Source organism: Siniperca chuatsi, linkage group LG2 (genome assembly GCF_020085105.1).
Source record: "Siniperca chuatsi isolate FFG_IHB_CAS linkage group LG2, ASM2008510v1, whole genome shotgun sequence".
NCBI lineage: Eukaryota > Metazoa > Chordata > Actinopteri > Centrarchiformes > Sinipercidae > Siniperca > Siniperca chuatsi.
In genome coordinates this window covers 32,595,459-32,714,774 of record NC_058043.1, presented here as the reverse complement: position 1 = coordinate 32,714,774, position 119,316 = coordinate 32,595,459, and the positions used below count along the sequence as shown (strand labels likewise).

The 119,316-nt window shown below is 39.8% G+C and overlaps 7 protein-coding genes, 1 long non-coding RNA gene, 1 other non-coding gene and 1 gene segment (V, D, J or C); 5 read left to right on the top strand and 5 right to left on the bottom strand.

The window, feature by feature from the left end:
* The first annotated feature begins 635 nt into the window (after positions 1-635).
* Positions 636-19,072, top strand: csnk2a4 (casein kinase 2, alpha 4 polypeptide). 2 transcript variants are annotated; one of them, XM_044213288.1, is made up of 14 exons: positions 636-799; positions 3,748-4,055; positions 4,144-4,255; positions 4,356-4,457; positions 4,623-4,685; positions 10,486-10,536; positions 10,838-10,897; positions 11,248-11,331; positions 11,599-11,709; positions 12,578-12,679; positions 13,065-13,165; positions 13,551-13,699; positions 13,829-13,918; positions 17,573-19,072. In XM_044213288.1, exons 2-14 carry the CDS (start codon positions 3,955-3,957, stop codon positions 17,689-17,691), a joined length of 1,245 nt encoding a protein of 414 aa, XP_044069223.1. In that variant the 5' UTR covers positions 636-799; positions 3,748-3,954; the 3' UTR covers positions 17,692-19,072. The 2 variants fall into 2 exon arrangements, with proteins under 2 accessions (XP_044069223.1, XP_044069233.1); XM_044213298.1 differs by lacking the exon at positions 4,623-4,685.
* On the top strand, positions 10,594-10,733 carry LOC122870380. The gene has a single exon (XR_006376576.1). It is a non-coding gene; the product is annotated as a small nucleolar RNA SNORA57 (small nucleolar RNA).
* On the bottom strand, positions 14,807-28,277 carry slc2a10 (solute carrier family 2 member 10). 4 transcript variants are annotated; one of them, XM_044213254.1, is made up of 6 exons: positions 25,136-28,277; positions 22,190-23,469; positions 21,795-21,917; positions 20,106-20,241; positions 19,918-20,010; positions 14,807-14,950 (listed from the first exon to the last, which is right to left on the bottom strand). In XM_044213254.1, exons 1-6 carry the CDS (start codon positions 25,192-25,194, stop codon positions 14,947-14,949), a joined length of 1,695 nt encoding a protein of 564 aa, XP_044069189.1. In that variant the 5' UTR covers positions 25,195-28,277; the 3' UTR covers positions 14,807-14,946. The 4 variants fall into 4 exon arrangements, with proteins under 4 accessions (XP_044069189.1, XP_044069183.1, XP_044069197.1 ...); XM_044213248.1 differs by lacking the exon at positions 14,807-14,950 and having other exon boundaries at positions 18,837-20,010; positions 25,136-25,211; positions 27,633-28,275; XM_044213262.1 differs by lacking the exon at positions 14,807-14,950 and having other exon boundaries at positions 18,837-20,010; positions 22,190-23,473; positions 25,136-25,211; positions 27,633-28,273.
* A 1,921-nt stretch (positions 28,278-30,198) lies between these two features.
* On the top strand, positions 30,199-32,482 carry tp53rk (TP53 regulating kinase). The gene is made up of 2 exons (XM_044213307.1): positions 30,199-30,470; positions 31,797-32,482. Exons 1-2 carry the CDS (start codon positions 30,248-30,250, stop codon positions 32,282-32,284), a joined length of 711 nt encoding a protein of 236 aa, XP_044069242.1. The 5' UTR covers positions 30,199-30,247; the 3' UTR covers positions 32,285-32,482.
* Positions 32,483-34,726: 2,244 nt separating this feature from the next.
* On the top strand, positions 34,727-45,999 carry LOC122883988. The segment is given in 7 exon segments: positions 34,727-36,623; positions 36,769-37,107; positions 38,509-38,841; positions 38,956-39,075; positions 40,682-41,017; positions 42,623-42,940; positions 44,241-45,999. Coding segments are annotated over 7 exon segments (1,845 nt in total).
* A 2,008-nt stretch (positions 46,000-48,007) lies between these two features.
* Positions 48,008-69,867, bottom strand: si:ch73-267c23.10 (serine incorporator 1). Its single transcript, XM_044213181.1, has 10 exons — positions 69,552-69,867; positions 63,230-63,391; positions 58,917-59,110; positions 57,005-57,084; positions 56,753-56,890; positions 55,910-56,079; positions 55,549-55,639; positions 54,941-55,142; positions 53,954-54,181; positions 48,008-49,873 (listed from the first exon to the last, which is right to left on the bottom strand). Exons 1-10 carry the CDS (start codon positions 69,588-69,590, stop codon positions 49,738-49,740), a joined length of 1,440 nt encoding a protein of 479 aa, XP_044069116.1. The 5' UTR covers positions 69,591-69,867; the 3' UTR covers positions 48,008-49,737.
* A 2,439-nt stretch (positions 69,868-72,306) lies between these two features.
* Positions 72,307-76,676, bottom strand: LOC122883981. Its single transcript, XR_006379770.1, has 3 exons — positions 76,547-76,676; positions 74,793-75,303; positions 72,307-74,356 (listed from the first exon to the last, which is right to left on the bottom strand). It is a non-coding gene; the product is annotated as an uncharacterized LOC122883981 (long non-coding RNA).
* Positions 76,603-88,077, top strand: LOC122883972 (fibronectin type III domain-containing protein 11-like). Of its 3 annotated transcripts, XM_044213215.1 has the most exons (4): positions 84,243-84,310; positions 85,053-85,118; positions 85,751-85,884; positions 87,194-88,077. In XM_044213215.1, exons 3-4 carry the CDS (start codon positions 85,756-85,758, stop codon positions 87,959-87,961), a joined length of 897 nt encoding a protein of 298 aa, XP_044069150.1. In that variant the 5' UTR covers positions 84,243-84,310; positions 85,053-85,118; positions 85,751-85,755; the 3' UTR covers positions 87,962-88,077. The 3 variants fall into 3 exon arrangements, with proteins under 3 accessions (XP_044069131.1, XP_044069141.1, XP_044069150.1); XM_044213196.1 differs by lacking the exons at positions 84,243-84,310; positions 85,053-85,118 and adding an exon at positions 76,603-76,743; XM_044213206.1 differs by lacking the exon at positions 85,053-85,118 and having other exon boundaries at positions 84,218-84,310.
* Positions 88,078-97,316: 9,239 nt separating this feature from the next.
* On the bottom strand, positions 97,317-99,087 carry LOC122883957 (P2Y purinoceptor 1-like). Its single transcript, XM_044213154.1, has one exon. It carries the CDS (start codon positions 98,931-98,933, stop codon positions 97,902-97,904), a length of 1,032 nt encoding a protein of 343 aa, XP_044069089.1. The 5' UTR covers positions 98,934-99,087; the 3' UTR covers positions 97,317-97,901.
* Positions 99,088-100,466: 1,379 nt separating this feature from the next.
* On the bottom strand, positions 100,467-109,218 carry LOC122883963 (CCN family member 5-like). Its single transcript, XM_044213168.1, has 5 exons — positions 109,156-109,218; positions 105,575-105,791; positions 103,345-103,593; positions 102,559-102,791; positions 100,467-101,210 (listed from the first exon to the last, which is right to left on the bottom strand). Exons 1-5 carry the CDS (start codon positions 109,216-109,218, stop codon positions 100,923-100,925), a joined length of 1,050 nt encoding a protein of 349 aa, XP_044069103.1. The 3' UTR covers positions 100,467-100,922.
* Positions 109,219-119,316: the final 10,098 nt, after the last annotated feature.

Genomic DNA, 119,316 nt, shown 5'->3' with positions numbered 1-119,316 from the left:
GCCTAGGTCTCCTAGCCATAGGTCTCCCTGACTGCTTATCTGGGCCCTGCCACTCCAAGGCTCCAGGTACTGCTGTGACCTATAGACAATACTGCACTGTAAAAAATATGGGCATAGTGTCTTTGATGTGATGTGATGTCCTCCTTATCCTTCCAAAAGGACAACAAGTAGTAAACCAATCCAAGCTCCCATCTTTGTCAGCTGCAGCCTGGAGCCAGATCTATCTAAATATGGCCAAAATGACAGGAAGTTTGGTTGGCTTTGAGGTTGGGCAAGCAAGCCCTAACCAGCACAGCTGAGGGTGATAGCCTGACACACCTGTCAATCAAGGGAACCCCCCCAATACTTGTGTCAGTCAGTTTTCAGTTTAGTTAGTGTAATATTGACACATAAGGCACACATTTATTCTATGGAACAAATGGTATTCAGGAGTAAAACACATGATCAATTGAATTAAGGTCTGGTGACTTATCTGGCCAGTCAAGAATATTCCACAGTTTGGCCATGAAGAAACACGTTCAATGTGCTGGAGTACAGAGCCAAAACAAACGTGACAGTGGCAGTTTTGTTATCACTTTTTTAGTTATTCGGCGACATTGGAGTGGCTTGTCCCTCCGCAGCCACCGTTGCAGTAACGTTACTCGGGGATGTAGGTGGCGGTGGTCAGCCATATTGTCTCTGATACAGCAGAAATCACACACTGGCACAGACGCACCGGCGACGGAGGGAGGCGAGGACAGTTGGCTTGACGAAACTCAGCTTATTGGGAAGCATTTCGGTCGACGAATTGATCAAGGGGGTAAATATTCAGTCGAGTGTTTCTCTGCTGTTGATATCGCCGACTCCCAATCTCTGTGGAAAGCAGCGATCGCTAACGTTAGCCGTGCTAAGGTTAGCAGGCTAGCAACTTGGGCCCGCCTAACGTTAGAGCCGATAAGTTACCAGCATCTTCTGTTCACACCGAAAGCCATTCCAGTCGGGTGATCTAGCTAACTAATAAGCACATCTTTTAGTCAACAGAAAATATATCTAGTTTAACCACAAATTTGTAAACACCCTCTAAATATTCTGTTTTTCTGCGAATGTCGAACATTAGTTAACGCTAGTTACGGATGTCGCATAATTTCAAGTGAATAACGTTAGCTGTAATGGTATAACGATAACGCTAAACTTAAACTGGCGCACAAAACTTGCACCCATCAATGTGCTTTTCGCTGCAGAACGACTGTGAAATCGTTCTGAAAGTTAAAATTCAATTTAATTTAGTGTTGATTGGTCTAGCTAGCTAACTAGCTAGATGAATGCCTAATGGAGGAGGCTTAAGTTATCCGGAGAAGGTCTTAATTCATGTTGCATGACGGTGTCTGTGTGGATTATAAGAACTTATCTATAAATATAAGGTTGTTAACGTTAACATGAACTTATGAATAAAATTGCCTTTCTCACCGGAAGAAAAAGACAACGGGGCTATGGCCAAAGCAGTTGATATTGTCGGGGTATTTAGCCTACGTTACGCTAGTTAGCGTTATCTATTGATGTGGGGGTTAGCGTTAGGTTGTTAGCTAACGTTGGCTCGCCAAAGACTTAACCTGTCGAAAAAGAGGGATGTTCGGTAGCAAACTGATCTGTCAATACCCATAAATCAATAGATATCAATAATGAATCAAATAAAGTAGCTACGGTGTGAGTCGGCTGTTAGCAGCTAGCGCTACCACGCAAGCTAGCGATAGAGCGACAAAAAAAGTTGCGTGTGGAGCAAGATGGTTAAGAAGCTACTAAAGCCGGCGGGTCCTGGCGTTACGAGGTTCTCATTATTTGAATATATTTGCCCCAGAGAGCCTAATTTTCTGGGGGCCAAGCACAAAGCCACATGGGGTTGTAGATAGTGACTCTCGATTCAGTGTCGAATTAAATTGTCTTACTGAATTTCAGTTGTGTCGTGTCAGCCAAGCTCTAGATTAATGTGCGAGCCAATGTAGTAACAGTTAGTGGAATAATTAAATTTAAAGGATAATTAAAAGGAAGCTGCATATTCAGATTCTATAGGAGAGCTAAACGCAGTTGCCAGTTTATTAGGCACACCTAGCTAAGACTAATGCAGTTTAATGCAACAGTCCTCACTACGTCCAACATTTGTGACGGCTATAATCAGTTTTTGTTGAAACTGTTTCAGAGGTGTTTATTCAACTGTGTGATAATTTTGGAGGCTGTAATTTGTGGTGCTGTTGAACTGTATTGCGTCATAGAGAGGTGTGTATCTACCCTACCCTCATTTATATAAATGGGAAGGACAAACTAATAGAAACACCTGTCAGTTTAACTTTCAACAAAAAATTAACATTATAACCTTCATGAAGGTAGGCTTTATTGCAGTAATGTTGTATTAGACTGCATTAGTTTTAGCTTGGTGTACCTAATAAACTGGCAACTGAATGTATATTGTCTGCATTTTAGGTGAAACTCCTGTATTGGTCCAGTAGCAGCACTCAAAATAATTTCTTATCCCAAGTTTAGTAAAAATGCTTGGTAAGTATAGGATAGTTTGTCTATGTCGTAAGGAAGCATTTTAAAGCAAACCAGACACTGCACATGATTCCGTTATTTCACACAAGTATGGAAAAGTGTTACTTTACTTGACCTTGGTTGGAAAGAGATTAAAGTGTTAAGTTGCACTGACGGTTCTGTCAGTGGTGTGTCATTCAAAGAATGGATTTGGCTGTTTGAATGAGATCAATAATTACACAGCTTATCCCTTCCTACCCTAGTAATTCAACGGGCTCTCAATACTTTTCGGGAGTCAGTGGTGATGTTTAAAACATGGTGTAAAATGAACACTCCGCTAGAGCTGGAACTCATTTTGGCCACGTCTATCTGGTCACTATCCACAGCCCATGACAATAGATGAAGGTTAGAGCACAATTTGTGAGCTTCAGCTTCGACTCCGTCCTCACCACAACAGTCTGGTGCGGTGCCTGTGTATGCTGCAACAATCCGCCTGTTGATCTGATGCTCCATCTTACCCTCACTCATGAACAACAACTCAAGATACTTAAGTGTCTCAGGGTCACTCATGATATATCTGGTCGCTGCTGAGGAGTAGTTACATTACCTTGGTCAGTCATAAAGTGCGTAGAAAAGCTCAGGTTGCAGTATAATAGTTATTGAAAGACTGTGTTGTTTGCTAGCGCAGAAAATAAAGTCCCTGTTACTACGGTATCTTCTGCTCTTCGTAGCAGTTGGTCCCGTTAGCGAACAGTTTACTTTTACTTTAGCAGAAGTACTAAAACCAACCCCACTGTGAAAATAATCCACTACAAGTAAACGTTCTGTAAGTACTCATTACGCACTAAAATGGTCCCTGTCAGTGTTTTACTATTATATATGATGTTTCTGGATTAATATTACTGCTGCATTAATGTGTGTGTTGCATTTTACTGCTGTAGATGTTTAAGGTTGAACTAATTTTAACTACTTTATATACTGTTGGGTAGTTTAATCTACAGCAATGCATCATATTCTATAAGATCAACATGTGTTTGCACTATTTACGGTATGTTATTTTAGAGAAAATGTGTACATTGAGATGTATATCAACAATGCCAAACATTCCCTGATATTTTTATTTTTTTTTCTATTTGGTATCATTGTAAATTAATGGAAGGAGACACTGCAGACACCTGTGATGTGGCAGTATGAATCAGGAATTCAGTTTATCTAATCTTTAATTTCCTCTCCCTACTTTGTCAGCTATCCCACCGTGCCCCTGGTGGCCCCTCCCCCCGTCCTCAGGCAAAGCCCCCCCCAAACCCTCCTGCCCTGTTGGAACAACCCCCCTCACCCCCTACCTTCCCTCCTCTTCCTTCCTCCCTCCCTCCCTCCCACCCATCCTCCCTGTACTCCAACCGTCCTCTGCTGCAGTAAAATCTCCCCACCATCTCTGCCAAGCTGTCGGACATGTCAGGACCCGTGCCGAGCCGGGCCCGAGTGTACGCAGAGGTCAACACTCACCGGCCCAGGGAGTACTGGGACTATGAGTCCCACGTGGTTGAATGGGGGTAAATACCTTATTGATCCTCACACAACATTTGCAGCATGCTGCTTGACAACTCTTCAACCCGGCTGATTGCAATTTTACCTTCACAGAAACCAGGATGACTTTCAGTTGGTGCGGAAGCTAGGGCGTGGCAAATACAGTGAAGTGTTTGAGGCAATCAACATCACCAATAATGAGAAGGTGGTGGTGAAGATACTCAAGGTATATCTATACAGAGGCCTACATCAAGTCAGTGCATCTAATTGAATATTTAATGCTTTCATTCCATCTGACTAACTCTGCCTCATTCTTTTCCCTCTAGCCCGTGAAGAAAAAGAAAATCAAGCGTGAGATCAAGATTTTGGAGAACCTACGTGGAGGTCCTAACATAATCTCCCTCATCGATATTGTGAAAGACCCTGTAGTAAGTATAGTATATTGATTTGACAGAACACCTGATTCTTTGATCTGGAGTACAACGGAGGCCATATTTAAATTATATATCGCTTGTTTTCCTGATGACATGATTCACATTTTATAAAAACAAACTGTATGTTGGGGTTCTGAAATATCATTACTGTACCAATAGCGTGATGAGCCCACCAGCTGTGCAAGCTTATCGATTTCACTTGGGCTTGGGAAGTATGTATCTGTAAGTACTTAGCCAGCTATGGCTTTTAAGTTAGATGTATTTAAGCAGCTATACAGCCTTTTATTCCTATGTTGTGTCAGGGATCTCTCCAAAGAATGGAACAGTGCCCTGTTGTATTATAATGAAACAGGTGTGCCATCATAATCATAAAATCTATGTTGTTTCAAATTAAGATTTCTGCTTTTGAGTTTAAAAAAAAAAATGTCATGCAGAAGACCATTTATACTCAGTGGGAAGTTTTTCTTTCATTGCTCGTCATGATAATAAGACTTAAATAGATAAAATTGGGCCAGAAATACTTATAGGCCAAAGAAAGCACTGTTCCCATCAAATGGTGCCCTTTCACACTGCAAAATTGAGTCTATTGTGTAGACTGCAACCTATAACTACATTGATAACAAAAATGAAAAGCCATCATAATCTTCCAGCCTCAGCTCAGCAGATGATTGTTTGATCCTATTTACTTGTCACACATTTGCTTCATGATAATTAAGAACCACATGTCACACTGTTGGGGGGGAAAAATAAAAACCAGAGGTTTTTCCCTGTTGGGTGACGCTCAAAAGCTCATTAGTCCTTTATAGTCAATAAGTCCCAGGAACTATGGAACCAGAGGAACTGAAGTCATCAACTAAACTAGGAACTAAAAGTCCCTTTTGCACATTCCTGTTTGTTTCCACAGCATTTTGTAACGTTGAAGATTGGGCAAATTAGAATGACAGATTAAAAAATGATGACCGCGTTTGAAAAGCAATTTTCACACACAAGGGAACACACCGTCGTCCTGTTATTTTTTGTATTTACTATTGACTGATGTTTGAATGGTTTAGTGAACAAATGAAAAGACAAACTCCAAAACGCCTGTCTCCACAGTAGATGATTTGCGGCGTGGTTGATGGTTATTTATTTTTGCTTTAAAAGATAACCACAATGACACTATCAGTGAATAAATCTGTCATTCGCTTGTACTCTGAGCTGAAACAATTAGTCAACGGACAGAAAATGAATCAACAATTTTGATAATTCATTGGTATTTTTCCTTGACAAACAACCAAACATTTGTTTTAGCTTCTCAAATATGCGGTTTCTACTTCTTGTTTAATATCATTGTAATTTGAATATCTTTAGGTATTGGACTGTTGATCAAATGAACCAAACATTTGAAGACGTCTCCTTGGACTCTTATGATTGGCATTTTTTGCTGTCTTCTGCCATTTATAACCATAACAATTAATTGTAAAAAATAATCAACAGACTTAACTTAGTTATAGTTATTGCCCTAGAGTTGCCTACTTCCCCCATTAAAGATCCTGGGGAGAGCCCTTTGTCAGGCATTTAAACTATTGCTGAAACGATTAGTTGAATAACCAGTTGACAGAAGATAAATTGCTAACCACGCTGATAATTGATATATCACAAGGCATTCATAAAGTAAAAACACCTTTTTAAGATGTTCGGCTTATTTCCATCAATGTAAATTAAATATCTTTTTAAATACTAGGGTTGCCCAGATCAGCCGCCGATCGTTAATGGCCGATATTCAGTAAAAATGTGCAATTGGGAGATTGGGATTTCTTTTTGCGAAAAGCGATCGATGAGGCAAAAAACTTGAGCCAATTCTCAGCTGAGTTGATGTCATTGTCGCAAGTTAACTAACCTAAAGGAGCAATCTGATTTGTATGTCAGTTACTCACCCCACGTGAACGCAGAATTAATCCAAAACAAGCTATCCAGACTTGTTGAAGTTGATGGTGCTCCTATTTTTATAAGCGCAAAACTATATCAAAACATGCGTTTAAAAACTCGTGCAGTATAGTCCAAGTCTCATTTATCTAGTCGGATGCTCAATTCTTTGAAAAAGCCTTGCTAATAAAATAATTTCTGGTGGAAAGCCCTGAACGCAAACTAGTACCTTAACAACTGTGGTTAAACACTCGTGCGCGCGGCTGAGATCAACAACCGTGTGTGTGTGTAGTCCCGCCTCCCACCTCGTTCACTGGCCAGGAGCTGATCATGTGGTTACTCAGGCGCACATCACGCTACTTAAACAAAACATGTTGGCGGGGTGGAACTTTTAGAAAGTGTGTGAGACGGATGTAACATATATGCAATCTGCAGCGTATGCCAGGATAAAATACCCCGTGGGGGAAGGAAGTTAAAACTTTCAACACAACAAATTTAATAAGGCACTTGAAGACGCATCACCCAGCTGATAGTGGAGAGTGAAAAGAAAAACGCAGAGAAAGCAGCACCCAAATGTCAGGTAATGCAAACCACGTTAGAGAGCACTCAATAGTCAGAAGGCTAAGACGAACGCATTGGAAGTTCTTTGTACTGCTCTGTTGATTGAACGAACTAAGTAAAAGCAAGTTGTTGACACAATAAGAAACCAACAAGACGGACTTTTTGTGGTTCTTTTTTCACTTCATACTGTACAGTCACACAGCATTTATAGCCTAGGTTACGCTCCCACCTGGTGGAGATCCCAATACACGACAAAGCAGTCAAACTGACCAATTATACTGCTATACCAGCTGCTATAATAAAACAAAAAAAAGATCGGTATCGGCTGATATGGCTCATAGACGATCAGTATCGGCGGCAAAAAATCTTAATCGGGGCATCTCTATTAAATACCCATTGATGCTTAGACAAACAAAGCAGTTTTAAGACATCACTTGAGCTTGGTTGGCTAGTTGTAGCTCTAGTTCACACTGTAAGCAACAAGTGACCATTTGTAGGTGTGACTCATGAATTGGTTTAGCAGCTATAAAGTTTTCATTAGACTACTCGTGTATTTCTAATGTTCAGTGTCATAACACTTATCTAGCTAGCAAGTGCAAATTACATACCATTTAAATGAAAAGAAAACACTTAAGCACTTAGATCAACCTAACAGTAGATTCAACTGCTCTTAAAACCCTGTTTTGGAGATGTCTGTTAACCAGAGTTTAAAATCGAAATACAAAAATATTTAAACTCCAACTGGCTGTATTCCACCTCATCAATGGAGAGACTGGTAAGCCTGTTCATGAGATCAAAATAAGAGAAACTGGAATTTGTGAAATTTGATTGACCAGTGACAGCTGTGGCCAGAGGCTTGTACTTCGAAGCTTGATTTGGGGTTGTGAGGTAACTTCAGATTTAACCCTGGGTTTTCAGGGTTAAGACGGTGGTTCACTTCTTGGTGGGGTACATCGCCCTGGTAATTTATGCTGCACACCTAACCTGCTCTGTTCGAGATAACAGATCAATTCAGTGCTTCACTTTTTCCACATTTTGTAATGTTACAGCCTTATTCCAAAGTGGATTACATTCATTATTTTCCTTCAAAATTCTACAAACAATACCCCATAATGACTACCTGAAAGAAGTTTGTTTTGAAATCTTTCCAAAATTTATTACAAATAAAAAAAAAAAAGTACATAAGTATTCACAGCCTTTACTCGTGCACCAATTACAGCGTCATGTCTTTTCTAATGCTACAAGCTTGGCACACCTATTTTTGGGCAGTTTCTCCCCTTCTTCTTTGCAGGACCTCTCAAGCTCCATCAGGTTGGGTGGGGAGAGTTGGTGCACAGCCATTTTCAGATCTCTTCAGAGATGTTCAATCGGGTTCAAGTCTGGGCTCTGGCTGGGCCACTCGAGGACATTAGCAGAGTTGTCCCGCAGCCACTCCTTTGTTATGTTGGCTGTGTGTTTAGAGTCGTTGTCCTGTTGGAAGATGAACCTTCGCCCCAGTCTGAGGTCCAGAACGCTCCGGAGCAGGTTTTCATCAAGGATGTCTCTGTACATTGCTGCATTCATCTTTCCCTCGATCCTAACTAGTCTCCCAGTTCCTGCCGCTGAAAAATAGTACTGGCCAGGTGATGACAGTGCCTGGTTTCCTTCAGATATGACGCTTGCTATTCAGGCCAAAGAGTTCAGTCTTTGTTTCATCAGACCAGAGAATTTAGTTTCTCATGGTCAGAGTCCTTCAGGTGCCTTTTGGCAATCTCCATGCGGGCTGTCATGTGCCTTTTACTGAGGAGTGGCTTCTGTCTGGCCACTCTACCATACAGGCCTGATTGGTGGAGTGCTGCAGAGATGTTTGTTCTTCTGGAAGGTTCTCCTCTCTCCATAGAGAAACACTGGAGCTCTGTCAGTGACCATCGGGTTCTTGGTCACCTCCCTGACTAAGGCCCTTCTCCCCTGATCGCTCAGTTTGGCCGGACGCACAGCTCTCGGAAGAGTCCTGGTGGTTCCAAACTGCTTCCATTTACGGATGATGGAGGCCACTGTGCTCACTGGGACCTTCAATGCTGCAGAAATTTTTCTGTACCCTGCCCCAGATCTGTGCCTCGATACAATCCTGTCCTGGAGGTCTACAGACAATTCCATGGACTTGATGGCTTGGTTTGTGTTCTGACATGCACTGTTAACTGTGGGACCTTATATAAACAGGTGTGTGCCTTTCCAAATCATGTCCAATCAACTGAATTTACCACAGGTGGACTCCAATCAAGTTGTAGAAACATCTCAAGTATGATCAGTGGAAAAAGAAAGCACTTGAGCTCAATTTTGTCAAGGCAAAGGCTGTATATTCTTATGTACATGTGATTTTTTTTTAATTTTTTTTAATTTTTTTTATCCCCCGTTTTTTTAAATTTTTAATGAATTTGCAAAGATTTCAAACAAACTTCTTTCACGTTGTCATTATGGGGTATTGTTTGTAGAATTTTGAGGAAAATTATGAACGTAATCCATTTTGGAATAAGGCTGTAAAATAACAAAATGTGGACAAATGGAAGCGCTGTGAATACTTTCCAGATGCACTGTAAAAGCACTGCCTATTCTGACAAATCGGTTCTCTTGGAAAATGGCATCACCAATCTACAACAGAGACTCTTTGAGGCATTAAAGCCTTGTTCTTGTTGTACTTAAACAATATGAAAGGAAGCCTACTTACTGCTTTGAATTAGGCCTATGTTTTTATATATTTATTTTTTTATTTTCTCTCAAGTCTGTTTCACACCGCCAGGGTTGCAGCTGAAAGAATGAGGCTAAAATTGTCATACACAAAATAAGAATACATCTAAGCAACACATTAATTTAATGGTATACACAAACAGAATTATAGTCTGATGTACTTGTGTCCTAGTGATTGGACAGTGATATTATAAGCCTATTAATTTAAGCATTCACACAGTCTGTGTTTTTTTTTTTTTTTTTTTTTTTTTGCCAGCTGTCCTTCCTGCATTTGGCAGCTGCAACTGTGTTGCTTTTAGCCTGGATAATGTGTTTAACTTTTTTGTATTTGTCTAATATTATAGTTTGGTCTTTGTTTGTAAAATATGCCGCTCTGCTGCCAGTAGACTTGTCCATGGTTGCGATTGGTCAAATACCCCTTTTTATGTGAAGGCACTCATAGATTGGGAAAACCTGGGTTGATTTACCGAGTTGATAACCACTGTCCACTCGTGTGACAGCTTAGCGTGATTGCGCTTGTTAGGCTTAGTGAAGCCAGATAACGAAAATATATCCTGGGTATGTTGAACTTGCTTCGTAGTACAGGCCTCTGATGACTGTCCACATGCTGGCCGAACTTCCTTGTTTATTCATGTGTACAGGAAATGAATGGTCATAGTGTTGCTCACAGTGTGGCTGTTTGGTTAGTTTGTACGGAGTTTGCATTAGTGCCTTAGCCTATGACAGTGTTTCTGTTTCAGGCAAATAGATGAATCTAACTGGGTTTAGTGGTAGATATTGTTGGTTAAGACTGCAACATATTAAACATACAACCTTTTTTATTTTTTTTCAGTCCCGGACCCCCGCCTTGGTCTTTGAACATGTTAACAACACAGACTTCAAGGTAGGAACTAAATTTGTTCTTTACGCTATAGAACTTTGCTGTGTAAGATTATGGAAACCTCCTTTCTTTGCATACTCGTTGTTTTCCCGTACACGCATGTGTATGTGATGGAGGAATATGAAAGTCCAGTGCTATGTCTTCGGTGCCAAAAAAAAAGCAACCATCTTCTGGTTCTATCCTCAATCTCTGGCACATTCTCATAGGTCGATGTGAGTCATGTGTGACTGTTCCATGAATGTGTGCTGTCTGTTTACTGCAAGACATTACCATAGAAGCCTAATGATTTTATTTTGGTCTCCAGCAACTGTACCAGACCCTGACAGACTATGACATCAGGTTCTACATGTACGAGATCCTCAAGGTGAGTCCTTCATGGTTCAGCTGCTTCTCAGCTCATAATCTGTAACCTCTAAATGTCCTGTGGATGGTGAAGCATTAAGTCCTTAAACAAGACTGTTTATATCTTTGAAAGAAGTCCTTGTTTTTCTTCGACTCTATTTTTTTTTTATTGTTTTTTTCTCCCCTCCCCTGGGTTTTTGTACATGCTTGGGTACTCAAATGGTACCCGGCCTTTGTTTAGGCCATCACTATTGTGTGTTGTCGTCTAGTAGGCAGCATCTTATTGTATTCTGTTGCTGTTTTGGAATTACTGGGAAGAAAAAAAAACTTAACATAAAACAAATACAATAACCCCATTACTCTTGTCTGTAGGCCCTGGACTACTGCCACAGCATGGGAATCATGCATAGAGATGTGAAGCCACATAACGTGATGATTGATCATGAACACCGCAAGGTGAGTGATAAACACAGTCACTGTCTCCCCAAAGCCCAAACACAAAGACATCTGAATTATTAACCAAGTTTGATCATTATTGCTGGTGTGTAGAGTTTTGTCTGACTGTTATGTCTACTTCTGTTCTTTTTCCCCATTGTGTGCTTGGATTCATCCATTCATTCATTAATGCGTGACAAATAAGTAAATGTCCATTCAATTTGCTGTGTTGAACACTAATACATGCACTGTCGGTAGTTGCTAACTGCTTAATTTCTTTGTCTGTAGTTGCGCCTTATAGACTGGGGTCTGGCTGAGTTTTACCACCCTGGACAGGAGTACAACGTCAGAGTCGCCTCTCGCTACTTTAAAGGACCTGAGCTCCTGGTGGACTATCAGGTATAGCTGTGGGCTAGTATGCTCTAGGTGGATTTGGCATGTTTTAACTATGGGTTTTAAAACTCATGGGTGTTTTTTGGAGATCTTTCTGGGTTGCCCTTTGCTTTGCATTGGTCTTGATTACCTGTCTCACACACAATCTGAGACACTGCTGGTCAGTGTTTTCAGAGGGGAGTAGGGAGTTGTAGATGGTACATCTTAAAGCTATTGACATTTTTATGTATCAGAAAAGGTATCCATAACAGCTTGTGGATAATATAAACACTTAAAAATATAATTCTAACAATAATGGAGATGACGATGTTAGACAGTTAATTATTGCTGTCTGAATAAATTGGATGTTGCTTCATGGGTAGTAATGTTCTGGTGAAAAATAACCAACTAAATGCAACAGTAGAAACACCTTTTTAACAATATTCGCGACAGTCCTGGTTCTCTGCCTGTGCATCTCATAACTCACCTTTATGAATTTATTTAAGATTTCATATTGAGATTATTACAATTATTTATGTTTATATGGCAGCTATGATAAAACTGGCAGCGTGCCACAGACGGCTCTATGTGGGGGAAACACTGGATTTAATTAATCTTGGTTATATGATACACATCATCCACTAAGTCTTTGGTTTTATCACAGCCAGACTGAGTCCCCCTGCTGCAGTTTCAGGTTCAAACCAGGTCAAAAATGCTTGTTTCTGATTGCCAGAGGGGGGAACTGCATCCTTTTATGCATCTATCCTTCATGATACGTCAATGCTCATTTAAACACTGTCTGGATGGATTTCATGGAGTTGCATCTCAGGGAAATTTGATTTCTCTACTTTCGTCCTGTCTGAGATCCCTTTGAGACTGACACTGTGTGTTTCAGATGTATGACTACAGTCTGGATATGTGGAGCTTAGGCTGTATGTTGGCGAGCATGATCTTCAGGAAGGAGCCCTTCTTCCATGGCCATGACAACTATGACCAGGTAAACACAAAGCAGGGTTGGTTGAGAGGGCAAAATGATCCTATTGGCCACAGTCAGCCCTTTACCAGCTGACTGCTGATGTATATGGACAGACTTTCTGTAGCTACAATAAAGGCAACACACAATTCTCTTCATTGGAAGGCTGGGGTTGACAAGCAGCCACATTAACCCCCGAAGTGGTATTTGTTTTCTTTGATTTTTGTGGTTAATGTTATTTTTAAACAGCATTGACATGTATGGAATGGCATTTCTGGCCACAGATCTCGTGAGAGTGGCGACCACTCTGTATTTTCTGTATTTTAACTGGCTTCAATCGAGGTTTGTGACTGAACGTTTGTCACCGCTGTACGAGAAGACTAACCCTGTTTATTCCTTGCTCCTGTAGTTGGTGAGAATAGCCAAGGTTCTGGGGACTGAAGACCTCTACGACTACATTGACAAGTACAATATTGAGCTGGAACCTCGCTTCAATGACATTCTGGGAAGGTGAGAGTTACTGCAGTCGCATGATGATGATGATGATGGTGTCTTGGCTATGCAGGTTTTTATTTTGTAATTATTCTTAGCAGTTAAGTTGGAGGGGAATAAACTACAACAGTGAAGCTAAAACAGGTCAAAATTATTTCAAACTCAACAGCTGGATTTCATCCCTGCCCCCCTTTATAGTTTTCCGACCACTCAAAGTGCTTCACACTATATACCACATTGATTCCATTCACACACATTCATACACTAATGGCAGGTGCCAACTGCTTACTGCTAACTCATTCACACAACACACTCAAAAACCGAAGGCTTTCTGTATCCTCTTTCCTCAGTGTAAATTGATATCAGTATTCAGTGTTTTTTGTATTTGTTTTTGACTTTTCAGGCATTCTCGTAAGCGGTGGGAGCGCTTTGTCCACAGTGAGAACCAGCACCTGGTCAGCCCAGAGGCTCTGGATTTCCTAGACAAGCTGCTGCGCTACGATCACCAGGCCCGGCTGACTGCCCGTGAGGCCATGGATCACCCATACTTCTGTAAGCCCTCGAACAGCCAGGGTTTTTATTTTTATTTTTTTATTAATTTTTTTGTTTATAACAATGAAATCACAATCAGTAATAACAATGACAAAATAAGTGATTTCTTTGTTTTTGTTGTTCCTATAGTTCCCATTGTGAAAGATCAGTCTCGCGTGGCTGGATCAGCCAACCTGCCCAGTGGGAACACAGCTGTTAGCACAGCCAGCATGATCACTGGTGAGAACACACGCAGATGCCATGAAGTGACTGTACTGCCCCGCAATCTAGATCAAACCTTTATGGCAACATCACTTTTAAGCCATAATGTGTTTCTGTTGCTGCAAACTCTGTACCAAAGATTTGATCGCACATGCTTGTAATTTTGACAATCATTCCTTCTAATATTTTACTCTGTTCCAAGATCTCAGTAAGTTGTACTGAGATCTTGGAACAGAGTTTTATACAGGAAAACCACACAAGTGATCAGACAGGGTCTAGATATCTCCACAGTTTAACCAGTTTATCTATGCCACTTTGAAAGTGAGAACAACGGACAACACAAGTTATTGTTGTTGTAAACGTCCTTCAAATCTTGCAGAGCTGCTTCCTGGTTCAACTTTGATCACACACAATGCAATGGATAAATTAGGATGTAAATTTTGGTCACATTTAAGTTAGTCTTCCCTTCAAAGTAAGAGGTTCACATTATTAGCCGCGTTTCCACCCAAAGTACCCGGAATTTTTATTCCCAGGAACTTCTTTTCAAGGAACTAAAAAGTTCGTTCAGCCGATTGTTGTTTGCGTTTCCACCGTAGTCTAAAGACCTGCGAAAATTACACCCATTAGGTTACACCCATCACACAGCTGCATAACTCTATTGTTTTAACTTATTAAACACATCACCTGCAATTCAGCATGATGACCTTTGCTTATTTTAACCTGTGCACTCTCACCTGTTTATAAATACTGAGCTTACCGGTATATAATGGTGAAATTGACAGCCACTACTCCCTCAGAGCATTGTAAATATTAGAATATGGTAACACAAGCATAAGCGTTAAGTGTCTTTTTACATATATAGTAGCGTATATACTTGTTTTCAGATACACATCCACTATACACACATTTAGTTCCATAAATATTTATTTATCTGCAAAATACAGCGTTTGTGTGCTTCAGCAGGAGGCACGGGAGGAGGGCTGCTGTAGGTCTCAGGAGTAAACACACTCGTCTCCGCAGCCTACAGTTCAGTGTGCCTGCCTGTTTCATCTGAAAAACATGTAGAAAATGTTTTTACCGTTGTGTCCCACCACGGTTTCCAGCAGCTCAGCAGCTGAGCAGCACATAGCGATCCATACAGTCGAACCACTTGAGAGGTTCAGCATAGCAAGACCCACCCTGAAAGTTCCTGTACTGTTGGGAAGTACTACTTTTAATTTTGAAACTTGTTTTCAGTATGTATCAGGGAGATGAATTTTTCTTTTTTTCTTTTTTTTCAGATTAATACTACTTGAGTTGTCTTCATTCTTTCTAAATTTCACTCATTATTTTGATGTCAGGAATATTAGGCTATTTATTTTACTAACATTTTAGATTTGTTTCCACTGAAATATTGAGTGTATATAGTGACTTTGCTGTTGGGAACTTTACTGTTGCTGCTCTAGAAACAATATTTAGCTATATTTAAAATAGAAATCAATTCTAATCCTGCTCTGAATTTATTCTTTAAAAAAAAAAGAATTTAAAAAAACAAAATAATTATTTAGTAATGGAAAAAGAACCGGTATGTGTATTGATAAAGAACTGGGCCGCTAAGACTATGAATAAGATAGATAGAATCCTAACGATTCCCAACCCTACAGCTGGTTAGTGGCTTCACCCTGACTTTGGGAGGATGAGCAAATCACAGTTCAAATCCCTCCACTACGAGCCAGAAGTTTATTGCCTGTCGTAATTTATCATTTTACAACACAAGGCTGTACATAGAAATTAGTTTTTCCCTTCATGCTATTAGAATAGGGTAACATAAAATAGAACATAGCATATACAGTTATTCATATACATATGTACATACATGTATTACACCCAGGAAATAATTCTGCCATGCTTTTTTAAAATTTGCATCTGGTGGAATGTAAACAGCAGATAGTGATGATATTTTTCCCCCAACAGTATTCACATTTAGCTTTTTGTTCTGTATCCTGTTGACTGAAGCCAATGAGTGTCCACATGACAAACATGGTATCTTTTTCTTAACCCTTACATACTGTTTTGACATTTGACAGCAGTAACAAAACACTGTAAATGCCGTTCTTTTAGGCTGAAATTTGATGATTTTTCCTAAAGTGGCCAAAAATTTTTAAAATGTTGTACTTTTGTACAAGTGCTACAAATTTTTGTACATTGAGGCTGTTCGGGGTCAAATTAGGGCTGGGTATCGTTCAAAAATTTGCGGTACCCAAACCTTGACTTAGATACCGGTTCCTCAACGATATTTATTTCGATACCAACTTTCTAAAATCCATTTTAACAAAAGAGAATTACATTACACACATATACACTCATATATACAGTACAATTACTCAATTCAAAGGAGGAAGCTGTTCCAAGACCTATGAGCAACTATAGAAACAGTTTTTAAAATTAAGAAAATGATGGAATATCTGTATAGTATTGGATTATATAAAACCTATAAATGTCAAAAAGAACATTAATAACAAAGAGTATGGCAGCAAAATGCCATTGTAGCATCTAGTCTGCCTCATCCAAAGAAGAATGAGTGAGACCTCTTACTTTGTGTTAAAGAGAAGCTAGCTCGGGTCTGACAACAATACACCGTTTCAACTTCAGGAGTATTTCTCTCCGTTATCTGCCGGTCTGTAACGTTAAGCACAGCACCGTGTAGTAGTGTAAAAGCTAAAAACTACACTCTCCCTGCTCTCTGAAACATTAATTAAGGATTGATCACCCGTTTTTAATGTCAAATAGACTATGTATACATTCTAAATAGATCTGTGGTTCAAAATTTGGTATAGACACTTGTTATGAGGAGATTCTTGACCCAGACCGTACTGTGAAAAAAAAAATCATATTGTGATTATTTTGACAGATATTACGATTGTGATATGATTCACGATTAGTGAGTGATCATTTTTGCATCACAATTTTCATTTTCACAGAATTAAACAAAAAAAAAAAAAATGATGTGACATTTGTTGGGGTCTGTATCAAACAAACATGTTTTCTTACATCTGGAGAACAAGATTTGTAGGCCAGGGCGTCTCTGCAGCACTACAGTACTGCATTATAATGTTTTGACACACGTTACCTTTTATCAAAAAAATTGCAGCTTCTGCGATTTGGCTTGGATGTTGCACTTGGCCAGATTGCGATTTCGATAATATTTCAATTCATTGTGCAGCCCTACTGTGACAGTATAGAATATGAACAGTATGTAAGGGTAATTCTTTACCAGCTGCAATTTCTCCAACATTTGAGTCGTTTTTCTATCGGAGTTAAAGCAGGGATTTATAGAAATGATCATCAATCAGATTTACAAAAAATGCCAGGTGGAACGATGCCGACTGACTTTTTTCGGCTTGGAGTGAAGCCACACACAGCACGGAACTGTAACAGTGAAGCTGTTTTTACTTAGGGTAAGATGTGAATGTTGTACTTCTCAGGTGCATTAAGGGGTAACTGACAGCCTGAAATTCTGAATTCATCAAATATATTGACTTAAATTAGGATCGCAGTGTCAGTTTTTGTAAATTTTCGATTAAAAGCCCAGCCCTAGTTCACCACACGCTCGTCGCACATGTTGTCTGGTGACCGAGCGTACAGTATGTTGTATTCGTTTTCTAACCGTCTCTCTGACTTCGCCTCCCTCAGGTATCTCTGCCTTGCCAGCCTCTACTGCCCTGGGCCCTCTCACTGGGTCGCCGGTCCTGTCTGCAACCACCAACGCCCTGAGCACCCCGGTGCCCGCTGCTGCTGGTGCCCCACAGTGACACACACACACCCCCCCCACTACTACACAGGTGCCACTCTGCCAGCCCTCACCACATCCAACCTAACTCAGTGTGACCGCGCCTCACCAGTCTGCTGGCTGGAGGATGCCATCGTCTAAGAAAAATGTTTTTCCATTCCTTTTCCTCTTCGAACGAACGTGTTAACCTGACATCTGAAATGAATGTTCTGTTAAGCTCTTAATTGAAATATACAGGTATTCCTTTCATTTTCCCACAAGCTGTAGTGAATACAAAGGGGTGTGATTCGGGGTGTCAACAAGCCCCCCTGTGTGTTTTTTAGTTTGGATGGTGAAGGCAGTGGTCCATACGTGCATCAGCAGAAGGCAAAAGAAAGATGTTGGCCATCAGGACCAAAAGGAGCACATCCTGTATAGATTACTACTGCAGCATCGTCAAAAACAAGACCTGATGAGAACACTTAATTATAAAGTCTAAACAACCTCCAGATCACAGCATTTTGGAAGTGTGTGGTGCTGTTCTGTGCTCCAGGTGTATGTGAACACAATGACACTTCAACACTTTCTCTGCCTGAGTAGTTTTGTCTTGCCTTTCTTACCAAACCAGATTACCAGTCTTCTTTTGATATGCGATTCCCCATCACATCATCCGTTATTTTATATTGAAATGTTCTGGACTGCTGGATAAGGTTCATCACCATCAAGTGGTTTGATCGACTCTAGTGTTGTACTATGATCTCTTAAAAAGCCAGGTAAGGTTCATTCAGGTTCTCAAAGAAATTATTTCTCTAACGTGCTGCTTTCCAGTTCCTTGAATTACTTCAAGTGGCTTTTCTTGAATTACTTCAAGACATAACCAAAGTTTACTCAGTTGGTTGGAAGAAGAGACTGACCAAACCTAGTTTTGTTTTGTGGGAGCTACTCATGGAGATGCTGTAATGCAGGTTGACAATGTGGGTTCTAGTGAAAAAGATACATGATTCAATAATCATCTGCAGGTGACTGAAGTGCTGTTAGTGTGGGAGGAAAGTTCAGTTCTGTTAAGTGTAGTGACATGGGTAAGCTTTTTGATGAGTATTACAATTTACTGGCTTTCACCAACGTGTTGAGCAAAGTGTTGAAGTTGAAATGTTGAATAGCACTTGAAGGGTAGAGTTTTCCTCAGTGTTTTAGTGCCAGAGTTTGAAAGTGTAAGTTTTAGACCCTGCTGTACATATGCATCTTTTTTTTTTGTTTTTTTCATTTTCAAAACCTGAAAATGCAAATAAATCAGAACATGTATACATTGACCTGAGAACGGAGCAGTTTGAGTCCCTACATCACTGTATATATTTTTATGTTATGTAGAAGACTAGTATTTGAGAATATTTGTGTAAATAAACACGTGTTTTATTTATCAGGTACATCTGACTGATTTGTCTGTCATGTTCATAGAGACCACTCTTCTCACATACACAAATCACATTGCATCCAGGTTACCAAGTGCAAATTATAGATTTTTAAAATGGTAATGCTACATTTTAAAGGGTAAGTTCCAAGTTTTTCAAAGTCTCTTAATACATTATTTCTAATGCCAAATGTATACTGAGAGTTAGTGGTTGCTGTAATTATTCCTCCTGTCCATGCTGGCTGTGAAGTTATCCCTTCCAAAATGACTATGACATGGACCACTTCAAGATTGCTACATGACGTGAATATGAAAGACTGTAAATGTTACCATTATGTTTGGAGAACCATAACAGTACCACTTTAAAATGCAAACATGCACAGCGGTATACAGTTTGTGGCAGTAAAGTCCCCCAAAATGTCACCTGAGAAAGGTTTGGAGAAGGGAACACACACTAGAGTGGTCAAATGATCAGACAGGTGGTAAACAAATCCACAGATAATTGTGTAAACCAAAATACTTGTAAGCAAAAATGTCCTTTTACAATAGCTTTGTGAAACTATAGTAACTGGTAAAGTTGTAACAAGAAGGTCTACAGTGTAAAAATGTTGGAATGCCAAAAAGAGTGCCTGTTTGATAGCTGGTATGACTGAATGATCACACAGAAAAACACTTCAACATGTTTCACACAGGTACCACATATTTCAATATCCAGTGCAACAGAGTAAAGTCTACTGTCAGTCTTCAACTATCGTGATTTTTATGGGAATGATTTTGTTCTTTTAGTAAATTCTTCTGTGTGTATAGTGTGCCAAAACACTTAAGTGATGACTGTAGTTATGGTAATATCAAATGAATCACCCTGAGGTGGTAACTTGATAGTGCACTCTCTGGTACTGTGGGGAAGTGTTCCTCCGGCTGATGATGCCACAGCATTCCTTACTGTGGTAAAACCTGCAAAACAAGGCCAAGGACAAACCCATCAGTAGCTCAGCATGCATCATCTGACATGATTATGTGTATTTCATCAGTCCAAATATAGATCCTACCTGTTAAAACACAGCTCCTTGTCGATCTCCCCCAGAGTCTTCCCTTTGGTCTCTGGTAGCATGAAGTAAAAGAAAACTCCAGCTGCCACAGCGCTCATCCCATACAGAAGAAACGTCCCCGACAGACCAATTGCATCTGTTGATTAAAAGCACAGTTCACTCTCTGCTGGCCATCATTTCTCTTGTAACTAAATCAGGAAAAACATGTCCATCATTTTGGGAGTTTGAATTAATTTGTCAATTAACCAGGCTCTACAAAGTTATCGGGCAAAGTTATTTTATATGGCCTCAATTTTCTCACTCAGTTAGAAATAAGTAATGTTTATTTTGATTTTTAGACTGCTCTTAAATGTACAATTGACACGGACATGTCTCTCACTCTCCTGTTAGTTTGGTTGCACCTGTTTAGGTGGGATAGCTTAATCCTTGATCATCTTTGTAGACCTTTTTCTCAGTAGACATTGTGACTTGTCATACAAAGAAAACTCAGGCGTAACTAATAACATTGTTGGTTCAATTTCATTGAAGTGTCTCAATAAGTCACATCAGTGAGAACATACACGATACCAGGCCTCTGGAACTGCAACACCTAACAGGAATGCTACTACAGTTGTTGTTATTGGCCTTGTTACTATTATTGTCATTATTCCTATGACTATCATTACTATTATTATTACTTTATTAATAATAACACTACCATTACATTATTACTATTTTAAAATTCTAGGTGGAATTTGCATTGTGCCCCCCCCCTCAACACGGCAGCAGCGGATGGCTGCCCACCCTGAGTCTGGTTCTGCCCGAGGTTTCTGCCTCTTGAAGGAAGTTTTTCCTTGCCACTGTCACCAAGTGCTTGCTCATGGTGGGATTTGTTGGATCTGTAAATAATATAAAGAGTGCGGTCTAAACCTGATCTATAGGGAAAGTGCAATGAGATAACTTATGAACTGGCACTATATAAATAAAAAATAAAATTGAATTGAAATGAATTGCTGTTGAGTTTTTCAAATGTAGTTTTTTGATGCTTTGAGCACCACAAGCTGAGTGCCATATAGTCCCACTTAATTATTTTTTATTAAAAAAAACTTATTGCTAATCTTTAAAAATTATATTTCTTTAAAAATAATTACTTATTAACTTAATTTTAACAACTCATTTGGACATTTTCAGTTTCTGTGTTAAAAATGTATCCCATGACTTTGTGTATGTGAGTCATACAGTGACAAACCTAAAGAATTATCACCCAACTCTGCAGTTCTCACCTTTACGGAGCTCATTATTTTGGTTTCAAAGCCCGCAACTGTTTTGGTTCAGTCTTACAGCTCTCATCAAACTCATTTCAGAAGCTGGCAGCGCTTTCCAGTGAAAACCCTCTGATAAACCCACTGTACACTATCCAGCACCAAACGGTTGATAGACAAAGTTAGAGGGTAGCTGGTGAACAATGTGGAGCATTTAGCAGCTAAAGAGCCAGATAGGACTTCAATAGGACTTATGTAATTAATCACTGGCTGCGTTCCATGTGGAGTTTCCCAGTTCCAGGGTACTGGTATTATTATTGCTGACTGACTGGCTTATTTGGAAATGTTAATGTCACAGAACCATCATTAATGTTATTAGTTACACCTGCACTTTTCCTACTGTGACTAGTCAAAATGTCCGCCGGGAAAAGGATGTATGGGAACTCACCAATAAAATTCAAGAAAGTGAATGTGACCAACAGGTTGGCAGCCCAGTTGAAGCAGTTGGTGAATGCGAATGCCCTTCCTCTGATAGCAGCTGGAAATATTTCAGTCAGGAGAAGCCAGGTCACTGCTCAAAGACAAAGAAAGCTTAATTCCCCATCTCTAATAACCCACTGGAAAAGGTGAGGTTCTATGTTGGATAATGTTATTTTAAAGAGAGTAAAGCTACATCAGGCATATTTGCATGCTGGCAGCTCCAAAATGCTTATTAATTTAGGATGATAGTATGGTAGTATTTTAATAAGTCTTGCCTTGTGTAGCTGTAAATGCACAATTTGTAATAAAACTGTTAGATCTATCTAAACTTAAAAAAGACCAATTTTGAGTGAATATACAAACTTGGTCCAAATCCAACAGAGTATGCGCTGACAACAGCCATCATGCACACCAGAATGATCCAGTTCACAACTGTGCCATGGACGCTAGGAGAAGATGCCAGAGGAGTGTTCGGTGGTTTCTGTCTAACTTTATCAAGTACGACATCTTCATCTTGTGCGTTGTTATTAAGGAGTCTTTGGCTCTCATCAAAAGGCGTGTCAAAAGCGGACCGATTACCAACAGTGAAATGAGGTAGATCTGTTCTGTTAACGTTGAAGTCCTCAGCATTACAAGGCCTCTTAGCATTCATCAACGAATGTCCACTGAGGAGTCCAATGGTTATCAGACCCAGTGCCATAACAGAGCATCCACTGATGAGCAGAGGCCTCCTGCCCACCCTGTCTGAAAACACCATGGAGGTCAGAGTAGCAATCACTTTGACTAACCCCAAGCCCACAGACGCCAGCACTGCCGAGGCATTGCTCTGAAACCCCACCGCGTGGAAGATGGTGGAGGCGTAGAAGAGAACATTCGGCTGGCCTGTGAACTGCTGAAAGAGCACCAGTCCGAGGCCAATAACAGTCCGAGTCCTCATGTTGTCTTTACGCTGGAAAAGGTACATGCTGTTGTACTGAACCTTCTTGTTTTCCAAGCTGGAGCTAACTTCTGAGTCATCAGCTTCTTGGTTTTCGATGGTGCTCATGAGGTCTCTTTCAGTTTGAAAGCAATGTCTATTGCGTAAAGATTCCTTAGTGCTGGATGGAACAAACCAGATGGAGACCAGCTGAATCAAAGTCGGTACAATGGCTAATCCAAACATCCACTTCCACCCCCTTTTAGAGTCAGACAGGACGTAGTTCATGGCATAAGCTGTCAGGATGCCCACAGTGATCCCAGCTTCGTACAGTGTTACCAGGAAGCCCCTGCGGTCGGGCGTAACCATCTCGGACACAAAGATGCAGCAGGACATGGAGGATATACACATGGCGAAGCCTACTGTGATCCTGCCCACCATCAGTGCAGAGTAGGAGCTGATGAGCAGGACCAGGCTGCCGGCCAGGATCAGGACATTGCTGAGGAGGATGGAGTTCCTGCGGCCGTGGTAGTCAATCAAGCAGCCGCCCACGATGGAGGCCAGCAGAGCTCCTATTAACAAAGAGCTGACCAGAGCCTCCTGCTGGACACATGAGAGTCTGAACTCTGCCTTGAGCTGCAGCAAAGCACCTGAGATGATGCCCAACTCATAACCAAAGACCACGCCGCCCAGGATGGACACCACACTGGCCAGCAGAGGGATGGAGCTACCTAGGAGGAAGGCAACATTCAGATGGTTTACCTTTTGAGAAGAGCACTCTAAACAAAAGACATACATTTACACACCAAAATAATCTATATAGTGAATTTATGAATTTTCATGGTAATGTTTCAACCTCATGGGGTTTAATACTTTGCTGTGAGTCAAATAGACCATCAGGGCTAAAGCAAGCTTCATAAATATCCATAAAAAAAAAAGAAATACAAAGCCTAAATACAAATTTTTTTTTTTTCCCTTCAAGCCATTATGGCCTCATAAATGGATTTGACTTCTTGGTGGCCATTTAAAAAATACAGTTTCATTGTGGCTTAAAGAGAGGTACATTTTAGAACTTGTTTGCGATTTTACAGAAGTCTCAGTTTGTCAAACTAAGGCCCTTTCTTCCAGGAATTCCAGGCTCCATTAACCTCTCCATATAGCAGCAAGTCTATCTAATTGTGCCTTCAGGAAGCTATGGATGATGTCATAGATGTTTGAGCTCGAGGTTTCCAAGATGGGTGCTGCGGCACTCCAGGGGGCGCTATTAAAAACAGCGCAAAGGTGCCACAACATTTGTTGATTTCCATTTTTTTTTATTGTGTTTTGCCACATTTAAAAAAGAAGCAACATTTACATTAACTACATTTTTGTTATGTTCTCTAACATACCAAAACAGAAGACATAAGCAATACATTTCAAAATCACCATATTAAAAACCCTGGTATATTTGCTAATGTCATGACAGCTCACGGTTTCTGGTTGTCATAGTTACACAACATGTATATAAAGAAGTTAAAAAAAAGGTTTGGGTACCACTGCGCTAGAGCCATGTTTTTCTACAGTCTATGGTATAAATGTGAAAGTGTAACATCAGACTGATCAAGGTTTAAACTTAATGAATTTATTGTTCATATCTTGAACAACAGATGTAGCCAGCAGAACCTTTTATTCCTACAGTATATGCAACACAAGGGTAATCAGTTTACTGAGGTAGATGTAAATTAGCTTTAAGTAATACATAAACTGACAGCATTTATGTTTAATATTGTGCACAGTCCTTTACAAATAAATAAAATAAAGAATGTCTCTTAGTTTACAGTATCACATTGTAGTTAGTTTCCAAATAAATTATACACATGCATCACTCCAGCTGCTCTGCAGCTGCTCCTCACATTACCCCGTGAGTCTTTGTTGTGCAGTATCTATTGACAGAAATGCAAATGAGGCAGACCGAAATCCAAATGAAAGCTGCTGAACTGCAATGCTGATTAACGATTCCTCTGTCTTCCATTCATACGTGGAAAAATGAAGCTGAGAACAATTTCTTACTGACTGCAGATACAGTCCATCTGTAAAACCTGATAGTTTAGTTTTCTTTGCACATTTGATTGATTGATTTGAATAGTTTTATGATTTTGAATGACCCTTGATGGTCTAAATGGAGTTTCAGAGGGTGCAGCACAAAATGTCAGCTATCAGCAGCTGCGACACTGAAGTATGGGTATCTGCATTGACTTTAAACATGTCACACTAGTCTACTACAGGAGAACCTAATGCATTTCATACATCTGTCACTCAACTTACTTTACCATCAGGGTAAAAATAAACACTTTGCAGGGTAACATTCCTTACAAAACTGCTTTACAAAAATCACTCATTTACAAATAACATACCCATTGTTTGTGTCCTGTTCCGTGTGCATTTCGGTCAGGCTGTGCAGGTCTGGATTCATTTCTTAGAAGACATTCTCTGTGAAATATAAGCAAAACATAAAATAATAATAATAATACGGACAATCTCCAGTTCCTGCGGTGCTCTCCTGGTCTGGCACCCACCGGAGGTCTTGTGTCCTGCTGATAGAAAAGACAAGGGAGCCCACAAGAACCTGTTGCAGCCCCATCGCCATGACAACCATCTTGTTGATTGCCATGATTTCATGAGGGAGTCCACTTGAGATGGGCTCAACAAAACACATGGCTGTGTAGCAATCAGTTAGCTTGTTTAGTCTTATATTAACACCAAATATCCCATCAACTGCTGTGACAGAGCAGTGGGGGATTTGGTGTGTGCCTCTGAAACAACAACGGGAGGAATCTACAGCAGTGGGATTTAGAAGCACCGCCTCGACAGCTCAGATTTCAAAAGAACTGTTGATCCACAGAAATGAACTGGGAGAGATGGAAGAGTTAAAGCACAACATTTATATTATATTTATATTGTTTGGTTCAGTACTGACTGAACTTATTGGGGTCGTAGCCCACTTTGGATATTTAAAACTCAACACAATACATGGACGAACACACAAAATCTGCCATTAATTGCCACTGTAAAGGTTCCTGTTAGGCTTTTAGCATCACAGTTAAAAATTCAGACATTTTACCAATCCTTGTCCCTACAATGACTTTCAATTGCTTTTAGAATTGATTTTAAAATGTATTTGATAACTTCTAAAGCTCTAATGACACTTGCACCTAGTCATAGTGCTGAGCTGCTAACCCCGTATGTCAACAACCAGTGATTTCAAAGTTGGGAAAACTTCCGAGAGACATTAAAAAAAGGTTTGTCAAAATCAAAGCAGCAGAAGCTGGGATATTCGGACTTTCTGTCCCTAGCAGGGTCAAGGTCCAAAAATGCTGGATCCTAATGCAGCTCGATAGCATCTTAGCACCTCCCCACCTGACAAATGCCCATGTCTTTCAGCCTCCATAATTAAAGCTTGTAACACAGGCCTTCTGTTACAAATTTGTAGTCTCCAAGCCCAATCTGATGACATCATCAGGGTTATTTTCTGCTTCAGAAAACTCTCTGCATGAAAATGTTATGCAACTTTTATACAACGGGATTGACTCCTGCTGTCAGGTCTTCAGTACAGATACCGTAGATAGAAATCGACTAAATATGAGCTATTAATGTTTTCTGATGCTGTTAAAGGATTATTTACATTGATATCGATTACTATAATCAAAGCATCCGTACTGAAAATAATCACATTCTAATAACATTCCTATGATATATTCGCTTTAGGGCTGCAACTAATGATTCTTTTCATTATAGATTAATCTGCCGATTGTTTTATATTTTTAATCTTTCAGGCTATAAAATGTCAGTTTCCCAGAGCCCAAGGTGACGTCTTCAGATTGCTTGTTTTTTCCAGCCAACAGTCTAAAGCTCAAAGATATTCAGTTGCAGTGATATAAAAGAGAGAAAAGCAGATTTCAAATTCTCATATTTGAAAAAACTGAACCAGACCTATGTGACATGTGCCTGATAAACTGCTTGAATGATTAATCTATTATCAGAATTGTTGTCGATTTAATTGTTAATCAGTCAACTAATTATATAGTTACTCTGATATGTGTCCTTTTAAAGTCCATCAAAATATTAACATTTATTTAACACGTAAAACAAGTTCACAATGTGTTCTATATAAATGCAGAAAATATTAGTACAGTTCTCAAATATAAGCCCCTACTGTGAAGTGGTGGAGAGTGTAAGCTGGTTTATCCAGAGGTGGAGAAACATGCAGATCCTTTACTCAAGTAAAGGTAAGGAAGTATTATCAGCAAAATGTGCTTAAAGTATCAAAAGTAAAAGTACTCATGCAGCAGAATGGACCCTGACAGTGGTATAAAATGGACACGTTATGATTATTACTGCAGCATTTTAATGGCAGGTTTAAGGGCGAACTACTTAACTATTTTATATACTGTGGGGTAGATTAATATAGCAATGCATCATATTTTATATGTTTTGCATGAATATTCTTAATCTGCAAAGTAATCAGTAACTGTTGTCAGACAGATGTAGTGGAGCAGAAAGTACAATATTCCTGAGTAGAAGTGTGAACTGGAAATACTTCGTTACATCCCGCCGCTGGGTCTATCTCACCACTTTTCTTATTTCGTTTCAAAGAAAAATAGACTCTTTGCCTGGAAGTCTTCTTCACAGCCCTCACTGTAGCCTGCTTACAGTTCCAAATAACAGTTTCTGTTGTGGACAGCAGACTTGAGTCGATGCTCAGACCGTGTCCCGTTCAGATGCAGCAGTCTGCGCCATCGCTTCGCTCCTAACATTGTTATGAGCTCCGAAGACACTGAAGACACTGTGGAATCCGCTGAGACCTTCGACATTTTCGGCTGTGAGACATCCGGGGAAGAGAAACGGACTCACCGTAAGCAGCAGATGCTCCTGGAAAACTTCTGGCCCTTCAGGAAGTTGGAGCTACGTGGCAGCAGCGTTCAAGTTGCAAAGAGGAGAAAGTTTGACGCCAGAGGTCGACAACTATCCAAGTTTCCCCAGGAAGGACAGGCTCAGCACCCCCCCCAGCCAGCCCAGCCCAGCCCAGCCCCGGAGCCGGACTAAAGGACCAGTCAGTAGTTTCCTTTACAGGTAATCACATATGACTGAAGAACTTAAGGGGCAGAAAAACTAAGCAGTTAGTGTGATTCAGAAATCGACCACAGCTGCAGTGGCGGGATGTAACTGTGTACACGTGTTCAAGAACTGTACTTAGGAACAGTTTGGAGGTACTTGTACTTCATTTGAGTGTCAACTTTCTGCAACTTTTTTAGAGAAGTAGAAGCACTTCGCAGCATTTCAGAGGGAAACATTGTGCTTTTTACTCTGCTACATGTATCTAACCGCTGGAGTTACTTTTCAGATTAAGATGTCAGAAACAGGTGATCAGATGAAACTGCCCAACTGTATATACATAAAGCAGCTAACAGTAGCTTCACCTCCACCAGCTACAACATGAACATGCTGCTTAATACTCAAATAATAATAATACTCAAAAGCGATGAGAGGAGGACTAGGAATTAAAACACCAGATATTTGAATTGAGTTTGGTGTAACATGATCTACCTGTTGCTGTCACTTGTAACAGAGTATTTCTTACATTGTAGTATTTCTACTTCCACTGAGGTAAGCCATCTGAATACTTCTTCCACCACTGTATGACTGAAAATACAGGCCTGTTTTTGGAAGTTAGAATACATGGCCTCCTTACACCTCTTTCACTGACAAAATGTTTCACCTAGCCCTCTATTTCGAAATATTTCTTTTTAAAATAACTGTACCAATGTCTTTCAAAGTCATGTTAGTTGATGTTCTGTTCCTAATGTCTGTTCTCAATTAATTATCTTGTTTTGCTTGTAATCCATGCTGTGTGGTGAAGCCAAAGACAATTTTGCATAACTAACCAACTAACTAACACCTTTTACTGTTTAATATAAAACGTTAGATTTAATCGTTGTCTAGTATTGGTCTGTGTTATTATCATTATTTGGATTTAAAGCACGTACATCTTACAGGCACGTACAGTTTTGTTAAGATTCTTCCAACAGCGGTAGCAGAGTCATACAGTAGTAGTACTATACTAAGAGTACAATAGCAGCAGTAGTACTAATGGGAGTCATACTGGTAACAGTAATAGTAGCAGCAGAAGTATCAGCAGCAAAAGCACAAATAGATAAAGCAGCAGCAGTAGCCAATTAGTTGAAGTCATAATGCTAATTTGTGTAGTAGCAGTATCAATGGTGATAGTAAAAACATAAACTGCAGAGGTAGTTGAAGCAGGAATATTGCCATTTTTTCCCCAATATGTATAAAAATAATCATTATTATTTGTTTATGTGTTGCTCTCTGTAGTGACGTTCTCTGTCCTCTTGTTTCTTCCTGGGGGGGTCAGAGGTCAGAGGTCAGGGTCTCAGCTGCAGAAGAGCAGCTGAGCAGCTGCTAGGCACTCAGCGTGTCGCTGCAGGACACGTCAGGGTACCAACATGGGCTTCCGCTTGAATTTCCCCTCATCACAAGTCCTTCCTGTTTCTCCTTGAGGATGCCAAATAAATATAATAACCGGTACTCTGCCTAATAAATAGAAGAACATGGTAGTCAAAGAAAAACAAGTCAGTGCGCTTCAAATCTGACTAAACCATGTTTCCCAGGTAAATTAAGAAAAACCCTTAACTATACACCTTCTACATTTCATGTAAACATTAACTTGAGGACAGAGGTAGGAAAATATTGGCCAAATGAGTAAGTTACTAGTACTCATAACTCTGTTATGTCTTCAAACACATTGAAGACATGTAGGCCTGTGTTTCTACTGTGCCTGTAAAATGGTTGAACCTAACTGCTGACCCCTGATGTAGGACAAGGCACTTTATGGGATAAATATCACTAAAATGGGATCTTTAGTAAACTAAATTCAAGCCCTGAATATTGCTGAGGTTTATTAGATAGACTGCCTTTACCTTAATCCACTAGGGTACGGTTAAAGGTAGCCATATTAAGTAGTTCATTAAAATGATATGTAAGCATCCTGCCTCCTAAATTAAAAGGAAGGGAAACATGAGGCATAAAATTAAGCAATTGAATAGAGTGTTAGTCTATATAAATATGTGTGTAGTAGATGTAAGAGATGATTAAGGTAAGAAGTAACTGGTAAAACTTTTCTTTTCATTTGGCAATATAAGTGTGACATTTATATTATATTATATTTTATTCTATTTAATATATATTATATATTTTGTCCTATATTTTAACGTTGGCATTATTTATGTCTTGTCTTAGATTCATTCACTTGTGTGATTTTCTTTTGTACATTTTGTATGAGCATTGCTGAAGAGAGCCTGAGAAGAATTTCACTGCCAGTGATTGCTTCTGTAATTGTTGTGCGTAACATTTGTAGTTTGTGTGTATTCATGATGGCCGCTAGGTGGCAGCTTGTAGAAACGGAGCAGAGGAAGCAGTAAGACAGCAGACACTAGAAGACGGAAGTAAACATGGCCCAGGAGAAGAGCATGGCGGTTCCAGAGTTCCTCAGTAAAGCAGAGTTAATAAAACAAGGAGCAGAAGCCCGGGTGTACCGGGCAGAGTTTCTGGGAAAGCCCACTATTGTGAAAGAAAGGTTCCCGAAACGCTACAGACACCCAGTGCTGGACGAAAAGCTGACACACCGCAGGACGGTACAGGAGGTCCGCTCCATACTGCGCTGCCGGAGAGCAGGCAAGTGGAACAGCAACCATCTCCGCTGGTCTGGACCTACTGTAGAGGTCTGAGTCGCCTTTATCAGGAGCTAAATACTTAGTAAATGACTACAGTTAAATAAAAGTAGCTAATTTAACGAACTCCAGCTAGCCTTAACACGAGAGTGTTACATACTGTTTACCGTGCTGGTGTTGCAACAAAAACTGGGACCGGTCAGATTCTGTGACATTAGAGGTTGACCAATGAGTTCCGGGTTGAGAAGGGAGTGGTCAACTACGGAGCCAGGTAGGCGTCATGGAAACAAATAATAAGTCGAGAGCCCTAATTAGTTGTTTCCTTCTTTATGACACCTCCCGTAGACTGTATTGCAGAAATTACAGCCTCAGTATGGGTCTGGTTATAAAACGAAACATTTAAGTGTAGAACAATATTTGTACTTATTCGTTTTGTTAAATGATGTTCAATACAGTCTGCTTAATTCCACAAGGACCGCAACTAATGATTAATCACTGATTAATCTGTCCATTTTTTCTGACTAATTGTTTAGTTTATAAGATGTCATAAAATAGTGAAAAATGCAGACGACAACCAGTCTAACAATGGCATAAAACATAGAAAAGCAGCAGATTCTCACATTTGAGAATCTGGAACCAGTCCCACATATGCCTCATTTCCACTGCATGGTACGGCAAGACGCGACTCGCTCGGAGCCGTTCTTTTTTGGTTTTCCATTGGCAAAAGTTGTGGATAGTACCTGGTACCTTTTTTTGGTATCACCTCGGTCGAGGTTCCAAGCGACACGCGGCGGCGCTATGACCATCAGCCAAGAATCCCGCCTACGTCGAGGGGGTACTATCTGCAGTGGAAAACGAATTTGAGGAAAAGACCTGGTACCAAAAGCGAGTGGAGTCGAGCAGAGCCGTACCATGCAGTGAAAATGAAGCTATACACCGTCCTGCTGCCCCAAATACTCACTACAGCACCAAATGTGTATTAATTCACCGGTGAAAATAGTGCCCACCAAATGCACTCTTTCCTCCTGTTTTCGTAACATTTTTAAAAATTACAGTATCCAGCCGTTTTTGGAAATTACTGAGTCCTTTTGAAAAAATCAAACTATACAGTTGTGACCTGTTTTTAAAGATTTAAGTCTTCAATAGGAACTAATGGTCTTGGGACTGAGAGCCACAGACAGGGTAGAGAGCAAAATATAGAATAACGTCATCCTTATACTTTAATACTAGAAAACACAAATTTATAGTTTTAATGATTTGCTTTTGTATCTTTAGAGCTTAACATACGGTTTGTTAAATTAGACTCTCATCTAACTTGTCTTCTCCTCAGGCATATCTGCCCCTGTAGTCTATTTTGTGGACTACACATCCCACTGTATTTTCTTGGAGGAAATCGTGGGTTCCTCGACTGTGCGTGACCACATCGCTTCCACTCAGCAGTCTGATTCCTGTAAGGAGCCGGAACTGGAGCGGCTGGCTGAGAAGGTAGGCCAGATCCTGGCCAGAATGCACGATGAGGACGTCATCCATGGAGACCTGACTACCTCCAACATGCTACTGCGATGCGGCCAGGAGGACGGGGAGTCCGACCTGGTCCTCATCGACTTCGGCCTGAGTTACATCTCTGCTCTGCCAGAGGATAAGGGGGTGGACTTGTATGTGCTGGAGAAGGCTTTCCTCAGTACCCACCCCAACACAGAGGCGCTGTTTGAGAAGCTACTGAAGAGCTACACTGCATCATCCAAGAAGTCGTCGGCCGTCATTAAAAAACTTGACGAGGTTCGGTTGAGAGGGAGGAAGAGGTCGATGGTGGGATGATGATCCTTGCTGTGTACAGGGACAAGTCTATCTGGAAATTATGTTTCTAAAAACATGTTAGAATTACAAAGCTGTTATTGTGCAAAAAGACTGTTTGGAAAGTATCATTATAAAATAAAAAACTGTTTTGTAAGAAAACAGGAAGAAGTTTTCTCTTAATGAAGGCCGAAATAATAAAAAAGATGGACTTGGACAGAATGACGAAAGTATACGTTTTTTACTTGTCCAAGTTACATAAAGTGGGGCAAAAAAGTATTTAGTCAGCCACCAATTGTGCAAGTTCTCCCACTTAAAAAGATGAGAGAGGCCCAAACCATGACGTTTCCACCCCCATGCTTCACAGTAGGTGTGGTGTTCTCTGGATGCAACTCAGCATTCTTTCTCCTCCAAACACGACAAGTTGAGTTTTTACCAAAAAGTTCTATTTTGGTTTCATCTGACCATATGACATTCTCCCAATCCTCTTCTGGATCATCCAAATGCTCTCTAGCAAACTTCAGACGGGCCTGGACATGTACTGGCTTAAGCAGGGGGACACGTCTGGCACTGCAGGATTTGAGTCCCTGGCGGCGTAGTGTGTTACTGATGGTAGCCTTTGTTACTTTGGTCCCAGCTCTCTGCAGGTCATTCACTAGGTCCCCCGGTGTGGTTCTGGGATTTTTGCTCACCGTTCTTGTGATCATTTTGACCCCACGGGGTGAGATCTTGCGTGGAGCCCCAGATCGCGGTAGATTATCAGTGGTCTTGTATGTCTTCCATTTTCTAATACTTGCTCCCACAGTTGATTTCTGAAAAGAAATCATTCATTTCAAAGTCCTGGAGTGGCCTAGCCAGTCTCCAGATCTCAACCCCATAGAAAATCTTTGGAGGGAGTTGTAAGTCTGTGTTGCCCAGCGACAGCCCCAAAACATCACTGCTCTAGAGGAGATCTGCATGGAGGAATGGGCCAAAATGCCAGCAACAGTGTGTGAAAACCTTGGGAAGACTTACGTTTGAGCTCTGTCATTGCCAACATATAACAAAGTTTTGAGATGAACTTTTGTTATTGACCAAATACTTATTTTCCACCATGATTTGCAAATATATTCTTTAAAAATCAGACAATGTGATTTTCTGGATTCTTTCCCCCCATTCTGACTCTCATAGTTGAAGTGTACCTATGATGAAAATTACAGGCCTCTCTCATCTTTTTAAGTGGGAGAACTTGCACAATTGGTGGCTGACTAAATACTTTTAGTTTGCCCCACTATATAACCATTTTTTTTTCTTATTGAGACAATGGTTATATGTAGCCTTGATGTCTGTTCTCATCTTGTGACCTGAAAATCACCAAATCAGTGCTTACTGCGATATGTTCCCTTTTAAACCCCCTCATACTGTATGAAGGATTTGCAGCTCATATGCATTTGACTTGTCGTGTGAATTAGCACAGATCTATGGAACAAAGAGCGTCTCTTGGACAGAGTGGAGTTCACTGACTGTCAATCAGCTGTTAGACACAGATTCAAATATATTAAGATGTCCTCTAAATCACAGTAAACGGCACAGTCATCTAAAAAACAAAACTGGATGCATTAACTTTGAGCAAAGTATCTGCTTTGACTGTAAGTTTTAGTTGGAATCTTGCGCTTAAAATGTATCGTAACACTTTAGTTTGGCCCCTGTTTATTTACAGTTGTTCTGGGGTTTAATATTGGATTGAAACGAGACTGTGGAAGACAGCAGACACCTTCCTCAGGTTTCTACACTGAATCAAGCAGAAAACTGCTCCATCACTTTGAAGTATGTCAAACTTGTGGCCACACCTCCATTGGTGATGTCACTGTAGAGGCAAAAAAGCATAATGCTTTTACTGATGGGAAATAATTGCATTGACATTTCAGGTACATTTTTCTGAAATACATGCCAGACATTCAGCTGCATGCGTTAAAGGAATAGTTTGACATTTTGGGAAATGCACTTAATCGCTTTCTTGCCGAGAGTATAATGAGAAAATTGATACCACTCTTCCGGAGTCTTGTCATCACTGTGAGGTTGCTAGGCAACCAGTGGAGACTCTCTTTGGTTTTTGTACGGATTAAATAAACAAGATATACTGTAACATGTTAGTTAGCTTTGGATTTTACCTCTAGACAGAGTCAGGCTACCTGTTCCCCCCTGTTTCCAGTCTTTATGCTAAACTAAGCTAACTGATTCAATTCATTTAAATTTTATTTATATAGCGCCAATTCATAACAGAAGTTATCTCATTGCGCTTTTCCTATAGAGCAGGTCTAGACCGTACTCTTTATAATATTAATTACAGAGACCCAACAAATGCCACCATGAGCAAGCACTTGGCAACAGTGGCAAGGAAAAACTTCCTTTAAGAGGCAGAAACCTTGGACAGAACCAGACTCAATGATGGGCGGCCATCCGCCGCTGCCGTGTTAGGTTTTGAGAGAGAGAGATTGATTGCAGGCTGTAGCTTCATATTTACCATACAGACATGAGAGTGGTATCAATCTGAACATCTAACTCTCTGCAAGAAAGCGAATAACCATATTTCCCTTAGATATCGTGAGCTTTTTTTTCAAACTTTGGAAAGGCAACAAGAGCCACAGTACAGGAACTGTTTTAGCAGGCTGAGAAGTACTCATTTTGACTAGTAAACTGAACTTCATGTGTAAAATTGGTGGAGTGCCCTTTTATGAGGTTGTTAAAGGACAGTTGCATATTTTTGTCTCAATACAATAGTCAGGTACCCATATGGACATTTTTTTCTTGCTGTAACCATTCCTCCTGTTCATACTGGCTGTGAAGAGATCCATTTCTAATGCTATTCCAATGGAAATGATGGGGGACAAAATCCCCAGTCCTCATTCTGTGCAAAAATACATTCCAAAGTTTATCTGAACTTAATATGAGGCTTCAGCAGTTAAATCAAGTGGTTATCTTCAAAAGTTACAATCTTTTTAGAATGAAATTCCCTCTTTGTATTTCCCTGGACATGCTAGACCATTTTCCAAGTCGTGATGTTTTGTGTATTTTTTCAAATTAGTTTTCTTCTACCTTCCAGACAGCCACTGGTTTCTATTTATTGCAGTATTGTAGAAAAATCAATACTTCTTGCCCCTCACACAGAGCATCATCTTTTGTCTTTGTTGAGCAGACTTTTCAAATCAATCCGTATGTTTTGACTGCATTGATACTCTAGGATACTACAACTTTTACTAAACTAAAACCATGCATAATGTGGCTGTATGTCACTGCTAGTTTGGACTAACCTGCATTTATAAACCTCAGATGCATAAAATATACTGTTATTGGAATGGTTGTGTAATAATAATAATAGTAATGATCATAAAGAAAAAACAGGCAAGTGGCAAAAACACTAGAATGGGCTGCCAAGAACAGAGACCCCTTTTATTACTACTGGATGATTAAGACTCTTAAGGAAATGACACAACCTACTTGCACTAAAGTAAAGAACTCCAGTGGAGCTGCTCAGCAGATCAGGCTGGTTATACTGGACAGCTTCCAGGTATGGAAGTGTAACTGTGTGAATGTGATGTGAAGGTGTTCCTGAAAAAAAAGCATTGTTCTCAGTGAAACTCCCCCCTGAATAAATAAAGGTAAAAAAAAAAAAAGAACTAAAGACAAAATCACAACTTTAATGAGAAATCTCTCTTGCAGCTAAAACAAGGCCCAACAATGAAGCTGTGGCTCCCACATGAGCACCTCTCCTCCCCCTTTTTTTTTTTCAAACATGGCTGACTCCCGGTGTTTGAAAGTTCACTTATATTACTGAAGTGCTTTGCTAATGAGTGGGTGTAGGTTGTAAATGGAAGGCAATTCCTTTGATTCTCAACTGGCCACAGAAAAATCTGCAGGAGATGAGTGAGATTCACAGTATTCAACAACCGCAATAACAGTAGATGATTCATCTTGGTGACAATACTGTATAGACATATTATTGACTCATGAGTATACATAATGTGCTACAGGGAGTCCCAGCAGATTTTTGATTCTGGAGTCTTTCAGCACATGTATTTCTGCAGCCACATGTCAAAGTCCAGGAGGCGGTGCATCAGAACAACACATCATGATTTACAAGTAATGAGCAGCCAGGTGAATGTTTAACAGCCAAGCCCTACTCTACATGTTCAGTGACACAACCACCACATGATCTTCAGTCCAGGTAACCTGAACTGTGAGAACACACTCGGCCGAGACTGGTGCGTCAAAGTTTGCTTTCACATCATCATGTACTGACGACTTTCCATCTGAGTCCAAATGGAGCACCTACAGAATATTAAAATTATGATTAAAGTAATGGTTATTGTTTTGCACTGTAAAGGTAAGTGTCAAGCATTGTTTTTTAATTGTTTCAGTATGAAATTGTAAAGAAAAGCTCAGTGTGTGTCTTTTGCCCAGTTTATTGTCTTTTTTTTTGCAAACTATTCACTGTCATACACTGCAGGTAATCCCTTCTTTGTTTCCAGGTTCCTCAGCTGAGACGACAAGGAAGCTCAGTGTGTTGGTGGGCACAGACGTGACTCTCAGCTGCCTGTTTGATAAGCTGTCCAAGCTGGTAGAGTGGAGCACTCTCACCATTGAGTGGAACATGGTGGATAAACATGCAGAAAAGAGCATCGTGTACACTTTCGAGGATGGTAGAGCGCATGGGAACAGAGATGGCTCTGTGGTGGATAAAATGCGGTTGCTAGAAAGCGATGCATCCCTGCAACTTCGTAATGTGACTGTGGGAGATGAAGGGCTGTACACCTGCAGAATCATCACACCTGTGGTCTACACAGAGGCCACTTCACTGGAAGTGCTGGGTATTCCTCTGTCTCTTTCTACTCTAATCTGTCACATACTCTGGATTTAGAAACTAACTCAACATGTACTACTGCTGTACTACTACACTCAGAGGTCAGAGGTTTAGAAAGAATTTTCCCTAACCAGCTTAGACAAAAAATACAAATTGTCTTTCAGTAAATTAAATATTATGGAAATCCTATTTATCACTGAGAAAGGTCATACAAAAGTGTTTTATTTGCAACTTTACACTGAATGATCCCCTCTCTCTGTAATAACACACTGTCCGACTGTCCATTTTGCTCCTAATGCCTTGGTTGTATTTTTCCCCTCGCAGTAATTTTAGTTGCATGTCAGATTTCTGGTATGGAAGTTGAAGTGTGCCACCAGAATAATCTTTACTGTTGAATTTTAACCAATTGTTTGATTAGAAGTCATACCTGTTATGTGTTGCAGAGTTCCACTTGTCCCATTGTTTGTTTTTAAACTTAAATTAATTTTTTAGGCTGCACACTGCTAACATATCCATAAATTAAAGCAATAGTTTGACATTTTGGGAAATACACTTATTTGCCTTTTTGCTAATAGTTAGATGAACTAAATATAAATCTACAGTTATCAGCTGGTTAGTTTAGCTTAGCATGTCGACTGGCAACAGGGGGGAACTGCTAGCCTACCTCTGTCCAAAGGTGACAAAATCCACCTACCAACGTTTCCCCGTTTCCAGTCTTTATGCTAGGCTAAGCTAACCAGCTGCTAGTAAATAAACATATTTTCCAAAATGTTAACTATTTCTTTAAAGCAGAATTAATTGATTTTTGGCAACTGGGGGCAGCAGAACAAGCTTTAATCACAATATTGACATATTATCACTGCATAAAGTTGTTCTGGCTAATGTATTAGCAAACTGTCGCATATTTAAACATGGAGTTGTGTTTCTGTCCACCTAATGAATGCAAGCCCAATACTCACTTTAGCTCTGTTTTGGTCTCCACTAACTCCCGAAATATATGGAAATATCTGGCTCTTGAGCCAGTACAGAATTCAATTCAATTAAATTTTATTTATATAGCGCCAAATCATAACGGACGTTATTTCAGGGTACTTTTCATATAGAGCAGGTCTAGACCGTACTCTTTATGATAATAAGTATGTCCACCAAAGTTAGCTAGTCACTTACTGCTGTAAATGGTAAATGGACTGTACTTGTTTAGTACCTTTTTAGTCTTCCGACCACTCAAAGCGCTTCAAAGCTGTGACATCATTGATTGGACTGTGGCGGAAAAAGGAACAAAGTTTCATCTAAGACAGAGCAGTACATTAGCAGTTTTTATATGGTGCTTGAATGCATATTGTAAAATTTAGGGAGTAATACCCAACCAAAAAAACATAAAAGTACTGTTTTTGACCTCTTCCCCCAGCTCGGCCTTCAGTGTTGCTCCCAGAAAAGGCAGCAGTGACAGAGGGGGAGGAGAAGACGATACAGTGTGACATCACAGGTTTCTATCCACAGAAGCTGGCTGTGACATGGCACATCCAAAATGGCTCCCACACTGTCCACACAGGTGTAAGCCACCTCTTCCGTGTCTGCACCGAAATGGCCATACACAATCCAGATGACACCTACAGTATTCGCAGTAGCATCACACTGCACTCCTCAGCAGTGAAGGATGGAGAGATACATATCATCTGCCAGGTGGAGCACCAGACCTACAGCCAGCCGTACAACAGATCTGTTACACTGACTGTTCAAGGTGGGATTTCATTTTTTCTTTCATTCTTCAAACTCTGAATTCAAATCATTATCCATACTGAATTATATATATACTATATGTTATATGGATCTCTCAAATCCCTTTTCCCTGCAGCTCCATCACAGCCCCTTTACAGTGCTGTCACACTGATATCTGTCACCAGTGTCATCAGTTTGCTGCTGGTCACCTCTGTTATTGGAGGCCCTTTGCTTCTCTACAGGTATTTCTGTAAAGGTGCGTCTCAATGTGAACAAATTGCATGTTGTTTTATTTAAACAGGGTATACGTCTAAATTTTAAGCTAAATAAGACTAATAAATAAGATTAAGACTACTGTTATTACAGTTAGACTAACATACTGAGACTGTCCTTGCAATTGCAACAGTTCATTGTGGACATGATGATATTGTGGGTATGATGGAGTTTGATGGATTACAAATTCAAACAAAGTTGTCTATGGAAGGATCTTGAACTGAATTTAAAATATTTATACATAAATATTTTTCACAGTTATTATTGATGATGCAGTAGGAGTACCAGTAGTTGTACCGGTAGGCTAGCAGTAGCAGAGGTATAATGTTGCCAAGTATATTTATATCTTATCATATAAGTCAAGAGCTCCAGTGGTTCACTTTGCTGAAGTGATGTAGCGGTGTACTGCAGGACCCTGTGACATCACTGGTGGGTGTGGTTAGGGATGTAACAAAGCACTCTGACCACTTCCCCAACCAGCATCAGTTGGATTGCGGTTGGGTGTGAGTGATTCAGAGGTGAAACAGACTTGAAAAGCGTTTCAACACTACTGTGTACAGTTGTCATAACAATTGTATGCCTACAATTAACCCTCTTTTTCACATCCATTCTAGGTTGACAATGTCCGTGTTTGCCATATGTTTTTGTCCATTGTGACTCTGATGAAGGCACAGTGTGACAACCTGGATTTCATCAGGTGCTTGCTCATGGTGGCATTTGTTGGGTCTCTGTAAATAATATTATAAAGAGTACGGTGTAGACCTGCTCTATAGGAAAAGTGCAATGAGATAACTTCTGTTATGAATTGGTTGCTATTTAAATAAAATTGAATTGAATTTAATTACTGCTACCAACTGTCCATCAGTGGAATCGTGGGAAACTGTCAGCTGGAATGTATATTGCATGTCCTGTGTGCTTGTGCGCATCCTCCTGCATCCTCCTGTATCCTCCTGCATCCTCCTGCATGTACAAATAGTATAAAAAAACAGGGATTCCATTGTACTACAAGTGGTCAAAAAGTGGTACTTTACTCCACTATTTCCATTTCGTGAGAGTTAATTTCTTACTTCACTATATTTCTAAGAAAAGTCTTGTACTTTTAACTTCATTATGTTCCTCTTATGGTTACTTTGCAGAGTGGGGTGTATGTGTAAAACCTTCTATGAGCTTGTAACATGTGATGCAGTGTTAGAGCTTAATCTAGTCAGCAGTACATGGAGCAATCAGACCAGCTACATTGGCCTGTCAAATATAAGGACACAGCAGCATAAAGTGTATTAGTAAAGTGTTGTTTCAGCCTTCAGTACAGTCTTAGATTCTCCAAGTGTGTGGAACTCAACTGGAGGAATGAACAACATTTTTCCAAGATTCCCTCATTTGTTTTGATGATGGTGGTACTTCATTTACTGAACACCCAACTGAGCAAAGATGAGTTAAGATCGGTTGATTGTGAAGGCCTTTGATTTGTCACCTTTTATAATATATAACTCAAGTTTGACTCATAGTCAGAATGAAAAAACAACAAAACAAACACTTGATTGATACTGTCTTAATTGCGCAACAACGTTCATTTCTATCTCTCTCCACAGCTCCTCCAAGTGTTTCTGAAATCAGCCAACCCTGCATCATATATGCTCAGGTGCCATCCGACCTCAAATGCACCATCCGTGGAGCAACACAGCGGGAGCTCAAAGTGAAATGGTTTAGATTAAGAAGCAGCGCAGACTCAGTGGTCCAGTCAGAATCTGTTTCTCTGTTGGTCAGTGAGGATTTGAGTGAACAGGCATGTCTCCAGTCAGATGACAGACACCACACATCTGTCCTGACTGTGTGTCTGGCTGTTACTGAAGACCTGACCAAATACCAGTGCGTGGTGCTTTGCAGGGGCAAGAGCTTCAGTAGAGAGACCACAGTCCGGGTAAAAGGTGAGTAACTGAAGCTCCAAGAGCATATCATATTTATGTATTATGTTTTCTGAAACAATTAGAAGAGATCACTTGATGTTGGTCAGTCTGTCCGACTGTCCAACAATTTGGTCCAAGTAAGATATTTCACAGCTGCTGGCCAGCTTGCCAGTAAATGTGTTATAGATAGGAGATGAGAGGTGCTCCGCATGACTCGTAAAATAACCTTATCTGTAAAATCACTAGACTTTAAACAATGCCTTCATTGATTTGTTTTGCCACTTGGGGGAAGCTCAACAAGCTGTGAACACAGCACTGACCTCATAAAGTCAATATGGCTAACATTTTAGTGTTAGCAAAGTGAGATGCGGGAAATGACACTGATAAGTGCAGTGAGACCGAAACAAAAGGTGAAACCAAAACACTGAGCTGAAAGAGTCTAGAATGCTCTGTAGGGCTAAAGTTAATTGCAGAGTTGGTGATTATCCTCTGTAGGTTTGTCACTACGTGCAACACTTTTCACATTATACATTCATTGTAAAATGAAAATGTTGTTTAGTGCAGCTTAAAAGGCTGGAAGAAACTTCAAAAATCTGTTTGTTCCACCCTGATTGGATATGAAGAAAAGATGAGTCCTTAAACCTGCAGTAATTGATTTTTTTGGCCACTTGGGGCCAGCAGAAACAAGCTGTGAACACAACATTGACATAATCACCTTATAAAGTTGATATGACAAATTTTTTAGCAAACAGTTGCCTAGTTACACATCCAGCGGGCATAGAGCACCATTGGCATTCATCTGGTGTCTTGTTTCTGTCCACCTGATGGATGTAAGTCCAATATTCTCTCTCTTTTAGCTCTGTTTTTGGTCTCTGCCATCTCCTGAGGGAAATATCAGGGTCTTTAGCTAGCTAGTTTGCTGCTGAGCAGGTAGCGTACATTGGGCATTTAGAGCTTTTTCACTGAAAACACCAAAACAGTAAAGTTGTGGGCCGGTCTGCTAAACACTGAGCTGAAACTCACTATAAAGTTCCGTAAAGCTGAGGGGAGCTGCAGATTCAGGTGATAATTCTCTGTTGCTTCATCACTACGAGCTATAAAAATATTGATTATAGCCGCTTTAAGGGCACCTTTTCTGAACAGATAGTCACAGACAGTTCTGAATGCAAAATATGCATATATGTCAATACGTAATGCAAGAAATATAATCAAGAGAAGTTGACTCAGTCAAGATCATGTCAGCATACTGTAAGTGTACCAGTTTATGCATATTCAAAGAGGCATTGTTTCTTTCATAAAGATCAGACTGACTGCTAAATACCTTTGTGTGTCTAGATTACAGTCACAGAGTGCTAGGCCCCATAATATTATTTATCACAAGCAGTGATATGTGAAATTTAAGGAAAACTTTTTATCCTTCTACCAGTTGTGTTATTTTACATTATTTATCAGTTCTATCTGGGAAGACCTTAACCTGAAATGATTCAGTAGTGATATTTCCAGCAGATGGGACATGTGAAGGAATATGTTCTGTATTGTTGTTATTAATATCTCCTGTGAACGACTCGTTACATCGTTTAAAACGACTGCCCTCTCCTTTCACCACACACACTCACACACCTCCAGTGGAGCCGTCTTTCCTCCAGATCTCCAGTATCCCTCAGATCCCCAAGGCGGAGAGGCTGCTGGTTCTCTGCTGTCGGGTGGAGAACTTCTACCCCCAGGATGTGGACCTGGAGTGGTCCAGGAACGATGGGGAGCAGGTCTGCACTGTCACACACTTTGGACCTTTCTCCGACCACAGCCGCCTCTACAGCGTGTGGAGTAAAATCCAGCTGGTCATGGCCAGAGAGGACGAGAGGGCCGTCTACACCTGCCGTGTTTACCACTCCAGCTTCCCTCCTCCGGGCTTCAAAGATGTCCTGTACCACATCAACACTCAAGGTAGCAGAACCAAATATTTTCTGCAAGTACTTTTAGATAATCGTTTGGAGTAAATGTATCGTCTTCTAAATATCATGAGACTTATGTAAAAACACTTTGTAGCCTTGAGACAAACATCATTTATTAGCAGGGTTTTTCCATATCTAGCAAACGTTGGATCCTAAAACATTTCTCTACTATTCTCATTTTTGTTATGTTAGAGAAAGGTCCAAGGTTTACTGCATGTCACTTGGTTTAGGGAATTTAATTATTCGCAAATTTGTCAGAAAGTTTCCACCCTTAAAGTACAACATCAGATGGATCCTGCATGGTTATGTAATGCTAAGGCCCTGTCAAATGTAGTTTTACGACCTGAATTGTTTTAATTTACACTGTGCATGGCGTGTATTCTTAAACAAAGTTATGTTTAATCAAATGACTACAAACTAACTGACACATTCACGGTGGTAGGTAGGCGGGTCATAGGGGCCCAACAGCAAATCTTTGCCCCGGGGCCCCACAATAGGGTGATCCAGCCATGTTCCCAAGGTGAAAGAATGTGAACATTGAACATTCTTAAAACATTTCTAAACATACATTTGTTCAAAAAACAAACAAAAAATCTAAGGTCCACTTACTGCCTTTACCCAGAGCTTTAAACCCCATCTCATGGTTTTCCTCAGCAGATGAGGTTTGTTCAAGCTCAGTTGTCATCACGACTCAAGTATGAAACTCTGGTGTCACAACAGTTGGTGGTGACAACATAGAACTAAAGATTTGAACACCTTCTATAACCAGACATTCTTGAATTATTTAGACACTACTTCTGCAGGGCCTTTTTTTAATAAATAACCTAATGTATAATGTCCTCAAAATATTCTCAGACTATTGTGGTCATACTTTTCATTATATGTAACAAGAAGGTTTTGTTAAAAATCCTTAACTCATTTATGCTTCCGCAAAACATTCCGAGAATGTTACAGCCAACAGTACATGTTAGATGATTTCTAAGAACACTGCAGGGTTGTTTGAAGTCATAAACCTCTGCAAAATGTTGTATGAACAGAGCAAAGCAATCACTTTCCCCTAAACATTACAGAGATTATATGCAAATGTTCCCTTCTAATCAGATCGAAATTAAAACCGATAAGCCTCATTCCTCTCCCCTCCCTGAAGAGGATAAACATGAGGGTGATCTTCTTACTCCTTCCACATTAATATGTCAAAATGAATGTGACAATTTATTCATGTCAAAATTCTGCACATACACTAACAACTTTTAACATGTTTTATGATATGTATCCCATGTGTGTCTGAACAGGAACTCCTCCTAATGTGATGTTCATCGACTGTGAACCGCTGTGCCCTCTGTTGAATGAAGAGTGTACACTGCACCTGTGCATCAAAGACTTCTGTCCTGAAGACGTGTCAGTGACTTGGACTAAAGATGGGGAGACGGTTGTCTCCGGTGTCTTCAACTCTCCCCCGAGCCTGAACATCAACGGCCTCTACTCCATGTTCAGTTTTCTAAAACTCACTCCCAGCAAGGACGAACAGGGCTCCAAGCTCAGGTGCCGGGTGGTCCACAGTGCCCAGACGGAGCCTGAGGAGAGGCTCTTCACTCTGCCAAACATGCAGCTGACAGACGGCTGCTGACGTCCTCACTGTGTAAACTGTTGTATCGTGTCCATCATATACCACATAAATACAACATAAATGGGATAGCACATTTTCATTAGAAAAATAGGAGTCATTACTTCCAGTTATGTTTCTCTATTTATATACATTAAAAATGAGACCAAACTTCATACTACTTCCCTTGGAGATTAGTATTAGTCCTTTCAATTTCAGATTCAAAAGCGGCAATGTCCATCATTCATTTTAACCATTCATCAAAAACAGGCTTTGTCTGATTCTTCCAATTATGGAGAACAATCCTTGAAGCGCCAATAACGCCTGCCAGCACTAGTCCACCACTCTCTAATTATTACTATTATTATTATTATTATTATTATTACCAATTTCCTAGGACGTTTCCTAGAAATAAATTAGAATTTTGGTACAAATTATAGGGAAAATAGGAATTTCCTTGAAAAACCTGCTCCATCTAAACCCAAGTAAATATTCACTCATCATTCATTTATTAATGAAAACTTTATTCTCCATATATGCTGAATTGTGTGCTAGCTTGTAGGCAAACTGCACATTTTTGCATGTTCAGCTGATCTGCTGTGCACAGAGTCAAAGACTCCACGCTGACGATTGACTGGAATTTGTGTGAAAAGTGAATACGCTCTATTATCTATAGAATTAGTAAACCAAATCATGGAAATTATTAGGAATTAGAATTAGAAAAATTACAGACCCGCAAAATAACATGTTACCACTGTTTGAACAGTTTTTATGTGTTTGTGGTGAATTTTCTTATTTTCTCTTAAAAAATAGTTGTAGAAATATGTTTTTATACAAGTATAATATCGCTGCGCAGTATGCATTCTCATGATTTCTGTGATACATTTTTAACATTTAATTACTTTTTTTACCACACAATGTGAGTAGGGAGGACAATGTATCAATAGTTTATGTACATTTTTAAAAAGCTGGAAAAATAAATTGCTTTGCTTGTCTGATTACATATTTACTGTACAATTTAGCAATGCACTGTTGCCCTCTGACCAAACACATCACGTACAGTAAACGCTCACAACTTCCTTCTTGTGTGAGAGGTCTGTTGTCTCTCTGAGGTTTACCTGCTACATACCTATGTAAAACTCAGCCTCACCCCTTGAATGTAAATGTAAATGTGTTGTGAAAAATGATAGCTGAGGAGTTGTACCTGTAAAGAAAAGTTGACAACATGTGCTAAAATTTGAGAATGAAAATTACTCATTGAATTTAAAGATTCATCTTTTATCAGTTCCCTTTAAGACACTAAGGTTATGACAATTGGCTTTAACATTTTTAATGTAAGAATTTATGCAATGAACATGCTGATTACCATGTCTGACAGTCAATCAGTGGTAGAATGTAACTACATTTACTCAAGTACTGTACTTAAATACAAATTTGAGATACTTGTACTTTACTGGAGTGTTTCTGTTTCATGCTACTTTATACTTCTACTCTCCTACAGGTCAGAGGGAAATATTGTACTTTTTACTCCACTACATTTATTTGATGGCTTTAGTAGCTAGTAGTCTACAAATTAAGATTTTACAAATAAAACATGATGAATTTATAAAATATGATGCGCAATTATAGATTAAACAACCCAACAGTATATAATGTAGTTCAAATTAGCTCCACCTCGAGCAACAGTGAAATGCTACTTGCACATTAATGCATCAGTAATAATCCAATATTATATTATATTCAATTTTCAATTGAATTCAGTTTTATTTATATAGCGCCAATTCACAACAGAAGTTATCTCATTGCACTTTTCCTATAGAGCAGGTCTGGACCATACTCTTTATAATATTATTTACAGAGAACCAACTATATATATATAAATAAATATATATAAAACAGTATAACACTCATAGGGGCCATTTTTCTGCATCATGAGTACTTTTACTTTTGATACTTTTAATAATAATAATAATAATAAAACTTTATTTATAGAGCACTTATCAAAACAAAGTACAAAGTGCTTTGCAAAAGTACTTTTAGTACATTTAGTACTTTTAGTACATTTTGCAAATATTACTTACATACTTTTACTTAATGTAAGTATTTAAGTACTTTTACTTGAAAGAGCACTCCACAGGTTTAGCATTGCACTCCTATAACATTGTCGGACTCACGATGAACAGTTTTTAAAAAATCGATGCAGCAGAATCAGAAATATCGTCGGTTTTATTCCACACATTCTTCTGCCTACATTACCCACAACTGCAAGTTGACCACAGACAGTTGTGTACTTATTTGAATTCTGCATGAAAGCAACAAAAAATGCATATACACCTGTGAGAGCAATGGATTTGGGAATTGCAATTGTGTTTTGAGAATCGTGGTTTTCATTAAACGATTGTGCCATAGCAACTGAGAAAAACTGTAAAGCTGCACAAATCAATATTTAGATTAACAATGGGTCAGTTGACTATGTGTAACGTAAACCCACAGAGAATTAACAATTAAGCAGCAGTTCCCCTCAGCCCTCCCTAGGGTTTTAGAGTCTTTCAGCTCTGTGTTTTGATTCCACAACTTTACCGTTTTGGTTCAGTTTCACCACGCTCATCAACCTTGTTTCCAGGTGCAGCAGACAGCTGTTTTCAGTGGAAAAAGCTCTGATAAAACCACTGTACACTACCTGCCCAGAATACCGACAGACAGACAAAGTTAGCAACTAGCTGGTGAACATAGTGGAGCATTTAGCAGCTAAAGAGCCAGATATTTCCCTCAGGAGTCAGTGGAGACAAAAACAGAGCTTAAAGGAGAGTGAATATTGGACTTGGGTGTCGCGTTTTCAGCTCGTTGCTGAAAAAAAAACTAATTTAAAGACGAATGAAGAAGAATAAATCTGAATTATTAACTGGAACATTAATCATGTATTACATTTTATACTATAAACTTTTGAAATTGCTTTATCGCTTTGTTTAAATGCAAATGAATCTGTGTTTAAGTAGTATTTAAGTAATTCATATTAAAGTTTTTCAGAATTTCAATGTATAAAGCCAAACTGCCTTGCTAAATTAAATAAGGTGACTCACAAAAAGTGTAAAACCAAATATCGTTTGATAAGTTTCAGAACACAGACATCTCATATTAGCAGCGCTCAAAAGCGTATTATTGGACAATGCATTTTGTTTAAGGTTTGTTTTTTAAATTGTGGTTTAATGCATTGTTCCTAATGATAGAATTACAGTATCTGTGACTGTTTTGATTAGTACTTATTTCTATGTAAGTTTCAAATATTTTTATCACTGCTGTTTGTACAATATAAATATGAGGAAACAGCCACTGCATTCTGTTTTGATTAGAATGAGTTATTGTTTGAAAGGATCAGTTGATAGTGATTATTTTAACATGAAACAATGATTACATTTAATTGTTGAAAATATGTGACATAAATAGTGATAAACATGATGCAAGAGGAATTAGCTCATTTATTTGTGTAAAGAGTTTTGCACATTGAATCTCTGTTGTGAAAAGCAAACACAAATGACTATAAATCAGTCTGAACAGTAAACCAAACAGAAACTGCAGAAGCACTACTAAGAACCTGCTTATCACATACTAACTACAATAAACCACTTTAGCTTACAAGGCATTTAGTCAGTGTTTGTATCATATAAGTCTGGTTTGATTCATATGCTTAAACATATTTAACCATTCAATTAACACTGACATTTCTTATAAAACACAACTTATTTTTTTACTTAAAAAAGATTCTTCAAGTAAAATCATAATATATATTAAAGCTATTCCATACTATTTGGAGTCATAAAATGATGCACAGAAAATAATCCAATCATCACCCATTTCAGCTTTACATTAATATTTTTGATTGAATCTGTGTGTTCAGTGCAGTTCGGTCATTGTATGGATTTATTTTACAAAGTGAAACGATCACATCTCAAAGACACCTTTACAATGAATATCTTGGTCCATAAACATTTGGCAGAACCTTAAGCTGACTTTGAGTCATATTGCAGGAATGTGTCGTGTTAATCAGCAGTAGCTCACTACACTCATGTACTTGAAGCAGCGCCATGACTGTTAGCATTCGTGGCGGGGCGAGGGCGGTTCTTTTGACAAACTTTTCTCTTCATGACTGGGCCCCTGGAGAGCAGAGATATTGTGGCTATATAAGCTTCTAGGATCATACTCACTGGCCAATTTTTTTTTTTTTCAATGGAGGATTTTAACTTGCCAAGGGAGAGCTCTCTTCAGCCCTTCCTTCTGTCCCTTCCTCATAGTCTTGGGTTTTCGAGGATGCAATCCTCTTCGGTGTAGGACCCGTCACCCGGCTCGAGATGAGACATGATGAGTGCAGAGATGGTGAGTAACGTGAATAGCCGATAGAAGCCTATAGCTTTCATTACCTTGACTTCAAAGCTTTGCCAGCAGCAGCGGTGAGTGGGGCAGGAGTAATGTTTAAATGGACCGCCTTGTTATGAGAATGGGCTGTGACTGATTAGAAACAAGGATCCAACCAGCTGGCTGTCAGCTGCTTACAGCTGGGGCGTATGACTATGACCTGCATGAACTAACGCAATGCTTCATATATCTGAAACATTTGACAGAGATATAAGGCATTGCAAGGCATAGCAGCAAACTGTATGAGCTTACGACTGTATGCAGTTTACAAACCAGGGTTGGTAATTATTAATACTGTAATATTTAAATTTCTAGAACATTTATATTTTTAAGAAATGTAAAAAATAAAGTATTTGATTTAATCTGACTAATATTTGTTGTTGTTACAGCAGAAATGAATTAAGATTGTTAAGAGCACATAATATCAATGTTGTATTTGATTTACAATTCACATAAATTTACACAAACAACAAATGGAATGTTTTCTTCATGGTGTGTTTTTGTGCTTCAAAAAAAAAAAAGTGATTGTCCTTGGATGTCCAATTACTGAGCAGCTGCTACTGACAGTAAACTACACTACAGTAAATACCTGAAGCAGTCTGTTATGGCACTTCTGAACGAGACCCAATTTTTAACTTCTTTAAAATAATGAAACTAACTCCAGCTAAAGGTATAAAATGTAAGTCAATGTGGAAAGTAAGATGTAGGCAATATGGTATTATTTAAAAAAAAGATGTTTGTTGAGGACAAGGTGGAGTCAGAGATGGAGCTACTGATCAGCTGAAGTCTCGGTTGGTGAGGATCAGGGGGGCCACCAGGGTCCAGATGTACAAAGCTAAACACACCCAGCTGGAGGTGATCTTTACCCACACTGCTGGCCACTTGCTGGTTACAGTGTAGTCTGCATCAGGGCTGTCAGGAACAGAGCACAACAAAAGGCATTTCAGTCGTCAACATTTATCTACTCATCATGTTGTTGGGATCACTGGACTCCACAGGTGAATTAGTTCGTTGTGTGACTTAAAATGAATGTTTATTTTGAAACACCTTTCTTCAGGTCGCTTCCTTCCTGTATGCGTATGACACCTGGTCTAAGCCTCCGACCGGGTCAACAAAACCGCAGCTCAACTCTTACCAAGCTCCAGGACTTGTCCACTGCAGCTGCCGACAGCAGCAGCTGTTTTCCAGCATGTCCTGCTCGGAGCAGACACACAGCAGAACCGAACTCTCTGATCTTACAGCAGCAGCGCCGCGAGAGCTTGCTAGATCCCTGCAACAAGTTTAGTTAGCGTGAGCGGCTACGACACAAAGTCTGCCAGCTAACTTTAACAGGCAACGAGAGCAACAAAGTAGCTTAGTGCCGAGCGGCTAACTCTGAGGAGAACAGATGGAGTGACCGGTTCCTCCATCTGCACAATCGAAACACATCGCAACTCTTCCTCTATGGACTGGCAACATAGCTGGGCATAATATAGCATAGCATTGTGTACATGGCTAAGCACAGGACTGCTTAACTTTTGTAATGTAATGTTACATGTATTGATTTGGTTTTTCTGAGGTTTATTGTTGTGATGTGTTTTCATCTGTTAGGTTATTTGGTAGCCACATGCTAAGCTGATGTTAATTATACTTCACATTGACAGTGTGAACTAACTAGCTTAACTTAGCACTGTTAGCTTACAGATCACACACATACTTTGAATTGGTCTTAAACACAACCACACATAAAGGAAAGGATCTTTAAAGCTCCCACTTCACATGCTTTGTTTCAGACCACGTGTGTTCATGTTCATATACGCAAGACATACGGAGGAAGAACAAAGAAACATACATACATTCTTTCTGGCACCTCTGGCACCATATATTGCCAACCTCTTCTATGTAGAATGTTGGTTATGTATTGTAACCCCAGATTCTACGAGTGTAGACGTAGCCCTCTAAGAGCTGTCACCATTGGGTTTATCCCTGCGCACATGCACAGTCGTGAAGATTTTCTTGTGCCCTGCACGGGCCTCTCTCAGGTCCACCTGCGGGACCTGAGCGCTGCTCCCAATCAAGCCAGCTTTTTCTTCAGCTGACGTAGGTGGACCCAGTGGGGCCCGCAGCTTAGAGGGCTACGCCTATACTCACAGAATCTGGGGTTACGATACGTAACCAACATTCTATTTCATATAGGCTCTGCCTTCTAAGAGCTGTCGCTATTGGGATAAGGGCGAAGCTGGATGTAGTCAATGCCTCACTAGAAGGGATCATAACGAGCCACCGGCGCTCTCAGTTTCCCAGGCTCAGTCGCTGCTTCGGATAGAAATGGCCAAAGTGCTGGAAACCGTGGCCCCACCGGAAGATGCTTTGTCTCCTGCTCCGGAGACGCCTCGCAGCGAGCGTGGAGGTCGTAACTCATAATGTAGCCGGTGTGGCAGGAAGGGCAAAGACGGAATGAGTCAGCAGAATGGTGAGTAGACGTCATCTTCTACGACTTCTATCTTCACTCTTTAGATTCGACTGCTAGCAATCGCTGAAGAAAAAGAGGGAGCAGAGCTCAGGTCACGCAGGTGTTATATACCTTGGATGTGGACCTGAGGGAGGCCTGTGCAGGGCACAAGCGCACGAAAGTAAATCTTCACGGCTGCGCATGTGCGCAGGGATAAACCCTATAGCGACAGCTCTTAGATTTATACAAGATAGAACTCCAAATCCTTCAACCTACTAGCTATTGATGGTAATTTTGGTTACAGTTATTAATTTAATTATTAATCAGAGTTCCAAATTCATAGTTTGGTATATTTTATGAGACTAAATTAATTAATTGCTTAATCATTTTTCTCTTCTTTAAGAGTGCAGCCCCGAGGTGAATTTAACATTAAATTCTAGCATTAATTATTAATAGTAATAATAATAATTATTCTATTATTTAATATAAATATTGATGCAATTTAAACCATAATTCCCTATGTTTAAAGGTGGAAAAAACATCTTTTAATCTACAACAAAATATAGTGGTAGAAAAGAAGATGAATCTCACTGGAGGGCTTTAACTCCAGGTAGGGTCTTATTAAGATTTTGGAATTCAGTAACATTGCTAGAACAGTCCAAAAAGGCAGGGAACATGTTCATTCAGATGGTCACACAGGCTGTAAACGACCCCCTTTTTAGCCGCATTAACCAAATGCACCCTAAATGTTGGTTATACTCTAATTCCTCACTGCACAAAAAAACTAGCACACACAACCAAAGCAAGTAGGTCAAAGCTGAACCATGGAAGTTGGTCTGTAAATTCTAACAGATGTTTAAAACTGTTTTAACATTTGCCCTCGTTTTCTCTTGGTACACTTGACTCTGCATGATCAGTCAGACATACCCTTAAAAGGGAAATTGCGGCATTTTTCAACCGTTCTCATAATTGTGGCCATTCTGACTAAATCCTCTTTTAGTCAGAATGACTCTTCTAACCATCTCGATGAAAAAACATTCCATCCACTGCACAATAAAAAATATTTTGAACCTATTTCAACTGTAAGTCCTTATCCAGCTGGAAATGACAGACCTTGCTCTTTCTGTACAGCACAAGAAACATCTTAACATGTTATTTTGTATGAAAATATAAAATAAAGTAACATCACCATATTTTGATTTACATTGTATAAGACATATATCATATCCAGCTAACATCTTTGCTACCATTCAGATGGTCAGAAGAGTTTTTGGGGCCTCTGGAAATACCTTCAGAGCAATGGTAAATGTTGTTCAGTGACCCACTAGGTTTTTTAAACATTGCCAGGTATTTATTTCACAGAGAAACAGATGCTTACCTTTGTGTGTCAAATGGAATGGTAATACATGAGAGGCACAAACTAGGACTAATGGGTCATGCTAACTTTGGGCTCGCCACATCTGTTCATGCGACTCCGGCACAACAACATACAGTATATTGGGGCAAACAGTCTTCTAAATAAACCTCAATTTCACAAAAAGTCATTTCAAACGCTTTATGTGTTTACTTTCAGTTGGACTTAGAGACGAGGTTTTGAAATGGTTTGATATGACTAAATTAAATTTGGGACTTTTCATTCATATCTTGCAATGCACTGTAGCTGTACCGTAAATATTCTCCCGAGTCATCTGGTTTATTCTATTTTAGTTTATTTTCATCTTCTATTTGATTTTACTCGAACATGGCCACTGAAATTTATTTTGAGGGAAACCCACATATACCGTGCTGCTGCTAGAAATACTCACTACCGCATCAAATGCAGATTAATCTGCAGCTGAAAATAGTCCTCAACAAATGCACTATTTCTTTCTGTTTGAGTAACGTTTGCTAAAAACTAAAGTGCCCTGCTGTTTTAGGTAGTTACCACCATACTATATATTTGTGACGCTTTTATAGATTTATGTTATTCATCCAGTGGGAGCCAATGGGCTTGGGATTGACACAACAGACAGGGTAGGGAAGCCAGAAATATATTTAGAGACAAACACATTGATGGTTTTGGTCTTTTCGTGGGACTTGGGAATAAAGCTGATTCTGATTCTAAAGTTTATTCTGTAAGCCTTATCCTTTAAAAAGTTGCTTTGAACATGAAGGAGTAGTCCAGTGTGGTCGAGGAAACACCAAAATAGAGCCTGAAGTATTAGTTGTGGTTAAATATGTGTAAAATAACATCCACCATGACCTCCCAGCTAAGCAAAAACAAAAAACTGTCTAGCAAAAATGCAGGATTATTTTTTTCTTCTTTAAAATGTTACTACTACAGCTACTAAAGTTGACAAGGGCTGGAATATTTAATGGTGTAATGTAATAGCTTACAAAAATTAAAATTAAAAAGGAGCTTTCAGATTGAAATCTGAAGTCTGCATCGAGTGTTGTGTCTGTTGCTACGGACAGCAACAGTTTTTTATTTGGTGTTTTTTTTTTTGCAACAGTTTCTGGCAAACTGTTTTATCCAGCTGGTTGGAAATGTAGATACTGTGTTGGGAGGGGGGAGTACTGACCTGTACCAGTTGGTGAGGGTCATCATAATGTAGAGCGAGGCCAGGAAGAGCATGAAGTGGAAGAAGGAGTAGCTGTACTGGACCATGTCCCTTTCATTGTCCTTCACCCGCCTGGGTCCTGTCGAATCCTCTGAGAGGTCGAGGCTGCTGCTGCCCTCAGCCAGGATGGCCGAGTCTTTGGAGGCCATGGTCAGCTTGTTCACCTGGCTGGTGCTGGATGAGCGAATGCTGAGGGCAAAACAGATATAAATGGATACTGTATGTCCATTTACAAATATTACAAATCACTGTTATTTTTCAATGGCCCTGAAGTGCAAACCTCAACAAAATATGAGAAAACAAACTGACAAAACAGAGAGGGCAGCTATATTTCTCATACTGATAGGCAGTTAGTTACCTAAAATCTTTCTAATGAACTTTATTTGTGTGACAAAACAATGGCGCTTTTGACCATATCAGATCAGATTATGATCTTCCTCAGCAGATATTATTTGTCACATAATTTTATTTGTTTTTAATTTTATATATTTTATTTGTTTATTACAGTGAAGAGGGCTAGCATGTGGTGCAATCAAGCCTCCAAGGAAAGTGCTGAGCTGAGCTGTGAAGTGCAGGTCCTGTGACAAAAAATTTTCCCCCATAGTCAGCCCATAATAATTGAATTATCTTAGTTGACTGGGTTCATATTTTACAAAAGAGGTGTATCAACACATGCTTTCTTTTCTCTTTGAAAATGAGTCACACTGACTGAGCAACAACTAGGCTGTTAGCTGTGGTGAGACCAATCAATAATCAGTTCAAAATTCCACCTATCAATGCGACAACTTAACAAGAACTGACACTCCCCGACATTATTTTCATGTAACATTTCTCAACCTCGTAGTTGACAGGACGTTTGTGAATGACCATCTGAGAAGACTGACCACAAGATGGTTTGCAAATAGTGGCCATATTGTTTCATATCTTACCCAGGGGCAGTAATCCTACCATGAGTAGAGGATGCACAGGACAAATATAGCGAGTCCCACGATGCTCTGGGCGTCCCACCACTGTAGGTGCGGAGACGTCAGGACAGGTTCCTCTGTGCCGATGATCACTACAGCTGTCTGGTTCTCCATCTCCAGAGGGGCCAGCGTGGGGGCTGCGATCTGCTGTAAGATACTCAGTAGACTGGGGTTACATGCTCGGTCTGAAGGGAGGAGAAGAAATAAACACAATCAACAATAAAAACAAGTTTGGATCTACAGCTCAGTGTGTAAGTAGAAGTTGTGACAGAGACCTCATTTGCAGACATGTTCCTGACTTTCACATGCCTTTAATACATGTTCTTGGGAAGAAATGTATGTAAGTACAGGTCATGAGATCCATAAAAGTAGCCTGAAATTAACAACCAAAAGCATAACTAATAAAAGCAGTAACTCAGTCATATGACATGCGGATGCTATTTCATTAAAATGACTTCAACAATGCATAAAAACAATACGAAAGACCGAAACATTGTCCTGTTTTTTGTTTGGGGCTAATGGATTTCTGCAATTCACAACTGCATCATTGTGATTACAGCAATATTTCAAGCAACCAGCAAACATTCTCACCAGGCTCATTGGTCATGGCAGACCAGGTCAGAAACATGGTGTACAGGGTGATGATGGAGGACTGTAGAAGACCTGAACGTGGCTGAGACTCCTGGGGACACACACAGATTAAATAGTCAGAAATCTATAAATTCATGACGTGAAATACTCCATGATAACTGAGCAAACTCCATTCACTGATGAAGACTGTAAGATGTGGCTCCTCTGACTATATATATATATATATATATATATATATATATATATATTGTTTCCAGTTCCTGTATCTCAAAAGCATGTCATATTTTTGCATTGTTGCATCGAATAAATGCTTAGCCCTGACTGAATGTTTGACACTGAAGTACAACTTTCTGTCCTGTACCTGTACTTTATGCAGCACAGAGACAACAGAGGCCACTATGCAGAACAACATGTTGAAGCTGATGAAGAACTTGTTGATGAAGCATCCATCAGGCTTGGTGTAGAAGAAGAAGAACAGTATGACTGCAGTGAATGACAGGATGTAGTTGAGGATTGTGACCCCCAGCAGAGCTAAAAACAGAAGATAGAAAAGGTAAAAAATTGATACTGAAATAGCCTAAAACATTTATAAAATAAGTATAAAAGAAATCAATATATTTCATATTAAAAATGCTCAGTCCCTGGTTCCACAGATTTTAAAGGTTTTTTTCAGCTGTGAGCAGTTCCTCTTTTTCCATTGTGTATTGCATAGTGGAACTGTAGTGTCCATCAACACCACATTCAAAAATCAACCAATTATAGTCTGCACGTTGCCATTTTTAAATCTATTTAATTTTGGAATTTTAAAGTGTGAACAGTACATACTCAATTAACGGACAATGTGCAGCGAATGTCATTTCATTTAATTTCATTATAAATTAACCCCGACAGGGTGATGCAGGACAGGTTTTGCACATTATACCTTGTTACACGGATACTTAATAAAGAAATCAATAATTTGACACCAAATATTGATTTAATTGCTTAAAACATGATTTTAAAACGTTTTTGTTTTTTTTTGCCACAGGACTTCTTTCTGCTGATTTTTGATGATCGGACTCGAGGGTCTATGATCAGAACTGCGTCCATAGCCATAATTGCCGTAATTGACAAATCAGAATTGAGTATTCAACAAAGCCGTGTAATAAAACACAGTTAGATGTTGTATGCAGCATGTAATTGCACCACAGCCTGAGTCACTGACCTGCATACCAGCCCTTGGAGTTGCCAGTCTCCATCTTGTCCAGCCAGGACTCGTTCCAGGAGTGGGCAAAGTCCACCAGCAGCACCAGCTGGATCAGAATGAAAAAGAAAGCTCCACCGGAGCCCACAATAAACCACGCTAGGACAACAGAGATACACAGGCCATTCAATTACTCATCTATCATATATTATCACAACTCTGTATATCTGTCATGATCTGAGTTACCAAAAGTTTAAAATATAAAGTTCTTACTGTAGGTAAAAGGCCCATCTGGAATGTAAAAGGCACCAGCTGTAACTGCCACCAAGACAACAAACTTGAAGAACCAAAATCTGAAAACAAATTGTTAATGGATGATTATATAGTATAATGCACATAAACATACATGTAATTGAGTTGTATCAAGAGCATATATACCCTCAAAGTCCAAAGCACTTCTTCTACGTATAACACTGTGAGAGTCATTTGATTGTTTGATTTGATTTGATTGAAATGGCAAAAACAATGGCATCACACACTGCAAGGTTTAACGTGTGACAAACATTCGAGCTGCTCAGTGATCAGCAGATGAAGGATGTGGTTACCGTGTACTTTCCTGTTTATTAACCACTACGTAAAGCTCCCAGTAAAGGCGACAGCAGCAATGTAAATGGTGTAAAACCTAGCTTTCTTTTCTTTTCTTTAGAATAGCTGTAAACTCATTTGGATAAAAAAAGGTGACCTTTACAGAACCTTTAGCGAATGTTCCCTGCGGTTCCCAGAAGGTTATTGAAAAAGCTCCATATATATGTATATATGTGTATATATATGTGTATGTATATATATATACAATAGCTCCTCCTAAATGTTACTCACTGGACCTTAAGATCTGCTCACTTGTGTCTCAGTTTTATACTATATTAACTTAACCCTTTCATGCATATTGGTCAGTATAGTGGACAGCTAATCAGCCTTTTTCTTGTATGTGCATGGGTTTCATTGGTAAAGCTGCATAACAGCCAAGATGGCCAACAGTAGATCAGACACGCAGAGAACTTCAAGAATATGTGTAAAGTCCTTCTATAGAAGAATAACATCAACTTCATCTATGGAAAAACATGAATGTTTCATATCATGCACCAGTTATATTTAAACTACAAATCATGTTATAGTACAACTTTGAAATTTTTTCTACAGTAACTTGTATATACACACTGAACTTGTAGATACAAACGGTGGTACATGCAAGTGTTCTTTCACTTTCTGAACACTGTAAATGCCTAATATTTTATTCTTCTTTTAAAAAAATGTCTTTTGAGAATGTTTCCTCACATTTAAACATAGTATGGGCCATGGTTGTACGGTTGTTTTATTCAACAGACCAGAGCAGCATATGTTGAAAAATGAGTTAAATATTAAGTTTTCACATAATTGACTGTTCTATTTACTACTTTTACAATACATATTACTTCAAACTGAACACACAAATGCATGCTGCACCCCAGAGTAAACACATCAATAACTTCTTGAAAAAATATGTAAAAAAAGAAGAGTCAAATATTTTTTTCATGCCTAAAGAGGAGTAAATACACATAGACATACAAATACACATGGCTCATTAAAGTGTTAAATACTTTAGTTTTCTTTTTTTTACTGCTGGTCAGACCAAGTAAGAAACTTTAGGACATCAGTTTGGGCTCAGGTAACATGATGGGCATTTGTTCTTAATTTTTTATTTTTTTTTACTTTATGAACTAAATGATTAATCGAATAATCAAAAATGTAGATGTGCTGTAGATCGGTAATGAAAATAAAAGTTGCAGCCGTAGTAAAGAATATTAAGACTTCAAAGGTGAGTGCAGGACAAAGGCCATCTGCTTAACAACATGTTGTATAACTTATAACACCTCGGGCCTAGAGTTGGAGAGGACAGAGAAAGTCCACACACACAAAAAAAACCCCACACTGTAAATGCATTTAATGTAGGCCTGGTCTTTGTTTCTGCACCTTCCACACTTAAAGTGTGAAGTGTGAATCTTAAGGTTGATAGTTTTCAAAAAAGAAGCAGACTAAAACCCCAGACAAATGAAGGTTAGAAATACACATTTAACAGTGTGGTCAAAACCCACCATCCACTGCAGTGTGTTGGCAATACAGGTGTTGCTGGTGTTACTGCAGTGCTTACCCATTGTGGATGGCAGCACGAGGGTCTCTGCTGTTCTTGATGTTAATCATAAGAATGGAAAACCCCAGGAACCACATACTCATGCCAAAGCAGATGCGGTACACTGCCTTGTAGCCCACAAACATTTTACAGTTGACATCAGCCCGCAGGTCGGGGATAGAAGAGCCAGCCCCGTCTTCACAGAAGCCTGGGATCTACAGCAAATAACAGGAAGTCACGTTTCAACTTTACAAAGCATATCATATGATCATATGATGTTGAGTAGCACTGGGCAATTAACCAAATATTTTAAAAAATGACATTGTGAACCTCTAACTGAAGTCTTTAATGTACATGAAATTATAACACTGAAACACATCTAACGCATTTACTCATTTAAGTACAATTTTGAGGTACTTGTACTTTACGTGAATATTTAAATTTTCTGCTACTTTATACCACTACAATTCAGAGACAAGACTAACTTTTATTCCACGACATTTCTACAAATTAAGATTCAACAAATAAGAAATATGATGAACTTGTAAAATATGATGCACAATTAAAATTAGCTCCACCTCGACCAACGCTGAAATGCTACTTGCACATTAATACATCAGTAATAATAATAATAATAATTATAATAATAATGTTTTATAACAGTATTTCTGTGCTTTGAATTTAGTTTCTGTGGTGGTGGTGGGGGTGTACCCATTTACATGATGTACACATTAATGCATCACTACTTATATATATAATCCAGTAATATAATATACATTATTCTGGAATGGGCCACACCGCATGATGAATACTTTTACTTTTGTTACTACAAGTAAAGTTTGATGCTGCTAATAAGTTTGTACTTTTACTTGAGTAAATTTTGGATGCATGACTTTTACTTAGACTATTTCTACACTGTGGTATTGCTACTTTTACTAGTAAGTGCAAGTAAATGATCTGAGTACTTCTTCCACCACTGACTAAAACTAACAACCATCATCAGTCAACATGTGCTTGTGTCCTTTCTGTGACTTCATTCAGAACAGAGTTGGTCCAATTGGCATTTCACCAAGTAATATAATTAACTATGTGTGCCACATCTAACTCAGATAGAAAAATTATGGAAGCATATACAGGACTATATTCAAATGATAATTTAAACTTGAAAATGAAAATGTAATTCCACAATAGCGTTATAATTTTCCACATATGTACATGTTATTTGTGTTAAAATGAAAACGAAATAATCCAATTTTCATATACTTATATAGGCATTCTGTTACCATATTAAAATGAAAATGGAAAAGCCGTTTTTTACAGCGGTTCCGACCAGGACTCTGACTCAGACTCTGATGCCGAACACACAGTAACGTTACTGAGGTGCTTTTCTTGCCGGGTTTAACTCCTGACACCCCGGGGCTGACCCCGCCGTAACCCCCGCTCAGACCTCGGAGGTGGGCACTGACTGATTCCTCTCTCTTGACGCCTCTCCTGTCCCTGCCTGAACCCACCGTGTCTTCATTGTCCCCCAGAGTCAGAGAGCTGCTGTGATGCAAGAAACATTTCAGACTCGATCTGACAATAAAGTATTATCATCATCATCATCCAGTTTCACCAAATCAGTGAATAAAGTTATAAAAGTTGTGCGTTTTTGTACAGTAATCTGTGAAGCTCGGCGCCCAGAAACGCTGCAGCGTCTATTGTTTTTCCAACCTAATTCTTCTCATTTGTGGTCTGATAAACAGTAAATTCATCAAATTCAGTGCCTCATATCGCTAGTTTCACCAAAATCAATGAATACAGTTATAAAGTTGTGGTTTTTGTACAGTAACCCAGTAGTCAGTGAGGCCCGATCACCTTCTTGCTTTTCTGCCACAAGTGGACTACGCACATGAGCAAAGCAACAGATGTTCAAGCAAGTGACGTCCTAACTGAAGACCTGCCTTGATGAGAGCACTGACAGTTTGCATTTTCATGTCAACCCCAAAAGAGCATGGTGACATGTAAATGTAAATGCAAAGACTGGAGGCGCTGTTTCGCTTATTGCATTTGAATATTATCCACTGTACAGCAGGTTAAGTCATGAAATGTCAAATGCAGTTTACATTTTCAAACTGTTAGAAAATTGCATTTTCCCTTAAATATTGCTTGCATAAATGGAAAATCAGGTTACATTGTATTTCATTTTCAACTTTGAATTAACATTTGAATATTGTTCACTGTACAGCAGGTTACAACTTTGAAAATGAAATGTCAAACAGCTTTTCCATTTTCATTTTAATATGGTCATAGAATGCAGGCGTGAAAATGAAAATTGGATGACTTCATTTTCACTCCAATAACACATACATATGTGGAAAATTTTAATGCTACTGTGGAATTACATTTTCCAATTTACATTATCATTTGAATATAGTCCCATATACGCTTCCATAAAAAGTGACTCAGTTATTTGTGAATTTGCAATTAGGGGCACAGGTGCAGATGCTCGTACAGAAAAAAGGTCATGTTGGTCATGACCAACATGACCATCAGAAAACAGCTGCGGCTTCGAGAGGAAACATGAGCAATTTGTCCCGTCACCTGAAACACAACCAAGTCATACATGACAAGTGCACGATAAAGTAACGACAGAAAATCACACACTTGACAAGAGCATGTTTTAGGTGCAGCAGTTTTCTAATGTCACTACATACACTATATCATCCTAAAGATGGAATTAGACAACAGCAGAAAATCAGCAATAATTTTGACAATGGTTTAACGGTTTAAGTATGTTTTAAGCAAAAATTCCAGCTTCTCAAATTTTAATATTTTTTACTGAATATTTTTCTTAGTCTTTTTTGATAGTACAATTAATATATTTGGGTTTTGGACTCTTGCTTGGACAAAGAAAGACATCTGAAGACATCACCTTGGGCTCTGGGAACTTGTGACAGTCTTTTTCAACTATTGTCATAGTGCAAGACCTAATGACCCAAATGCAGAACACAGGAAAGTGGAGAACTGGATAGTAGCAGTGACAGTCTTTATTATAATACGGCAAGCAATCACAGGTTGATAAGCGCTCTTCCAGAGCGGGCGAGTCCGGTGTAGTCCGCTGTAGCCAGTAATGACGTTAGTAATCACAGTCCATGTAGAACCAACTGGGCTCAGAGAACAGAGACGGTGGGTGTAGGTTCTGGGTTTGGCTCGTGTAGCGTGGCAGGCAGAACAGGCAAGGCAGCTGGCTCGTGTAGCGTGGCAGGCAGAACAGGCAAGGCAGCTGGCTCGTGTAGCGTGGCAGGCAGAGAGGCAAGGCAGCTGGCTCGTGTAGCGTGGCAGGCAGAACAGGCAAGGCAGCTGGCTCGTGTAGCGTGGCAGGCAGAACAGGCAAGGCAGCTGGCTCGTGTAGCGTGGCAGGCAGAACAGGAAAGGAAGCTGGCTCGTGTAGCGTGGCAGGCAGAACAGGAAAGGAAGCTGGCTCATGTAGCGTGGCAGGCAGAACAGGAAGGCAGCTTTGCAGATATCAGAGAGGACATGGTGGCTGCGATCACCGGCAGGGAATAACTATAGGTTTCAGGCAGGTAGTGGTCAAAGCCAGGGAATAAGTCCAACAAGGCAAACAAAGCCGACAGGGAGCAGGCAAAGTTCAAAAGTCCATAATCCAGGCAAGGTCCAAGGGAACAAAGAATAAATTCAACAGAACTCACAGACAAGAAATGCCGGGATGCTTGACACTGGGACAAAGTACAACCAAGAATGCACATGACAAGGACAACGAACCGACAATGAACAAAGGAAAAAACACGGACTAAATACACTAGGTAGGGGAGACAACGAGACACAGGTGCAATCAATCAAGGCAGGGTCAACAATCTAAACTGGAGAGAAAGCAAACAAAGACAGGAAGTAAAACCACAAGACACACGACGAGAACACTATAAAGTAAAACAGAACACAGGACAAACTCCCCAAAACTATGACATCTATACTGTATATCATTATCAGATTTTGAAACTCTCAAATATCGATATCAGTACCAGCCTAAAAAATCCTGCAACGGATATCATTCAGAGCTACAACTAGCGCCTCTTATGCCATCTCTCTGGGTAATTTATTTGCATTGGCTGTTAAGTGATAAGAATAAGCAGACAACTACAGCAGAATTAAACCTGTGTATGTAGCGTTAGCTGACATTAGCTACTTTAAAATCTGTGTAATAACACACAAATGTATTCATCAAACATACAGTATGATTACTTCCCATTGTTTGTTTGACAAAGAAATATAGCTGTGAACAGAAATGTCTGTTTCATGTGCACATTTACTGCATTTCCATGGTCCACTCATACCCTTTTTAGCTGCTGATCCACACCCGGCGACAGCATGATGCAGGCGACGATAGTCCCCAGCAGCAAGATGAAGGCGTAGATGATCCTGATCACAGTGGAGTTCCTGCTGCTCGGACAGCAGCTGCACATCAGACAGCTTGCACCGCTGCACAGGCACGGCACCTGGAGACAAACAAAATCACACATTTCAGCATCTACTTCTAAAATGAGGAACATCTAAAAATTAGTTACAAGTTTAAAGAAAAACCTAAAATATACATTAGTCTAGAAACATAACTAATGGAGATGCTTCCATACAGATGCACTGTATAATGTAATTAAGTACCGGACATCTTATGCTATGGCCTTCGCTATCAACAGCTCTCAACCCAACATGTTACTGTAGACAGCGCTTTCCACCATCAACATCAAAACGTTAAATGAGAGGGTTCCAGAGACTTCTATGACAAGGACCACTGAAGCTGTTCTGGAGGCTCCTGGAAGCCCAACACCTTACTAAGAAACTGTATTTTTCTTTAAGTTGTGATCCTGTTTGCACATGTTTGCACATACAAATGTAATCTTCAACTGCTTTCATCTCTTACTTTTCAAATGACAATTCAACTGCTTTCAACACTTACATATCAACTGACATTTCAACTCCTTTCAGTTGTGGCACTTCAACTGACAATTTAAACCCTTTCAGGTATCATGTCTTCACTTTTGAACAACAACAACAACAACAAAAAACTTTATGTCATCTAACTCGCACAACTTCCACTGCTCATACCCAATTTACTCCAACTGCTTTCAGTACTCCCATTTCAGCCAACACTTCAACTGACATCGTCTCTCACTTTATACACTTGAACTGTTACTAATTTCTTTAGGATTTCCACTTCAATCAACACTTCCAGCTAAATATATCACCTACACTTCAAATGACAGTGCTTGAACTTCAACTGAACATTCAACTCCTTTCAGCACCTTCATTTCAACTGACACTTCAACTTCACTCAGCGCTTACAATTAAATTGACAGTTCAACCTCATTCAGTATCTGTAATTCGACTACCACTTCCAACTACAACTTCAACTGTTTCAGTGTTTCAACTATTTCAAGTGTTTCAATTGCAAAAGTTCAAAGATTAAACTCAGTTTTGGTGGTGTTGTTTCTTTGTTCTTTACAATAAATCAATGTTATCATCCTGTTAATGAATTTGAAGAGTGAGAGAGATATCAGAGCATAAAAAGACTTTCCCATTTCGTTCATTAGCAGGAGGTTGAGGCTAATGTCTTTTCTCTGCTTCTAAATATGGTGAATCAGATTGGACATGAGCAAGACAATGTTAACAAATCATCATCTGAACATCAGCTGCCAAGGCAATGTCATCTGACGATCATTGACTTTTGGTCTGTGTCTGAACTGCAGACCATGACCATGGAATACAAAAGAGTTTTTCAGTGATAGAGGGAGTATGATTCTCACAGGATGCAAAAAAGGAGAATCTCTTATTGGAAAAAGGACAGTAAAGACTGACCTTGCATGTCAACTGTAGAAGTCATGGTTATAGAATGAAATGATGATCAGACTGGGGATGGGTAGGTGCAAATGTACTCACTGTATTTATGGACAAAATGTTCTGCCAGTTTTCTGTTTTACTGGCATTAAGTACTGTAACTCTGAAAATCTGCTTGTGCAATCTTTATTGAAGTGTAAATTGACAGAAATATGCTATGAAAAGACTAAACTGTTACAGGATTTTAAAAGAACTCCACCAAATGTAAATAACTCATAACCCATATTTTATTTCCACACACAGCCCAATCAATATTTCTTCTAGTGATGTGGATGGTGACAACAGCAAATAAAGGATCCAAAACAGTTAAAAACAACAACAATAATAAAATAGGACCAGTATTTTCTGGTACAGACCTATACACTCAGTACAGTATGTATGCATATTGATATTCATAAAGTGTGTTTGGATGTGAAAGCATTGATGAACTGTAGGCAGGGAAAGGACTATTGCTGAAGCAAACAGTCTATCAACAGAAAACTTATCTGCAACAAGATTTACATTTTTTAAGCAAAAATTCCCAAAATTCACTGATTCCAGCTTCTCAGATGAATATTTGCCGGTTGTCTTTGTCTTCAATGATAGAAATTAAAGATGAAAAAGCTTTGGGTTCTGGATTGTTGGCGGGACAAAACTAGCAATTTGAAGACATATCCTTTGGCTTGGGAAAATAGTGATGGGTATGTTTTCTGATATTTTATAGGCTAAATTAATTAAGAACATAATCTGCAGAATAGTAGATAATAATCGTACATTGCAGCTCTGGAAAGGAAAGGTGGAAATTAAAGATAATTATTTTAATATAACACCTAATAGTGGCAGCAAATCCCCCAAATTCCTCCCATCTCGTGGATCATAGGGTACATAATCTGTGACCTTATTTTTGTAATATTTAAAAGATGAAGAGCGAAGTAACGCTGGGGTGAGCCGGGTCTGGGCACGGGACGATATGAAAATTTCATGTCACGATTATTCTGGCCAAAATAATTGCGATTCACAATATTATACAGATAATAATCAAAATATGCTTAAAACTCTTAAAATGGCACTAAAACTGGAATCACTTTACCTTACATTTTATTAAGAAACAAATATTTTTATTGCATCACAGATAGGACATCTTTTTAGTGAGCATCCTTTTTAGTGAAAAACAAACAATCAAACAATCTTAAATAACGTAATCATAAATCATAAGGTCCCCTTGCATAAATAAAGGATAAATAAAAATAAAAATTGCAACATTGTGTGAGTCTGTTAATAATGATAATGCTCTATTTTTCACTTCTCTACCATGCCAGTACAGAGAACAATTTCATCAATTGCATCAGTATATATAATTTACCCCTGACTTAAGGAATTATCCTTTGACAAAAATAAAGTCCAGCTGGCATTGGGCTTTTCAAGTCACTCGTGAGGATTTTCACAATTATCCCGATTCACGATCATCCCGATAATGGAAATTTACCACGATCAACTTATGTTGAGTGTTTTTTATCCCGATCTGCGATAAAATTGTATAGTGTCCCATCCCTAGCGGGGTCTACACTAATAGAAGTAAAAAGCTGACACGAGCTTCCAGCCCCCAATATTCACATTTTGGCTGAAAAAGAACAGTGACATTAGGCTTTCCTTTGGAAAACCACAAAAGAGGGTGAGCTGAAAACGTGAAAATTAATAGCTGGTTCCATAGCTGTATTTCTATGGAAGTTTCTTATATTAAACAAATGCTGCTCCTTATGGCATGTTAACTTTGTTGTAGTGAGGGAAAAGAAAAGGAGAAAGGAGAAGATATAGATGGCAGCAGAGGAGGCATGGAGGTAAATAAGAAATGATCAACTTCCAGCTTCAGAAGGCAGCAGCCTACATTCACCTACAGCTATCTGTCATGTAATCATGTAGACCCAATATTAACAAATATGAAGAGCATGCAATAGTTGTACCAAATAAGGCACAGGTGACTTAGAGGAAGTGAGTGAGAATAGTGTGATTTGCATTTTTCATTTTAAGTCTATGATCATAACAGCTTAACCTGTCATGTAACATTACTTAAATCATCTAGGATTTTTGTTTCAAAATGCTTTAAAATGGTCAGCTACCTGTTAAGTTTCTAAAAAATTGTCCCTTCCCCCAGAGACCCCTGGAGGGCTGGGTCGCAAAAGGCGTACATTGAAACTGGTCCCCCCAATGTTAAATAGGTGATTATGGCCCTGCAGGAAACCAGTGAGGGTCAGGAGGTTTGTGGCCTCAGCCAGAGAACACCTGTGAGCTCAGTTTTTTTGGAAACATACACAAACACATAAATTCAGCCCAGACAGATGTGGACTGGACCAATCATTCAATGTTCAGATGTTACCACTATCAAAACAGGGTGTTGTAAAGACAAAATATAATGAATCATAATTCTGTTACTACATTCTTCACTTCTCAACAGATTTATTCAGAAAGTAATTTTTCTGGGTAATTGTGAAAAATGTTGGACTGTTTAAAGGATGAGGCTTTATTGATTTATTATTCTATATTTTTTCTAATTGTAAACAAATCCAATGAAAAGACCCAAACCAAGAATGTGTTAGTCCATCACTTGGTGCTTTCTGACCCAGTCGGTGGCTCTCAGCCCCAAGCCCATTGGTTCCTACTGAAAATGTAAATCTTTAAAAACTAAACCAATATTAAGTTTCATAAAAAAAAGGCTAATCAGTTTTTTATCAAACGTTACTCAAACAGGAAGAAATAGTGCAGTTGTTGAGGACTAATTTCAGTGTCGGATTAATACACATTTACTGGCATTAAGATAGAAAAGAAACACGTGACAATATAAAAAGACACACATAAATAGGATTTTTTTCGTTGGACCATGTTGCAAAGCTGCTTGCGCCAGAGTGGTGGTGGTGGTAAATACAACATTATGCCAATCTATAGTGGCCAAAACTGACACAGGTAGAAAAATGTTCTTTTAAATTGCAACCTTAAACTACAGAAAAACATGTATTGTAAAACTGAGGGGTATATCTGAGTCAGACAGTGAGTCCCTTAAGAGAGAACTATTAATGGCCTACTTTCAGCATCAGTTCAATGAAAAATAGGCAGAGTTGACCTACTCAAACAGCCTGTGTATTAATTTACAACACACCACTATCTACACTGCTTTAGAAGTGTCTCTCCCTCCTACACTGACAACGGAGTAGAGTCAAGAGATAAGGAGGCCCAGAAGATTGTCAACAAGTTAATACCCCTGCCAGCCAGACAAGGTCGACTTAGTACAACCACAGACTGGGCCATGGTAATGTGTGCCAGATAACATGCAGCCAGCACATGACCAACCAGCCCACAGCTCTGTCCTGACCTGAAACAAAATAAACTCTGGAAACGTGTTTATTAGTGTAAAATCGACAGAAGCACGGCCTTCATTTTGCTTGAGCATCGCAAGAACTTTGACAGAAAGGACAGCCAGGAGAAAGATAGTGCTGAAATGATCAGTCGATTAATTTATTTGCCAAATTGACGACGATCTTCATAATCTATTAATCTTTTAATTCATTCATCAAGTAAAAATCATTTGATTATTGGACAACTTGTGAATTATGTTTGTCTTTCCTTTTGATATTTTGTATAAATTGTGAAGTTATTAAATTAACAGACAAAAAAATTGAGTGAAGCATGTGTGCTGTCTGGCACCTCAAGCCTTTCATCCTTATACAAGAAGTTCTTGTAGTATTTGTCCAAATCAAAACCATTTCTCTGAAACGGATCGTCACCCTACATCCAGCTCCATGCTGTCCTGCTCTTCTCTTACATAAATGCAAGCTGTTATCATCATCTGCATCCAAATGTAAGGCAACCAAGCAGAGTTAATCCAATTAATCACGTGTCTGCAGCTGACCAAGTGTGTTATGATTAACCATTTACTTTGCTGTGGGCTTCATGTTCTGTCTACTGTTCCTCTTGTCAGAAATATTTTATAATAGACACTAACATTTAGCAGGTTTGCTACAGGTTACACCGAGTCAGGCCGGATTGTTACCAAGAATAACTTTTCCTTTGTCTTTATGGCGCATACATTTCGTAAAGATATGACATGCTGATAACAATCTGAAATGTCTCTGTAAAGTGTCAATATAGACTTCTTCATATGCATCTTTTTCAATAAAATTCCAACCATTAAGAAAGGTTCGGCTGACAAAATATTATTGTAATGTAACGTTAAGTTAGCAAGGTGGTGATCGGAAGTAAGCAGTGCGCAACCAGTAAGTTAAAATATAGAACAAAGCGCCGCTAAGTGGATCAGATAAGTGCGGAATTAAACAATAAAGCTAAGTAATTCATTAATGAGTTTAAGTTATATTCTATATTTGCCCAAAAGTGAGAAAAAGAGAAAGGCGAGATTAAAACGCCAGATATCTGAATGGAGTTCAGCTTTCCGTTCTTCCCCTGATTATACAAGCTGTCGGGCGGATGAGAACAGAATGAAACAATTCAATAACTGAAATTTAACCGAAATAAGTACTGCTTTATGAATAAGTCATTAATAACTCCGAGTCGAAAGCTCAATTACGGAATTGCATTCTGTTCTAGTCTACAGTCTATGGTTCTAGCTAAGCGAGGAGAGGAGGAGTAGGAATTAAAACACCAGATATTTGAGTTGAGTTTGGCGTAACATAATCTACCTGTTACTCTTCATGACGTCATCGTATCTTACATTTCCCCTCAATTTAAAACGATGTGGTTGTAAATGACACAGTTCATATTCGCAATATCAGAACTTACCCAGCTTGCGAAGGAAAAGGCCCCCAGAACAGCTCCCATGGCTGTCCAGTTTCAGTACAGTAGCGGACAGTCCGTAAATCCGTGTTCTTCTTCCCGTTACTTCTGCTCTGTCCCTCCAGCGTTGATTTCAAACACAAACCAGGTAATTGAACTGTGAGGCAGCTGGGCAGGACAGAACAGTTAAAACAGCTCAATGTGAAACCTGAACACTCGTGCTCAATGTGGTTGGCTCGTGAGGTACAGTTGTGATTTTATTTTCTGCTCAGTGCGTCTGTGAGCGCGTCATGCTGGGTTACGTCATTCCGACGTTGACCTGTTGTGAACTGTACACATGTAGATGCAGACTGGATAGGGCGCCGCGCCGTCGCCGCAGCCGCTCAGCGTTGCTTCCAGTTTTGTCCACTCTCCCCATAGGCCACCATTATAAAAGAAACGTCTGTAAAACTGTTGACAGGACACCTCAAACTGCAAACAAGGTCAATTATGACAAGGTAAAAGGTAGATTTATTTATCATTTTACAACACAGGGTTGTGAAAGGAGATTTAGTTGCAGTTCCCCTTTATGCTACTCACAGAAACAGACGTTAAATCCAAAAATTATATACAGTAGTACTCTTTCTATTATGACTTTTTGATCCATGGAGGTTTTATATTTGTGAAACGTCCCTCTAATTGAGAAAAGCGATTTAAATATATGTGACGTCATTACAATGTAAAGTCTATGGGCCGAGTGGAAACTCATGAGTGGGGCCAGCGGGCAAAACACTACTGCGCATATTCAGTGGGCCACATACTACGGAATTAAACCCAGAAGCTAGAAAACTTTTTTGGCAGACAAGCAATTCTCATTGGAATGAAAAGGCGCCATTTTGGGATCCGGTATCCAGTTCTAATAATACATCCATGATCTGGCACTGACCATGGATGTATAAAGAGAACCAGATACAGCGTCAAAGGCGGGGTCCCGTTCATTTCTATGAAAGCTGCTCAGTGGCAGATGAAGCCAAAAAATTTACCGGTATAAAATCACCCTGATGTTCCACATTGTGTGGCTCATAGAGCAAGTGCACTAGAGACTCCGCCAGCCGAGCCGGCTAACTTCGGTTTGGCCACTATGTCACATTGGCTTCAAAGCCCGGCACACTTTCTGGGGTATTGTCACTGACACGGAAGTAAACCCCAGTTCTAATAATACATCCATGACTGTACACTGACCCGACCAGTGCACCGTGTGGACTACTATATTTAATAATCAATTAACTTTAGAATTTATAAACTCTTTTTAATGTTTAAACATTATTTTATATGTTATTTAGAACAGGTACAAGTCCTCCAACCCATATGACCACATAGGTCTTTTGTTCCAACCCTTTAATATGACGAGCGTTTCCTAATTTACCACCCCACAGGTGAGGACGGGCTGTAAGGTGAGGATGGACTGTAAGTAGTCTACGTTACGTAAATCGACGTTAAACACGTAGTTAACGTGAAACAGTTGCAGTTTGGTTAGGTTTAGGCAACAAAACTACTTGGTTAGGCTTAGGAAAATATTATGGTTTGGGTTAAAATAAGTATGTTACGTAAGTCACGTGATGTAAGTGACATAACTAACATAAGTTAAATGACATAAGTCACGTACATAACGTTATGTAACTTAAAACTTCAAATAAGTCAACGTTGACTTTTGACATGGGACACAAACCCCGGTCTCCTGTGTGAAAGTCCTGTGTTTGTTTGTGACCTCTCACACATGGAATTATTTGAGATTTGTTTTAAAATGTCAACTATGCACATAGCATAGCATAAGATGTGGGTAGAGTACATCTGCTTGATACCTGGTTATTTATTGTCCATTTGGGAGTATGGTGCTTAGCCTCTCCTGAAGTGCTGTAGCGATGTTGTCAGTGGTTGGTAATGAACTCGAACAAACACTGTTGGATGTTACTGTTGGGCGTTGATATAGCGTAGCACAAGTAAGCACCAGCTGGCAGTGGGTGGAAATGTCAGTCGTCTTGTCTGCTTGAATGACAATAAAAACGGCACTCTTTACTTCCTCCAGAATGTAATCCTTTAGCACTGACAGCATGCAGTCCAACAGCTTGTTTTATACCATCTTTGACGTGCCTTCAAAAACGATAAGTTAGCTGTCTTAGGTGCTCCTCCAGCACACTGTCTAAGGAGGCAACAAAATCCACCAGTCCTCTGAAAATGCCAGGGTTGTCAGAGGAGTCAGTCTCGTCATGCCCTCGCAAGGCCAACTCAAAAGCCCCACAAAACTTCACGCAATCAATTATTTTAGATAAAATGTGCCTGTTTTTATCCACCTCCTATTTGTGTTTCCTCACCGCAATCCTGTGGCCGATGTCCCGCTTCGTAGTGATCTTCACTCTGCCTAATATGGCTAGCTTGACAGAATTTTCCATGTGTGCCCTGGTGTTCTCATGTTTCCTTACTTTCTCAAGGCGAGGCAAGGCAAGGCGAGTTTATTTGTATAGCACATTTCAACAACAAGGCAAAGTGTTTTACATAAAACAAAAAAGCAACACAGGGCAATATAAAAAGACATTTAAATACAATTTAAAAGAATGAAATAGAAAATGAAAACAAGTTAAAACAGGAGAGTTAAAAGTTACTTGATTATCATTATTTGATTTAATATAAGAGACAGAAAAGACAAACAGAAAAGTCTTCAGCCTTGATTTAACATTACTGATTGAAGTTGAGCACTGACTTTTAATCGTTCCTCCTTGTCTCCAAAAACAATGACTTCAGTTTTATCTTTGTTTAATTCAAGAAAATTCTGGCACATCCAATTGTTGATTTGTTCAATGCACTTACTCAATGCTTGTATAGGACTATAGTCCCCTAGTGACATTGTTATGTAAATCTGTCTGTCGTCTGCATAATTATGATCATTTATTTTATTCTTTTCCACAATCTGAGCCAGTGGGAACATGTAGATGTTAAACAGAAGAGGCCCTAGAATGGAGCCTTGGGGAACGCCACATGCAATTTTTGTCCACTATGATGTATTACCTATAGACACAAAGTAGTCCCTGTCCTTTAAGTAGGATTCAAATCAGTTTAACACTGTGCCAGAAAGTCCCACCCAGTCTTCCAGTTGATCTAATAAAATGTTGTGGTCGACTGTGTCAAATGCAGCACTGAGATCCAGTAATACCAAAACTGAAATTCTGCCGCTGTCTGTGTTTAAGTGGATGTCATTCAAAACTTTAGAGGAGTCTCAGTCCTGTGGTGTGCTCGAGCTGTTGCCAAGAAGTTGTTCAGCTGTTGAAAAACAGCTTTTTCAATGATTTTACTTAAAAATGAGAGATTTGATATGGGCCTATTAGTGACTAGATTGTTCTTTTTTAAGAGTGGCTTGATGACTGCAGTTTTCAGGGCCTGTGGGAAGACACCTGAGAGAAGAGACATATTGATAATTTGTAAAAAGATCTGACGCCAAGCAATTAGAAACATTTTTGAAAGCCTGTTGGCAGAATAACAAGGCAGCAGGAGGAGGATTTCAGATGTTGTATAATGTCCTCCAAGATTTTATGGTTAATAGGATCCAATTGTGTCATGCTATTTGAATTGATTTTAGTGGACACAGGGACAACACAAATCGTGTACCTGATATGGAGGCACTGACTGCCTGTCTAATTTTCTGATTTTTTGTCAGTGAAGAAGGAGGCAAATTCATTGCAGGCCCTGGTGGATAGAAGTTCAAAGACTACTGACAGAGGAGGGTTTGTTAGCCTGTCAACAGTAGCAAACAAGGCACGTGCATTAATATTGTTTTTGGCGATGATGTCAGAGACGAAGAACCACCTTGCATTTCTCAGTTCTAAATTATAAATGTGAAGTCTCTCTTTATAGATGTCATAATGAACCTGGAGATTTGTTTTTCACCACCTGCATTCAGCTTTACGGCAGGCTTTTGTCTCTCTATTCTTACTAGCCTGACATTTCTCCATGGAGACCTTTTGTTACCAGAGACAGCCCTCACCGTAGTGGGTGGAATGGCATCAATAACATTTGTAATTTTAGAATTGAAATTATTTCGTTCATTGACTAAGACCCAAGAACATGTGGAAGAGAAACCCTGAATAAATATTTTACCGGTGTTTTCAGTGATGTACCGTTTTGTGATTACATCTGTTTGAACATTTATGTTCACAGAGATAGCAAACTCAAAGAAAACACATGAATGATCAGAGAGAGCAACATCAGTCATCCCAACCTTAGAAATGTTCAGACCCTTGGAAATGAAGTCCAGAGTGTGTCCCTTATTGTGCTTATTGTGCTGAGTCAGTCCATAGTTATCAAGACAGGTACTTCATATCCTTCACTCAAACGCAAAAAGCAAAATAAGGCATTAGCATGACTGCTACCAGCTATCCAGGCCATTCTGGTGTACCGGCTATGAGAGAAGCCTTGCATACACTGCTATCCTTTCTCGCTAGCCTGCTGTCTGACTGTGAGGTCAGGTTGATCTGGGCCCAGCTCTTTCGCCTGTAGTTTCTCCACCAAAGTTCTTCTCTCAAGCGGATCTTGGAGGAGAGAGTTAGGATTGGGTCTTGGAGGAGTAGTGAACACTCTTGCCATTGTCATGTAGTTAAAAGGGCGCCTGTAGAGACTAGTCCTGACTTTAGCAGTGGCTCGCTTGGGGCGCCCTGTTTGGATTAGATTTGAGGATGCTGATTGGATAAATTGTATGTTATACGTTCATATCTTTAATCAGCAATTGGCTAAACTACTACACAGACCCGCCTCCTGTGTGCAATTTCTCCATCGTCCCAGAGCTGTTGAGACATGCAGACAGGCGGAGGGGACGTGTAAGAAAAGCATATATGTTGCGCAGATGATTTTCTATCATGTTTTACACATATTATTGGGTGCATTCTATATTTCAAACACACAAATATTGACAATTTGTATAATTTATACATTTTTATTAATAATGTTTTTGTGGCGCCCTCTATTGGCCAGCCATCCCTGTCCGCAACTTACGATTATTTTAATTATCGTTAATCGTCAATCGATTATTTTTTTGATTAATCATTTAGTCTTTAAAATATGTATGTAAAAAATCTCAATCACAAATTCATAGAGCTCTGTCACGGACATGCCAGGCTCCACAATCACCCAATCACAGTGCACTCCCTCATCAGAGTTCTAATCACACACCTGCTCCCCATCAGCACCTCATCAACACCAGTATAAGAGCACCCTACTCACCTCAGCCAGTTGTCTGGTCTTCTTCCCTCGATGTCAATGCCTGTTGGTTTCCTTCCCGTTCCTACGCCAGCGTGTACTTCCACTCCGGTGATCCTTCTACCCATCGTGTGTTTTTCTGTCTCCAGAGAATATTGCTCTGGCTCCCAAGCTCCAGCTCTAGAAATTTAATCACTGGGTAGACTTCCTTGGGATCCCGTAGTGTACGGCACAGTGTTGCAGAATATATAGAACACGTTTAGACTCCTGCCAACTCTCGTGCTTGTTGGGCCATTGGCCCCTTTGCAGATACAAGGACAATCACCTCAAGGTTGGATCTTCCTCCTGAAGACTAGACCACTGGGATGGTGTGTGCTCAGGGGACAAGGGCACACCAAGTGTTAAGTTTGGGAAGTTCTCCTGTTGCGCTTTCCTGCTCCCAGACACATTGCTTTGGCCACATGTGCTCCAACATGTGCAAATTATACAATTTCCACCCCTTCTCTTGCTACCTCTGCATCTGAGGTTGCTGCATCTGGTGGGAATCAGGATAATACATCTGCACTAATACGTCCTGGCCTATACTTTATATCAAATTGAAAACTTGCCAGGCGTGCTGGCCATCTCTGCTCCAATCTACCAAGTTAACTGAGCGCACTAAGGGATTATTATTGAAAACTTTTTTTGTCACTGCTCATGTAAAAGCCAAAAATTCAAGTTTAAAGGAGCTATACTTTTTATAATTTTTCTCTGTGGGGCTCAAGGTCCTGCTGGCAAAATAAATTACCCTCTCTTTCCCCATCCTGAACTTGGGCAAGCACAGCTGCTAAACTTTGTATTTTCATACTGTTTACATATTCAAGCCCTAATACTCAGCCCTGACACTTCCACTCTACCAGATCATAGACTCTGCTACCAGTTAATGTTGCTACGCTTTAAGTCAATTTATTACCAGTGCTATTCTGCAGTTCTTGTTGCCTGTTCTCCAGAACTGATCCTGTTCTCCTTTTCCCTTGTAGTCCTGCCTGTTCTGACTCTGGCCCCTGTTTCCTGCCCCTTGTCTGGTCAAGCTCTACTGTTCTGCCCTCAGCCCTGCTTCTCTGCCCTGGTACCCTCATTACTCAGTCTCCTCGGATCTCACTCTGGACCTGCCTCCTCTGCCCTTAACTGCCCCTGCCCCAGCCTCAGTTCCTAGCTCTCAGTTACCAACTCAAGCTTCCCCTAACCTGCAGCTCATCGCCCCAGTGCTCTGCAATAAATATATTTTCACCTGTTCTGCAGCCCCAGTATGATCTGACCACAAACAGGAACCCAGCAGTCAAGCTGGCCCTTGAGGAATGGCATCACGGGTTGGAAGGTTCTGTACATCCTTTCATCGTGTGGACTGACCACAGAAACTTGTCTGAACGTCAAATGTCTGAACTCCCAGCAAGCCAGGTGGGCCTTGTTTTTTGGCAGATTAAATTTCACACTCACTTATCGCCCTGGTTCTAGGAATGTCAAGCCTGACCCCCTTTCCCACCTGTTCACTGCCAACCACTCTGGTTCTGAGTCAGATTACATCTTACCCTCCACCTGTTTTGTCCCTGCTGTCTCTCGGGAAATCGAGTCCCGTATCCGACAAGCCCAGCAGAATCAGTCTGATCCAGGTAACTACACTCTAGTTTTAGTCTAGTTACTAACACTCAGTTTGTGCCAGATTTGGTTCGCTCAAGTGTTCTCCAGTGGGCCCATTCTACCCCCCTGACCTGCCATCCTGGAATGAACCAGACCCTTACCTTCCTCTGCCAGTGCTTCTGGTGGCCCACCCTCTTCTGATCTGCTCCATCCTCTGCCCACACCCGGCTGTCCCTGGTCACACATAGCGCTGGACTTCGTCACTGGCCACAGTCATCCTCACCATAATTGACACCTGTAACCACCCAACAGTGATGTCACAGTTTACTGGAGTACACCTGTACATCACTGAAACAAGGTGAGACGATATACCACTGGAGGTGAGCAAACACATTACATCAAAAGCAAGTATTTGAGATGTTTTGCACATCATTTTGGACACATTTGTCCAAACCCACCAAATCTTATTTAAATTTGAGAAAATTAAAGTTTCCAAAGATAACAAATTTAACCTGACATATGTGGTATCTTTGGAAACTTTGGGATCTCCACTAGAATTTTAAATAAGACTCGGTGGGTTTGCCGATGGGACAGTGAAATTGAAGAGGCAAAACAAATGTTCAATTCAATTAAAATTATATTTAAATAGCACCAATTCATAATAAATGTATGGTAATAAATGTGCATTTAATCAAATAATATACAACCAACTGACACAAATTGAACCTGGGGCTCTTGGGGCAGTTGCATGCTTTGCCCAGTGGTTGATCCATCCTTTTGCATGACATTATTCATTGTCATTAGGCGGTAACAAAATGTACGTATTGAAACAGAAGAAAACAGTGTATAATAAAGAAATAAAATTGTTTACAGGCTTTCTGAGGCTGCCCTGTCCCCGTCCTGCCCTGTTTTTTAATTTTTTAAGATAAAAGGATGTATGCATCTATTCCATCACAGTGCCATTACATGTCACATGAAAGATGTTTTGGCAAATTTAAGATCTTAAAAGCAAGACTTGATTGCTGAAATATTAATATACCTGAAACAAAAAGAATGACACCAAAGAAACACAACTTTATGGTAATAAACTTGAAATTGTGTGTGAAAACTTTAAATTAAAATGGCACAAATACAGGCCCTAGGATCATCAATGTCCAAGTCTGGATGCTTCTTGAAGAATGAATAATGTCATGTTTTCATTTCATATTATCATAAAGACAGATGGGCAGGCGCATACTGTATATAAATGCGCTATACAAGGGCAGCACAAAAATGTGTAAAAACAAGGTGAGGGGTGTGAAAGAATGCCTTGTAACAAGTTTGTATGATGAAAAATAACATCCAGTTAGCTTTAAAAGATTTTTAGAGTTAAAATATAGTGACTCATTCCAGCAGTGTGTGAAAAATCCAGCATGAAAAATAGCTCATCTGAAGTGACCTGTGGCGAGAAAGAGGCAGCTCATGGCTAGCATCTCGCCCAGGGAGCTGTTACTCTATCAGCAGATGCTTTAGTGTATTTTAGGCTAAATAAGTAATTTACATACTTCTTGCTCGTTTCAGAGCCAGGTGAAAACACTGGTGGTCTGTCTGTGGTGGACAGATTTGGAGTTTTTCTGTGGTGGGCTGAGAGTTGTGATGATTTCTCTACACATTATTCCAAAGCAAAGCAGTCAGCAAACACAGTTAAATTTAATATTATCCGTTATGTCAGCGTATGAACACGGGACCTAAAGTACAGTTTGATCTGAATGGAATAATCTAGACATGTATAAGCCTGCCAGACTTAAGATGTCATCTCTTTCAACAGTATTCTCTAGAGCTTGTAACTCACTAAAAGGACATTCAGAGCTTTATCTATTTGTGTGAAAAGACTCAGCATTGCACAAATAACGTCTGTCTTTGCAGATTAATCTGACTCACATTCAGATTAGTCCAAGTTTCAGTTTACAGTAAAAAATAAATAAAACACTTGATATACGAGAGCTCCAGCCGGTTACAGGGCTGAATTGAGACAGGATAATACAGAATATTATAACAACTTTTTTCACACTTCTGACCATCATCTCGGAATGCAGCAACGGCGCTAAAAAGAAGTCAGGTGGGACAAGGGCAGTCAAACAGTCAGATAGGCTGCAAACAAACCTCCAGATTAGCTAAATGTATCTGCAGACCTTTTCACACTACAAGCTTTCAATCCTGTAGTGTGTGCCCAACTTTGCCTGTAGGCCCCCTGAAAATCTTGTTCTGCTGACCTTCAGTAGTTTAGCATCTCACTGTGCTGCAGTGATGTACGTAGACGCATACTTCAGGGTGTGTCAGTACACCGTGACATCACTGTTGGGTGGTTATTGGTGCAAAAGAGCACACTTTGTACCACACAAAAGGGAAGGGAAACAGACCTTAAACTTTCAATCAGAAAGGGCAGTGAAATCCCTGCTTTTCAGCCTGCTGTTCAGTTAATCTTTAAAGGTTAAGTCATGTAGAAGGTGAACTGAGTTCACACCCAATACAAACTGGCCTTGTTTAAGCATACATTTTTCTCTTTTAATAATTTGGGAATAATTTAATGCCTTTATTAGATAGCAATAATGAAGAGATGACAGGAAATGAGGGAGAGAGAGCTGGGGAATGACATGTAACAAAGGTCGACGGACAGATTTGAAGTGGTCTGCACAGTCAGTGTCTTTACCTCTTTGTCACAGGAGTGCTTCTGTTGATGTATGAACTTAATGTGAAGTTCATACTTTTAAGATACACATCCCCATTTTACACAAAATGGCGGTTGGCGGTTTGATCCCAGCTTCCCCCCAGCCCACATGTTGAAGGAGTAGCTGCGTTTTGTACCAGCTGAAGGCGTGAGATTGCTTTTTGGCTTACCCTTAGTTCAGAGACTCTTTTTTGTTCTATAGTTAAGTACATATAGTTAGATTACATATTTATTATCTTTTAATTTTGTATGTGTGTGTGTGGGGGGGGGGTTTCATGTGTGCGCCAGAAAGAAGGTGTGTATGTTTTGTCAGGTTCAAACACCTAGAGCATTTAAATCATGCACAAGGAAAGAAAGACAAAGGCGTTATTTAGTTTTTACTCATGAGGAGAGCAAGCATAGATGCATTCAGTTACATCTCTTACTCACTCTGAAGTGCGTCTATGCAGCTGCCTCTCTTTCAGTTTAAGGAGATTCCCTGTTACATAGCTTTCTAAGGGGTGGGGGAGGTGTATAATGCTTCATAAACAACAAGACATATTGAGACTGGTCTATCTCGTGAGAGTGGCCTTGGGAGCAGCCACTACTCTTGAGACCATCTGGTGCGGTGTCAGCCTGCCCTGCCAGTCATGAGATAGCAGGGTGCCGTTCCTGTTATTCTCACAGACACAAGTTTAATAACACACACACTGCATTGCTGTGAACTTTAAAGGCTACTAGGAATAAAACATAAAAAATGCGATAACTTATGTACAGTTTATTCTAACATGTTTCTTTGTTCTGCCTCCGTATGTTCCGAATGCACGAGCATGAACACACGTGTTAGCTCAGAAACAAAGAAAGTACAGTGAAGCGGGAGCTTTGAGTTTCCTGTTCCTGTGGGTGGCTGTGTTTAAGGCCAAATTGGAGTGTCTGTGATTTGTTAAGATAACAGTTAGAAAAGAGAACGGTTAGTTTGCATGCGAGACATAGTAGTTACTGGATGTAACAATCTCTATGAGTACGGGCGTGAAGCATAACGAACATCAACTTAGCATGTGGCTACCAAATAATCTAACAGATCACAACAATAAAGCTCAGTGAGCCAAATCAATATATGTACATTGAAAAAAGTTGAGCAGTCGTGTGTTTAGCCGTGTGCACTGTTATGCTATGCTATACTAAGTTAAGTTACATTACGAATCCATGGAGGGAGAAGGGTTGCTTTGGTGCTGCTTTGTTAGCTGGCGATTCTGTCGATTGTGTATGAAGAATTGTGGTTCGATTGTGCAGGTAAGAGGAAACCGGTTGCTCTGTACTTTGTTGCTCCTGTTGCTTGTAGTTAGATGGCAGACTTTGCGTTGTAGCTGCTGGCGCTAACTAAGCTTGGTTGCAGGGATCTTAGGCAGGCTCTCGCGTCGCTGCCATAAAGAGTTTGGTTTGGTGTGTCTGCTCCGAGCAGACGACACGGCAAAGGAGACCTTTGACCCCAGGTCTGAGAGGTGAGACAGTAAAAGCAGAAAGAGAAAAACCAAAAGGTGAATTTGAGTTTTGTTACCCGGCCGGGGGATAGTCCAGAGGATATCCAGTTACAGGAAGTGACCGGAGGTATGAATGTAAATGTAATGGCTTACGTTCAGGTACGTGCACAGATGGACAGCACCTGGTGCTCAAGCATCTGACTAGATAGGTTCCCTTTTTGCAAGACATTTACAATGTTTACGGCCAACTGCCTTAAAACCTGAAAAAAAGAAGAAGAGTCCCTGCCCCACCCTTTTGTCACAGCTCCCACAGTTAACGCATGCAAATCGAGCACCCTGTGGAGCAGCATGAGCCACGTCTCCCTGACCTGCCTTCATTGGTGACAGCCAGGTAATGATAGTGTCACCCCAAAATCAAAAATACATATTTATCCTCTTACCAGTAGTGCTATTTATCCATCTAGAGAGTCGGAACTATTGGTAGAAAGAAAATAATTCGTGCATGAAACTGCTCACAACAAGGTCTGTGGATTATCTTGAGTAACCCAGTCATGATTTCTGGAAAGTGACATCGCTGTTGAGTTTTTCAAATGTTTTTTTTTTTTTTTGGCTCTTTGAGCACCACAAGCCAGTGCCATATAGGTCTATTATATTAAAAAAGGCAGACATCTCTACGGCCGATATCTCCAAAATTCGGCAACTCACACCAAAACAATCTAGATGGATAAATAGCACTACAGGTAAGAGGAAAAATATTTATTTTTGGTTTTGGGGTGAACAGTAAGCTTAACAACAAGCATTCTAGTCTGGTGAAAAAAAGGCGTCGTCAATGACAACGAGTAAACTCCAGTAGGCGAGTGGATACTTAAATTTAATCATATGCCACCAGCACCAGGCTCTTGCATAAGTACACAGACTTATTTGGTTTTGTACAAACCAAACTGGTTGGCTATAACTTGAAGTTTATAAAGTGGAAAACATCATCAGTCGTCACTGCATCTTAAACCAAAAACGCCAGGGAGCCTACAATACTGAACTCAGATAACAATCAGGCATCTTTGGTCTGAAAAATGTAATTTCCATTGGTGAGCTTGGGAGGGACTACATCTATTATCACTTTATTGTGGACAGACATATCAAACTAAAAGAGTTCCAAAGGGAAAGAGTCGGTCTTAGAGTGTTATTTGAGTGCACTGACGCACAGAGATGAAACCAAATGCAGGCATGGTGGCAGAGGTGCATAAGTATAGAGACAGTCTTGCAGACATGCTTACAGTGGTAAGCACTCAGTCAGCAACGGGGAATCAACAGTACCAGAAGGGCTAAGGAAGGGAGGCTAGAGTCTTAGTAGTCAAACAGCCTACTGGTAAGCTACATGGATGACCTGGCAAATGGGAGTGAGAAAGTGGCTATTACTGTATACAGTTTATACTATATATTAGGGAATAAGGGAGAGTTGTTCAGGGGGCTCAGGTGATTGGCAGGAGCCAATAAAATTCCATCACTGCGGTTAAAGAGAATTCTAACATTCTTCTTGATGACAACTACTGCATTTTCCGCAAATTAAAAAGATCTCTAAACAGTTACTATTACCATGCGACTATAAGGCTCAACAACCCATTTGTAACCTCAGACCTGAAGTTTTGTAGAGCCCTGAAGGCAAATGCTGGGTCCCATTTCCATACTACATACAATATAATATAATAATAATATAACATATAGTTGTATATGATTTGTACTAGATACTGACATAATATACTGTTTTTGCAGTTAGTATACACGAGATTGACTGTTTTATACTACAATGATACAATCTGAACACCATCGGACATCAATCTAACTGCAAATTTGGAATTATAATGAAAAGGGTTCTAATGGAACATTTTCTTTCCTGTTTTATAAATAACTGGGCAGTCAAGTCTCAGCTAATTCAGGTGTCACAACAGGCAAATGAAGTCCTCCATTGAAATGACTCAAGTAGAACTCATGTACCTACGCGGTGTTTGACCTTGGCTTTTGACGTGCCCATTATTATTTGTTTGCCGTTGAGTCCAGACATAGTGGTAAATGTTTAACTCAGACTGAATTACTGCTAGTTAAATTTTAAATTTTAATAGAGGGTGAAAGCACTCGTTAGGGGTGCGCACGCGCCAACGTGCATGCTGCCTGTTGCCGTTGCTCCGTCTCGTCGTCCTGCGGACTTATTTATTATTATTTCTATTTCTATTCTATTAGTACTTCTGTTCCTGTGTGCATTGGCGTGACAGTGAGCAGCTGTAACGAAATAAAGTATTTCTGATTCTGATAGACAATACATGGAGTACATCAAGAGAAAGCAGATCCTCACCAGTCTGTCTCGAGTAAATCTGATACAACCACTAGGTGGAGACAAATCACCATCAACGTTTCTGCCAATCCATTGCAGCTGTGGTATGCTCTAAACAAACATTTACAGCATCATTTGTAATAAATCCAGATTCAGCTGTTGTCTAATGTTAGTCTGTGTATTGGAAAACGTGTTCATTCAGACCATGCATGTGCTTGATATGGAAACTTTGAAAATGGGTGTTTTTGGTTAATTAGGTGTCAACTTGAAGACAGAACAGCCAACAGTCACAAAATGCTCCATAGCTGCTATGTTGCTCAATTTGAAAGTCAAAAACTAGGCCCGCAGGAAGACTCAGCATTCCCTCCAGCACTACACTCCCAAATAAATCACACATGAAAACTATGACAGTTATGAATGTCATTTGAAAAGTGAAACATGTCTTGGAAACAGTCTCTGGAAGTCAGTCAACATGACCTCAGCACACAAATTGCATACACACACACACACACACACAGCACACAATTTCCTAAACCCGATCTGACCTGATGTACTAGAACCCAAAAATAGGTTCAAACCCACAGACCAAAGCATTGTTGGGCCCCACTGGGCTCAGGTCATTTGCAGAACTCTAATTGGATGCTGGCTGATAGGCCTGTAATTTCCTCCATTAGGATTAATCTGTTATAGATGTCCATTAGCCAATGTGTCCTGTTTTCTTCTGTGGAGAAGAGCTCATACCAATCCTGTGTTTTGTGACAAGACTATTGTACTGTACATGTTGTTTTGTGACTAGTGGTCCCCCATCAGGGTTCCTTAAAAAGGGCTAACAGGCTCAGAACCAAGTTTAAGAATTAAACTTGTTATTCAATGTTTACAGTCTGCCAGTATGCAAACCCTGAATGTCCACATAGTAAATTATCCATGAAAATTTATTGTACAGTGTAGCTAAATAAGATGTCACCTGAGTTCACTCTCTTCTAGTGGTATCTGATAACGATAGTGTTTTTATCAGTTTAATACTTCTTTTGTCTGTGATAAAGACTTTCAAGTGGTGGCTATCTTAGTCCTGGAACAATTTGTGCTGTGTTCACAAATATTCACTGGCAGAGTGGCATGATGACTCCCACGCAAAAGGCTGTAGTAAAAACGCATTCAAGCCATGAGGCTTCTGCTAAACCAGCTAACGAGCTGCAACTCATCAGACACTACACATTTAGTTGTGGTCACATTTAAACGTGGTCTTATAGACCTTCACTTTAACACAAAAAAGTCACAGCAACTGACAGAACCTGAAGGTGATGCAGGCTGCTGCTGTCATTCCGTAACCATGGAAGATAAACCGTAACCATGCAGAAAAACAATTTAACTATAAACAGGAGATGCCATTAAGCTATACACCAGGAAGCCTAAGTAAAACAAAGGAAAATAGGTAGGCTTAATTATTGTTGTATAAATTAAATACTAAGTATCCAGCTGAGTATTGTGTAGTTTATTGTTTGGTAGATAATTTCATATATGTATTATCTAGCATTAGTTAGTTAGCTGTGTCAGGCTAACCATGACTTGTTCACTTTAGGAATTCATGTCACTGTAAGCTTTGATATTGTAGACTCATAGGGTAATTCTACTGATGTAATTTAGCTATACTGCCCTGATGAGTGACTGAGGATCATTACAACGTTCATGAGCTAGCTAGCTTGTTAGGTTCAAGTAAACTAACTAGTTGAGTTAAAGAAACAAAGTTGTCAAAAATATGGAAATGTATTCGCCGTACTCTTTTGGCCTTACTACTGTGTTAGTGACTTTATGGCAAAAGCACATGAAAAACACATTCACTTCTATGCTGTAAGTCCAATAAACTCTCACAAACGAGTCCCATCATCCACCTGGGTTTTAAATAGTTGCCTGTAAGCACACTTAGAATAGAGAAATATAATATCATATTGTTAATAATGTAAAAAACAAGCTGTTAGTTAGTAAATGTCTAGAGAAAGAGCAGAAGGAAATATCACTGTCTGCAGTTTCAGGTTATGTTGAATCATTTTCACAGAATAGTAATTTCATTTGGATTTTTTTGATGTGATGTATTTTCTTGTGTAAGAGGATGTTGTGAAAGGACATAGTGCAAGGAGGGTTTAGTTTGTAGTGCTGTAGCTGACAGATGTGGTTAGGTGTGTTGACAGATCACAGATGGCTGGTTGGCTTTAGGCATGATTTTGGACTTTGGAGTGGTTATGGTAAGCAGCTGGAAAGCAGATTTTGATATTCAATAAAGCGTCATAAATTTGTTCCTTTATCATTAATTTATTGAGTAATATAATAATATAGAAATATGACAGGGTAATAAAAAGTATTTTTTCATTTCTACTAGTGCAAAGTTGTTTTTTCTCAATTTCAGTTTCACTTTATATAATTCATGACATATTACTGTAAACACTGTCTCAGACATTTTGGGAATGCTTTTGATGGTCAGGACCTGAAAAGTCAGTGTTCATACTTGTGAAACATAAACTGTATTTTGGAACATAAACATCCCACAGTATTTAGTTTTTTCCTTATTTGTAAAGGAGGCAGAAATATGAGCAAACAACCATGGGTGTTTTAGTACCAAATTTAGTACCAAATTTACATTTTTCCACAGTTCCACAATAGGCAATTCCTTAGGTTTATGACAGTATTAGTATATGGAGGCCTACATATGATTTTGTGGCATGTAGTAGGCCCTAATAAATTTGTCATAGTTAGCTTAGGAAATGCCCTAAAATACATTTCCAGATTAAATGCAAAGTCAAAAATAGACACAACATTGTTTCAGTTGCCTATATGTTGCATATAATCCACATACAGTACATGTGAATGTATGTTACAGTTACCATGGATGAAGTCAAGCTGGCCCGTACAAAATCGGTTGAGTGTGGAGCCCAGGAGGTCAAGACTCAGATGGACCTCTTTAACCAGATTCTACAGCTGCTTGACACCAAACTTAATGACAACTCCATAATGGTTAGTAAACCAAAATGTAGAGCTGGGTTCAAGCTATAAACTTCTGTATTTTCGTTCATTTGTTATCATATGTTATTGGGCTTGTATAACATATTGTAAATTACATCTTGGTCTTTAGTGAGCAAAGGGAAAGGGACAGGCCATGGAAGCTGCTGTTTTTAATATGAAGTAATCTGTGATATTTATACAGTGCCATCTGTCCACGTGGTCTACATTAGAATACAGAATTCTTCAGCTGCAGAGGCCACAATAGAAATGTTGACCATGTTGGCGGAGGTGTACACCTGTTGGGACGTTGAGACCGAAAATGGCACCGTGTTAAAAAACACAAGGGGCTGGGTTGGTGTGGTGTGATGTTGCTACAAATCCAGTTTGCTCAATAAATCAATGAGTTTGAAAACTTGGCAGACAACAAAACACTGCACAGCGGTTTATAATACTATAGACAGAATTTTACAACTCTGAAGTTTAGAGCTGCAACTAATGATTATTTTTATTACCAATTAATCTGCTGATTATTTTCTCGATTATTCAATTAGTTGTTTAGTCTATAAAATGTAAAAGAAAATTGTCCCATCACAATTTTCTAGACCCCAAGTTTATAGACAGACAATAATACCTGCTTCATGCATCAACTAGCCATATGTACGGAGTGTGAATGAGTGCAACACCATGAATGCTCAAAGTGGAACAGATATAAACACTTTTGCCTTTAGACGTGGTCAATAGACACTGTATGAACTAGTTTGTTTCAAGCATACCTCGGCCATTACGTGTTCATGTGACAGGGTAATCTACCAGCAATGTGCGCTTGCATGTGGATTTTATTGGCCAATGCAGTGTGTTGCCAGAAGCTGAGCCAGGTTCAGCTTTTTTGCTGGGGCCCTCTGCGTCATCACCCCCACTGTGTCAATGCAGTTGTCTCATTGAAACAAATGAAGTGTCTGCATTCTTTCATGCAGTGCTGTGTTGGTCTGAACACAGCCTTGAAGCCCCTGCACACCCATAGTCTACCCACACAGGTGTTTTGATGTAAGCTCTTCTCAAGACTGTGGCGGGTGTGTACAAACTGTGCTTGACTGACAGCTCCCTCACTCTCATGTTAGCTTTGCTGCACCTGTCAGGGGAGGGACAATTTACATCACGTAATTCCAAGCATAGCTCCACGCAACTTCAACCTGACTAGAGGTCTAATTAGAAAACACCTGGGTGGATTTGCAGGGTCTTTAAACTTCTGTCTGAGGAATGTGATACATTATGAGGGGTTGAGCTCCTGTAGATTCATGAGTTCATGTGATGTATTTCCAAGGTGTTCCAGGAAGAGCTGCGGCTCATGCAGAGGAGCTCGTACTACTTGGAAATCCAGCGTGATGATTTGCTACCAACTGCAGACCAGCAGCAGCACACTTTACATTTGACTGACAGCACGGTGTGGTCTCTCATTGATCAGCAGAGGCTGCAGCGTGCCATGACCCTGGCTAACACCCAGGTGAGGCTCCTCCTCGCTCTTCTGGGAATGCTCTACCAAGGGATCATCAGGGGCTGTCGGGAGCTAGAGGCCTTCATCAATAGGTACGACCAGGGTTTGGTGGACAGTGACACGGCAGCTTCCATGCAGCAGATGCTCCAGCAAACCCACCAGTACATGAACGACTTTGAGAGCAGAATGACTCGGAATCTTGGACCGCTGGACCTGCAGAACCAGCTCATCCCCAACACAGGCAACCTCCCCATACCACAGCTCAGTGCATCACTGGCCATCAAGATGCCGGTGATATTTGACAGGTTCAAGTCATGCACGACATCCAACACTGTGCATCTGTGTTGGGAAGTCGCAGGCCAGCAGTCTAAGGAACCGAACCAACAGTTTGAGATCCATGTAAAGAGCCTTCACCCAACCATTGCTGAACATGACCAGTTTACTAAATCTACATGCCAGTCATACAACATACAGGTCAACAACTTGATACCTGACAGGTACTATCAGTTCTCTGTGAAGAGAGTAGATGCTGTAAACTTGGTCTATGCACTGTGGATCGACACCATCATCCTGAAGACCTTGGATATTCCCATGTAAGAGCAAAATGTCCCCTTTTGAACATGAAGATAATGAAGAGAATTCACAGCCTGTGTATACTTACAAAGAGAAATATATTTGACCTGCTTTATTGCAAATAAAATAACTTTAAGGATTTCTTGAATTGAAAACTGTGTTAAATGCATGATAAAATGGTTGGCCAAAATAACTTGATGATAAAATGAAAAATACACACACGGCACAGTGGGACCTTAAAGGCAGAAATCTGAATGACATACAAATAATTAAATGGGTACTATAACCTAATTTTCGGATTGATGCCTTTGACACTTTAGGTTTTTAGGTGCAGTAACAGAATCTGGAGTCATATTTGATCAGCACTGCCTAGTTTGACAGTTTGATCTGAGTTTTGTGAGCCGGGTGCATTGCGCTGGACGGACATGCAGACTGAACTCAGGCCAGGACCTACAACCAATCAGAGCAGTGAAACGTGACATATGACTTTTCAAATTGGGGGGGGGTTGATTGGTTGAAGAAAGTGGCTTGGGGGTTTAGTTATTTAGTTACTGTTAAGTTAAGTTAATGGCTAACAAAGGCTAATCAAGGAACACATGGCTAACTATGTCATTTCCTAACAATGAAAGTGATCTCAGAGATCAAGTACCTAAAGTTATTGCTCAGCTCATTACTGAATTTTCACAGTAAACTATCTTTAAAGCAGCTATAATCAATATTTTATAATAACAATGACAAAAAAATGACATTGTGAAAACAATCTGACAATGTGAAAGGGTTCGCTCGTAGTGATAAACCTAAAGCAAATTATCACCCGTAAATGTACTGTTCTGCTTCACTCTCACTTTTCTAGTCTCCCGACCACTTAAAGCACTTTACAGCACATGCCAACATTCACCCATACACTGATAGTAGCTGCCATGCAAAGTGCCAACCTGCGGTTAGGGGTTCAGTGTCTTGCTCAAGGACACTCTCTCTGGAGGAGTCTATTGCTGATTACTAGACAACCGCTCGACCTCCTGAGCCATGCCGCCCCAAACAGCAAAGCGACACAGCTACAGCTGGTGAAGATAGTGGAGCATTTAGCAGCTAAAGAGCCAGATATCTCCTTCAGGAGATATCTGAGGGATGATGATATGTCAGTGTTGTCAACTGTTTCCATAGCCCCAAAGTGGCAAAAAAAATGTTCGCAATGTTCAGCGCTGATTCTAACTATCTTCAGTTTAGCAGTATGCTCAGTCTGCTGCTGGTTCAAGCCGTTACGTTCAGTTCAGTACAAAGATGTGATGTCAGGAGTTTAACAATGTAAGAATCAGAATCTGATGACAGTTGCTGGGTTGTTTGCTTATGTTGCCAGGGAGACAGCACTATTAATTCGATTTTACACACACAGTCCTGATGAAGCAGATTAGCTCAGTAAACTATTGCTGATTTCTAGATGAGGATGTTTTTTCCAACTTGAACTTTGAATATTGCTGATTTAGACAAATATATTTAATGTTATAGAGAAATACTTAAGATTTGAAACTAAGCTTTCAAGTGACAGTGAATTTTGACATCTAGATAAAATTTGTTTGATCTAACCCAAAGTCAAACTTGATCATTGTGAAATCAGCTATCCTGTCTTTTTGATGGAGGTTGTATTTATTGCTTTTCATGTCTGATGAAGGACAGGATTGCTCACGTCACTTGTAATTTGCAAATAAATAGGTCCTGTGGAAATGGGACTAATATACTACTGGGTCTGATAAAGACTAATATAATTATCTTGTGGATTAGAGGTTTTCTATCAAATAGACCACAAAAAGTATCTGTAAAAGGTGGGGTGTTAGAGATGGTTACCCCAAACACGGGTGCATCATGAGGTACCATTTTATCACCTTTGTTGTTTTCATTGTATGCCAATGAAATTAACATTAAGACCTACACTTTATCTTATTAAAGTATGCTGATGATATGGGACTTATTGGCCATCTGTGTGAGGGCTGACACCAGAGTTAGAGAGTCCCTATACAGTTTGGCAGTGGTGTGAGGCAAGTGCACTTGAAATACATGTAGGTAACACAATGGGACTAATTTATTCCAGCGACACACAATCTCTAAATAAACTGTAATCTTTGACAATCACCAGACCCCCAGTAGAAATCAGCAGCAGCTGTAAACTGAAACAGAGAACAGTGTTTGATGGCCACCTTAACTTCACAAAAAATACTGATTATATTTTTAACAAAGCCTAGCAGAGATTGTATCTACTTAGTTACATTATTTAGGGGTTAGTAAGCACATCTTGGAAATGGTATGTAAGAATCTGGTGGAAGTATTTTATTTTCTGCCATGGTCATGTTTTATGGAGAATAGTAAATATAGCTAGTACAATTATTTTTGAAATGATGGCGCCAGATGCAACCAAATGAGAGAAGTATGATTTATATATTAGCTACAAAGCTTTCCGAAGCTTTCCAAATCGAAAGCTTTCCTACCCTCAGGCCAGTATACTTGGAATTACGTCCATATTGGACAATTCTCAAGAAGTCCTCCAAATTATTTGACAAAATACATCGTTTGTCCATGCCAGAACGACACATAGAAATGTTTTCTGATCTGACGCCACTATCTGCAGGACAACATCATTTCTCTGTCTCTTTCAAAACTGTTACAAATAACCACTGAAAAATGTATCTGTTTTATGATGTGACAACTCTGGTTAAAGGTTTGGTTAGGTTTAGGCACAAAAATAACTTGGCATTCAGCATAACTGACTGTCAGGTGGAAACGGGAAACAAACAGCAGTCATAATAATATTTAGTCATAATTAAGACAGCTGCTAGAGGGCGCTGTCACTCTAGCAGATGTCGGAGGACAGTCTGCAATTCTGCACATCTCAATCTACATCCAGTGTGTCCGTTATGTAGCGGGGTCCTGGTGGATGGGCATGTAGCACATTTGGCATTCAGGAAGCCAGAGGTTGTGTCCCATCACAAACCTACAATCGTTGTTTGCATTTTTAATAACCATAACCTTTGATCTTTCCCTAACCTTAACCGAGCCATAGTTGCCATGGTCAGATATTGTAGAAAGCAACATTTTTTAAAATGCTGGCATTGAACATAAAAAAACGATGTCATGTCTTAATAGTGATTTTGCAACCTTGCCTGAACCTGAGCGTTTGCGATACCTTAATAAATTAAGGTCATGCATTTGTTTGGAGACGACTACACTGTATGACTATACTCCAGCAGCCTCCCAATCAAGCTAGCAATCCATCAGTAGTAACTGTCACCAGCATCATTTAGCTATTTTCCACACTAACAGTGAATATTCATAATATTAGCAGTAAACAGCAGTATGCAGTGAATGAGATTAATAGTGCAATGTCGCTGATTTTCCAAAACTGTGTTCCCTTTTCCTTGACGGACTGGTATTGCTGCATGGTCTCTGTCTGTTGCTGGTCCTGTTGTTTACCAGACTGTGTTTACAGAATCAGAGAATAAGTGGGAGAGAAAATCAGTAAGATGGTAATATTTATCTGTAGAGGCAACGCACGTTTGTGTTGGGATCCTGCTCAGATACCACAAAGTCACAAAGGACACGGATGGAATGAGCTCTCTTATGTCAGCCTTTGGCTTTGAGACTGTTGAACAAGACTGGAGTATTCAGTGTTTCTGATTCAGAATGAGACATTTTTAAATTCATGTCTGAGACCTCTGCAGTGTGAAACCACAGGAAAATGATTTTGCAACCATGATGGAAAAAGGAGACTCCATACTACTAAAGTTCCTGTATTTTTGCCACATAGTAGCACGCATCATTACATCACACACTGCAGACTAGTACTGTTTACAAGATAGTTTGCTTGGGAAAAAGGGTTGTGCATATCTTATTTGTGCAGAATCAAGAAGTAGTTCACAAATTATTATCTTTCTGCCTTCAGTCCAACCAGAAACCACTTGTGTTTTTGTGTACACTTCAATGGGCCAGAGGTTCGTTGGACTCAGAAAGTATATCGTTATTGTGTCATATGTTCCTGTTTATAGCACAATCCTGGTCTGATTTGCAAACCAAGCCAGAGCCAGAGTCATTATCCCTAACAAGCCAAACTCACATATTGGCTGCTAGGGCAGACTTCCAACATCTCCATGCCCTTGGACTTGAGTTCCTGCTTCATTGTGCCGCTTCATTAGAATTTGAGGAGGACAGCATGCTTTACTTCATTAATGTTGCAGTTCCAAAGAATCCTTCACAGCGGATAACCTCAGATCTTTTCCAGTTATGATACAGTATATCAGGAAACAGTCCTCGTGAATTATTCATCTAAACTCCCTCACAATGGGCAATAGGACTGCCTCGATATCTGGAGTTTTCATGATCGGGATAATTTTGTATGTGGTTATGACTGATTTCTTTTCCTGAGTTGTAAGGTTCGGTGGCTGTTAGAAAATACAGTATAGTTACAGAGAAATTAAATGATTGTACTCCATATCTATGCCTGCATGTTTGTAGTTATATATGTATATATATACTCAGTTACTAGTTTACACCTAGCTAAAACTAATGCAGTCTAATACAACAGTCAGTGAGGGCCCTGTTGTTTAGTCTACCCTCATTGATATAAATGGGGTGGACAAAATATTAGACATAATATTATTTTATAACATTATAACCTTCATGAAGGTAGAATTTATTGCTGGACAATTGGATTGGGCTGCATGAGTTTTAACTAGGTGTACCTAATAATTTCACCTAACATGGTAATTCATCAGAAATAATGATCCAATAATATACTCTATAATAATATATAATTCTGACAGGAGGCATTCTGCATAATGAGTACTTTAATTTGTGATACTTGAATGCATTTTGCTGATAATACTTCTGTACTTTTATTTAAGTAACCATTTTAATACAGGACTTGTAATGAAGAATGTTTACAGCATGGTATTTATACTTTTACTGGGGTTTCAAATATTTCTTCTGCCACCTCTTCAGACTGTAGATCCTAGCACTTACGTAGCTGTTGTAGTTCCTTATTAAAAAATGTCTATTTTCTCTAAATAAACTTGCAATATAAGGCCTGTGGAATGGTCGCTCTGAGAGTTTAATGTTGAACAAGACTGGAGTATTCAGTGTTTCTGATTCAGAATGAGACATTTTTAAATTCACGTCTGAGACCTCTGCAGTGTGAAACCACAGGAAAATGATTTTGCAACCATGATGGAAAAAGGAGACTCCATACTACTAAAGTTCCTGTATTTTTGCCACATAGTAGCACGCATCATTAAATCACACACTGCAGACTAGTACTGTTTACAAGATAGTTTGCTTGGGAAAAAGGGTTGTGCATATCTTATTTGTGCAGAATCAAGAAGTAGTTCACAAATTATTATCTTTCTGCCTTCAGTCCAACCAGAAACCACTTGTGTTTTTTGTGTACACTTCAATGGGCCAGAGGTTCGTTGGACTCAGAAAGTATATCGTTATTGTGTCATATGTTCCTGTTTATAGCACAATCCTGGTCTGATTTGCAAACCAAGCCAGAGCCAGAGTCATTATCCCTAACAAGCCAAACTCACATATTGGCTGCTAGGGCAGACTTCCAACATCTCCATGCCCTTGGACTTGAGTTCCTGCTTCATTGTGCCGCTTCATTAGAATTTGAGGAGGACAGCATGCTTTACTTCATTAATGTTGCAGTTCCAAAGAATCCTTCACAGCGGATAACCTCAGATCTTTTCCAGTTATGATACAGTATATCAGGAAACAGTCCTCGTGAATTATTCATCTAAACTCCCTCACAATGGGCAATAGGACTGCCTCGATATCTGGAGTTTTCATGATCGGGATAATTTTGTATGTGGTTATGACTGATTTCTTTTCCTGAGTTGTAAGGTTCGGTGGCTGTTAGAAAATACAGTATAGTTACAGAGAAATTAAATGATTGTACTCCATATCTATGCCTGCATGTTTGTAGTTATATATGTATATATATACTCAGTTACTAGTTTACACCTAGCTAAAACTAATGCAGTCTAATACAACAGTCAGTGAGGGCCCTGTTGTTTAGTCTACCCTCATTGATATAAATGGGGTGGACAAAATATTAGACATAATATTATTTTATAACATTATAACCTTCATGAAGGTAGAATTTATTGCTGGACAATTGGATTGGGCTGCATGAGTTTTAACTAGGTGTACCTAATAATTTCACCTAACATGGTAATTCATCAGAAATAATGATCCAATAATATACTCTATAATAATATATAATTCTGACAGGAGGCATTCTGCATAATGAGTACTTTAATTTGTGATACTTGAATGCATTTTGCTGATAATACTTCTGTACTTTTATTTAAGTAACCATTTTAATACAGGACTTGTAATGAAGAATGTTTACAGCATGGTATTTATACTTTTACTGGGGTTTCAAATATTTCTTCTGCCACCTCTTCAGACTGTAGATCCTAGCACTTACGTAGCTGTTGTAGTTCCTTATTAAAAAATGTCTATTTTCTCTAAATAAACTTGCAATATAAGGCCTGTGGAATGGTCGCTCTGAGAGTTTAATGTTGAACAAGACTGGAGTATTCAGTGTTTCTGATTCAGAATGAGACATTTTTAAATTCATGTCTGAGACCTCTGCAGTGTGAAACCACAGGAAAATGATTTTGCAACCATGATGGAAAAAGGAGACTCCATACTACTAAAGTTCCTGTATTTTTGCCACATAGTAGCACGCATCATTAAATCACACACTGCAGACTAGTACTGTTTACAAGATAGTTTGCTTGGGAAAAAGGGTTGTGCATATCTTATTTGTGCAGAATCAAGAAGTAGTTCACAAATTATTATCTTTCTGCCTTCAGTCCAACCAGAAACCACTTGTGTTTTTGTGTACACTTCAATGGGCCAGAGGTTCGTTGGACTCAGAAAGTATATCGTTATTGTGTCATATGTTCCTGTTTATAGCACAATCCTGGTCTGATTTGCAAACCAAGCCAGAGCCAGAGTCATTATCCCTAACAAGCCAAACTCACATATTGGCTGCTAGGGCAGACTTCCAACATCTCCATGCCCTTGGACTTGAGTTCCTGCTTCATTGTGCCGCTTCATTAGAATTTGAGGAGGACAGCATGCTTTACTTCATTAATGTTGCAGTTCCAAAGAATCCTTCACAGCAGATAACCTCAGATCTTTTCCAGTTATGATACAGTATATCAGGAAACAGTCCTCGTGAATTATTCATCTAAACTCCCTCACAATGGGCAATAGGACTGCCTCGATATCTGGAGTTTTCATGATCGGGATAATTTTGTATGTGGTTATGACTGATTTCTTTTCCTGAGTTGTAAGGTTCGGTGGCTGTTAGAAAATACAGTATAGTTACAGAGAAATTAAATGATTGTACTCCATATCTATGCCTGCATGTTTGTAGTTATATATGTATATATATACTCAGTTACTAGTTTACACCTAGCTAAAACTAATGCAGTCTAATACAACAGTCAGTGAGGGCCCTGTTGTTTAGTCTACCCTCATTGATATAAATGGGGTGGACAAAATAATAGACATAATATTATTTTATAACATTATAACCTTCATGAAGGTAGAATTTATTGCTGGACAATTGGATTGGGCTGCATGAGTTTTAACTAGGTGTACCTAATAATTTCACCTAACATGGTAATTCATCAGAAATAATGATCCAATAATATACTCTATAATAATATATAATTCTGACAGGAGGCATTCTGCATAATGAGTACTTTAATTTGTGATACTTGAATGCATTTTTAATACTTGTACTTTTATTTAAGTAATTTAATACAGGACTTGTAATGAAGAATGTTTACAGCATGGTATTTATACTTTTACTGGGGTTTCAAATATTTCTTCTGCCACCTCTTCAGACTGTAGATCCTAGCACTTACGTAGCTGTTGTAGTTCCTTATTAAAAAATGTCTATTTTCTCTAAATAAACTTGCAATATAAGGCCTGTGGAATGGTCGCTCTGAGAGTTTAATGTTGAACAAGACTGGAGTATTCAGTGTTTCTGATTCAGAATGAGACATTTTTAAATTCATGTCTGAGACCTCTGCAGTGTGAAACCACAGGAAAATGATTTTGCAACCATGATGGAAAAAGGAGACTCCATACTACTAAAGTTCCTGTATTTTTGCCACATAGTAGCACGCATCATTAAATCACACACTGCAGACTAGTACTGTTTACAAGATAGTTTGCTTGGGAAAAAGGGTTGTGCATATCTTATTTGTGCAGAATCAAGAAGTAGTTCACAAATTATTATCTTTCTGCCTTCAGTCCAACCAGAAACCACTTGTGTTTTTTGTGTACACTTCAATGGGCCAGAGGTTCGTTGGACTCAGAAAGTATATCGTTATTGTGTCATATGTTCCTGTTTATAGCACAATCCTGGTCTGATTTGCAAACCGAGCCAGAGTCATTATCCCTAACAAGCCAAACTCACATATTGGCTGCTAGGGCAGACTTCCAACATCTCCATGCCCTTGGACTTGAGTTCCTGCTTCATTGTGCCGCTTCATTAGAATTTGAGGAGGACAGCATGCTTTACTTCATTAATGTTGCAGTTCCAAAGAATCCTTCACAGCAGATAACCTCAGATCTTTTCCAGTTATGATACAGTATATCAGGAAACAGTCCTCGTGAATTATTCATCTAAACTCCCTCACAATGGGCAATAGGACTGCCTCGATATCTGGAGTTTTCATGATCGGGATAATTTTGTATGTGGTTATGACTGATTTCTTTTCCTGAGTTGTAAGGTTCGGTGGCTGTTAGAAAATACAGTATAGTTACAGAGAAATTAAATGATTGTACTCCATATCTATGCCTGCATGTTTGTAGTTATATATGTATATATATACTCAGTTACTAGTTTACACCTAGCTAAAACTAATGCAGTCTAATACAACAGTCAGTGAGGGCCCTGTTGTTTAGTCTACCCTTATTGATATAAATGGGGTGGACAAAATAATAGACATAATATTATTTTATAACATTATAACCTTCATGAAGGTAGAATTTATTGCTGGACAATTGGATTGGGCTGCATGAGTTTTAACTAGGTGTACCTAATAATTTCACCTAACATGGTAATTTATTAGAAATAATGATCCAATAATATACTCTATAATAATATATAAGTAACCATTTTAATACAGGACTTTTACTTGTAATGAAGAATGTTTACAGCATGGTATTTATACTTTTACTGGGGTTTCAAATATTTCTTCTGCCACCTCTTCAGACTGTAGATCCTAGCACTTACGTAGCTGTTGTAGTTCCTTATTAAAAAATGTCTATTTTCTCTAAATAAACTTGCAATATAAGGCCTGTGGAATGGTCGCTCTGAGAGTTTAATGAAATATGTGCCTCTGTTTAAAACCCTTTAAGGATCAGTTACATAAAAAATGGAAAATACAAACCATTACCAATCAAATCCTTGACTTGTAATAGTGCAATGGCAGTGCAATATATCGCAAATTATAAACAAGTTCCTGGCAATGCTTAAGCAAAATACACGGGTTGGACTTTTCCTGCACTGTACAGTAGGAAGTTAATCACAGGAAATCCACTTTGAAGCACACAAACACAATAATACACAGAAAGTGCAACAGCACCTTGGCACAATACTGAATGCTTGAGGCAATAAATATGTACAGTAAATGACAACATGAGCCTCAGCTGCAAATAGCAAGTTCTGTCTATTGTTATAAGAAAATTCTCAAGCAGGACATTTGATTCTCTCTCTGCGCTGACACCTTGGTGACCTGATGATTGCTAGATAATAGGCTTAATATCTTGCGAGTAATCGGTCATTACTGCACTTTGTTCCCGGAAATGTGGAAGTTCTGGCGGGGCATGATATGCAGGGACTCGGTCACAGCACGGAAGTGTATCTCGGGTGAACCGATTGTGCGTCTTATCCTTTCAAGTCGGAGTCAACGCGAGTCTCTGACGGCGAATCCGCGTCCGCTTCCATAGGTTTGCGGTAAAGCAGTACGCCTGTCAGGCCTGACAGAGACAGCCGAGCCCGCTTACTGAAGTTATGAAGCTTCATGAGGAAATCATCATTTCCAACTATATAAATCAGCGGGTTTATTGCGCTGTTTAGACAAGCCAGGCATCTGCCGACCTGATGCGCAATGTAGATGTCGCGGAAGCTGGCGTGGCAAATCCCATTTTGTTTCAAAATCCTGGTTTTCAGATTAACAATTCGAAACACGTGGTAGGGGATAAAACAGATGGAGAACAGTAACACCAGAATCACGACCAGTTTCAAACACCGCTGCTTCAGCAGAGGGTTGACGTTGGCTTTTTTGGCAAGAACCACAACGACGTGTCCATAACAGACCACAATGATAATCAGTGGTATGGCAAACCCTGTTACAGTCCAGCCTACGCTGTAAGGCAGGTAGCTCCTGATCAGGTCGTTCGAGGTGGTGTCGAAACACGAGTTTGGCAATTTTAGATCATTCTTGTCGAAGAACATATCAGGAAGGATCTGAATAATGACGACAAGCCAGACCAGGGCGCTTATGGCCAGCGAGTGGTGGCTGGTGATTTTTCCCATCACTCTCATGGGGTGCACGATGCCCAGATACCTGTAGATGCTGATGCAGGTGAGGAAGCCGATGCTGCCGTAGAGGTTGAGGTTGAAGCAGAAGCGGGTCACCTTGCAGAAAGGCTGGCCGAACTGCCAGTGGCTGTTACGCACGTAATAGTGCATGAGGAACGGCAGGGTGAACAGGTACAGCAGGTCCGCCACCCCGAGGTTGAGCATGAAGATGTTGATGTTTCCGATGTTGTTCCAGCTGGTGCACACGCTTCTCAGCCCCCAGATGTTGGACAGCGTCCCGACGACGAACACAGTGATGAACACGGGCGGCAAAAAGGTGTGCGTAAAATTCAGGTTGATGCTCTCGCAGGCGCCGTGGGTGATGTTTCCAGACATCTCTCGGGTTTCCGCTGGTTTTAAATCTCATTCAATTTGAACTTTTCCCCCAAAAGCAGCCGGTGGTCGGCGCTCAGATCGAACATCTCTTCTGGCAATTACATAGGCATAGCCTGCGTCGAGTAAAACAATACTGACGTGAATATGACACTAAGAAAATGCCCGCCCACTTCCAAGTATGGGGGTTGGTGTGATACGCATGAAAAGACATGCTTTTGGAAATAGAAAACAAAAATAACAAATCAACATCACAGACATTTACAAAGAACACATCAAAGGATTTATTCCTGATATAATTTACTCATTCCTACCTGTCATGACGGAATAGGCAGGCGCAGCTATCTGATGTACAAATGACTTTTTACAGTTGAATGATACAACCAAGCTATTGTATAAAATGACACATGGATTTATTGTGCTACTAAAAAACATTTCAAAATAATTTCCTTGGGATTTGGTCTGGCAAGTTGAAACACACACACACACACCCTCCCTCTTGTCAAACACTGATTATGTAATAACGTTTTACAAAAAGGTGGAATGTGTACAACATATAAAATCAAATGCAGATAACCAAATGCCATTCTACTAAGATATTCATTAAATGCATGAATTGATAATGTTAGTTTTATTAATCATTTATCAGTTCAGCAATGTATTCTTGATTGAACAAACAACAATTCTATTCTTATTGACCACAGGTTTTATGTATCATTTAAAAAACGCATATTGTGTCTAATAAGTGGTTCCAGTTTAATATAACTCTATCACCATCTCTCTTCTCAAATCAGTGTGCAGTTATCTGTAAAGTTTGTCCAACTTTTGGCTAACTCAAATTTGCACTGAGATCTGGAATGTGCCGCTGTAAGTCTACCTACCAACAGTTTAGGTTGTTGTGGTTAACATGCCAACTGTTGCCTATTTACACATCCAGCAGACAGCGAGCAGGATTAGCATTCATTAGGATTTTTGTTTCAGGTGACCCAGGTGAGCATGAATGTAAGTCCAAAATGTACTCTATGGTTTGGTCTCTACCAACTCCAGAAATATCTGGCTCTGGGTTTATCAAAGCAGAAAGTTATGAGAACAATGAGATTGAACCAAATCAGGAAAACCAAAACAACAAGCTGAAAGACACTAAAAGCCTGTAGAGCTGAGAGTTGAGAGGTTTGTGAGCCCTAAACCCAAACTGCAGGCAAAATGGGAACTTGTGGGTGCTAAAGTCACGAGGCCATGTTTTTCTGAGACTATTATTGGCACTCAAGCATGTTAGTGTCCCCGCCAGCACAGGGGTGGACATATTTTTTTACTCTCAGTACAAATCTGAGTTTGCCAAAGAGTGGACAGGATTCAATGGTAAGATATGGTGATATGAGAATTTATAGGAGCATAGCTATTAAATAATATGAGGTAAAATGTGAACGAGGTTACCTTTTTGTTTTTAAATCTGGATACAGATTACTGCATAAATCTTAGTACATACTTTCAAATGTGAGTGCATGTTTATAAAACGGTGTACTTGTACACCAGGATACACTATTCTCAACAGCTATTGTCGAATTTTCACAAATAAAAATAATATTTCCATAATTTTGAAGCACTGGCTCAACTTCCTGCACTGCCACATTATCATGTGTGTACAGTACATTGATAATGATGATATGGAACTACAAAACATGCTATTGACTGTTGTATCCAGACTTCAGGGACGCTCGTCTCCCCCGGGCTGAGGAACCTGACCCTGAAGACTGGATAAATAACTGATGCTCCTTTTCCTCTGTGCTCATTCAGAGCAGATTACACTGCTGTATGTTTTGCTGCTGTGAGTCCGTCTGCAGACGTTTGAAGTAAACCTACAGAAAGACAAGTGGTTGCCTTGAGTGTTTCTTTATTCCGCAGAATTACCACTACAGTTTGGCCATTTTTATCCTCTAGTTTCCTAATAGACGGGACCTGCCCATCTTTCTTGTAGCTAGTTGCAAGTGCACTTCATAGCCAGGGCAGGAAACTTCGGGTAGCTGTGGCTGGGGACTGGCGACAGGCGGAGATGCTGCAGGAGCAGGACTCAATCATCATCACCTGCTGCTGGGTGAGCCCGCCCTGAGGGCAGCGGAAAACCATCCGCACTGTCCTGGTGTGGGAGGGGCTGCAGCAGCGTCCCTCCAGACAGGTCAAGGCACAGAACCTGGGACGGTAGGCTCTGGTGCTCCAGCAGCCTCGGTGTTCAAGCGTAATGGACAGAGGTGAACTGTAGCTGCTCTCGCACACCCCCGAACCCTGAAATACACAGTTATAGGCAAAACTGTAGTAATTATGTGGTTTCTCTTGTTGCATGTCCAGTGATGCGTAGTCATTTGTAGGTTGGTATGTGTTTTAACATCTAAATTGGGCCCATTCTTATCCTGGAGTATGGCACAACATTTGCAACATCAGTGTATTGGTAAGGGTGCAGTATTCCATAATGTCACTTTTCACGACAGTGTTGTTGTCACCAAGCCTCACCCCTCTTCACTCTTAAGCCACTCACATGTCACCAGCCTCTCTTAGCAGGTTCATCCAAGAGGGTCGAACTGCAGACCTCACGCTGCCAATGTAATGGAACTGAATTCATAATGACCCTGTCAGTATTGTTATTATTGCCTTCCATCCTGCGTCACACAGTGTTGTGTGCCTTCACGACTAGACTTCCATGCAGATTTTCACATGCCTTTTACCTAATTTTAATAGTGCTAAAATATATTGACATTCAGATGGACTAAATGATGTCCAAACAACAAAAATCTACTCAGATGGGGGTCTGTATTCTGATATCAATCTTGCATCAATAGATGCCCAGCCCAAATGGGCTTACAAGGCAGACTATCAATTTCCATATAGCCTACAAAGGTGTGAGACCAAATATACAAATCATAGGAAAACATGTATAGTATATTCTGTATGCTTGCTCTGTATTATTCAGTGTAATTTGCCTAATTTTCCCAGCTTTAGAAATAAAACTAGCCCATACTTTGCCACGCAGTCCAACTTCTCATTTTCATCAAACCAATATAATTCAGGATTTTTGTTCTGCATTCTTACAAAGGTGCACCCAGGTTATCATATCAAGTAGCGTACAATAAAACTAAGTGCATTTTATTTTCATCATCTACCAGGTTGCAGACCAAATACCCTCTACCTTCCTCACTGAATGTGCACTCAGAGGTCACAGAGCTCGAAGCGCGCACTGCTAAGTCCTGCAAAACCATGCCCATCCAGGTTAAATACTACGTTTTTAGGGAGTCCCGACTGGCATGGCTTACTGAGACACTTAAATGGAAGAGAGCTGTCACTAGTGTTATCACTTCCACCTGCGATTTTCCTGTTATGACAAGTCAAAATGTCTGCTTTGGAAAAGGTCTGTCCTGACGACAACTCTGTCATTACGAGTGACATAATAAAATGAAAGTGTCACTGGAGAAAATGCCACAATGAAATAAAAAAGAAATTAGAAAAAGGACATTTTTAACACACACAGGACTTCCATAAAAATGAACTCCAAAAAAACGTATGAGGAAATAAAGTTTTATAACGGTGACATTTAATTAATAAAAAGTTATTGAATTATGTGTGTTGATTGTGCACTGACCAGCTGCAGCATTCGGAGTCCCGGCAGCAGAGTTTGGCATGGCCTGATCTGGCACAGTCTGGTCTCAGTCTGCAGGCGACAAGCCCAGTTCCTGTTTGTGGTACGGGTGGAGACACCTGGGCCACAGCTGTGGGAGCATGGGCTCCACTCTGAGGTCCACTCGATACAGTTGGAGATCGAGCCAAACGTCGGACCGGACAGCCCACCCCTGTAGTCCTGACGCGCCTGCTCTGCTGGAAAGAAACACCGAAGAGGAACATATTTGCTGTGTGCATCAAGCTGAAAGTTGTTTAAAGTGGACAGCTTTCATGAAAGCTCATGAGTCAGAAAATTCAGCACATATGCAGTCTGAAATATTGTAAACTGCTGCTCAGGTGAGGTCAGTTTGCTAAGAATAGCGCTCACAGATGTTTAACACATATGTTTGATCTTCCTTACTCCTCTTTGGTATTGAAATTTGTTTATTTCGTCACAACCCAAAAGCGCCCTGAACCATTCTGGTAGGTGACTGTGGGTCCTGAATTTAACAGCAGCTTTTAATGCCTCACAGCATATAGTTGAAAATCATCCAGTTGCTTCAGTGTTATTGCTCAAATCCTGGAAAAGATGAGATGAGAATGCTCTGCAGACTTCAAGAAGCTATATTTGATGTTTTACTATTTCATGAGTCTTAACAGCTTGACTTGTTGTTGCAGTTATTATTCTGATCATCTAGCTACAGACTAATGTGTTGAAATGTGTTTCCAGCCATCTTTGTTTGTTCTTGTAGATCCTCAACCCCATTACCTGCTGATGGATTTGAGGAAATGCTGTTGTCCAGGCCGTCACACGTCCACTCTTTGCAGCAGCGCCCTGGTAATTGCACCAGCTGAGGATTGGGGCACTTATCCGTGGGCCTCTGCAGATCATCACTGCACAGGGGCACGCAGGTCACCCCTCCCCCCAGGCAGTGGCAGAGCTGGGCACAGGAAGGTTGAAATACCTGTCCCTCCTCCAGCCTCCTGCCATTCATCTCACAGTCCAGCTCGTTCCGACCTAATCACAGGAAAGGGAGGAAGAGGGGGAGAGCAGGGAATGTTATGTAGGTGAAAGTGATTGGCTCACTTACTATATCAATGCTGTGCCAAGTATGAGGTGAGTTATGTGCAGACAAATAACCTGCAGGAAGCATGGCACTTGTTGATATCCAGTCATTACTGTAAGAGCATTAGCAAGAAATTGTTAGGTAAATGATGTAGTCAGCACTATAGTCATTTAAAAAACGCATATTGTGTATAATAAGTGGTTCCAGTTTCATATAACTCTATTACCGTCTCTCTTCTCAAATCAGTGTGCAGTTATCTGTAAAGTTTGTCCAACTTTTGGCTAACTCAAATTTGCACTGAGATCTGGAATGTGGCGCTGTAAGTCTACCTACCAACGTTTAGGCCACGACCTTGGACTGGTGGCTTTGCACAAATGCTCTTTTACCATACTGACTGAAGACTGCTATCATGAAATCAAAACTTGCAGTATATACATTTCTCCTGTGTAATTATGTGTGATTTACAAAGCAAATCTGTATGCTGTATCCGAAAATGAAACATGCAATTTCATTTCAATCGAACTTTAAAGCAATATACATAATTTTTGTTTTGCCATTTGAGGGAAGCCGAACAAGATGTAAATACAACAATGACGTTTTATGACATTATAATGTTGTTGTGGTTAACATGCCAACTGTTGCCTATTTACACATCCAGCAGACAGCGAGCAGGATTAGCATTCATTAGGATTTTTGTTTCAGGTGACCCAGGTGAGCATGAATGTAAGTCCAAAATGTACTCTATGGTTTGGTCTCGACCAACTCCAGAAATATCTGGCTCTGCTGCTAAAGGTTCCAACATGTTCACCAGCTAATCGTTCGTCTGCTGTTTGGTGCAATGGGTTTGTCAAAGCAGAAGGTTATGAGAACAATGAGACTGAACCAAATCAGGAAAACCAAAACAAGTTGAAAGACACTAAAAGCCCGTAGAGCTGAGAGTTGAGAGGTTTGTGAGCCCTAAACCCAAACTGCAGGCAAAATGGGAACTTGTGGGTGCTAAAGTCATGAGGCTATGTTTTTCTGAGACTGTTATTGGCACTCAAGCACTAAAAGCCTGTAGAGCTGAGAGTTGAGAGAGCTGACAGTTGAGTGGTTAACACTTAACACTTAAATGTTTCAGATCATCAAACTAATTTAAATGTTAGTCAAACATAACACAAGTAAACACAAAATGCAGTTTTTAAATGAATTGTTATTATTAAGGGAAAACAAAATCCAAACCTACATGGCCCTGTGTGAAATAGTGATTGGCCCCTAAACCTAATAACTGGTTGGGCCACCCTTAGAAGCAACAACTGCAATCAAGCACGAAATTACTCTACTTGCCCTGTGTGTGTACCTGACTCACTAACTCGACTCTCAGGCCGCTAAACCAGAGCCATAAAGGCTAGAAAAGCTGCGCCGGTTAAAACAGAAACACTCTGTCAAAATAAAATCTCAACAATTTATCGATATGCTCTACAGCAGATGGAGGAAAAGAGAAAGTGCGGCAGCAGCATGACAGAGGCCGAAATTAGGCAGAAGTTAACAGCTTGGACCAAAAGTGCCCTTGAATGCTCATAAACCTTTTTTTGTTGCTGTTCTCACTTGTTATTTTTTTCAAATAAAACAAATCTTTGTGCCGCAAATTGAGTGTTTTTTTTGTGTGGAAAATATAACATAATAATTATATATTATTTCAGAGTTTAGTAAATGCCCTTAAAAATCAGTTCAAGGGGCAAAAAACAGGCTAGCGTCGGAAAAAAGAAAGCCACAAGGGAGCCCTCTAGCTGGGGGGCTATTCAAAATTTACAAATCGCCTACTGGGCATAGCAGTTGCAGTGATAGCAGTAGCAGTTTTGTCAGTATTAGTAGTATTAAAAGTAGTATTACAGGTATTTGCAACTCTAATCCAAACTAATCTGTTATAGTTTGAGTGTATTCTGTTCGCACCGACACACTGTCCCGGCCCTCCAGGGAGGCTGGCACTGTAGTCACACTGCAGCCCTCGGTGGGTGTCACAGGGAAGCCGGTCGGTGCAGGCCTCGCCCTCCTGCCTAGCACACACCTGGCAGCACCCGCAGCTGTCTAACATCTGAGGAACACCGACAGGGCAGCGCGGCACAGTGGGTGGGCACTGACATGGCCCAATACACAGCTGGCACCACACCTAAAGTAAAAGTAACAAAATAACAGCTGCTGTTTATACTGTCACTCAATAGCTTATTGTGCTTTCTGTTTAAGTAGCAAATATGTGGCTCCACTGGTAGGCTATTAAAAAAAAGTTTAGTGCTAGAATGGATATGACACTAACACATGTTGTGTAAAGGTAATCCACACGTCACTGTGAACAGATTTCACTGGAACTATTTTGTGCTGAAGAAATGAAGCTCAGTGCAAGTTCAATCAGGAAGACTATCTTCATGCCTCACTCATTCACCTCTCTCTCTCTCTCTCTCTCTCCCTGCTTCAGCTGATTATGGGAGTTTACTCTTTCAGTTAAACCAACCAGATTTCATATGACATATTGCTGCTGTCACACTTTAAATCTGTTCTCCTCTCAGCTGTCATTTCAGTGTGAAATTGTTGTGACCCTGCTCCACCCCATTCACCTCCAGTCCATCACATCCGGTGTTCGGGTTGAGCTCATCAGAAGTCCACTCACAGATCTTCAGCCATCCTTCCACCTCCACCACCAGTGTCTAGACTCCATCAGGGGAGTATCTTATACTACTCACAGCTTCTCAACCCCCTCAAAATACAATGACGTCATGAACTGCCAAAGACTCTTCATGTTTCTTATCTTTATTATGTTAATAAAAATATTTGTTCACTCATAATGAAGCATCTCCTGACTGAAATAGTTTCAATGACAACTGTTCACAGCAAGGTATGTAGATTATCCAAAATAACTCAGACATTGTTTCTGAAAAAACATGATGCTGTTGACTTTTTCAAATGTCATGTTCAATCCTTTGAGCAGCACACACACCTCCACTGTACAGGGCGGAAGCTGAAGTTTCACAGATCTGTCTCTGAAAAACCTCAGCATGTAACACAAAAACTATCTGCTGGGCTAGATACTATTCAGGTTATGTGAGAAAAATAGTTTTTTGTGATTTGGGTGAATTGCTGCAAAAACAAAAAACATTTGAAGTATTATAAATCTCTAATCCTTTGCATGTTCCAGGGCTTCTTTTTGACACTGGATGAGAGAGGTGAGTGTTTCTACTGTACTGTAAGTCAGATTTCAGCAAAAGTACCTGTACCTTTACTCAAGGTAGGCTACTTCAGTAAGATGTTATTGTACTGTTGACTCTCCTGAACCTGCTGAGTCTGCTGCTCATACAACGTGAGCGGATTTGACTTTTCACCACAACCAAATGGAACACACAGGAAGAGGCCCTGTATCCTACACCAAGCAAGTCACACAATAGACACACGGTTACCACATGGTAACCACGACTACAAAGAAGCAATCTAACTGAAATTAGAAATGTACTTTTCAGGTGATGCATGCAAAGCATGTGTCTCCAAGCTATACCAGTTTATACATGTTGACAGTGCTATGCTGTGCAATGCTATAGAAGTGATCACTCATATTCACTTGTACTGATTAGTGCTTTGACTGATGCTGTGTTGATAGGAACTGAACAAAAAGCTGCAGTCAGCTTCCACTTTAATAGATAATGGAGTTTTGCTGATCAGGCTGCATCATTTAAGGCTGAAATCTACTTCTAGTTTTAAATTACAACGTGTGTCAGAGCCATTTCACAGATTGGGGACAGCCCTATGTAAAACCATTGGGTGGGACTTTCATCTGATGCTATCATCATATCAGCACATCAGATATTTCCAGTATGGTAAATTTCCAATGACAACCAGAAAGTTTCAGATCTAAATTATGTGAAACCACTGACAGGCATCACTTCTTGTAACCGTATTATGAAGAGGGAGCTTTTACTTATCAGCCATTAGTGAAAAGATCTCAAAAACTATTCTGACATCACAATAGTATCCACAAATATGCTTTGGTCTTTGATAAGTACTACATTTAAAGATGAATTAAATATTCTTCTGCCCTACTGGATTCATCAGCAGATGGACAAAAATACTTGGGAAACACTTTAGTTGACTTATATTAGATTCTTTTTTTATTTCCATGTCATGCCAAACAGTTGGCCCATCCCTCATGGGATTACAAAAAAAAGAAAAGAACTGCTACTAGGTCTAAGGTAGAAAACATCCTTTTCCTAATAAAAGGATGTTTTCTTCATCTCTAAGGCTTTCTACTAATTGGCTAACTTAAATGTTTTACATTTCAACAGCCAACTCAATCTTTGTGCATCATCCATGCTTAAAAAAAATCAGGTTTATGTTTTTATCTCAATAAACAATATATTTTGTGGTTCCCAATAAAAAACTAAAAACAATAGAAAACAAAATGAAACTATTTTATCATTGAGATGGCACATTGAACAAAGCTACTTTTCCTCTTACAGACTAACATACTGTCCAGTTTCCACATTAACATCTCAGCTGGGCACATAAATATCTATGATTCTTGGATAAATTATACACAACATAATTCTCAGTACCATACTTGTTTTTGATCATTCTAAATGTACACAGTTTTAGTTTAGTCAATATATCATCAGCCCATTGTCCTTTACTGTCAGCTAACATACAACTATTGTTCCTTTTATTATAGAAAAACACCTAGCAAAACCAACAGTCGTGAAACAAAGTGCGCACTTCTTTGGACCACGACCCCTTGATTTGTATCTCCCAGACAAATATCCTTCTGGTCAACCTGCTTTCTTCCACATTATGTAGCAATTCCATAACTGACCTTAACACACCTTTCAGCAAACCTCACATGGTTCCCATCTTGTATTCCCCACTAAAGCCAACTTTGGTGCACACCCAAAAAATATCTAAAAGCACTGTTTTGCAATGATTCAGACATAGAAAGATTAGAAAGCCCTGAACACCTGGCTGAATAATCAAGCACAGGACACACACAGGCTTGAAAAAGTTCTTCAGGTTTTTACTTTTACCAATGTTCTTCCAAAAGATCTACCTGTTGATTCAGAAAGTAGTTACAAATAAATAAATAGAAATAAATAAAATTTAATAAAAAAATATTTTATTTGTATGTTCATCAGTATAGAGGCTGAGGTATTTATATAAAACTGCACAGTTTTTAGTCTAGCAGTTTTGAGGAAAGAAAATCTTGTCTCTAACTCTTGAGACTGATGTGATTCCCCTCATGGCATGATCATTAATGGCAATCCTTTGTATTGCTGCCTCCAATAATCATATTCTCTGTTATTATGAAAAACTGGGACATCCCTAACCCAACCGTCATCATGATAAGTAGCTACAAAAATCAGGCATTCACATATCACACACACCACAGTTCACCAAGTCACTAGTATGCAGAAAACTGATATTCTATAATTACATTACTGATGCAACTGACAAAAGGACTACTTTGTGGCTAACAATATGACATGTCAGGCAGGTCTCACCTGAGTGATGATACACAACAGCAAAGAACAAACCAGCTGGGTGTCTCTTCTGTCCATCTTCATCACCTCTGTCTTCTGTGCTCCTTCTTTTGTCCAGTCTCCCTCCCCTCTTCTTCTCCTCCTCTGGAGAAGAGTGTAGATGTATTTCTTAAAGCTGCCTACCTCCATTCATTTATATAGTCTAGCTCCTGATGTCACAGGCGGTAGACTGCAAAGTAAATAGTCACTGGAGATAAATGAAAGGCCACATTCCTGCACCAAACCTTTTCCACTGCCATCCTCTGCCCTGGATGGTCTTTACCTGCAATATGCTGCTGAAAGGTGTGTAGTTACCCAGCATTTTGCAGTGGCTGGCAAATAGAGCTAAGTTGAGCGCTAATGTAAGCCAATTTGCAAACCTGTGTTATCTCTACGCTGTTGATTCAGTGTCAGTTTCCTTTTTTTAATTGTTCCTCTAGTTGTTTAGCTGCTAAATGCTCCACTTTCTTCACCAGTTAGTTGCTACATTTGTCTGTTGTTTGGTGCTGGGGAGGTAGTATAAAGTGGGGTTATCAAAGCTTTTTTTTGTTAATCTATATTTTGATATTAATAATGGATCAAATTACTGTGTGTAATATGAAAATTGCTCATAGTGACAAACCCTCAGATAATTATCACCAAGTCTGCAGTTCCCCTCAGCTCTACAGTGTGTTTTAGCCTCTGCCAGCTCTCTGCTCACTGTTTCGGTTTTGTGGCCTGCAACTTTTGGTTCAGTCACACAGCTCTCATCGGCCTTGTTTAGTAGCAGCAGGCAGCTACTTATGGCAAAAAATAAAGCTCTGATAAGCCCTTTGTATGCTACCTGCCCAGCACCAAAAGGCAGAGAGACAAAATTAATGACTAGCTGGTGAACATAGTGGAGCGTTTAGCAGCTAAAGAGCCACATGGTTTCAGATATCTCAGGAGCTGGTGGAGACCAAAACAAAGCTAAAAGGAGAGCGAATATTTGACACGTCATCAGAAACATTACTACAATTGATTGCTAGTGTTGCCCCATGTCTACTGGATGGGTAGATAGGCAACAGTTTGCTAACATACACATATCAACTTAATAGGGTGATAATATGTCAGTGGCTGTGTCTGAAATCACTGCAATTTGTTTGCTATTTGTTACATTGTGCACTGCATTTACCCAGTTTTATTTGAGTGTCACAATTTTATGATCTATATAGACCCCTCCAAAACTAGAAAGTAGCAGAAAGTGGTGTCTGCTAACAATCCCACAGTGCAATGAGTTACATTTCATGGATATAAAATTGTGTGTTGTGCAAGTCCCCAGTGATTACACAAGATGACAATGATTCATAAGTGTCTGAAATCTCAGTTTTTTTTCTCACTATCGAATAAACCACTGAGTGTCTGTTATATGGGAATAATGAATGAGTGAACAAGGGAGTGGATTTGGACACAGCTAATGTTGTGTTTACAGCTTTCTGTTGCCCCCAAATAGCTATATACAAATAAATACTGCTTTAAAGATATAAAAAATCTAAATACATCTGAAAGACCCATTTCACACCACACAGTTATTTCATTCGGAGTTAATATCAACAATATTTATTGCAGATTTAATTCAGATCTATTAAAGCAGTTGCTGATGATGATGTTTGTGTAGGCCAATTTCATGTCATGATGTGAATGACATCAATTGTCAGTAATGATAGGTATTTGTCTCCACCTAGTGGTTGAATTAAATCAATAACTACTCTTACATCACATTTGGATCTGTGGTCACTTTAGATGAGATCCCAGTGCACACGAATGTTTTGGAATATAAGAGGATCAAGACTACCTGGAAAGCAAAATAATGCAGAATGTGGTGAAAACGTACAGTGCAAAATAGTAGACATATTAGTTTATCATGTGTGACACATATTGTAGGCTCTGTATTTCAGCACATTTAATTTATAATGAAACCGTGACTACAAGGTTAAAATTCAGACACTCAACTTTAATTTGTAGAACTTAACAGATGACATGTGTAGTAATTGATGCCCTGTGGTTGAAAGTATAAATACATTTACTCAAGTATAATTTTGTGGTACTTTACTTGAAAATGTTTTACTTCTTCTCCACTACATTCAAGGGGGGAAGTCCTTCAACATGTCTTCAACCTGAGCCTGTGTCTTCAAAGTCTGTTTTGTGGAAGACATCTTGCCTCGTTCCTGTGCCGCAGATGCCGCGTCCCAGAGGCTCCAAGGACTACAGACCGGTGGCACTGACCTCCCACATAATGAAGACCCTGGAGAGACTAGTGCTGGAACAGCTGCAGCCCATGGTCAGACCCCTCCTGGACCCCCTTCAGTTCGCCTACCAGCCCCGGCTGGGAGTTGAGGACGCCATCATCTTCCTGCTGAACCGCATCCACACCCACCTGGACAAGCCGGCAAGCACGGTGAGGACCATGTTTTTAGACTTCTCCAGTGCTTTCAACACCATCCGGCCAGCCCTGCTCGGGGAGAAGCTGGCAGCGATGCAGGTGGACGCCCCCATCGTGTCCTGGATTGTGGACTACCTGAGTGGCAGACCACAGCACGTGCGCCTGCAGCACTGTGTGTCGGACAGCGTGGTCAGCAACACTGGGGCCCCTCAGGGGACTGTCCTCTTTCCCTTCCTCTTCACCATCTACACCACGGACTTCAGCTACCACACAGAGTCCTGCCACCTTCAGAAGTTTTCTAAAGACTCTGCTGTGGTGGGATGTATCAGCGGTGGTGATGAGACGGAGTACAGGGCTGTGGTGGGGAACTTTGTCTCATGGTGTGAGCAGAACCATCTGCAGCTCAATGCGACAAAGTCTAAGGAGCTGGTTGTGGATCTACGGAGGGCCAAGGCACCAGTGACCCATCCACGGGGTCAGTGTGGACATTGTGGAGGATTACAAGTACCCGGGAGGACACTTGGACAATAAACTGGACTGGGCCAAGAACACTCAAGCTGTTTACAGGAAGGGCCAGAGCCGCCTCTATTTCCTGAGGAGGCTGAGGTCCTTCAACATCTGCCGGACAATGCTGAAGATGTTTTATGAGTCTGTGGTGGCCAGTGCTATCCTGTATGCTGTTGCATGCTGGGGCAGCAGGTTGAGGGTAGCGGACGCCAACAGACTCAACAAACTGATCCGTAAGGCCAGTGGCATTGTGGGGGTGGAGCTGGACACTCTGGCGGTGGTGTCAGAGAGGAGGATGCTGGCCAAACTACATGCCATCTTGGATAGTGTCTCCCACCCGCTCCATGACGTGCTGGTCAAGCAAAGGAGCACCTTCAGTGGAAGACTCATCCCCCCACAATGCACCACAGAGCGCCACAGGAAGTCATTCCTGCCTGTGGCCATAAAACTCTTTAACTCCTCCCTCTAAGTGTTAGTCTGTATGACCCTAGGTCACTAAACTGGACATTGATCATTACATCTCTGCCATACTTGAAATAATTGTGCAATATTCTGTGTATCACTCCCGTGCAATATTTAGTTTTCCTATGTTAGTTTTTCCTATTTATGGATATTGATATTATATACCTCCATTACTGCTGTGCAATATCTTAATAATCTCAATAAGCTACGCTTAACTCAACAGTACATGCACCACTGCTTATTATTATATTATTACATTGTATTATTATACTGTATTATCATCATCAACTGGTAAACCCACTTGGTACTTCACACTTATTTTATCTTATACTTATACCCACCTGGTACTTAATTTATTTTCTGACCTGTTTTTATAGTGTATTGTATTATATTTTTTGCTAGTACTTTCTCCTGTGTGCACTGACGTAAAGGCGAGCTGCTGTAACAAAGAGTTTCCCTTCGTTGATCAATAAAGTATTTCTGATTCTGATTCTGATTCTGAAATACTGACCCTGACCGCGGCGCTATAAGACGCTGTGAGAATCAGTCCCATTGGAGGACCGAGGACCCACCGCTATTTTCTTCACTGTTAATTCCCATGTTAAGGTTTTCTTTCAATGATATCCTCAACATTTCTCAAAACTAAAACATGTCGTGTCATTGATAATTCAACAGTTCGATAGGTTAATGTTACGACTATCAGTTTAGATTATGTCTCCTCTGATTCTGAGAAATAGAGTTTTTTTGTTGTCAGGTTTGGATAGCGGAAGGCTAGGCTACATTACACATGATCCTTAGCCACCACTGCAAGAGGAATATCTAAGGAATTGTAGTTTATAAGAAATATTTGTGTTTTTCAAAGGATTGGAAGTTGTAAATACTGATTTGAGAGTACACTGGAGAGTTCAAGGGGATAGTAAATACATTTGTGTAATCAGATTTTAAATATCTAATTGTTAAATGGGAGAAAATAGATTTTAACCATATTTATTTACTATCCTGTGCAATTAATTATATCTATATTTATATATAAATAAAGTATTTCTGATTTTGATTCTGATTCTGAATACAGCTCAAAAGTTTGTAGTCACCTGTTATTGTCACAGTCTGTCATGTTCTCTCCAGCCACTCCTCTTCACTCTGCATTCCCTCACCTGAGCTCTGTTTCCCTTCACCTGTTACCTGTACACACCTGCGTCCAATTAGCAATCTACTCCCCTATAAAACCCAGCTCCTCACCACAGTCTGGGTCCGGTCTTGTTGAAGACACAGGATAGAACGCTAGTTCCCCTGATTCTACGAAAGCCTTGGACTCACTTTACCTGAACGAAACTCCTACCAGCCTCGAGTGCCTTGACCCCGGCTCTGGTTACTCCAGTTCTCTGTGTGTGTCACTCCAGCTCCAGTTCCTGAGTGTCTTCAGTCTCCTGTGAGTTTGCCTCTCCAGCTCCTGGTCCCGTGTGTCTTCAGTCTCCCGTGTGTGTGTCTCTCCGGTTCCCAGCCCTGTGTGAACCTACTCACCTGTATTCAGCCACACTACTCCAGAGCTCCACGATCGCCAGTGAAAGGACTGTATACTTCCATCCATGATCTGTTCAATCTCCTTGTCTCTCAATAAACAATATCAGTATCTTCCCCGTGTCTCCGGTCAGTTCTGTCCGTAACAGTTATATTCTTTTTTCCTTCAATGATGGCTATTTTAACATAGATAAAAACAGTATAATTATACACCAAATGTCTTATTTACATTTAAAAGTTTTAGAATAATTCAATGATTAAAACTTCCGTTTAGTCAATGTCCCCACAGTGATGCATTACAGAGGAGAATACTGTTGTAACCATTTCCCCCCCTCAAATACTGTTTTATTTGATTTTGTATTTGTTTTCCAGTCCAGAAAAGTGTAAGTGACCCAAGATCATTTTTTAACCACAACTGTGCTTGCAGTTGGCCTCAAAATATTTTGGGAACCCGTTTTTCTTTGGGCCCTCTGCAGTCTACTCAGTGGTTAGACTGAATAGGTTTAAACTGTGATTTGTTAGTCCAGAGTATGTTCAGCTGCTATTCTGTGATCCAGTTCCAATAGTGCTAACCCTACACTAACCTACTATTTCTATTTTGAAGTTTTAAGAATACCTTTGCTAAAGCAACACGCCTGTTAATTCCAGCTTGTTAAAGGCATTATTGTGCACTTGATGTTGAAACAGGAACCTGTCTCTATTTAAATTGCACAGATTTTAATGATTGAACCAATGACTGCTGATTTCTTATATTCTTATTTAACTGTTGTTCAAAGATATCTTCTCTTTCTGCCGTTTCAATTGTCAGTCTGGTTGAAACATCATGTACGAAACATTACTTTTTTTGCAAACCCTTCATACAAAATAACATCTATTTGTAAAGAAGACTTTCTACAACCTAAAAACATGAAAGACCATTCAAATATATATATATATATATATATATATATATATATATATATATATATAGAACAAGATCCGAGCAATCAACAATACGACCTGCCAGCCATCAGATACCCCATTGGTATAATAAACTAGCCAAAGGAGGAGATAAAGGCCACTGATATAGAGACAAGGAAGCTCCTCACAATGCACCCCCAAATCCACCACCCTGAGACTGTACACTAAGAGGAACGAGGGAGGCCGAGGACTAGTGAGTGTCAGAACCACTGTCCAGAATGAAACAACAAAGATCCAGGAGTACATCAGGAAGATGGCCCCCAATGATGAACGGCTAAGCAAATACCTCAGGCAGCAGAAACCCGAGGATGATGATGAGGAGGAGGATGAACCATCATGGAGAGACAAGCCCCTGCATGGCATGTGCCACTGACAGATAGAAGAAGTAGGCGATATCAACAAATTCTACCAGTGGCTGGAAAAGGCTGGACTAAAGGACAGCATAGAAGCATTAATCATGGCAGCACAAGAACAGGCACTCAGTACAAGATCAACAGAGGCTGGGGTCCATCACAGCAGACACGACCCCAGGTGCAGACTGTGCAAAGATGCCACTGAGACAGTTCAGCACATAACAGGAGGGTGTACGATGCAGGCAGGAACAGCATATATGGAACGCCATAACCAAGTGGCTGGCATAGTGTACAGGAACATGAGTATGGGCTGGGCATCCTGAGGTCAAAATGGAAGACACCTCCTAAGGTAGTTGAGAAGGATCGAGCTAAGATCCTGTGGGACTTCCAGATCCAGCCTGACAAAACGGCTAACCAACCGGACAGCGTATTGATCGACAAACAGCAGAAGAAGGCAGTGGTGATAGATGTAGCAATCCCAAGCCACAGCAACATCAAGAAGGAACATGAGAAGCTCGAAAAATACCAAGGGCTGAAAGAGGAGCTAGAAACAATGTGGAGAGTATATAACAGTTGGTCCCACGTCTGTAGCCTCTTTTGTTGCTGGATTATAAGACTTCAAACATGCACCAAGGTCAAGGTTCAAAGGTCAGTATCTCAAAGCAGGAGCCATGAAGAATCTTCATACTGACATATCTTACTCTCCAGGTCGGGCCTTTCCAACAGTGTATCTGGTTTAGCTCCAATATATGAAATTAAACTTTTTTTGTTCTTTTTTTAGTGGAACTTGTGACCAAAATGAGCCACCTTCAGAGATAAATTATTGTACAATTCTGCTGACAATCTAGGACATTAGTACTACAGGCTTGGAGGAAGGCCTGAAATTGAATGTATCAGTAAAATGTGCTGTAACTAGTGAGCTAACCGGTAATTAGGTCAGTCACAACAGCTCCTGGAGATTGTCTCTATTTTCTCTCTACTGTTCCGTTTACTCCCCTCTGACATTTTGTTCACCATTCACAGCATTTCATTCAATAAAAAGTTATTGAATATGGAAAATAAAGATCTCCTTTACTTAGTTGCCAACGAGACAACAAATTCACACAGTTTATGCAAAAGACATATTTATACCATCGACTCATGTCTCATAATTGTCTGCATGTCTGTTGTGAATCCACTAATTGCAGCGATTCTAATGGAATCAAAAGCTGTTATGACAAGGCCTTCATATGGAAAACGTCAGCAGTGACATGCGGCACATGACACAACATGTTTACTTTATTAACATATAACTGAAACCACCATCTTTCCCTGACCTTTCCCTTACCTTCACCAAAGTGCTTTTGTTGCTTAAACCTAACCACATGCAGGACTCAAGATGCAAATCCCTGACTCTGGTGTCAAAGTGCTGCACACTGTACGCCTGCCCACCTCCCTCCCTTAAATAAAGAAAAACAAATCAGTAGTATATAAATGCAAATTCTAGGAGACAGGTTTGGGTTTTGAGATATCTCACAGGAGAGGTGAATGGAATTTAATTTGTGGTGCTAACAGCATTAAAGAAATGGTAGAAATGGTTGTAGCAATCTGTGAGACATTTCTATTGAAAATATTAGCTGTCGTAGCCTTTGTGGAGGCAATGGTTTATTATTCTTATGTATTATGTTTCTATTTAATAGGTTCTCCATTAGCTTTGACACAGTGGTTGCTAATTGTCCTGGAGTCGAAACCAAGGCTGGATAACAAAGTCGGTAACTGCCCCCAGTGTCTCAGACCCTTTAGGGGCCTGAAAGACTCCATGTTTTTATGGCTGCACCACTCCATAAAGTGGAAATATTCTAGATGTCTTGTGCATCCTTTTAAACACATTTCCCCAAAAAACAGTGTGACACATTTGGTATCTTTGGAAACTTTGGGATCTCAAGATCACTAAATTTAAAAAAAAATAGCTCTGTGGGTTTGAACAATATTTGGCTGCGCAGCATGAGCTGTAATGACTGTCCTGCTGGTGGAACAGTGGGATTGAAGAGGTTAATATATAGAGGTTAATGTGTATAGAACACACAGATCTGAAACATTTAAGTGTGACAAACATGCAAAAAAATAAGAAATCAGGAAGGGGGCAAACACTTTTTCACACCACTGTATAGCCTACTAGTCTAGGTGACTGTTGTTTGTCCCTTGCCACAATGATAATCTACATGAATAACTGAGATCGACACCACTGTTACTGTTTGCTTCTTTATACCGCCATCTTGAATCTCACACAACCACAAACAGATCTTGCAATATCACCTACTATGGTGTCCTGTAATGCATATACTGTGCTGGCTTGCACATAAAGATGTTACAGTGACCTCTACATTTCTCTCTGCATCACAGAATTCTAATTTAAAATCATCTACAAAGGGCTTTCTATCTGTGAATATCTTTTTTTCAGTTAATACAGTCATGAATTTCAGATGCTGCACTACATAGGGAAAAAGGTCACCGTAATGAAGATAGTATTCAGCTGTTGTTGTTCACTCTCTTATTATTAACCCCTTTTTTGCGGTTAAATTTGGCTGCACAATCATAATCAGTCTTCTTCAAAGTCGGCAATTTCTTTTATCCACAAGTTCTGTAGGAGATTGCTTACATTCGCTACAATAAACAAGTTCAGTGAAAATCAAGACTCCTGTTTTGAGAAACTACAGTGTATTGAGAAATGTGTCAATGAGAATACCAATGCCATCCGCACCACTTTTGTTGGACATGTGAAGGAGCAGATGAGGGGTTGGAGCAGAAGGTCCAATCTCTAATGAAAGAGAACAATGTGCTACGAGACCGGGTAAATGAAATCGATGCCTACAAGAGAAGATGGAATTTGAAGATATCCGGTGTCCCGGAACGAGAAAGCAAAAACGTCAAGATGACCGTGATTGATTTACTGTCCAGAGTCTCACCGGGGATCAAGGATTCCCTCTAAAACTCTGTGGATGTGGCACATCGAATTGGACACAAGAATGATAAGGGCTAGGAAGGAGTGCTACTAACATGCAACCACACTGTATTATTGTACAGTTTCTATCACACACACACCATGATTGTGTTTGGGCAGATGCCAAACACTCAGAGGCTCTGAAGCAAAGAAAATAATAATCAAGAACCTTCTGGTAGAACATTAAAGATATAACTTTGGCTGTCTTTGAGGAATGTACTGAGAACGGGAGCTAAATGAATCAATTAAACAAGGCCTCATTGCTCTAATCCATAAATCAAACAAAGATAGTTTATATTTAGATTATTGGCACCCAATATCATTGTTAAATTCGGATTATAAATTGTTTGCTTTACTCTATGCTACAAGACTGAAACTCTGTCTGAATGAAATTATGCTTGGTATAATGATCTTGGTATCTTAATAAATAAGTCAGATCCTCTATGGATATGAAGACTTTGTTCAAAATAAGGGTATAAACATTTCTTGAAAAGAATATAACAATGTTATATTCTTTTCTGGAAACTAACTTTTCCAGAAATCTTAGCAGAGAAGGTTTGGTCAGACCCTAATCAGAATCAGAATCAGAATTAGAAATACTTTATTGATCCCCGAAGGGAAACTCTTTGTTACAGCAGCTCGCCTTTACGTCAGTGCACACAGGAGAAAGTACTAGCAAAAAATATAATACACTATAAACACTATAAAAACAGGTCAGAAACTAAATTAAGTACCAGGTGGGTAGAAGTATAAGATAAATTAAGTGTGAAGTACCAAGTGGGTTTACCGGTTGATGATGATACTACAGTATAATAATACAATGTAATAAAATAAGTAATAAGTAATAAGCAGTGGTGCATGTACTGTCGAGTTAAAATCCTCATTCTAAATAAAATAAGAGTTCACATGAAGATATTACATAGATACTACCCTTGTAATAAATTATTACATACATTTAAAGT

Bases quoted from the DNA above. Each gene is read 5' to 3' on its own strand.
- csnk2a4 (XM_044213288.1), top strand. From the start codon at position 3,955: ATGTCAGGACCCGTGCCGAGCCGGGCCCGAGTGTACGCAGAGGTCAAC. The intron at 10,537-10,837 runs GTAGGAACTAAA...TTTGGTCTCCAG, and splicing joins TTAACAACACAGACTTCAAG to CAACTGTACCAGACCCTGAC. The intron at 13,166-13,550 runs GTGAGAGTTACT...TTGACTTTTCAG, and splicing joins TTCAATGACATTCTGGGAAG to GCATTCTCGTAAGCGGTGGG.
- slc2a10 (XM_044213254.1), bottom strand. From the start codon at position 25,194: ATGAATCCAGACCTGCACAGCCTGACCGAAATGCACACGGAACAGGAC. The intron at 23,470-25,135 runs GTATGTTATTTG...CCTCCTAGGTAG, and splicing joins GAACAGGACACAAACAATGG to CTCCATCCCTCTGCTGGCCA. The intron at 20,011-20,105 runs GTAGGATCTATA...CTTGTTTTGCAG, and splicing joins AAGGAGCTGTGTTTTAACAG to GTTTTACCACAGTAAGGAAT.
- tp53rk (XM_044213307.1), top strand. From the start codon at position 30,248: ATGGCCCAGGAGAAGAGCATGGCGGTTCCAGAGTTCCTCAGTAAAGCA. The intron at 30,471-31,796 runs GCAAGTGGAACA...TCTTCTCCTCAG, and splicing joins ACTGCGCTGCCGGAGAGCAG to GCATATCTGCCCCTGTAGTC.
- si:ch73-267c23.10 (XM_044213181.1), bottom strand. From the start codon at position 69,590: ATGGGAGCTGTTCTGGGGGCCTTTTCCTTCGCAAGCTGG. The intron at 57,085-58,916 runs GTAAGCACTGCA...ATTTGTTTTCAG, and splicing joins CGTGCTGCCATCCACAATGG to ATTTTGGTTCTTCAAGTTTG. The intron at 56,891-57,004 runs GTAAGAACTTTA...CTGTTGTCCTAG, and splicing joins AGATGGGCCTTTTACCTACA to CGTGGTTTATTGTGGGCTCC.
- LOC122883972 (XM_044213196.1), top strand. From the start codon at position 85,756: ATGGATGAAGTCAAGCTGGCCCGTACAAAATCGGTTGAGTGTGGAGCC. The intron at 85,885-87,193 runs GTTAGTAAACCA...TGTATTTCCAAG, and splicing joins TTAATGACAACTCCATAATG to GTGTTCCAGGAAGAGCTGCG.
- LOC122883957 (XM_044213154.1), bottom strand. From the start codon at position 98,933: ATGTCTGGAAACATCACCCACGGCGCCTGCGAGAGCATCAACCTGAAT.
- LOC122883963 (XM_044213168.1), bottom strand. From the start codon at position 109,218: ATGAAGATGGACAGAAGAGACACCCAGCTGGTTTGTTCTTTGCTGTTG. The intron at 102,792-103,344 runs GTAATGGGGTTG...GTTTCTTTCCAG, and splicing joins TTCCTCAAATCCATCAGCAG to CAGAGCAGGCGCGTCAGGAC. The intron at 101,211-102,558 runs GTCAGTGCACAA...TGTGTATTTCAG, and splicing joins GACTCCGAATGCTGCAGCTG to GGTTCGGGGGTGTGCGAGAG.